The sequence below is a fragment of the Rhinopithecus roxellana genome, chromosome 19 (assembly GCF_007565055.1).
Source record: "Rhinopithecus roxellana isolate Shanxi Qingling chromosome 19, ASM756505v1, whole genome shotgun sequence".
Classification (NCBI taxonomy): domain Eukaryota; kingdom Metazoa; phylum Chordata; class Mammalia; order Primates; family Cercopithecidae; genus Rhinopithecus; species Rhinopithecus roxellana.
This window is the reverse complement of record NC_044567.1, coordinates 5,911,155-6,055,333: the sequence shown is the minus strand read 5'-3', so window position 1 is coordinate 6,055,333 and position 144,179 is coordinate 5,911,155. Positions and strand designations below refer to the sequence as shown.

The 144,179-nt window shown below is 46.0% G+C and overlaps 2 protein-coding genes, 1 non-coding gene and 2 pseudogenes across 4 annotated transcripts; all 5 read right to left on the bottom strand.

Annotated features, from left to right (window-relative positions):
- Window positions 1-20,016: 20,016 nt before the first annotated feature.
- Window positions 20,017-20,901, bottom strand: LOC104659916 (40S ribosomal protein S4, X isoform-like). Its single transcript, XM_030923071.1, has one exon. The coding sequence runs from the start codon at window positions 20,879-20,881 to the stop codon at window positions 20,090-20,092; it is 792 nt and encodes a 263-aa protein (XP_030778931.1). The 5' UTR covers window positions 20,882-20,901; the 3' UTR covers window positions 20,017-20,089.
- Window positions 20,902-41,618: 20,717 nt separating this feature from the next.
- LOC104659706 lies at window positions 41,619-43,344 on the bottom strand (annotated as a pseudogene). Its single transcript, XR_747623.2, has one exon. The product of XR_747623.2 is annotated as an elongation factor 1-alpha 1 pseudogene (transcript).
- A 25,039-nt stretch (window positions 43,345-68,383) lies between these two features.
- IGF2BP1 (insulin like growth factor 2 mRNA binding protein 1) lies at window positions 68,384-124,139 on the bottom strand. The gene is given in 16 exon segments (XM_010359799.2): window positions 68,384-70,163; window positions 72,665-72,778; window positions 73,018-73,149; window positions 73,968-74,042; window positions 74,956-75,075; window positions 75,491-75,613; window positions 76,662-76,797; window positions 77,547-77,669; window positions 79,563-79,697; window positions 81,244-81,341; window positions 81,343-81,526; window positions 88,145-88,208; window positions 93,497-93,548; window positions 94,383-94,431; window positions 122,709-122,769; window positions 123,965-124,139. Coding segments are annotated over 16 exon segments (1,734 nt in total). The 3' UTR covers window positions 68,384-70,070.
- LOC115894961 lies at window positions 82,252-82,546 on the bottom strand (annotated as a pseudogene).
- On the bottom strand, window positions 83,241-83,347 carry LOC115895109. Its single transcript, XR_004055300.1, has one exon. It is a non-coding gene; the product is annotated as a U6 spliceosomal RNA (small nuclear RNA).
- Window positions 124,140-144,179: the final 20,040 nt, after the last annotated feature.

Genomic DNA, 144,179 nt, shown 5'->3' with positions numbered 1-144,179 from the left:
GCCAAGGCAGGTGGATTGCTTGAGCCCAGGAGTTCAAGACCAGCCTGGACAACATGGCAAAACCCCATCTCTTCAAAAAATACAAAAATTAGACAGGCATATTGGCACGTGCCTGTGGTCCCAGCTACTAGGGAGACTTCTGATTTCAGAAGAGAGGGATACCGAATGTATTAAAAAGGCTAATTGACAAAATCCTCTGGAAAACTTTAATAGAGCAAATGAGGGTATACAATAGAATAGAAGCTTGCACTTTAGCCAGAGAATTTTTAGATGCCATCCCAAAAGTCTTTCCAAAACACATAGATTGGGTAAAATTTGGCAATGCTGTCAAAGTCCTAACATAACTGATTTAGATCATTTTTAAGGATTCAAAAAGACATTTAGGCCGGGCACGGTGACTCAAGCCTGTAATCCCCGCACTTTGGGAGGCCGAGACGGGCGGATCACAAGGTCAGGAGATCGAGACCATCCTGGCGAACACGGATGAAACCCTGTCTCTACTAAAAAAATACAAAAAACTAGCCGGGCGAGGTGGCGGGCACCTGTAGTCCCAGCTACTCGGGAGGCTGAGGCAGGAGAATGGCATAAATCCGGGAGGCGGAGCTTGCAGTGAGCCGAGATCGCACCACTGCACTCCAGCCTGAGCAACAGAGCGAGACTCTGTCTCAAAAAAAAAAAAAAAAAAAAGACATTTAAACAATACTCTGGTGTGTCTGATAACAGTGTTAATAATATAAAAAATGAATCTATGTTAAGCTCAGCTTTTTTTTACTGGCCTTGACTAAGAGTTTGTTATCCTCGTTTAGTGACATCAGATAAATTGGATAACCACTCAGACATGTGATCTAGTTAATATTGTGGCCTTCTCCACAAAAAAGAAAAGTCTAAATCTGCTAGGATTACAAGCTTTCAAGTAGCAACAGTTGGCCAGTCCACAACAGGGATTTCAAAAACAGCAATTTCAGCCCTCACCAGATCAGAGAAACATACGTTTTTATTGTAAGAATCCTGGTCACAGGCCGGGCGCGGTGGCTCAAGCCTGTAATCTCAGCACTTTGGGAGGCCGAGATGGGCGGATCAGGAGGTCAGGAGATTGAGACCATCCTGGCTAACATGATGAAACCCCGTCTCTACTAAAAAATACAAAAAAAAAAAAAAAAACTAGCCGGAAAAAAAAAACAAACAAACTAGCCGGGCGTGGTGGCGGGTGCCTGTAGTCCCAGCTACTTGGGAGGCTGAGGCAGGACAATGGCATAAACCCGGGAGGCAGAGCTTGCAGTGAGCTGAGATCCGGCCACTGTACTCCAGCCTGGGCGACAGACCGAGACTCCGTCATGACAGAACCATCAGAGTAGGACTGATGGTGTTAAACATGGTGGAAATTTCTAATTGACCCATGACTGGGCACAAAACCTTACTGTTGCCTTTCCAGTTAGATACCTTAGTCCATTATCATGAATTTTTGCTTGTACCTTCAGCCCCAACTCACCTTCTTGGGAGAGATTTCCTAGAATTACACAATGCACATATTTCTTTTTTTCCAAAGGGGATAATGTATTTGAACCTGTCAGTAGAACCAACTGAAGCAGAACCAACTGACGTGTCACTTAAATTTTTCTTCCCCTGCTTGTTCTATTTAAATTTCTTCAGCAACCTCTGGCGCCTCAGAAAAGTCTTCTGAGTCCATGAAACAATTGCTTGATACCTTGCTAGCCCATTGTGGTCTCAGTCTTTCACTGATATTGGGGAAATTCTTTCAGCTACTTCCATTAAAATGGAAGTAAACCCTTAAAAATCAAATATCAAGTAGTATCCTTTGTGACCAGAGGCATTCTAAAGAATTAAAGCCATAATTCGAAGAGTATATCAAGAAGGGATTTATCCTTCTGTGTACCAGTCCGTGCAGCACCCTTATTCTACCTGTTCAAAAGCCTAATGGTGAAGGATGAGGATTTGTACAGGACTTAATGGCTATCAGTAACACTTGTAGTGCCACAGCACCCTGTGGCTCCCAATCCGCACACTTTGTTAGCTAACATTCCCGAGAATAGCACTATTTTTATAGTAGTACACTTACATAGTGTTGTTATTAGAATTATTGTGGATCCTAATAGCCAGTATCTGTTTGCCTTACTCAGAATAATTGACAGTATACTTGGACTGTTATACATCAAGTGTATACTGAAAGCTCTATTTATTTTTCACTGATCCTGAAAGTTTATCTAAATGATGTCTCACTTGAAATGTTTCTACTTTACTTTAGTACATAGATGATTTACTTCTTTGTTCACCTACCTTGTTTGCCTTTCAGCAGGATAGCCTGCATCTTTCTAAAGATGTTTTATTTTTAATTATTATGGATACATAATCGTTGTACATATTTTTGGGGTACATGTGAGGTTTTGATATAAGCATACAATGTGTAATGATCAAATCAGGGTAATTAGAGTTATCCACTACCTCAAACATTTAAAATATACAATAAATTATTGTTAACAATAGTCTCCCAACTGGGCACGGTGGCTCATGCCTGTAATCCCAGCACTTTGAGAGGCCAAGGCGGGTGGATCACAAGGTCAGGAGTTCAAGACCAGCTGGGCCAACATCGTGAAACCCCGTATTTACTAAAAAATACAAAAATTAGCCAGGCATGGTGGCACATGCTCGTAGTCCCAGCTACTCAGGAGGCTGAGGCGGAAGAATTGCTTGAACCCAGGAGGTGGAGGTTGCTGTGAGCCAAGATCATGCCAGTGTACTCCAGCTTGGGCAACAGAGTGAGACTTTGTCTCAAAAAAAAAAAAAAATAGTATCCCTAATGTGCTACCAAATACTAGATCTTATTTCTTCTATCTAACTGTATTTTCTTTTTACTCATTAACCATCCCCTTTTAATCCCCCTCCCCACTACCCTCCCCAGCTTCTGGTAACCAGTTTATCAAAAGAACATCCACACTCCCATGTTTACTGCAGCACCATTTACAACAGCCAAGATATGGAATCAACCTAGGTGTCCATCAGTAGATGAATGGATAAAGAAAATGCGGCATGTACATGCAATGGAATATTATTCAGCCATAAAATAGATTGAAATCCTATCATTTGCAACAATGCAGATGGAATTGGAGGACATTACATTAAGTAGCTTATTTAAGCCAGGCACAGAAAGACAAATACCACATATGCTCACTCATATGGGGGTGCCTGCATCTTCTAAGGCAACTCACAGGGAAATGTCACAAATTCTCTAAAGAAAAACTCCAGTTATGCCAAGAACAAGTTAAATGTTTTGGTCATTTAATATCTAAGGAGGGGTTTTCCATCAACTCTGATAGAGTTAAAGGCATAATTGTCTTTCTAAAACCAAACACCAAGAAATAGTTATGAAGCTTCCTCTGATTGGCAGGATATTGTCAAAACTATAATCCTAATTTTTCTCTAATGACCCGACCTCTTTGTGAATTACTAACAATTGACCAGCCAGAGCTATTAATATGGACAGAAAAAAGTCAGAAATCCGTAAATCAAATTAAACAAACCCTAATGGAACTCCAGCTTTAGGACAGCCAAATTACAAAATGCCTTTCTCTTTATTTGTGCACTAGACACATAGGAGTGCCTTGAGAGTTCTTTGTTTTTTTTTTTTTTTTTTTTGAGACGGGGTCTTGCTCTGTTGTCCAAGCTGGAGTGCAGTGGCACGATATCGGCTCACTGCAACCTCTTCCTCCCAGGTTCATGCCATTCTCCTGCCTCAGCCTCCAGAGTAGCTGGGACTACAGGCACCCGCCACCATGCCCGGCTAATTTTTTTTGTAGTTTTAGTAGAGACGGGGTCTCACCATGTTAGCCAGGATGGTCTCAATCTCCTGACCTTGTGATCCACCCGCCTCGGCCTCCCAAAGTGCTGGGATTACAGGCATGAGCCACTGCGCCCGGCGAGAGTTCTTATACAAAAACATGGGAATCATAACAGACTCACAGGGTATTACAGCCAGAGGTTGGACTCAGTGGCTCAAGGCCTGCCCTCATGTCTGAGTGCTATTTCAGCTACTGCCCTGCTATTTAGGTCTATAGAAGAAACAATAATGGGTCCCCCATAACTATACATGCTCCATTTATTCCACTGAAGCACTCTTAAATGCATATCATATCCAATGTTAATCAATGAGTCCATTGACTTCTTATGAGATCCTTTTACTTTCATCTCCTAATGTAACTATTACCCAATGCAATAGTTGAACTCTGCTACTCTTTTGCCCTTTCCATTCAACGTATCTCACCATAACTGTCTGACACTTAACTGCTCAACTCCCTCTCCCCAGAGCTGATTTACAGGAAAGACCCTTGGACAATCCAGATTTTATTTGGTTCACAGATGGATCCTACTTGAGAAATAAAGATAGAAAATTTTCTGCAGGTTATGCAGTAGTTTCAAGTATATGATCGAGGACTTTTATCGAGGATGGATGGTTCCCTAATGTTTCATCAGCCCAGCAGGCAGAATTAGCTGCTTCAACTCATGTTTGTTTCTTAGTTGAAGGAAAAACCACAAGTGTTTATACTGACAGCAGGTATGCCATTGGTGTGGCTCAGGATTTTGGTACGCTATGAAAACAAAGAGTATTCCTCACCTCTGCTGGGCAGAGCATTAAAAATGAAAAACAAGTTTCAGAGCTCTTAGGTGCTGTTCAAAAAACCTAAAGCTTTGGCCATTATCAAAGCCCTGGAGCCAAGTGCAGTGGCTCACGCCTCTAATACCAACAGTTTAGAAGATTGAGGCAGGCAGATTGCTTGAGGCCAGGAGTTTGAGACCAGCTTGGGCAACATGGTGAAACCCCATCTCTACAAAAAATACAAAAATTAACCAGGTGTGGTGGCACACCCTTGTAGTCCCAGCTATTCAGGAGGCTGGGGTAGAAGGATTGCTTGGGCCTGGAAGGTCGAGGCTGCAGTGAGCCATGATTGCACCACTGTACTCACTCTACTCTGGGCAACAGAGTGAGACCCTGTCTCAAAAAAAAAAAAATATATCATCCTGAGACACTCTAAAGCAAGCTGTCCAACCCGCAACCCACAGGCCACATGAGGCCCCAGACGGCTTTGAACGCAGCCCAACACAAATTCATGAACTTTCTTAAAACATTATGAGTTTTTTTGTGAGTTCTTTTTTTAGCTCATCAGCTATTGTTAGTGTTAGCATATTTTATGTGTGGCCCAAGACAACTCTTCTCCTTCCAATGTGGGCCAGGGAAGTCAAAAGACTGGATACCCCGCTCTAAAAGAAATGAGCCTGAAGCTAGAGGCAACTATTTTGCAAATCAGGTAGCTAAAGAAGCTGCCTTAACTAAGAAATTTCATTCCCCTAACTCTTATTTCATACAAATATTCAAATTAACCCCCTCAATATTGAGGGAGGCTCAACAGGCTGCCCCAGATACAGAAAATAAGGTTTGGGAAGGAAAATGGAGACAATATGCTTCCCAGACTTGTATATGGTACGGCCCAGATCCAGGTAACAAACCCATAATGCCCACTGGATTGCAGTTTCCATTGTTGGAGTGTGTATACAAGTTGGGGACCCACTGGGATTCCAAAAAGATGAGTGAACGGGGATTGAAAACCATCATTTACTGTAGCAGAGAAGGTGGCATCTAGATGTATCAACCAGTGCCCCTGGTTGCAAAGGATTATCACATGGGCAAGTCTTTCCATAGCACTCCCGGGCACTTTCCCTTATCCTTTGGACCTTCTGAGGCGTGGCAACTGGATTTTATCCAGATGCTGCCCTCCCATGGCTAAAAATATGTCCTGGTTATGATTTGAATGTTTTCTTACTGAGTGGAAGCCTTTCTATGCAGATGGGCCACCACCTTAACAGTACGAGGAATGCTATGAGAATGCATTAGCCCATGTTGGGGAATCCCCTTGGGACTCCACAGTGATGAGGAATCCATTTTATAGGACGGTCATGAAATCAATTTGTGAAATCTTGCCTCTTATACAACACTTCCATTGTGCCTCTCAAACCCAGTCTCCTGGGTTGGTCAAGCACATTAATGGGACTATAAAAACCCACTGGCTAAGTTAACAGAAGCTTTTAACCTTATATGGCCTCAGGCTCTTCCACTGGTCTTGCTTAACATGAGATCCACTCCTTTTGGAAAACACAAATTGTCTCCTTATGCAATCATTACTGATTAGCCTTCATCATCACAGGACCCTAGTTTTAATTCAACAGGACTAAAAGGTGAAATTCTACACTATTGTAAAAACTTTGTTAAGTTTCTTAATAACAGCTGGCTGGTAATGGACTTTCCATAGAGCACTTCCAAGAGGTGAAGATAAAAAATTTCGTAACTTAGGCCGGGCGCGGTGGCTCAAGCCTGTAATCCCAGCACTTTGGGAGGCCGAGACGGGCGGATCACGAGGTCAGGAGATCGAGACCATCCTGGCTAACACGGTGAAACCCCGTCTCCACTAAAAAATACAAAAAAATTAGCCGGGTGAGGTGGCGGGCGCCTGTAGTCCCAGCTACTCAGGAGGCTGAGGCAGGAGAATGGCGTTAACCCGGGAGGCAGAGCTTGCAGTGAGCTGAGATCTGGCCACAGCACTCCAGCCTGGGTGGCAGAGCGAGACTCCGTCTCAAAAAAAAAAAAAAAAAAATTTCGTAACTTACAACCAGGTGATTTTGTATCCTGGAAAAGATTAAGGATTCTCTCCAGCCTCGTTGGAGAGGTCCTTATCAGGTACTCCTCACACTCCTGCACTGCAAAATTAAAAGAAGTCCATTTTTCTCATTTTAAAAAATACTAAATATCCTGAGTGGGTTGTTTCATCAAAGAGTGACCTCCGGGTCAGGAACAGTGACTCATGTCTGCAATCCCAGCACTCTGGGAGACCCAGGCAGGAGGATCGCTTGAGCGCAGGAGTTCAAGACCAGCCTGGGCAACACAGCGAGACTCTGTTTCAATTTTTTAAAAAAATTTAATTAGCCAGGCAATCTTCCTGCCTTAGCCTGGGCACCACAGGTGTGTGCCACCATGCCTGGATAATTTTTTATTTCTATTATTTTTTAGTAGAGATGAGGTATTGCTATGTTGCCCAGCCTGGTCCCAAACTCCTGAGCTCAAGTGATCCACCCGCCTAGGCCTCCCAAAGGGCTGGGATTACAGGCGTGAGCCACCAAGCCCGGCTAGCACTTCGATTAAACTATCCCAAAGTATTGCCACTGGAGGAAACATAGCCGATTGCTGGATCTGCCATATGATTCCTAGATCTATTCATTACCAATATATGCAATTAGTGACACCTGTCGCTGATTTTTCAGATGTCCCTGGTGTCACCACTTATTTAGAACAACCCTTTGGGGATTAACTTTCCAGGTCTAACTTCATAACCCCAATACTATCACCCCCTGTTTTAATTTGTCTCTGGTTGTTAATGTTGGCCTGAGTTTTAACCCAGGCTATACCTTGATCCACATGTTATTGGATAAACAAACGTGCTAAAGAAGATAAAAATGAGCCTCTACTATGCCAACAATATAAATCAATAGGCTACCACATACATGGATTCCAGAAGGCTTGCAAAGGAGGAAATTCCTGATTTGTTATTGTTACTCCCCATGAATTAGAATTAGTCTATTAACAAAAATACCTTGAGGGGAATCACCTGCCTCCCACGGGTTCTGTGTTTGTATGTGGCATTGGGACTGATTTGCCTACATAAGGATGGGCACGTTGCTTTAATAGCTGGCAGATAGAAGGCATATGCTTGTTAGGACATTTTCTAAATCCCTTGTCACTGCATAAAAATAAATGAAAAGATCCCCTTTTTCCCTCTCTTACAGAGCTAAGAGGACTACATCAAGCTAAGAGGATCTACATATGATTAGAAGCCTGTCAGCTACCATTGATCAGACAGCTGGAAACACTGGAAAAAGCATTGTAGCTCAACAAAAGTCTTTAAATTCTTTAGTCCAGGTAGTACTAAATAACAGAATTGCCTTGGACTATTTATTGGCTAAATAAGGAGGTGGCTGCACAGTAGCTCATACTACCTGTTGTACCTATATTAACACCTCTACAGAAGTGGAAACTTGAGAAGTAGTAACTTAAAAGGCTAACTGGTTACAGGCATAATTACAAACTGATCCTCTAAATAACTTTTTTCGTTAGTTACCCTCGGACTAAGTTTTTATTCCATTCTGGTCTTCAAGTTGTTATTACTAAAATCATAAGCATAATTGTTATTTTCCTGAATATTAAGTTACTTATGAATTACATTTTCATTTGCTTTAGGTCAAAGACTAAGGCCAGAATAATGCTCTCCTAGTGCTGGGGATGATTCATTATTCAAGAGAATAACATGAGAATAGCCTCAAATCACGACCTACCCCACTTTGCTAGCAACCTGGCCCACCTGCAATAACAAGGCTCTTTCTCCCCTGCTGAGAAACATGACTTCCTGCCAATGAGACTTCCCAGGGCCAAGGAATGAAGAACTTTCACCCCAACCTAGCTGGTACTGATTTGTTTTTCTAAGACCACCAGAGCGGGCACAAAAGAACCAGCGAGTAGGCAAGTGTAGGAGCAAAACTGCAAGTTTATTTTGGTCACCTAAGGTGTGGGGAAGAGGTCTGTCGGCCTCCGGCAAAGAAGGCCGACAGAGCCCCCCGGTGGGGCTCTCGGACGGAGTTCCCGCAGTCCTGACATCCCGACAGGAGTGGAGGACTGAGGAAGGCCGCGCCTGGCGTGCCTCCGGAGCGGCTTTTCTAGGAGTGGGAGGGCAACAGGTGGGGCACGGGCGTGTCAGGGGGCGTTCCGCAGGTGCGACCAGGTAAATCTTGGTCTCTTCGGATTGACGTCACCTGGCGCTTGCCCAGTTGGTCTGCACCTTCCCGGGTCGCCGGCTGCATTTTCGCGTGCGCGGGAAAAGTTGGTTAAGAAGAACCCGGAAGTGCACCATCTTGCCTCCATTCATCCAAACAGTCCAACCTTTTATTGATAATAATGATAAAGGGGCGCCGTGGTCTGTCTGGCTACTTCCTGCTGTTAAGGGGCGTCGTTAAGTTCGGGGCCCATGGTTGGCATTTGGACGTACGGATGAAGAATAAAATAAGGCGCAGTATTAGTATAGGAATGAAGAATGGAAGCATTTGTTGGAATAGGGGCAAAACCCAGAAGGAAGGTCCCAGCAAGGCTGAGGAGTATGAGATAGTTAAGAAAATTTAGTAAGTTTGAGGCGAGTGGGGGAAAGCCAAACTGATTTCCACTGATTGCTTTCAGTAGGGGCCCTTTTTAGCTGGGAATGAGGAACGAGTGTGCAGAGTAGTTGTTGGCCAGGCAGCAATTAAGGAGTGGAGTTTTTGTGGAGTGGATGGCTTTCCGCTTACTCCTACTACAGAGATATTGGATGGAAGGCTAGGTCCAGAGAAGGATGGCAAAACAGAATAGGTAGCCTCGCTGTTGATTAAAAAATTGTCTTACCCGCTACCAGGAGAGTTACCCGCGGCTCGGCGAGGGTGATGGGGGTCCCCGAGTCTCAGCACCTTCAGTTGTCGTCGTCCAGATGTAGGAGCTGGAAGGAGCTCCCAGGATCCTGGGAAAGGGGGTCACGTGGAGACACAGCACCTGTTCTCAGGGTGGGGCAATCAGACTTCCAGTGTCCTCCCTGCTGGCAAGCAGGGCAGGGGGTTTTTGGTGGACGAGGGTTAGGACATTCACTGGCCCAATGTCCTGATGCCTTGCACTTATAGCAAGGCTGCGTTGGGGCTCGGGGACCTTGAGGACACCTGTTGGCATAGTGTCCTGCCTTGCCGCACTTATAGCAGGCTCCTTTCGTGGCCTTGGAGTCTGCGGAGTGTGTACTCTCTGGCCTGGGGTTACGACTGGGCTGTAAAGCCGCTGCTAGGAGCTGTAACTTCTGTTTGAGGTGAGCCTGCTGTCTCCTCTCTGGAGTTATAGACCTTAAAGGCTAATTTAACCAGGTCTTCTATTGGTGTCTGAGGACCATCCTCTACCTTTTGAAGTTTTTTACGAATGTCAGGAGCTGATTGAGAAATGAAATAAGACGCCAAAATGGTGGCCCCTGTGGGGGAGGCCGGATCTAACCGGGTATACTGGGTTAGAACCTCAGTCAGCCTATTTAAGAATGCGGCTGGATTTTCTTCTGGATTTTGAATAATTTCTTTTAATTTGTTAAAATTTACAGTTTTGTTTGAGGCTGCTTGCATACCAGCCAACAAACACTGAACCATTATGTCTCGCCTACGGCGCCCAGGCTGGTTTGCTTGGTAGTTCCAGTCTGGGTCTGCCGAGGGGACTGCTTGCTCCCCTAGTGGGATGGCGGCGTCAGTTAAATGTAGTTGGTTGGCGTGCTGCCTGGCGGCTGCTAGGATGCGCTCTTGCTCCTCAGGGTTTAGGGTGGAGGTTAGGATAACCTGGAGGTCATGCCAAGTTAAGTCATAGGCCTGACAAAGGTATCTAAATTCCTTTATGTAGATGGTAGGATTAGCTGAGAAATCACCTAAACGCTTCTCAATTTTGGAAAGATCGGCCAATGAAAAAGGGACATGTACTCTGACTACCCCCTCCGCCCCAGCCACCTCTCGCAAAGGTGCTAACACTGTAGGAGGGTGTGGGCAGATATAGGGGACTCAAGACAGCCAGTTGGGGGCCCCGAAGGAGGCACGGGACCGAGTGAATTACTAGTAGATAAGGAGGAGGAAGGAGGAGTCTGGATGGGGGGAGGAGGAGGAGTCTGGGCAGGAAGGGAGGGGGTGGAGAGAGCGGGGAGAGAAGGAGGAGTATAGGGACGAGAGCTTAAGGCCCAAAAGCCTTCTACGTAATTAATTTCAGACCACTTGCCTAACCGCTGGCAGAAATTGCTGAGGTCGATCACGCCACAGTGGAAAGGAAAATTAACCGCTTCCTCCTAAGGTCTTGTTCAAGCTGTAAGGTTCTTAAATTGGCTAGGAGGCACCCTAAGGGGGTGCTCTTTGGAAATTTGGACTGGGGGGTTTCCCGTTTGTTTCCTCTTTACTTACACAATGGACACAATGGAAATGGAAATGGATCCCTGCCTGGCTTCAAAGCGTCCTTTGGAACCAGCAGAGACAGACTGGAGGCTCATGGAGCCAAAGTGGAGATTACCGTCAGGCGGACGTCTCCGTCCTGAACGGGTCTCCCGAGCCACTTGGTGGCTCCAAATGGACCTCGGACCTGCACAGGATTTCTGGCCGAGGGAGGTAAAGAGGAGACAAGGGCACTTACCCCAGAGAGGCCGTGAGAGTGAGGGAAGCGGGTCTCAGGTCCTGGTCCGTCTGCCGCGTGGGAGCAGGAGGAGGTTCCTCAACCCTTAGAGGCCTGAGGAGGGGTCTCCTCCCAGGTCTTCGGCACCAACTGATTTGTTTTTCTAAGACCACCAGAGCGGGCACAAAAGAACCAGCGAGTAGGCAAGTGTAGGAGCAAAACTGCAAGTTTATTTTGGTCACCTAAGGTGTGGGGAAGAGGTCTGTCGGCCTCCGGCAAAGAAGGCCGACAGAGCCCCCCGGTGGGGCTCTCGGACGGAGTTCCCGCAGTCCTGACATCCCGACAGGAGTGGAGGACTGAGGAAGGCCGCGCCTGGCGTGCCTCCGGAGCAGCTTTTCTAGGAGTGGGAGGGCAATAGGTGGGGCACGGGCGTGTCAGGGGGCGTTCCGCAGGTGCGACCAGGTAAATCTTGGTCTCTTCGGATTGACGTCACCTGGCGCTTGCCCAGTTGGTCTGCACCTTCCCGGGTCGCCGGCTGCATTTTCGCGTGCGCGGGAAAAGTTGGTTAAGAAGAACCCGGAAGTGCACCATCTTGCCTCCATTCATCCAAACAGGTACCACAGGTATGTTCCACTCCAACCTAAGCAGAGATTGATCACCAATGTTTCCATGGGAAGAGTTTTGGTGCCTTTTTTTTGGTTTTTGGTTTTTGTTTTTTTTCGAGACAGAATCTCACTCTGTGGTCCAGGCTGGAGTGCGGTGGCGCAATCTCGGCTCACTGCAACCTCCACTTTTCATGGGAAAAGTCTGAACAAAAGGGGGGAATTGATAACCTACAAGTCACATTTATTAAGCAGGCTTCCAAATCAATCCACCTTGGAGAGGTCTTGTGACTTGGAGATATTCTGCCACTGAGTAATGAATCTTATTGTAAGTTCCTCAGATTGTTGATGTACTAATCATTGCATGGCCTGTTGACATTGACCAGGACGCTAATTTAGGATTAGCTGAAGTATGAAGTTCTACTGAGTGTCTTTCGTGTAGACCTTTTTTTAGCCTGTATGATGCAATTTGTATCTAATGATCATAACTTCTATATTGTACCTTCCAATGAAGAGGGGACAACTCTGGTGTGAGGAGTCTCCCTCCCTTCTTTTAAACTTTTCTATAAAAATCTTTCACTATGTGACAGACTCCAGAATACCTCTGACTTTGTTGGTGTGTCTTCTAGGTCAATTCTCACATTTTGCTTTCAATAAACATTTATAAAATTATTTATTGGCACAGAGGCACATACCCATAGTCCCAGCTACTCAGGAGACTGAAGGGAGAGAGTCGCTTGAGCCTAGGAGTTAAGTCCAGCCTGGGCAACATAGCAAGACCTTGTCTCTGAAAAAAAATGTGTGTGTGTGTGTGTGTGTGTGTGTGTGTGTGTATGTATTTCTGCCTCAACATCCTCAATTCAGTTGACAAGGTCAACCCTCACAAAGATTGCATCAATTTCCTCATTGCTTGGATGAATTCTGCGTTTCTTTCATTTTCTTAAGGAGCAGTAAGTTAGGGTAATAAGGTGGGTAGGAGTATAGACTCTGGAGGCAGACTGTCTGGGTAAATTTCTGTTCTACTTTGTAGCTGTGTGACAATGGGCAAGTCCTTACCCTATCTGTGCTTTAGTTGCTTTATCTGTAAATTGATGATGATAATAGTACTTAACTTAAAGGGCTATCAGTATATTGGGAGTTAATACAAGTAAAGCATTTAGAACAGTGTTTGGCAAAGGAGTGAATACTAAATAGTTATATATACTTATTTGCTAACATTTTTAAGACTCTAAAGGTTTCTTTAATGTTATTTCAATCACTCCTTCACATCCTTATGTAATTCCACCATAAGTCTTCAGATTCTGTATCCTGAGCACATCATCCCTTTCTCTGTAGGCCTGAATGAACCTGCCCCCTCCAAGGCTTTGCTTGGCATTACACAACACATGGAAAGAGCAAGATGAGACAAGTGGCTTGAGTCACAGAGTACAAGAGCTGAGTGGCCTTGATCTCCCTAACATTGTCCCAGACTTTCCCACTAACATTCATTTCTAGAGTAAACAAGGAATGAGATCTTCCTCAGAGACAAGGAATGACCCAGGGATAGGAAGGTGGCTTCTGGGATTCCAGCAACATTTCTCCTTCTGAAGCAAACATCACCAGTTCTGAAATTATTGGAATTCCTAGCCTGGAACTTCCACGCATAGGAAAGGAGTTTGAAACATCAGGATTCCAGCAGTGCTCCTCTTGTGCCAGACTTTTCTACATGGCTCAGCCAGGGGCTAGGGCTGGGGCTGGGAAGAAGCTTCAGGGAAGTGTACCAGGAACCTCAGGGAAGGATTCCCCCAAGAAAAAGCGTTCCTGACCCACTCACTCCATCTGGGGAGATGCCGTCTTAGTCTCCACCATGAAAAGAAACACTGGCTAGAACAGCAGAGCAGGAAAAGAGGATGAGCTCAGGTCCTCAGTGAGTCACTGAAACCTCCCTGGAGCAGGCTCTCCTGGCTCCAGGCAAAGTGGTGATCAATGGCCTGGCTGCTGTAGCTGTTTTAGCCAGGTGTTAATTATAGCTGAAAAAAAATTCATTAATATGACACTGGAGTTTGCCCAGCTCTTAAATTCATATCTACAGATAACAAACTAAACGTGGGGCCGGGCGCGGTAGGCTCAAGCCTATAATCCCAGCACTTTGGGAGGCCGAGACCGGTGGATCACGAGGTCAGGAGATCGAGACCATCCTGGCTAACACGGTGAAACCCCGTCTCTACTAAAAAATACAAAAAACTAGCCGGGCGTGGTGGTGGGCGCCTGTAGTCCCAGCTACTCGGGAGGCTGAGGCAGGAGAATGGTGTAAACCCGGGAGGCGGAGCTTGCAGTGAGCTGAGATCCGGCCACTGCACTCCAGCCTGGGCGACAGAGCGAGACTCCGTCTCAAAAAAAAAAAAAAAAAAAAAAAAAACTAAATGTGGAATAAAGGACAAAGTGGGATTTATGAGGATCCACAGATCTCATTGGGCTATCTACTTGTGGCAGAGCCCTTAAGTCAAGATGCAAGAGACCCAACCCTGATCCCAGTTCCAACCGTGCCCAGCTCTGTGTGCCCTTGAGCAGGCCACTTCACCTCCCTGGGCCTCAACTTCTACTCTCTCCTCTTGGCCCATCCTTTCCCTATAATATGTAGAGATTATTTAAATCTCCACCTTCTCACACCAACACTCTTAGAATAAAGATAAGAAGAATAAATATTAATTTGCATATTGATGGCACTTGGTACGTGATTCAAAGACGAGAGGTGTAACTAATATACTAGATGACAGAAACAAAACCAATGTTGGCTCTATCTAGTAATGAAACGTTCAGAGGAACATTCAGATTTGTGCTGATGGTCTGTTACTGGAAAATGGACTCAGGGAATAACCACACCACTTGTGAAAAGGATGAGGGAATTGATGTCACCTCTAAGTTCATTATGAATGAAGTAGGACTTGGCGAGGTTTCTTTCCTAGTCACAGTGCAAGTCCTACTTGTTCCCTGCATCCCCCCTCCCCCCTTTCAGAGCTTCACCCTTTCAATAGCCTCTCAATCTCCTGTATCTTCAGCTTTCCCTCTCTACTGGACCCTTCTGGGCAATATTTAAACATGTTCATATCTCTCTTATTAAAAACAAAAAAGTCTGCTCTGTTTTTCTCTTCAGCTGCTGTTCTCCTTCCTTTATTCCTCCCTTCCTCCAGATTTTCTTAAAGAGTTGTGTATCTTTGATGCCACTCTTCCCCCACCTGCCATGGTTCTTAATCCAGGACTCCACGCCGCTGTGTCACCAGCATTGCTTTTGCTGAGATCACCAATGATCATCATGTTGCTAAGTCTAATGTATGCTTTTACACATCAGACACGTCTTCATCTTTCTCAACCTCTCAGCTAAACTGCTGATGAACATTCCACCTAGAGTAGATGGTGGTTTTTTTTTTTTGTTTCTTTTTTGTCAGAGTCTCATTCTGTCACCCAAGCTGGAGTGCAGTGGCGCCATCTCAGCTGACAGCAACCTCCACCTCCCGGGTTCTAGCGATTCTCCTGCCTCAGCCTCCTGAGTACCTGGGATTACAGGCACAAGCCACCATGCCAGGCTAATTCTTGGATTTTTAGTAGAGATGGGGTTTAATAGAGATGGGGTTGGCCAGGCTGGTCTCGAACTCCTGATCTCAGGTGATCCACCTGCCTCGGCCTCCCAAAGTTCTGGAATTACAGGTGTGAGCCACAGCACCCAGCCGAGGTAGATGATATTATAGTTCCTCGTTGTATCTGTGCTCTCTGTGATGTGACTTTGTATTAGTAGTCCTCTTGTCAGAGGTTAAGTATACTTTCCCAGTCCACTAGTGTTGGGATTGGCTGTGTGACTTGCTTTAGCCAATGGGGTATGGGAGGAAGTGACAGTGTGCCAGAATGAGCCCAGAACTTCAGGGGCATTGCATGTTTCTATTAACTTTGCTTATGCCACTGCAATGTCATGGGAAGAAAATGTTGCGGCTCCTGAAGAATGAGAGATGCGTGAAGCAGAGCTGCTCTGGCTGACCCACTGACTGACTGTAAGCATGAGTGTGATAGTTACTGCTTACTGTTGATCCCACTAACTTTGGAGTGGTTTGTTACACAACACTGTTATGGTAAACAGTAGCCTTATACACCTCCTTAAAATAGCCATCGGCTTCAAAAACTGTTCTAGAAATCAAAGTTGTTCACCAATGGCTTGCTTTTTTAATTTTATTTACTTATTTTGAGACAGGGTCTTGCTCTGTCACCCAGGCTGAAGTGCAGTGGCACCATCACAGCTCACTGCAAACTCCACCTCCCAGGCTTAGGCAATCCTCCCACCTCCACCTCCAGAGAAGCTGGGACTATAGGCACATGCTACCACGCTCAGCTAAGTTTTGTATTTTTTGTAGAGACAGGGTTTCATCAGGTTGGCCAGGCTGGTCTCTGAACTCCTGGGATCAAGTGATCCTCCCACCTTGGCCTCCCACAGTGCTGGGATTACAGTGTAAGCCATTGCACCCAGCCAATAGCTTTCTTAAGACTCCATTTTTTCTCTTTCTATATCTGAGTACTGGAAGAAAATGGAAGGTTCCAAGGAGAAGACATGTTGGCTTTTGAAATGTTATGAGAATCCCAAATTTCAATATAAGAATTTGAGATCTAGGATCTGTGGGTTTAGACCACATGGGAGGTGATTTTAAGCATTAACATCACAGCCTTCTTACCCAGAAAGCACCAACCAGGACATAAGGTAGCTGAACTTTCACTTTTCTACAAATAGGTATTCTTTTTTTTCTTGGTTGGCATTTATGACCATAAATTCCCAGTGTCTGATATTTATAAATATTAACACTGTTGCCTATACTTCTGAAAATAGTAAAATGTTCATTATTAAATTCTGAAACCACGTCCCACAATTTCTGTTTCCAAGTTATGTACCTTTCTGGCACCAGTCACGGAGTTTCATCAGCAGCAGTGATTTCAGCTATATTTTATAGCTAAGGCATAAAGCTTTTATTTTAAAATTATTCCATCCTTGCACTACCAAGCTACTACATTTCTTAGTGATCTTTTTCTAATATTTGTGGCCTGTCCATGAAAATGGTGAGGGAGAATTGAGCTGGCTCCATAAAGAAGTACCTTTTGTGGGGCCGGGCACGGCAGCTCATACCTGCAATCCCAGCACTTTGGGAGGCCAAGGGGGGCGGATCACGAGGTCAGTAGACCAACATGGTGAAACCCCATCTCTACTTAAAAATACAAAAATTAGCCAGGTGTGGTGGCACGTGCCTGTAGTCCCAGTTACTTGGGAGGCTGAGACAGAAGAATTGCTTGAACCCGGGAGGCAGAGGTTGCAGTGAGCTGAGATGGTGCCACTGCACTCCAGCCTGGCAGAGCAAGACTAAGCCTCAAAAAAGAAAAAAAAAGTACCCTTTGTATATATGTGTATATATTATATATATATTTATACACACATGAGTATATTATATATCTTATCTATAATATATAAGTATGTATCTTATATATGATATATACTATGTATCTTATATATGATATATACTATATATCTTATATATAATATGCAAGTGTATATCTTATATATAATAAATATGTATATATCTCATATCTAAGATATGAGATATATATCATATATAATTATATATAATGTACAAGTATATACATCCTATATATAATATATAAGTATATATCTTATATATAAGTATACATCTTATATATAATATATAAGTATATATCTTATATATAAGTATACATCTTATATATAATATATAAGTGTATACATCTTATATATAAGTATATACATCTTATATATAATATATAAATATATATCCTTATATACACATATATGTGTATATACACTCATATACACATATGTATATATTATATGTGTGTGTGTATATACACATTTTTTTCCATATATTCAGTACCTGGCTCTAAAGGGGATTTCCATGGCTGGATGAGGATGTTAAATACCACATCAGGTTATAAGCTAGAATCCTCGTGTCAAAGACCAAGTGTTAACTGATATCAGTGTTTTCCTCTTCAACACACAGTTCAATATCCTCCAGCCTATGCTGCAGGAAGCCATGCGATTTTTTTTTTCAGATGAGGTCTCACTCCGTCACCCAGGCTGGAGTGCAGTGGCATGATCATGGCTCATTGCAGGCTTCACTTGCTTCTTGGACTCAAGTGATCCTCCTACCTCAGCCTCCCAAGTAGCTGGGACTACAGGCATGTACCATCACACTCAGCTAGTTTTTTGTTTTTTTGGTTTTTTGGGTTTGTGTGTGTGTGTGTGTGTGTGTGTGTGTGTGTGTGTGTATAGAGATGAGGTTTCACCATGTTACCCAGGCTGGTTTTGAACTCCTGGGCTGAAGCAATTCTCCCGCCTCGGCCTCCCAAAGTGCTGGGATTATAGGCATGAGCCACCATGCCCAGCCCACACAAATTTTAAGAGAGAATTATCCTTGTGCCCGCTTCTGTTTAGCTCCAGTTGTTACTCATTCTGGCTAATTTATAATGTCCCAAGCAGTGGCCGCAGCTCTCTTACGTCTCTTGTCCTGTGTTATGGAGCCACACAGTCTTTATGCTATCATGTCCATGAATTTCAGGCCCTGGCTAGTTTTGGAATATTTAATAAATATCCATTCCTTCCATAAATCCTCAGCTGTCCATGTACCACTGACTCCCTGTTCTACTGAAGCATGTTAAGAAAGTCTCTTGGTTTGTCAGAGCTGTGACTCTCTTAAGGGGATCTCTTCTGCCCATGCACAGGCCCAGACAGGAAAGCAGGGACAGAGATGATCTAGGGGCACTGCTTTTCATCACCTGGACCTGGCAAACTTCTTCTAAAGTAAATAAAGAGCACACAGTACTAGTAGGAGAGCCAATCACAATTACCACCAAAGCTACACAGGCGGCTTTTGTCCATGCTTGGAGTCATTCATCCATTACTCAGTGACATCCTCATCAGCTCCCAACTTCTCTAGGGCCATTTTGCTGAGGAACAAAATGACCTTCCACTCTAAAGCATTGTCTCCCTGTAATCTGACTTCCCTGGGAATACCACACAGTTGCATTTATTCCATGGTTAGTTCAGAGGCTCCACTGAGAAGCCAGGTAGTCAAGTGACAAGTGTGTAGATTTTGTTTGTGGTTATTTGTAAACATATTTTCTACCTGCATAGTTTACAAAGGTGACTCTTCCAACCAGGTGGCACTGCGTAAGCCTCAGGGTACCTGACATTGCCTGACATCACATGGTTTGGTGGGTGCCTGATGGCCGTGCTGTAAGGTCCCAGACCTAGGAACTGCAGGAGGACTACAGAGAGGTGGTGAGCTGGAGTGGAATTCTGCGTTGCTTTGGATTTAACCATAGGAAAAGTTCCAGGAGCTCCTAACCACATCGCTTTATCTGTGATAGATTAGCAAGCCAGGGCTTATCTGTCCCATTATTCAGTCTTGTTTATACCCTGTCTCTGTTTATGCACATACCCTCAGGATTCTAAGCTCCTTTTATCTTTGAGTGCTTAAAGACTGCTGGGGGGCAGGCATGGTGACTCATACCTGTAATCCCCCCACTCCTTTAGGAAACCAAGGTAGGAGGATTACTTGAGCCCAGGAGTTTGAAACCAGCCTGGGCAATCGAGTGAGACCCTGCCTCTTTAAAAAAAAAAAAAAGGCCTGGCGCAGTGGCTCACACCTGTAATCCCAGCACTTTGGGAGGCCAAGGTGGGCGGATCATGAGGTCAGGAGATCGAGAGCATCCTGGCTAACACAGTGAAACCCCATCTCTACTAAAAATACAAAAAATCAGCTGGGGTTGTGGCCGGTGCCTGTAGTCCCAGCTACTGGGGAAGCTGAGGCAGGAGAATGGCGTGAACCCGGGAGGCAGAGTTTGCAGTGAGCCGAGATCACACCACTGCACTCCAGCCTGGGCAACACAGTGAGACTCCGTCTCAAAAAAAAAAATTCACACACAAAAAAGAGACTCTCAAAAATGTGACTTGAATGTGGCTGTTTTATTTATCTCATATAACTCTGAAAAATGTGGCAGCTTTATCTCATATAACAAGTCATTCAGAGGAAGGTAATTCAGAGCTGATAAGGCAGTTTTACATCACCAGGGACCTAGGGTCCTCAAGCTCCCCACTCTTTTTATTTTTTATTTTTTTTTTTATTTTTTTTTTTTTTTCCTGCCACAATATTTTTAATTACGTACAAAGGTCTGACATGGCACCCAGGGGCCCATTTCACCCACTGCTCTGTTTGGCCGCCAGTCTTTTGTCTCTCTCTTCAGCAATGGTGAGGCGGATACCCTTTCCTCGGGGAAGAGAAATCCATGGTTTGTTGCCCTTGCCAATAACAAAAATGTTGGAAAGTCGAGTGGCAAAGCTGTTGCCATTGGCATCTTTCACGTGAACCACATCAAAAGATCCAGGATGCCTCTCTCTGTTGGTGATCACACCAATTCTTCCCAGGTTAGCACCTCCAGTCACCATACACAGGTTACCAGTGTCGAACTTGATGAAATCAGTAATCTTGCCAGTCTCCAAATCAATCTGAATGGTATCATTCACCTTGATGAGGGGATCGGGGTAGCGGATGGTGCGGGCATCATGAGTCACCAGATGAGGGATTCCTTTTGTGCCCACAAAGATCTTTCTCACTTTGCATAACTTGTACTTGGCCTCCTCAGGTGTAATACGATGTACAGCAAAGCGACCCTTGGTGTCATAGATCAGACGGAAGTTCTCTCCCGTCTTGTCAATGCTGATGACATCCATGAATCCAGCAGGGTAGGTTATATCAGTTCGGACCTTGCCATCGATCTTAATGAACCGCTGCATGCAAATCTTCTTTACTTCATCTCCTGTCAGGGCATACTTAAGACTGTTCCTTAGGAAAATGATGAGGGGGAGACACTCTCTCAACTTGTGGGGACCGGTGGATGGACGAGGAGCAAACACACCGGTCAATTTATCCAGCATCCAATGCTTTGGAGCTGCTACCCGCTTCAGATGCTTCTTGGGACCACGAGCCATGGCTGCGTTAGGCAAGGAAAGAGAGCTCTTTTTATTTTTTTGAGACAGTGTCTCACTCTGTCGCCTAGGCTGGAGTGCAGTGGTGCAATCATGGCTCACTGCAACTTCTACCTCCCCAGGCGCAGGTGATCCTCCCACCCCAGCTTCCCAACTAGCTGGGAATACAGGCTCAAGCCATCACGCCTGGCTAATTTTTGTATTTTTAGTAGAGACAAGGTTTCGCCGTGGTACCCAAGCTGGTCTCAAACTCCTGGGCTCAAATGATCCACCCTCCTTGGCCTCCCAAAGTACTGGGGTTACAGGCATGAGCCACTGCGCCTGGCCTGAGCTCCCCACTCTTATTCCTAGGGTGAGCTTTCAACCTCATGTCTACATAATGGCTGCTAAGATGGAAGCAATTCCAGCAGGGGCGAGGGAAGAAACAGCTAAGTACAAAAGGCTGGGATTGCCTGTTGAGTCGACCTCTTTTTAGCAAGCCAGTGATTTCCTCTGCCATCTTATTGGCCAGAATTGTATCATGACCACCTCCAGCTTCAAGATAAGCTGGGAAATGTATTTCTTTTTAGCTGGACTTTTTGACACCCTGAATAAAATTGAGATTCTGTTACTAAGAAAGAAGGGGAAAATGGATTTTGGCAGGTACAGCAGTCCCTGCCACACTAGGCAAAGGCTTTGCCACTGGACTTGGGGACACATACAATACCTATGGGGAAGAAGCTACTCTAATACCCCTAATGGGAGGTGTCTACTTTTGCCCAAGGCAGGAATTAATTTGAGCCCTTTATTGATCTTTACCCTTTTAAAACTAAAGCAACTATGTAAACATCTTTGATAAAACTGAGTTTGCACTGCTTACCTGTGGAAACTCTCAGCTGTCAAACTAAATCAAAAAACTGAATCAGGCACAGGCACAGTGGCTTACACCGATAATCCTAGCACTTTGGGAAGCCGAGGCAGATGGCTCATTTGAGGTCAGGAGTTTGAAACCAGCCTGGCCAAGATGGTGAAACCCATCTTTACTAAAAATACAAAAATTAGCCAGGCGTGGTGGTGCATGCCTCTAATCCCAGCTACTCGGGAGGCAGAGGCAGGAGAATCACTTGAACCTGGGAGGCGGAGGTTGCAGTGAGCCCAGATGGCTCCACTGCACTCCAGCCTGGGCAACACAGCAAGACTCCGTCTCAAAAAAAAAAAAAAAAAAAAAAAACTGACTCCAAACAGAATCCTGTATGACCCCAAAAGAGGAGACCACAGAAAGATACCGCAAGAACATATTTATAACCAGGGATATTAATGAGACTCCTACAAGAGAGAATACTCTGAGAGACACCCCCCAAAGAAAAACTCAGGAATAAAAATTACAAAATATAGAGGAAATCCAATACCATAAGAAATAGTTAGCAAATGCAACAAATTGTGAACTAGAAATAATAAGACAATTTGGAATCCACTTTAAAATAATTGTGTTTGCATTTTTCAAAGAGAATAAAGAAGAAATTAAATCCATAAAACAAGGCCAGGGCATTATGCAAAAACCAGCAGGCAGATATGAGAAAGATTCAAATAGAAAATCTATAAAGTGTTTTTAAATAATTAAAACTGTCTGGGCACAGTGACTCATGCCTGTAATCCCAGCACTATGGGAGGCCTAGGCAGACAGATCACATGAGGTCAGGCATTCGAGACCAGCCTGGCCAACATGGCGAAACCCTGATTCTACTAAAAATACAAAAATTAGCAAGGCATGGTGGCGCATGCCTGTAATCTCAGCTACTCAGGAGGCTGAGGCAGGAGAATGGCTTGAACTCAGGAGGCACAGTTGGCAGTAAACTGAGATCACGCCACTGCACTCCAGCCTGGGCAACAGAGCGAGACTCCGTCTCAAAAAAATTAATTAATTAATTAATTACATAAAATAATTAAAATGAAAACTAGTGAATGGATAAAAGCAATTTGAACTTAGCTGAAAAGATATTACATAAACCAGAAGACAGATCTGAAGAAATTCCCCAGAATAATACATAGAGAGTTAAACAACAGGGCTAGGCCCGGTGGCTCACACATCTAATGCCAGCACTTTCAGAGCCTGGAGCGGGAGAATTGCCTGGGCCCAGGAGTTCCAGACCAAACTAGGCAACATGGTGAAACCCTGTCTCTACCAAAAAAACAAAAATTAGCTGGGCGTGGTGGCATGTACCTGTGATCCCAGTTACTCTGGAGGCTGAGGCAGGAGGATTGCTGGAGCCCGGGAAGTCAAGGCGGCAGTGAGCTGAGACTGTGCCACTGCATGCCAGCCTGGGTGACAGAGTGAGACCCAGTCTCAAGTAAATAAATAATTTTAAAATTAAAAATTAAAAAGAGAATTAAACATCTGGAAAAAATGGAAAATAGGGTAAGAGGCATGAAAGTTAAATGAAGAGGTCCAGAAAACATCTGACAGAAGTTCCAGTAGAAAAAAATAGCAATAATTGGCCAGGCATGGTGGCTCATACCTGTAATTCCAGCACTTTGGGAGGCCAAGGCAGGAGGATCACTTGAGGCCAGGAGTTCAAGACCAACCTGGCCAACATGGCAAAACCCTGTCTCTACTAAAAATACAAAAATTAGCCAGGTGTGGTGGTGCACACCTGTAATCCCAGCTTACTCAGGAAGCTGAGGCACAATAATTGCTTGAACCCAGGAGGTGGAGGTTGCAGTGAGCCAAGATTGCACCATTGCACTCCAACCTGGGCAATAGAGCAAGACTCTGTCTCAAAAAAAAATAAATAAATAAAAATAAGAAAAGAATAGGCCGGGTGCGGTGGCTCACGCTTGTAATCCCAGCACTTTGGGAAGCTGAGATGGGTGGATCAGGAGGTCAGGAGTTCAAGACCAGCCTGCCCAATTTGGTGAAACTCCATCTCTACTACAAATACAAAAATTAGTCAGGCATGGTGGCACATGCCTGTAATCCCAGCTACTCGGGAGACTGAGGCAGGAGAATCTTGAACCCGGAAGGCGGAGGTTGTAGTGAGCTGAGATCACGCCATTGTACTCCAGCCTGGGTGACAGAGCAAGACTCCATCTCAAAAAAAAAAAAAAGAAGAAGAAGAAGAAAGAAAAGAATAGGAATAATGGAAAGGCACAACATTAAAAAAAGTGAATAGCTAGGAATTGTCCAGAACTGAAGAAAGGAGTATGCATCCTGTTTGAAAAATACATGCCAAGTTCTGAGCAGGATAAATAAAGATAAATCCATAGATTGTGGTAAACTGCAGAAGACCAATGATTAAAAGGAAAAACTTAAAACTGCCAGAAAAAGAGGCAATTGCTAATAGGTTTCCTTTTTATTATTTTTATTTTTTATTTTTAAAATTTTTTTGGAGACAGAGTCTTGCTCTGTTACCCGGGCTGGAGTGCAGTGGCGCAGGCTCACATGATCCTGCCACCTCAGCCTCTACAAGTGTGCACCACTACACCCAGCTAATTTTGGGTTCTTTTTTTTTTTTTTTTGTACACTCAGGGCTTTGCCATGTTGCCCAGGCTGGTCTCCTGGGCTCAAGTGATCCTCCCGCCCCAGCCTCCCAAAGTGCTGGGACTACAGGTGTGAGCCATCACAGCCGCCCCAAATAGGTTTCTAACAAGAAAATGATACCCAGAGTGGCAGCAGCCTTTTCATTAGTAACAACGGATGTCAGAAGACAATTGAATTACACCCTCAAAGTGCTGGGGAGAAATAACTGTCAGTTTAGAATCTTATACTCAACTTCAAGGGTGAGGTGAATTAGACATATTCAGACTTAACAAAGACTAAGAGTGTTTTTTTGACGCCAATATTCCTTCTGAAATATCTACTAAAGGAAGTACATGAGTGAAAGAAAATAAACCCAGAAAGAAGTTAGTGGGATGCAACAAGAAATATAAGCGTAGAAGCTAATAAAACAAATTGGCTTGTCTAAATATTAATAATTGCATGATTAAGGCCAGGCGTGGTGGCACACACCTATAATCCCAGAACTCCGGGAGGCTAAAGTGGGAGGATTGCTTGAGTCCAGGAGTTTGAGACCAGCATACACAACATAGTGAGACCCTGTCTCTACAAAAAAAAAATTTTTTTTAAATAGCTGGGCATGGTGGTGCACGCCTGTAGTCTCAGTTACTTGGGAGGCTGAGGTGGGAGAATTGCTTGAGTCCAGGAGGCTGAGGCTGCAGTAAGCCATGACTACACCACTGCACTCCAGCCTGGGCCACACAGCAAGACCCTGTGTCAATAAATAATAATAATAACAATAATAACATGATTATAAATGATGACTATTTTGTGTATGCCTGTATCCATCAAAGTTCTCCAGAGAGACAAATAAGATATAATATATATATATATATGGAGAGAGAGAGACAGAGAGAGAGAAGAGAAGGGATTCATTAGGAGGATTGACTTACATGAATTTAGAGGCTGAGAAGTCACACAACAGGCCATTTGCAAGTTGGAGGCCCTGGGATACTGGCGGCATGGCTCAGTTCAAGTCTGAAGGACTGAGAACCTGGGGTGTCACTGGTCTATGTCCTAGAGTCCATAGGCCAGGGAAGCTAGAGTTCTGATTTCCAAGGGCAGGAGAAGGGTATACCCCAGCTCCAGGAGAGAGAGAGAGAGACCCATTCACCTATCCTCTGTTTTTGTTCTCTCAGGGCCCCCAACCAATTGGATGGTGCCTGCCCACATCAAGGGTGGGTCTTCTCCACTTAGTCCACTTAGAATCACACACCAGTCTCCTCTGGAAACACTTCCCAGATACACCCAAAAATAATGCTTTACCAGTTTTCCAAGTATTCATTAATCCAGTCAAGCTGACACCTAAAATTAAACAGCACAGTGCCTAAAACTCTAAACCTAAAATATTAAATATTTGTAAATGTAAGTATTAGAAAACAAGAGCATAAAATATGGAAAAGGAATGTTTGGAGTGAAGCAACAAAGGGAGTAAAATTCTCATCTTGTTTAGAAAGACAAAAGGTGTTTTAATCAGCATGAGATTTTGATGGAAGACTATAAGGACGAGCACATTATGTTAAAAATGTAAGAGTAATAGTTAAAAGTATAGAAATAAATGCATATCTTCCAAACTAATAGAGAAGGGGAAAAATGAAAAAGAAAAAAAATCTTAATCCAACAGAAAGCGGAATAATAATCGGGAGTAGGAAAGTAAAAAAGCATGGATATCCAAAAACTCCAAATAAGATGTTAGAAATATGTCCAACTGTATGAGAAATTATGATCAATATGAATGGACTTAACTCGTAAAAGACAGTCTTGTAATAGGCTATAGAATCTTCGTAAGAGACACCTAAAAACAAAAGAAAAACCATGCAGCAAGATTAAACAGGAAAGAATGGGAAGATATTTACTAGGCAAGTAACTAAAAGGAAGCTGGTAAAACAATACTAAAATCAGAAAAATAAAATTTTGGACAGTGTCTATTGACAGAAATAAAGAATAGCATTTTGTAAAGATAAAAGGAACACTCTTACAAGAATATATAGGAATCAGGCTGGGCGTGGTGGCTCATGCCTGTAATCCCAGCACTTTGGGAGGCCAATGCAGGCAGATGACAAGGTCAGGAGTTCAAGACCCACCTGGCCAATATGGTGAAACCTCATCTCTACTAAAAATACAATAAAATTAGCCAGGAGTGGTGGCAGGCGCCTGTAGTCCCAGCTACTTGGGAGGCTGAGGCAGGAGAATGGCATGAACCTGGGAGGCGGAAGTTGCCGTGAGCCAAAATCACACCACTGCACTCCAGCCTGGGTGACACAGCGAGACTCTGTCTCAAAAAAAAAAAAAAAAGGGGGGGGGGGGCTGCGCTCGGTGGCTCACCCCTGTAATCCCAGCACTTTAGGAGGCCAAGGTGAGCAGATCACGAGGTCAGGAGATCAAGACCATACTGGCTAACATGGTGAAACCCTGTCTCTACTAAAAACAAAAAAAATTAACCGGGCATGGTGGTGGGCACCTGTAGTCCCAGCTACTTGGGAAGCTGAGGCAGGAGAATGGCGTGAACCTGGGAGGCGGAACTTGCAGTGAGCTGAGATTGTGCCACTGCACTCCAGCCTGGGTGACAGAGCGAGACTCCGTCTCAAAAAAAAAAAAAAAAAGGAATACATAGCAATCAGGAAATCACCAGTCCCCTTATAACAGGACCTCAAAAAAATAGAATTATAAGGAAAAATTCATGTGTTCAATTGTAGCTGGAGATTTTAACATAATTTTCTCAGTAACAGTACAAGTACACAAAATTCTAGTGAGGGCCAGAAACTGTGACTCACGCCTGTAATTCTAGCACTTTGGGAGGCCGAGGCGGGCAGATCACCTGTGGTCAGGAGTTTGAGACCAGCCTGGCCAACATAGTGAAACCCCATCTCTACTAAAAACAAAAAATTAGCCAAGTGTGGTGGCACACACCTGTAGTCCCAGCTACTCTGGAGGCTGAGGCAAGAGAATCACTTGAACTCAGGAGTCAGAGGTTGCAGTGAACCGAGATCGCGTCACTGCACTCTAGACTGGGCGACAGAGTGAGACTCGGTCTCAAAAAAACAAAACAAAACAAAAATATATATATACATACACATACACACAAAAACATACATGCACATACACACACATCAATGCACTCCCAAAATAGGGAATACACTTTTTTTTTTTTTTTGAGACAATGTTGCTCTGTTGTCCAGGCTGGGGTGCAGTGGTGAGATCTCAGCTCACTGAAAACTCCGCCTCCCAGATTCAAGCGATTCTCCCACCTCAGCCTCCCAAGTAGCTGGGATTACAAGTGCACACCACCATGCAAGGCTAATGTTGTAATTATTTTTAGTAGAGATGGGGGTTTCACCATGTTAGTCAAACTGGTCTTGAACTCCTGACCTCAGGTGATCTGCCAGCCTCGGCCTCCCAAAGTGCTGGGATTACAGGCGAGAGCCACTGTGCCCAGCCGGGAATATACATTCTTTTTAAGCACACACATGAATATTTACAAAATGGACCATAGTAAATGGACCATTTACTATGAGCAAAAGTTTCCCCAAAAATGGATAAATTACAGATCATATTCATAACCACAATGCAGTGCAGTTAGAATCCGCACGCACACAGGCCAGGAAATTAAGACGCACAATCCTAAAAAATGAACAAATTAAAGAGAAAAATCTCAACTGAGGTTGCTATTTAGAAATGGACTATGATGTGCTTCTGGTTTTTACCAATATGCTGAACTAACCATACAGGAAAGGCACCATGCAATGGGAAGTTTGTGAAAAGCCCCAGAGGCGGAGGGGTCTGTGCCAAGCGTAGGGCAGGAGCTTTGGCTGGCGGCCAGACGCCTGTGGGTGTTTAAAGTAGGAGAGTAGCCGTCGGAGTTGTGCTTTTGCTTCTCCCCCACCATTACCTTGGGGAAAATATTGTCTGCCTCACATCTGTGGCCACTCCGGAGAACCTGGAGTTCTGATTTCCAAGGGCAGCAGAAGCAGCGTGTATCCCGGCTCCAAGAGAGAGAGACCAATTCACCTTTCCTCTGTTTGGTCCGGGTGTCCTCAGCAGTAAAATCAGGGCAGTGCAGGTGCAAGGGGGAGACAAAGAAAAACGATGAGGCCGACTAACCTGGATATTACCTCTCTACCACACTCCGCATCTCTCTTTCCAAACTTCCAGAAGGCAGTTTCAGCTCCTAATTCAGTGAAACAATGACCGTGCATTCCAACAAGAACACTTCTCTGTGCACTAGAACCTTCATATCCCCCAAACTCAAGGTCATGGGGATGGGAAGCAGAAATTATTCAAGCAGGCTATGAGGTATAACAGTGAGGGAGATACTTCAGCCTTCGCTCTTTGTTCCCCAATCCACGCACCCAGGCTAAGGCAAAGAAGACAACATGTTCCAGCCACTGGTTTACGGTGTATGCCGGTTAGACCCTGGCAAAAGAGGCCCTCACTTAGGCCCGTGTTTCAGAGGACATGCTGTTTCTCCTGTGACACTGACCTCACAGGATGAGGAGTCTATGTCAAGGGGTTGTACTTGCTTAGAGCCCACGTGCCCCCCACCCCCGCCCCAGCCCAGGCACCTCCAGTGCCCAGGACCCTACAACTCCCTGCCCACTTCCAGAGTCTGTGCCATGCTCTTCCTGAGATGTGTGCCGCTGCCAGCAGTGTGCACACCCCTGGGCCCAAGGGGTGGCCCCGAGTCAGCTGTTTGCAGGACATGTGGACAGAGCTGGGGATGTTCACATGCAGGACATGTGGACAGAGGCTTGGGGGTTCATACCATATTATGGAAGGACAAAGCCAATGATTGGAGAGGGAAGGGAGTGGCCCACAGGCTGCTGTAGGGAACTGACTTGCCTTGCACTGCAAAGACAAAAACTCTCAGTTCAAATCTGGGTTTCCAGTTCCTTATGAAGATGTGATTGTTAAGACAGGAAGGCAGAAGGTGAGCCTCATTTATAACTTTAAAATATTTAGACATATGGTGTGTCTGTCTCTACTCCTATTCTTGCCTTAGCCCTGCAATGTTAGGGGAGGGTCCGCGTGCTGCAGGGCAAGCCCAAAGGCACAGGGTGTGGGCTCCCTGCTTGCAGGCCACTGAGCCTTCAGCAGACCCTTCCTCTCTTCTGTCACGCTGCTGCTTCCTGCAGAGGGGCCACTTGCCAAGACAGGGAATTCTGTGGGCATTGGCCCATTATCACACTTCCTTTGCCATAAAATGTGTCCCTTGGTTGGCATTTTACATGCTGTGAGGGACACCAGGGTAATAGATGAAGCGTTCTATAAGACCATGAAAGAGGATGCTGGTGAAGTGCTGAAGATAGGGCATGCAAATCCGTAGCCGGGATATGTGTCTATCCCCAAGTGGACAAAGTGCTTCTCCCCACCCCCATGATGGGAAAGGGCCCAGTGAAATCCACTTGTTCCTGGTTAGCCAGCTGGTCCCCCAAGGAATTTCAGGAGCTTAGTGTTGATCTCTGCTGTTGGCGGGTTGGGCACTCAGAGGTAGCCAAATCCACCTTGGGAAGAGAATAATGTGTCTCCGCTATGACCACTTTGTACCTGGACCCTACCTGGACCCATTCAAACAAGATCTGCTTGTTTAAAAGTGTGTGGACCCTCCCCACTGTATCTTTTGCTCCTGCCCCTGCTCCTGCCATGTAAGATGCCTGCTCCCGTTTTGCCTTCCACCATGAGTAACAGCTCCCTGAGGCCTCCCTAGGAGCAGATGCTGCCATGTTTCCTGTATAGCCTGCAGAACTATGAGCCAATTAAACCTCTTTTCTTTGTAAATTACCTAGTCTCAGGTATTTATTTATAGCAGTGCGAGAACAGACTAGTGCAATGCCCTCTGATAATTATTGACAGAAAACATACATATCTCCAATGCTGGTTCTTAAAAATAGACTACAAAACAATTATATATATATATATCTCACATACATATATATCACATTATATATATATATATATATATATATATATATATATACACACATATATATATAATTTTAAAAAATAGATAAGGCGTGGTGGCTCATGCCTGTAATCCCAGCACTTTGGGAGGCCGAGGTGGGCAGATCACTTGAGGTCAGAAGTTCAAGACCAGCCTGGCCAACATGGTGAAACCCCATCTCTACTAAAAACTACTCAGGAGGCTGAGGCAGGAGAATCGCTTGAACCTGGGAGGCAGAGGCTGTAGTGAACCAAGATCCTGCCACTGCACTCCAGCCTGGGTGACAGAGCAAGACCCCGTTTCAAAAAAAAAAAAAAGACAAACAAACCAAAAAAACCCTACTTGTAACTGTTGCTAAATGGTGCATATATTCGGGACAACTTGAATATATGCTCCCAGGTTGCAATCCTCAGTCTTGGCCCAAATACACTCTCTACTTATATTAATTTTACCTGAGCTTCTTCGTTTTAGGTCAACAAATGAAAACCTAAAATACACAATAATGGCCTTGAGAACAAGCAGCCAATAAGTAGCAAAGATACATAGAGTGTTGGGAAAATGGTGAACTACCACATAGCAAGACACTTGGTCTAACTGCTGCCTGGCAAAACTTTTGGTAAAATTGCAGACTCACATCCCAAGAAAGAGATGAGCTTATAAAATAACTGGCCGGGCCGGGCACGGTGGCTCAAGCCTGTAATCCCAGCACTTTGGGAGGCCGAGACGAGCGGATCACGAGGTCAGGAGATCGAGACCATCCTGGCTAACACGGTGAAACCCCGTCTCTACTAAAAAATACAAAAAACTAGCCGGGCGACGTGGCGGGCGCCTGTAGTCCCAGCTACTCGGGAGGCTGAGGCAGGAGAATGGCCTAAATCCAGGAGGCGGAGCTTGCAGTGAGCTGAGATCCAGCCACTGCACTCCAGCCTGGGCGGCAGAGCGAGACTCTGTCTCAAAAAAATAAAAAAATAAAAATAAAAAAAAATAAAATAACTGGCCGGCTTGCAAACAGTCAAGAGGAAATATGGACAGTGCAGAAATTAAAATTGTTTAATTTGAAATTAAAATTGAAATTAAAATTAAAACTGTTTCCTAGCGTATGAAAGGCGTGGCTATCAAACTATAGCCTCAAAAAACACCCAGATGCAGCTGGGTTTGGTGACTCACGCCTGTAATCCCAGCACTTTGGGAGGCTGAGGTGGGTGGATCACGAGGTCAAGAGATCGAGACCATCCTGGCCAACATGATGAAACTCCATCTCTATTAAAAATACAAAAATTATCTGGGAGTGGTGGTGAATGCCTGTAGTCCCAGCTACTTAGGAGGCTGAAGCAGGAGAATCCCTTGAACCCAGGAGGTGGAGGTTGTGGTGAGCTGAGATGGCACCACTAGACTCCAGCCTAGCAGCAGAGCAAGACCCTGTCTCAAAAAAAAAAAAAAAGAAAAGAAAAGAAAAGAAAGAAAAGAAAAACACCCAGATGCTGCCATTAAGACACAGCCTGTATTCGTTAGATTTTGCTGCATAACAAACTACCCTAAAACCTAATGGCATGAAACATGCATTTTTCTCACAATTCTGTACAGGTTGACTGGACAACTCTTCACATCTAGACCGGCTTGGCTTGGGCTGAGGCTGGATAATCAAAGAGTCTCACCGACGTGTCTGACTGTTGTCAGACTGAGTAGCCTAAAGAAACCTCAGCTGGAACTGCTGATCTCTGCTTTATCTGGTCTGTCATCTTCCAGAAGCCTTCTTCACAAGCGGCAGAAGGGTTCTAAAATGAACAAGCGAGGGCAAAGCTTTTTCAAGTCTCTCCTTTCATTGTTTTGCTTATGTAGAGCAAGCCACCAGGCTAAACCCAGATCAAAAGCGTGAGAAATCAAATCCACCTTTTATTGTGAGAATTGGCAGAATCACAATGCAAAGGGGTGTGCATATAGCAACCAGAGGAATTTGCGGCCATTTTTGTAATCTACCACATGGCTTTAGGCCAAAGACTAAATCAACCGTGTGATTATCGCACCCTATTTTGAAGATCTATGTAAGGATTAAGGTGGTGCCATTCAGCTAGACAAAAGGGTTCCTAGAATGAACTGTGTGGTCCCACAGAAGCCTGATATGCCTATTATTTAGTATCTGATATTAAGTCTAGAGAGGAAAGGATGAAAGAATTGTGGACATGACTTTTGGCCCATGAAGTTATCTGAAATCAAATACATAGAAAATACTCAGTTCAGCCAGGCGTGGTGGCTCACGCCTGTAATTCCAGCACTTTGGGAGGCCGAGGTGGGTGGATCACCTGAGGTCGGGAGTTTGAGACCAGCCTGACCAACATGAAGAAACCCCGTCTCTACTAAAAACACAAAAATTAGCCAGCCATAGTGGCACACATACCTGTAGTCCCAGCCACTTGGGAGGCTGAGGCAGAAGAATCGCTTGAACCCGGGAGGCGGAGTTGTGTTGAGCCAAGATCTTGCCATTGCACTCTAGCCTGGGCAACAAGAGCAAAATTCCAAAAAAAAAAAAAAAAAAAAAAAAAGGGAAGGAAGGAAGGCGGCAAAGTGCCCCCAACTTGGACTGAAGGAGACAAGATGTAAAATAATATCTATGTCCCCAACTTTCTACAGACAGAAAGAGGCTAAAAAAGCTTCCAGCCAACACAGAGGGCAAATGTTCCAGTGCCCTCTTCCACAGTGCCCAAGGAGGAGGATGAAAAAGGAAGGACTTTGTGAATATCAAGGAAGGTGACAAGAAGGACACCCGGGGTAAATACTCCACTGAGTTTCGTGTTGCCAAATGCAAATGTTCATGTAATAGGTTTGTTTCCCGATGCACACAGCAAATCAATAGGCCAAGACACTAGGCTACAGCAGAGAAACGGGTTTTTTTTTTTTTTTTTTTTTTTTTTTGAGACGGAGTGTTGCTCTGTGGCCCAGGCTGGAGTGCAGTGGCGCGATCTCGGCTCACTGCAAGCTCCGCCTCCGGGTTTAGGCCATTCTCCCTCCTCAGCTTCCCGAGTAGCTGGGACTACAGGCGCCCGCCACCTCGTCCGGCTAGTTTTTTGTATTTTTTAGTAGAGACGGGGTTTCACCGTATTAGCCAGGATGGTCTCGATCTCCTGATCTCGTGATCCGCCCATCTCGGCCTCCCAAAGTGCTGGGATTACAGGCTTGAGCCACCGCACCCGGCCGAGAAACAGGTTTAATCGTAGGGCTGCTGAATGAGGAGATAGGAGGAAACCTCAAATCTGTCTTCCCGAGGAATTTTGGACTACAGTTTTAAGGGTTTGGAACAGGCTGAGGTATGATCATTGGTTGGTCAAAGAGTGAAGGATGAAGTTATGGGACAGGGAGATAAAGAAACTGTATTCTCATGCTGATTCTATTCCACTGGGGAGGTTTTCAAACTGATTGACATCAACTGTTTCACTGGAAGTCAGGATCTGCTTAAGCAATTTTTAAACAAAAGTCTGATGATTCCAAAACCAAAGATCCTATCTTAAGCAAAAGCCTTATTTTTTTTTTTTTTTTTTTTTTTTTTTTTTTGAGACAGAGTTTCGCTCTTGTCACCCAGGCTGGAATGCAATGGCGTGATCTTGGCTCACTGCAACCTCCGCCTCCTGGGTTCAAGTGATTCTCCTGCCTCAGCCTCTCAAGTAGCTGGGATTATAGGCGCCCGCCACCAAGCCTGGCTAATTTTTGTATTTTTAGTAGACACAGGGTTTCACCATGTTGGCCAGGCTGGTTTAGAACTCCTGACCTCAGGTGATCCACCTGTCTCGGCCTCCCAAAATGCTGGGATTATAGGCTTGAGCCACCTTGACCGGCCTCTGATTTTTTTTTTTTTTAAGACATAGTTTCACTCTGTTGCCACACCAGGCTGGAGTGCAGTGGCACAATGGCGCTCACTGCAGCCTCAGCCTCCCAGGCTCAAGCCTCCCAAGTAACTGGGACTACTCTTACCTCAGCCTCTCAAGTAACTGGGACTACAGGCATGCACAACCATGCCCAGCTAAGTTTTGTATTATTTGTAGAGATTAGGTTTCACCATGTATCCCAGGCTGGTCTTGAATTCCTAGGGTCAAGTGATCTGCCCACCTCAGCTTCCCAAAGTGCTGGGATTACAGGTGTGAGCCACCACGCCAGGCCCAGAGTCTTATGATTCTAACATCAGAAATCCTATTTATAGGAACCATGAAGATACAAACAGCCAGTATCTAGTGCTGCTACATGACTTTCAGTGACAAGGAAGGGGACCAAAATGCAGCCTAATGATTAATGATAACTATATTTCTGTTCAGAATTCTTGTTACCCCTGTGAGGCTGGCTTCAGTCACTTCTCTGTGTTCATACTATTTGCTTTCTTGGAAGATTTTAGCACAGTTGACTTCTCTCTCTGATTTGGTTCATTTCTTTTTTTTTTCTTTTTTTTTTTTTTTGAGACGGAGTCTTGCTCTGTGGCCCAGGCTGGAGTGCAGTGGTGCGATCTCGGCTCACTGCAAGCTCCGCCTCCCGGGTTCACGCCATTCTCCTGCCTCAGCCTCCCGAGTAGCTGGGACTACAGGCGCCCGCCACCTCGCCCGGCTAATTTTTTGTATTTTTAGTAGAGACAGGGTTTCACCGTGTTAGCCAGGATGGTCTCGACCTCCTGACCTCGTGATCCGCCCGCCTCGGCCTCCCAAAGTGCTGGGATTACAAGCGTGAGCCACCGCGCCCGGCCCTGATTTGGTTTAAATGTTTTTTTCCCTCCAAATCTCACGTTGAAATGTAATCCCCAGTGGTGGAGGTGGGGCCCTGTGGGAGGGAGGTGTTTGGGTCATTGGGTGGATACCTCATGAATGGCTTGACACCCTCCTCTCGATAATGAATGAGTTCTCACTCTGAGTCCATGTGACATCTGGTTATTTGAAAGGGTAGACCATCCTGCTCTTGCTTTCTCTCTCGCCATGTGACAGGCTTGCTCCTGCTTTGCCTTTCTCCATAAGTAAAAGCTCCCTGAGACCTCACCAGAGACTGAGCAAATGCCAACACCATGCTTCCTCTATGGCCTGCAGAACCGTGAGCCAATTAAACCTCTTTTCTTTATAAATTACCCAGCCTCAGGTATTCCTCTATAGTGACACAAAACAGACTAACGCATCCTCCTTCTAGGAACCTGTATTTCTTTTGGCTTCCACTCTACCGCATCCTTTTGTAACCACCTGACAGGTTCCTCCTGCGCACTGCACAAACAAAATCAATTCATGAGGACCATGGCATTGAGTAAAGACAGTGTTTAATTGACCCAAGTCCAGCCATGCCACACTGGAGATAGTTATTATGCAAATCAATCTCCCTGAAGGCTTAGAGCTTAGGAGTTTTACAAAGATAGTTTAATGGGCAGGGGATTACAGTAGAGGAAATGCTGATTGATTGGGTCAGAGATGAAATCATAAGGAATTGAAGCTGTCTTCTCGTGCTGAGTCAGTTCCTGGGTGGGGGCCACAGGATTGGTTGGCAGGTCCAGGTGGGGCCATCCAGTTGTCAGAAACGCAAAAACCTGAAAAGACATCTAAAAAGAGGCCAATCTTAGGTTCTACAATAGCCAGGTTATCTGCAAGAGTAATTGGGAAAGTTGCAAATCTTATGACCTCTGGAACCATGGCTGGTAATTACTTAGAATTCAAGCCCCTCTCATCCTCCTAACTTGATGGTCTTTCATTAGTTTTACAAGAAGAGTTTAGTTTTGGGGGAGGGTTATTATCATTTAGACTATAAACTAAATTTCTCCCAAATTTAGCACAGCCCGCGCCCAGGAATGAGCAAAGATAGCCAACCTGGGAGGCTAGAGGCAAGATGGAGTCAGCCATGTCAGATTTCTCACACTGTCATAATTTTGCAAACGTGGTTTCACTTCAGGTCATGGAGGCTCAGAAGCTGATACCCCAAAATATGGTACTTTGACATACTGAACTGAAGAAAGCTTGTTGTCTCTCTGACCATCTCCCCCCACCACACTATCTCCTTTATCTGCCTAAGATCCAGACCCACCAAAAAGAAAAATTGTTTTTATTTCCCCTCCCTGTAAGACCAAGAATGTAACCATACCTGAACAGACCCTTTCACTGACAAAGAGAACTATTTACAAGTGAATCTCTGTTCCCGAACCCATTCATTCTCCCTAGTAATCCTTTACTGTCCCTCAACAGAATTCCTCTACTCTGACCCCCTAATCTGTTTTGCCAGCATGATGTATAAGCTTCTGAATCCCATTGCAGGGTAGATAATCACTCTGTGGTTCTCCCCATGTGCATGTTAATAAAATTGGTATGCCTTTGTCTTCCATTAATCTGCCTTTTGTGAGTTTCTTTTTCAGCAAACCTTCAAAAGGCAAAGGGGAAGTTTCCCTTCACCCCTATAGTTGCCTCACTGATGCAGGACTTTTCTCAATCACTTTGCCAACCGGGGTCTTCCACGGCTAGTGACACCCCCATGCCCAGGCCTTACTCGGTCCCAGGCCTGTCACTGGAGGTGCCTCAACAACTCAGCCCACCTGTGCTATAGCTTGTACCCACATTCGGTGGTTCCTGAGGTCTTGTCCTGCATCCAAGAAGAATGAGGATATGCTGACAATTGAAGGGTGAGGATAGGCAGAGAACAATTTTATTGAGCAATGGAGCACCTCTCAGGGAAGAGAGGATGTGGAGAGTGGTCTCCCATCCCCTCAGTGGGGTGGTTTCTTTCTGTCAGTGTGGCTGAGTCTGGGGCTTTTATGGCTCAGAATAGGGCAGTGTGTGCTGATTGGTTTGTGAGTATGTAAAGAAAAGCTAAAGGGCCGGGCGCAGTGGCTCAAGCCTGTAATCCCAGCACTTTGGGAGGCCGAGACGGGCGGATCACGAGGTCAGGAGATCGAGACCATCCTGGCTAACACGGTGAAACCCCGTCTCTACTAAAAACTACAAAAAACTAGCCGGGTGACGTGGCGGCGCCTGTAGTCCCAGCTACCCGGGAGGCTGAGACAGGAGAATGGCGTGAACCCGGGAGGCGGAGCTTGCAGTGAGCTGAGATCCGGCAACAGCACTCCAGCCTGGGTGACAGAGCGAGACTCCGTCTCAAAAAAAAAAAGAAAAGCTAAAGCAAAGGTACCACTCAGAGGTGGGCACGGTGGTGTAGAAAACCAATTAGGAAAGGGTTGGCATATGTAAAATAGGTGAAAGGTAGGGATCAATCAGTGGAAAGTGCACCAAATGGGAAGACAGGTTCTCAATTCAGTTGGAGACTTATAGCTAGATTTTAAACTGTCTTCAGCTTGAAGGTGGGGTTTCACTGGGGACCCTCCCCTATCTGCCTAGGCATTTGCCTGCCTTCTGCCACTATCATCACCACCTCTTACTCCCTGAAGAATGTAAGCATCACAAGAGTAGAGACCTCACTTATTTTGTTCATTCTATTTCCCCCATACCAACACCAGGCCTGGAACATAGTAGGCATTCAGTGAATGAAGAAATTAAGTGAACTATTCTTGCCCAGCCTAAGGCTGAGGTCTCCGTTTGTCATCATTGCCCTGCATTCCCTGGCCTTTTTGTCTTGGAACAGCACAACTGGAGTTTACTGTCATCATGTTTGTCTGCAAAACCAAGATATCTTGCACATATCTTAGTGGTTTCTGATCCCAAAAGAAAGCACATCTGGTGACTCAGAAAGGGTGTGGAAGCTGTGCCTGGATGTCACGGACGCCCTTGATGTTTGCCTTCGCTCTTTCTGCTGCTGTATTGCATCCTTTGTCATTATTACTGCTAACATAAGTGTACTGCATGGAGTCTCATGAATCCTTTCCTTCATCTAACTATCAGAAGTGTTTGAACCAGAGCGACTCCATCTTGAATAAGGACTTGGTAACATAAGGCTGAGACCAACTGGGTTGCATTCCCAGGAGGTTAGGACATTATTAGTCACAGGATGAGATAGGAGGTCAGCACAAGACACAGGTCACGAAGACGTTGCTGATAAAACAGGATGCAGTAAAAAAGCCAGCCAAAACCAAGATGGCAGCAAAAGTGACTTTTGGTTGTCTTCATTGCTCATTATACACTAATTATAATGTATTAACATGCTAAAAGACACTCCCACCAGTGCCATGACAGTTTACAGATGCCATGGCAACATCAGGAAGTTACCTTATATGGTTTAAAAGAGGGAGGAACCCTCAGTTCCAGGAACTGTCCACCTCTTTCCTGAAAAACTCATGAATATGTCCTTTGTTTAGCATATAATCAAAAAGTAACTATAAGTGTTATCAGTCAAGCAACGCAAGCTGCTGCTCTGCCTGTGGAGTGGCTATTCTTTATTCCTTTACTTACTTTTTTTTTTTTTTTTAAGTGAAAGCAAGTTTTTAAGAAAAGAAATAAAGACTGGCTACTCCATAGGCAGACCAGCCTATTCCTTTACTTTCTTAATAAACTTTCTTTCATTTTACTCTATGAACTTGCCCCAAATTCTTTCTTGCACAAGGTCCAAGAACGCTCTCTTGGGGTCTGGATCAGGATCACTTTCCGATAACATTTTCCTGTGGAATCACAAAGGCACTATAATGAGGAGACCCCCGACCCAAAGGAAGTAGACTGCAGCACCAATTGACCGACCTTGAGTAAGTGGTGGGATACATTTTACCCAGTTAAAGGATGGGAGTGGGTTAGAGTCCTTCCTAAAACAGAGAGGGTAAAGGTCCCTCTTAATAACAAGGCAAAGATGCTTGACCAAACTTGTATTTGAAGCCCAACTTAGGAAGGTTAGAGTCCTTCCTAAGATTTAGGGGGTTAGAGACCCCTTTCAGTAAAGTCTCTCTTGGTTAAAAATTGATTTGGTGGCCAGGCGCAGTGGCTCATGCCTGTAATCCCAGCAGTTTGGGAGGCTGAGGTGGGTGAATCACAAGGTCAAGAGATCGAGACCATCCTGGCTAACATGGTGAAACCCTGTATCTACTAAAAATACAAAAAATTAGCTGGGCGTGGTAGTGCGCGCCTGTAGTCCCAGCTACTCAGGAGGCTGAGGCAGAAGAATCGCTTGAACCCCGAAGGTGGAGGTTACAGTGAGCCAAGATTGTGCCACTGCACCCCAGCCTGGCGACAGAGCGAAACTCTGTCTCAAAAAAAAAAAAAAAAAAATTGATTTGGCATTATGGGATGTTCACCCTTAGTCTCTTTGTATTAATCTGTCTTGCACTCTTTACTGATGGCTGTGAGTGACAGGATTAGGCATGTACAGAATCACTGGACATGGGGAGCTTTTTTCTCCCTAAAGAGGGAAACTTGAGATCTGATGGGACTGTTGGGAAAGATCCCTTCACTACCAACAAGGAATTGCCTGGACTTTTGATTGAGTGTGGCTGCAATGGGTGGTTTTTCTCCGGCCTCCCTGAGCTCCTTGCCTTCCCCACCCTGCCAACCACCCTGTCACAGGAAATGTCTTCCTCCCTTTCTCTCCTTTCTCTTTCCTACCTTTTCTGTTACTCAGGGCAGCTGTCTGCTCTTTCATCTTGCCCAGAGACCACATGTTAAATCTCCTGGTCAGAAGATCATTCCACCCCACCCTGAGTCTATCAGAGTTCACAGGGCCCAACCAGGGGTAAGTTTGAGCCTTGCCAGGTCAATATTGCAAGCTAAGTGGAGTGGCTAATGTCTATGTTTTATCACATGTGTTCTGCTCTGGCCAGAATGGAAAATGTTAATTTGGTTACCCCATGTAAACCTCTTGGGCAGCATCTTACAGAACTGAGAGGATTTTGCCTATGGTTCCATGAAACAGAAAAAGATGATTTTCTTTTGTGTTGTGGCTTGGCCTCCAGGGCTATGGCGTGGTGAGCAGGGAACTGCTCAGGGAAAGGGAACCCAGAAGCCTGGTATGTGCCCAAAGGGTAAGAATTTCTTACCAGTCAGGCTTTTTGTCTCTCTCTTGCTATGCAAACTGGTTGAATGCACGGTAAAAATCACGTTTATCTCCTCTGTAAAGTTTTAATTAACGGGAAAAGGGATTTTTGAGGCTGGTCTTAAGCCACAGCAAATCTGGTATACTTTGTGCTGTAAATGTATCTTTCTGTATCATTCAGTCATAAAGAGGAGTACTTTAGGATAGAATATGGGCTTAGGACCCCATAAGCCCACTGTTCAAGCCAGCCCAGCAAACTGGCCAGTAACAAACTTTGCTGCAGGTCCCTGAAATTAAAAAACAAAACAAAAGACTGGATGAGGGCTCCATCTTGTTTTATGTCCTTGGGAGTTTGACCTTGTAACCATATGGCAGTACTTTCTCTTGGTCTTCACCATTCGGAAGACAGGAATTTTGGATTTCATGTCACAGTTACCCCTAAAACTTGTCTTGAGCATTTAAAAGCCATTGCAAGCTCAAAATTGGCTGCTTCTAGGATCCTTGTGGGAAGAGCAGTGGTGACTGCCCATTGCTGTAGCTCATTAGCTACAGCTTTCTCTTTTCACAGTGGCATCCAGGGTTCAATTCCCGGCTTAAGGAATGAGTCTTTTCTGATTTAATTTCTGCACGACCTTTACCATTTGTTGATTCTCTTCCCCTCCATAAACTGTCTTGAATTTTCCTTTCTCTGAGCACCTGGGAGGTTACCTTTGGTAAAGTCCAAAAAGCCAGAAATATTGGCTGTTCTGCATGGCTAAAGTTGGGTAATATAAGAGATTTTAAAGGATTTTTTTAGTGTTATGGCTAAAAGTCAGCTTAATTCAGGCCAGGAATGGCAGCTTATGCCTGTAGTCCCAGCACTTTGGGAGGCCAAGGTGGGTGGATCACCTGAGGTCAGGAGTTCGAGACCAGCCTGGTTGACATGGCAAAACCCCATCTCTACTAAAAATACAAAAATTAGCTGGACGTGGTGGCACACATCTGTAATGCCAGCTACTCAGGAGCACCAACGGGATGGCGCTAAACCATTCATGAGAGATATGCCCCCATAATCCAAACACCTTCCAGTAGCCCCACCTCCAACAGTAAGGATTTCATTTCAACATGAGATTGGAAGGGTACATCCAAACTATTTATCAATGAGGAAAAGGGGTGCGTGTGCGTGTGCGTGTGTGTGTGTCTGTGTGTGCCTGTGTGTGTTTTGGAGACAGGGTCTTGCTCTGTCACCCAGTCTGGAGTACAGCGGTGCAGTCATAGCTCACTGCACCCCCCAACTCCTGGGCTCAAGGGATCCTCCCCTCTCCACCTCCCAAGTAGCTAGGACTATAGGTGTGTGCCACCACACATGGATAATTTTTTTTTTTTCATTAAACTTTTTTAATGGGTCTCAAAATTCTGTGACAAATTTTTGGTCAAGTTGTTTCCATTAAAAAGTACTAATTTTAAAAACTAATAACTTAAAACTGCCACACGCAAAAAAGAAAACCAAAGTGGTCCACAAAACATTCTCCTTTCCTTCTGAAGGTTTTACGATGCATTGTTATCATTAACCCGTCTTTTACTACTAAACTTAAATGGCCAATTGAAACAAACAGTTCTGAGACCGTTCTTCCACCACTGATTAAGAGTGGGGTGGCAGGTATTACGGATAATATTCATTTAGCCTTCTGAGCTTTCTGGGTAGACTTGGTGACCTTGCCAGCTCCAGCAGCCTTCTTGTCCACTGCTTTGATGACACCCACCGCAACTGTCTGCCTCATATCACGAACAGCAAAGCGACCCAAAGGTCTGAGAAGCTCTCAACACACATAGGCTTGCCAGGAACCATATCAACAATGGCAGCATCACCAGACTTCAAGAATTTAGGGCCATCTTCCAGTTTTTTACCAGAACGGCGATCAATCTTTTCCTTCAGCTCAGCAAACTTGCATGCAATGTGAGCCGTGTGGCAATCCAACACAGGGGCATAGCCAGCACTTATTTGGCCTGGATGGTTCAGGATAATCACCTGAGCAGTGAAGCCAGCTGCTTCCATTGGTGGGTCGTTTTTGCTGTCACCAGCAACGTTGCCACGATGAACATCCTTGACAGACACATTCTTGACATTAAAGCCCACATTGTCCCCAGGAAGAGCTTCACTCAAAGCTTCATGGTGCATTTCGACAGATTTTACTTCAGTTGTTACGTTGACTGGAGCAAAGGTGACCACCATACTGGGTTTGAGAACATCAGTCTCCACTCGGCCAACAGGAACAGTACCAATACCACCAATTTTGTAGATATCCTGGGGAGGCAGGCGCAAGGGCTTGTCAGTTGGATGAGCTGGTGGTAGGATGCAGTCCAGAGCCTCAAGCAGCGTAGTTCCACTGGCATTGCCATCCTTACGGGTGACCTTCCTTCCCTTGAACCAAGGCATGTTAGCACTTGGTTCCAGCATGTTGTCACCATTCCAACCAGAAATTGGCACAAATGCTACTGTGTCGGGGTTGTAGCCAATTTTCTTAATGTAAGTGCTGACTTCCTTAACAATTTCCTCATATCTCTTCTGGCTGTAGGGTGGCTCAGTGGAATCCATTTTGTTAACACCAACAATGAGTTATTTCACACCCAGTGTGTAAGCCAGAAGAGCATGCTCTCGGGTCTGCCCATTCTTGGAGATACCAGCTCCAAATTCACCAACACCAGCAGCAACAATTAGGACAGCACAGTCAGCCTGAGATGTCCCTGTAATCATGTTTTAGATGAAGTCTCTGTGTCCTGGGGCGTCAATGATAGTCACATAATACTTGCTGGTCTCAAATTTCCACAAGGAGATATCAATGGTGATACCACGTTCCCGCTCAGCTTTCAGTTTATCCAAGACCCAGGCATACTTGAAGGAGCCCTTTCCCATCTCAGCAGCCTCCTTCTCAAATTTTTCAATGGTTCTTTTGTCGATGCCACCGCATTTGTAGATCAGATGGCCAGTAGTGGTGGACTTGCCCGAATCTACGTGTCCAATGATGACAATGTTGATATGAGTCTTTTCCTTTCCCATTTTGGCTTTTAGGGGTAGTTTTCACGACACCTCTGTTCTGGCAGCAAACCCGTTGTGAAAAAGGACACATGGATAATTTTTAAAAGCTTTCTGTAGGGACAAGGTCTTACTGTGTTGCCCAGGCTGCTCTCAAACTCCGGGACCCAAGTGATCCTCCTGCCTTGGCCTCCCAAAGCACTGGGATTACAGGCATGAGCCACTGTGCCCGGCCAGGAAAAGTTTTTATTATAGAAATATTTCTGCTAATACAAAAAAAAAGAAGAAAAAAAAAGAAATATTCCCACTAATAAATAAAGAAGAAACCAAACATGCTGGTGCACACCTGTAGTCCTAACTACTCAGGAGGCTGAGGTGGAAGAATCCCCTGTACCCAGGAGTTTGAGTCCAGCCTGGACAACATAGTAAGACTTCATCTCTAAAAATAAATAAATAATCCAAAAATAAAGAAAGAATGGTGGCATTAGAATATCAAAATAAAGAAGGAATGGTGGAATTGGAATATCACAATATTGCATTCTCTAATGAAATGATGAATCTAGGCAGTGATTAAAAGCAGCTGCTAGCTGGGCGCGGTGGCTTACGTCATACCAGTAATCCCAGCACTTTGGGAGGCTGAAGTGGGCGGATCACCTGAGATCAGGAGTTTGAGACTAGCCTGGCCAACATGGTGAAACCCCATCTCTACTAAAAATACAAAAATTAGCTGAGCGTGGTGGCAGGCGCCTGTAATCCCAGCTACTCGGGAGGCTGAGGCAGGAGAATCACTTGAACCTGGGAGGTGGAGGTTGCAGTGAGCAGAGATCGTGCCATTGCACTCCAGACTGGGCGACAAAAGTGAGACTCCATCTCAAAAAAAAAAGCAGCTACTGATGAGTGGATAGGGTGGCTTAATGCCTGTAATCCCAGGACTTTGGAAGGCTGAGGCAGGAGGATTGCTTGAGGCCAGGAATTCAAGACCAGCTAGGCCAACATAATGAGACCCCTGCCTCTACAAAATAATTTTTTAATGTTTTAATTAAAATAAATAAATAGGCCAGGCATGGTGGTTCAAGCCTATAATCCCAGCACTTTGGGAGGCTGAGGTGGGCGGATCACTTGAGGTCAGGAGTTTGAGACCAGCCTGGTCAACATAGTGAAACCCTATCTCTACTAAAAACACAAAAATTAGCCAAGCATGGTGGCAGGTGCATATAATCCCAGCTACTCGGGAGGCTGAGGCAGGAGAATCACTTGAACCAGGGAGGCAGAGGTTGCAGTGAGCCGAGATGGTGCCAGTGCACTCCAGCCTGGGTGACAGAGTAAGACTGTCTCAATCAATCAATCAATCAATCAATCAATAAAAGCATTAGGTGAAAAGTTGCAGGTATTTTCATTGTTACTTATGCATAAGAGTAACATACAATGGATAAAACAATGTCTAAATAAAATCTAAAAAGGCTCTTTCAATAAAATAAAATGTCTAAGTGACTGGAAGCAATGGTAATTCTCCCCATGATGAGCCATCAGAGAAATGCAAATCAAAGCAAAATGAGACACCACTCCACACTCACTAGGATGGCTGCAATCAAAAAGACAGTCATAAAGAAGTGTTGATGAGAATGTGCAAAAATTGAAACCCTCATGCCTTGCTGGTAGGAAAGTAAAATGGTACTGCTACTTGCAAAACATTTTGTCGGTTCTTCAGAAAGTTAAACGTAGAGCTACCATATAACCCAGCAATTCCATGCATAGGTATATACCCACAGAAACAAAAATATATATGCCCATGCAAAAACTGATACAGGAATGTTTACAGCAGCATCATTTATAGTAGCCAACAAGTAGAAACAACCCTAAAATATCCATCAACTGATAAATGAATACACAAAATGTGGTATATCCATACAATGAAATATTATTTCGTAATGAAAAGAAATGAGAAGCTGATATATCTATGACAAGAATGAACCTTGAAAACATTATGCTAAATGAAAGAAGCTAGTCATAAAAAGCTACTTATATCATGATTCCATTTATATGAAATGTCCAAGATAGGCAAATCTATACAGACAGACAGAAAGTAGATTAGTTACCAAGGGTATCAGAAGAGAAAGAAAAAAGAAAAGGAAAGGAAAGAAAAAGAAAGTAGGTTAGTTGTTGCTAGGGATCAAGGGAAGGGAGGAATGGAAAGTGACCACTAACAGGATTTCTTTGAGGAGGGGAGAGTGAAACTGTTCTAAAATTAGACCTTGGTGATAGCTGCTCAACTCAGAATACATTAAAAACTATGAGCTGAGCATGGTGGCTTACTCCTATAATCCCAGCTCTTTGAGAGGCTGAAGCGGGAGGATCACTTGATCCCAGGGGTTCAAGACCAGCCTGGGCAACATAGCGGGACCCTGTCTCCACAAAAATGTGTTTTAGGTCAGGTGCTATGTCTCATGCCTGTAATCTCAGCACTTTGGAGGCCAAGGCGGGTCAGGAGTTGGAGACCAACCTGGCCAATATGGCGAAAACTTGTCTCTGCTAAAAATACAAAAAAAAAAAAAAAAAAAAAAATTTAACTGGATGTGGTGGCACGCACCTGTAATCCCAGCTACTGGGGAGGCTGAGGCAGGAGAATCACTTGAACCTGGGATGCACAGATTGTGATGAGCCAAGATCGAGCCACTGCACTCCAGCCCTGGCGACAGAGTGAAACTCCATCTCAAAAAAAAAAATTATTTTAAAAATGAGCTGGGCATGGTGGTGCATGCCTGTAGTCCCACCTATTCAGGAGGCTGAAGTGGAAGGATTGCTTGAGCCCAGAAGGTCAAGGCTGCAGTGACCCAAGATCATGCCACTGCACTCCAGCCTGGACGACAAAGCAAGACTTGCTGTCTAAAAAAAAAAAAAAAGAGAGAGAAGCAGTGATGACATTTTCCTTTCGTGATGATATATAAAATAAAGCTGCATGCTGCATCTTACAATTGATGACATCTTAGCATTAAGTATGGTTGTTGGTTTTCTTTTTTTTTTTTTTGAGACGGAGTCTTGCTCCGTTGCCCAGGTTGGAGTGCAATGGCGTGATCTCGGCTCACTGCAACCTCTGCCTCCTGGGTTCAAGCAATTCTCCTGCCTCAGCCTCCTGAGTAGCTGGAATTACAGGCATCCACCACCATGCCCAGCTAATTTTTTTGCATTTTTGTAGAGACGGGGTTTCACCATGTTGGCCAGACTGGTCTCCAACTCTTGACCTCAGGTGATCCACCCACCTTGGCCTCCCAAAGTGCTGAGAATACAGGTGTGAGTGGTGTTTGTTTTCCTAACTGTCAAAACAATTCTGGGACTTAGTATTAATACGTGTCTCTTGTAAAGTGAACAGCCATTTTCCTATATGACTCCTACATTCTGCCCAGGGAAAGTCTAAGTAATTGCAAACCCAGGTTAGTGCAGAGTTAGGCAGGAAGCCAGTTGTAATATGAAGGAGCAAGATCAAGCCCAAGCCTAGGGGTCTCACAGAACTGCTTTGGACTCCAGGAATCCAAGTGGAGGAGAATTAGACAGATGTCAATTTCATCCAGAAGAAGACATAGGCAAAAATGGAGCTGGAAACAAAGTGTCATTATCCTAAGCTCAGTAGTTCCCCAGGAACCTGCCTGGTGCTGGCTATGGGACCCACTCTCAACCCTCAAGCCCCAGTGTCAAGGATGGAGTCATCATAGGCCTTCTCTGTTTTCCCCCATCCTGAGGGCAACACCACCAGCTGTGACTCTCCCTCAGAACGTTTTACCCTGTTCTGTTGGAACATTACAACTAGAACTTTTTCTCTCTTCCGCATGAGAGGCCCAGGAGTTTAAGACAAGCCTGGTCAACATAGTGAGACCCCAACTCTACGAATTTTTTTTTTTTTTTTTTTTTTTTTTTTTTTTTTTTGAGACAGAGTCTCACACTGTCGCCCAGGCTGGAGTGCAGTGGCGTGATCTCAGCTCATTGCAATCTCTGCCTCCCGATTTCAAGCTATTCTCCTGCCTCAGCATCCCGAGTAGCTGGGATTACAGATGGCTGCTACAGATGCCCGCCACAGATGCCGCTAATTTTTTGTATTTTTAGTAGAGATGAGGTTTCACTATGTTGGCCAGGCTGGTCTCGAACTCCTGACCTCATGATCCACCCACCTCAGCCTCCCAAGGTGCTCAGATTACAGGTGTGAGCCACCATGCCCGGCGAATTTTTTTTTAATTGGATGGGCATGGTGGCACAAACCTCCAGTACCAGCTACTAGGGAGGCAGAAGCAAGAGGATAGCTTGAGCCCAGGAGTTCGAGGCTGCAAGGACCTAGGATAGCACCACTGTACTCCAGCCCGGGTGAGAGAACAACACCCTGTCTCAAAATAAATAAATAAGCCATTCTGAGTCCCCTCTCTTTCCTGACTTCTCTGGGTTAGGAAAAAGAGCTCGGCCAAGCGCAGTGGCTTAAACCTCTAATCCCAGCACTTTAGGAGGCCGAGACTGGTAGATCACTTGAGGTCAGGTGTTTGAGACCAGCCTGGCCAACGTGGTGAAACCCCATCTCTACTAAAAATATAAACTTAGCTGGGCTTGGTGGTGCGCTCCTGTAATCCCAGCTACTCGGGAGGCTGAGGCAGGAGAATCACTTGCACCCAGGAGGCAGAGGTTGCAGTGAGCCAAGATCGCGCCATTGCACTCCAGCCTGGGCAGAAAGAGCAAAATGCGAAACTCCATCTAAAAAAAAAAAAAAAAAAACTCTGGGTTCCAGCTTTTTAGACCAGTTTTCTTGTTTGTCTCCCAACCCCAACTCCCCTGAAATCTGCTGTATTGCATTCTTTTTCCTTTCTGAGGCTCAGCTTTGCCCTTGATGGCATGGGTAGATTTACCCTGCCCTGGTAACTATCACGGCTGGGAATTTGCCACCTCATGGTTCTTCCCAGCCTCCTGCAAGAGCATCTGTTCAAACCTCCCTGCCCTGTCTGCCCCTGCCACTGCTGAGCTGCCAGGACTCTGCTGTGGGGCTCCTCTTATCCTGTATTCTCCCTTCGGGGTGGGACAGACGTAGTCTGTGCCTTGGTCAGGAAAAGACCGACACATAGTGCAGCACCTAGAATCAGTTCGCACTGCAGCATGGGTCAGGCTTCCAGGCGGAAATGTTGGTGGTAGAATCTGTACATCTGAGGCCATCCCTCTCATTACCAAGAGAATAATGACTCAGCCCTGGGCTAGGTTTACGGAGGGGAACCCCCAAGGGAGCCTTCTCTACAACTTCTTCGGGGGCTGGCCTTATACCTTGTTGCAACAGAAGAAGACCCACTTGGTGGGGTTTAGAAATAATAGGAAGGCCTATCTAGCCCCACAAATCTCTGCCCACAGCACTTGAATCCCTCTGCTTTGTCAAGTTGCCTGGCTTAGCCTCATTAGGGATGCATTCCTTTGAGTTAATTGAATCCAGAGTACCACCCAGGTGGCCAAGATTGTTAGGTTTAACCTAATCTAATATAAATCAGTTAGCTTTGCATAAAGGAAAATACCATTGCTAGACCACCGCATCCCATTAGGTTTGCTCCAGCCCAGGACAGGATGCAACATCAAAATATGAATGGAGACAGAGGAAGATGGGAGTGGCTTAGTCTACCATGGGGGTGCTTGGGGCATAGAGAAAGAACCCTGGTCACACAGGACTATGCTAGGACCACCTTAGGAGTTGTCACCTTGTATTCATTGATTATTATCATCAGTGTTCATAGTTGCCCAAATCCAGCAAGCATAGCTGGGAAGGAGAGTACGACAAAAGGACCACGAGGTTAGAGTAGCCAACCTCCCTCTCCAGATCTTCTTTGTTACTTGCAAGTTCCAGGAGCCCAGTCTCCCACGGGTAGATGTGGATGGGAAAAGGTAGAGTGAAAATGGTTAATTGTGTGCTTCAAGTCTCTTACAACCATTCTGGGCCTTGTCCCCTCCTTCTCAACATTTTATTTAGATAGGAGGTATCTTTTTGGGAATTGCCACATTCAGAAACAAACTGTGGGTCTTTTGTTTTGGGAGGTGTGGAGTTTCGCTCTTGTCGCCCAGGCTGGAGTGCAATGGCACAATCTCGGCTCACTGCAACCTCGGCTCACTGCAATCTCGCCTCACTGCAACCTCCGAAAATCACTCCGTTCCAGTGATTTTCCTGTCTCAGCCTCCTGAGTAGCTGGGATTACAGGTGTGCACCACCACACCCGGCTAATTTTTGTATTTTTAGTAGAAATGGGGTGGCACCATGTTGGCCAGGCTGGTCTCGAACTCCTGATTTCAGGTGATCCCTCCACCTCTGCCTCCCAAAGTGCTGCAATTACAGGTGTGAGCCACCACACCTGACCTAAACTGTTGGCCTTAAGTGTATGTGCTGCTGGGAGCTGAAGTTTGGTTTTCCAATCATCCATTCCAGCTTTTCCTTTTTCAAGAATCGATACCATCCTTTAATGGCACCTGCTACCTGGGGATGATATGGGGCCTGAAAGGTCCAGTGAATGTCCCAGGTGCTGCTCACTGCTGGGTAATTTTTGCTCTGATGTCACCGTGGTTTGACTGGATATGTTCAAGGAATCAAAAATGTAACATAGTCCATCTAAGAGTCCTTGCGTAGTATGGCGCTCATCTGCTGTGCAGCTGGAGATGGTAGTGTCAGATCCTGAAGAGATATCTGTAGTAGACAAAATAATGAACCCCCAAAGGTGTCCAGGTACTAAACCCTGGAACCTGTGAATACATTGTGTTACATAGCAAAGGACATTAGAGATACAGATGTAGTTAAGGTTGCTAATCAGCTGAATCTGAGATAAGGAGATTATCTTGGATTTCCTGGCTGGGCCCAATGTGATCATAAGGGTTCTTATAAGTGAAAGAAGGAGACAGGAGAGTCAGCATCAGAGAGAGTGAAGAAGGGCTGGATCAGATGGGTGCAGTGGCTCATGCCTGTAATCCCAGCACTTTGGGAGGTTGAGGAGGGCAGATCACTTGAGGCCAAGAGTTTGAGACCAGCCTGGCCAAATGGTGAAACCCCGTCTCTAATAAAAATATAAAAATTAGCTGGGCGTGATGGTGGGCACCTGTAATCCCAGCTACTTGGGAGGCTGAGGCAGGAGAATTGCTTAAGCCTGGGGGGCAGAGGTTACAGTGAGCTGAGATTATGCCACTGCACTCTATCCTGGGCGCCAGAGCAAGACTCCATCTCAAAAAAAAAAAAAAAAAAGAAAACAAAAAAACAGAAGGACCAGATTGACCATGGCTGGCTTTGGAGATAGAAGGGGACCAGGCACCAAGGAATGTGAGCCGCCTCTAGAAAAGGTAAGGAAATTATTTCTTCCTAGGACCTCCAGAAAGGAATGCAATCCTACCAACATCTTGATTTTAGCCCAGCAGAGACTCATTTTGTGCTTCTGAACTACATAACTGTAAAATAATACATTTATGTTGTTCTAGGCCTCTAAGTTTGTGGCAGATTGCCACAGCACCGGTAGGGTATGAACACGGTGTCTGCTGCAGTCAGCGCCCAGCAGTGCTCTTACAAAGAAGGGTCAATGTAGTCAATCGCCAGGACTAACAGGATCCGGTACCCCTAGCTATATGCTCTGAAGTTCACTTTGCCACTCAACTATGTGGCTGACATTTCAGGCATGTTTGCCAGGCTTCCTTGGCCTCAGGTGCTGGAACCACTAGGCCTGGTTTTGGGGACCAGTCCTGAATTGTATACGAATTACATGCGTGACGGTATATCCAGGGAGCTATGGTCCTCATCTGGTCAGTGCAGATCTGATTACTTCATTGATTTCGTTGATGTTCATCCTTGAAGGGTCCTTTCTCAGGGGCATCCACATGGGTCATGAAGTGGGGGTAGGGGTAACAGGCTACATTGGCCGGGTGGGGTTGTGTTAACAAGGACAAGTGCCACAGCCTGCCACCCTGCCCATCGAGCCGAATTCTCTTGCCCACGCACAGTTGGAAAACTGTTTTCTTTGAGGCTGCCCACCAGTCGTGGTCCAGGACACTCCAACAGCCATTAACAAAGTGGATCCATCCATGAACCAGGCCCAGGCATCTTCAGGAACCTTGTGTACCAAAGCCCCCAGGAAGCCCAAGACGCCAACATAGACCGGCATCTGGGGTAGCCACATCTGGAGTGTGACTGGTCACTTTTTCATGTTGCTGCGGGGCACCACTAATGCTCAGTTTACTTCTTTCCCAGATATACTGCTTGCACTTAATCATGAATGACTGCTGGGCAACACCCACATGTTGGCGTTCTCATTTCTGATGCATCCAATGATAGGGCTGTCAGCGCCTGACACCACCTGTGTTGATTTGTTAGTCTCTCAGTGTCTGCCCATCAGTGATATCCAGTAACAAGCCAGTAATTGCCTCTCAAATGAAATATACTGGGTGGCAGCGTCAGCCACATGCTGTACCAAAACCCCAGGGTGCTTTTTGCCACAGTCTCCAGTCTGCATAATTGTCAGTCACTGACACGTGTAGTTCAAATAGCTCATTAGGGCTGATGGCCCCAGCAGAAGTGTATACAACTTGTTAAATAGTTTCTAGGGCCTGTCATTGGTCAGGGTGCCATTCAAAGGTGGCTGCCTTGTGAGAAATCTTATGAAATGGGTTGAGCAGGGTCCCCATGGGAGGTAGGAGCTGCCTCCCATACCCAAATAGTCCCATTAGATGCTGTGCCTCCTTTTTGTTTGCTGGAGGTCTTGAGGCTGACAGTTTTCCTTCAACAGTTTCCAGCATTATTCTCGGAGGATCGGCCCACGTGGTTCCTACATTAGTCTGTGAGGCCTGCCACAGGCAGGTTTGTGTAAACCACACTGCGTGGTTTAAACAGCAGAAGTTCATTCTCTCACACTCCTATTTTCAGTTTTTTTTTTTTTTGAAACAAGGTCTTGCTCTGTCGCCCAGGCTGGGGTACAATGGCATGATCATGGCTCACTGCAGCCTGAACCTCCCAGGCTCAAGCAATCCTCCTACCTCAGCCTCCCGAGTAGCTGGGACTACAGGCACATGCCACCACGCCCATATAATTTTTGTATTTTTGTAGAGACAGTGTTTTACCGTTTTACCCAGGCTGGTCTTGAACTCCCAGGCTCAAGTGATCGGCCTGCCTTGGCCTCTCAAAGTGTTGGGACTACAGGCACGAGCCACTATGTCCAGCCTCAAATTGTCTTTTTTTTTTTTTTTTTTTTTTTTTTGAGACAGAGTCTCACTCTGTTGGCCAGGCTAGAGTGGAGTGGCGTGATCTCAGCTCACTGCAACCTCTGCTTCCCAGGTTCAAGCAGTTCTCCTGCCTCAGCCTCCTGAGTAGCTGGGATTACAGGTGCACACCACCACACCCTGTTAATTTTTGTACTTTTAGTAGAGACGGGGTTTCACCACATTGGTGGGGCTGGTCTCGAACTCCTGACCTCGTGATCTGCCCGCCTTGGCCTCCCAAAGTGCTGGGATTACAGGCGTGAGCCACCGCGCCCAGCAAATTGTCTCTTCTTAAAAGGATGCCAGTCAGATTGGATTAGGGCCCACCCTAATAGCATTGTTTTAATCACCCCACTACAGGCTCTATTTCCAAGTGCATTCTGTTGGTAATGGGGATTAGAGCTTCAACATATGAATTTAGCGGGGACACAATTCAGCCCCTAATAGTTCCCCAGAACTTGCCTTGGTTGGCTGGCCCCTGCTTTATGTTGGAGTTAATCTTCTAGCCCTATTTACTCAGGTATTGAACCATCTTATCTAAGCTGTTAGTTTGCTTGCCCTTAGCCATTAGTCTCCTCTTTGGAGACCCCCTGGCATAATTGCCAGGTCTACATTGCCCTGTGGTCTGAACCTTCAGTTTGTCTCTTTCTCTTCCCTTTAGCCTGAAGCACATTTACCTTGGCCTGTATCCAGGCTTCTATTCGAGACAGTTTGTTGCCCAGTAGCTGAATGGCTTTCTGGACTTAATTGTCCATGACAATGCCTTTTGAACAAACTGGTCAATCTGACCCTGAGTGACTGTGTCATCATCTGGACACTTGTGTTTTCATTGTAAACCTAGCCCATGGTTACAAAGACCCTAAAAGCTGTGGGGTCTGTTTCCCATGAGTGCTCCTCAGACAACGGAAGCTTCTCTTGGGTAGGCCACTGTTTTCATTGTAGATATAAATACTCACCGACTGTGCAAACCTAAAATACACTAAGGAAAAAAAAGGCCAGGCATAGTGGCTCACTCCTGTAATCCCAGCACTTTGGGAGGCTGAGGCGAGTGGATCATCTGAGGTCGGGAGTTCGAGACCAGCCTGACCAACATGGAGAAACCCCATCTCTACTAAAAATACAAAATTAGTTGGGCATGGTGGCCCATGCCTGTAATCCCAGCTACTTGGGAGGCTGAGGCAGGAGAATTGCTTGAATCCAGGAGGTGGAGGTTGGGGTGAGCCGAGGTCGCGCCATTGCACTCCAGCCTGGGCAATAAGAGCGAAACTCTGTCTCAAAAAAAAAAAAAAAGAGAGAACTCCAGCTTGGCCGGGCACAGTGGCTCACACCTGTAATCCCAGCACTTTGGGAGGCCGAGGCAGGCAGATCACCTGAGGTCAGGACTTTGAGACCAGCTTGGCCAACATGGCAAAACCCCATCTCTACTAAAAATACAAAAATTAGCCAAGCTGGTGGCAAGTGCCTGTAATTCCAGCTACTTGGGAGGCTGAGGCAGGAGAATCACTTGAACCCAGGAGGCAGAGGTTGCGGTGAGCCGAGATCATGCCATTGCACTCCAGCCTGAGTGACAGAGCGAGACTCCATTTCCAAAAAAAAGACTCACTGACTGCAACAAACTTGATTAGTCTTTTTTTTTTTTTTTTTTTTTTTTTGACAAGGTCTCATTCTGTCAGCCAGGCTGGAGTGCAGTGGCGTGATCTCAGCTCACTGCAACTTCTGCCTCCAGGGTTCAAGCCATTCTCGTGCCTCAACCTCCAAACTAGCTGGGATTACAGTTGTGTGCCACCACGGCCCAGCTAATTTTTTGTATTGTTAGTAGAGATGGGGTTTCCTGATTCATCTTTACATGTTCTTCCTCCACGTTCGTGTCATCAGCAAGGTGGAGGTGGCCAGGCTGGCCTGGAGCTTGGGGTCAGTCATTAGGCAACCAAGTGATTTCTACTCCTCAAATAGCACAACCTGTGTGGTTTCCTAATCTATAGCCCAGGAAGCAACCTCTCTAGTCTCAACCCTCCTTTCACACTCACTGCAAAAGTGGACCTCAGTGCATCTCTGCATAACTGACTGCTCTTGATGACCAGGGAGCATCTCATCTGTAGTCATGGTTACTGGTCAGAGGGAAGCAGTTTTGCTTTCCCAGTAGCCCTAAAGGGCCTTGAACAACAATCACAATGTGCTTTTCATAGCTTTATGGGGCCCTTTTCCCATTATCTCTAAGTCCAACCACCAATGCAAACCATTAAGTTTTTCAGGGCAACAGGCGAGTGCCACTTGTCCCCCTTGTCACTAAATGCTTCAGCATGCAGGTCACTACCATCCAAGTGTCCTGATCCGTACCTGGCTGGTTGGCCTGCTGATCTCACCTGTCTTTCTACAAAAGGGCATTGTGATCTTACTTCCTCCAGGAGGAAAGGGTTAAAAATCCAATGTTGCCAACCTGTCAGGAGCAGGTGGCCCAAAGCTTCTTGTAGTATGACCTCTGTCATGGGTTAAATGTTGTCCCCAAAAGATAGGCCTACTAGGGACCTTAGAATGTGACTTGGAATAAGTCCAACACTTTATTTGGAAAAAGTGTTCTTGCAGATATAATCAAGGTAAAGATTTGGGGTTGAGATCAGCCTGGATTAGAGTGGGCCCTAAATCCAACAATGAGTGTCTTTATAAGAGAAAGACAGACACCGGGAAGAAAGCCATGTGAAGATGCAAGCGGGGTAGAGTGATGTGTCTACAAGTCAATGAATGCCAAGGATCGCGAGGAGAGAGGCCTGGGGTGGATTATCCTTTAGGGCATTCTACTGACACCTTGATTTTGGACCTCTGGCCTCCACAACTATTGTTTTCAGCCACACATTTTGTGGTAACCTGTTACAACCACCTTAAGAAACTAATAAAGCCTGTATTACAGCAAGACAAACAGGCCTTCTTTGGCCAACTTTTGCTGAGTTACAAGTTCTGTATCAGGAACATAGAGTTTCTTACTTTGTAAAAGACAGAAGTTTCTCCTTGACTGCCAGAGAAATTCAATGTTGTAAATCCACCTACATTGTTTTAAAATACTTTACTTGGCAAGCAGGCCCTGAGTGTTACTGGGGCTTACGGGTGGGGGCTGCTCCCACTGGCAGGCAGCCAAGGCCACTAAGAATGAGGCCTTTAACTTGCCAGTCAGCAAGACATCATTATAGACTGGAAATTCTGGACACCAGAAGAATTTTCCAGCACTTTATGCACATTCAAAATCAAAACATGTAGCTACTCTGGGCACACTGCCTACAGCCCTGCTCTGCAAGGGGCAGGAAAAAGAAAAAAAAAAAACAAAACAAAACAATTCAAACTTGTAACACATTTCAGCACCAATGACACATTTTTACAATAGTTCATTACAGTGAATGGGCTGGAGTCTCATTTGCAAAGTCACTTTATCCTTTTTCCCCCCTCTTCGCTGCAAGTTTTTTGCCTAATATGTTAGGTAGTTTTTTTACAGAAACACAGACCAAGGACTTTTAACACAGGTACTGCAGGAGTTATGCAGTAGCTAGAAGCACACGGATTAATGTACACCAGGGAGCACAGCTTTGCACTACTTTTGGTTTTAAGTGACCATTAACTCAGCCTCCAACTCACCTTCAACACCTGGACGCCAATCCTACCTCTAGCTGCTGGACCTCCCAATGTGGATCCAATACATTTTTTGAGTTTTGTTTAAATTTTATTTTATTTTATTTTATTTTATTTTATTTTATTTTATTTTATTTTATTTTATTTTTGAGACAGAGTCTCCCTCTGTCACCCAGGCTGGAGTGCAGTGACACGATGGTAGCTGTAGCTTCGACCCTCGGGATCAAGGAATTTTCCCCACCTCAGCCTCCTGAGTAGCTGGGACTATAGCCATGCACCACTATGCCCAGCTAATCTTTTTAATTTTTGTAGAGACAGGGTCTCACTATGGTGACCAGACTGGCCTTGAACTCCTGGTCTCAAGCACTCTTCCCGCCTCAGTCTCTCAAAGTGCAGGGATGACAGGTGTGAGCCACCACCCTGGCCTGCCTCCCAGTGTTTATCAACAAGGTGGCATGAGCTGCTTGCTCCCTGGAAGTCCCATCCCCCAACTGGATCCATGCAACCCCTGAACAAGTAGGAGAGTGGGAAGATCCTACTCCTTCCCTCTCACCTGCCATTCAGGTGAAGGCCATGCTAGCAGATACTGGGGCACACAAATCATCCCCTTATATTATCTCACAAAGCCTCAAGTCATTTTTTTTTTTAATTTTATGAAGTAGAGACAAGGTCTCGATTTGTCGCCCAGGCTGGTCTCGAACTCCTAAGCTCAAGTCATCCTCCTGCTCTAGCTGGGATTACAGGTGTGACCCACCATACTCAGCTTTGGGTTGTCTTTTAAGGGCACTGTAACTTTACAGTCCCCACCATTGGGTGGCAAATTTTTCAAACTCCTGAGTACAAGATAAGGCAAGGCCAAGATCTGACTGATTCAACCAGTAAAGATACAATGAGGCCGGGTGCGGTGGCTCATGCCTGTAATCCGAACACTTTGGGAGGCTGAGGCAGGCGGATCATGAGGTGAGAAGTACAAGACCAGCCTGGCCAACATGGTGAAACCCCATCTCTACAAAAATACAAAAATTAGCCAGGCACGGTGGCAGGCGCCTGTAATCCCACCTACTTGGGAGGCTGAGGCAAGAGAATTGCTTGAGTCCAGGAGGTGGAGGTTGCAGTGAGCCGAGATTGCACCATCGCACTCCAGCCTGGGCGACAGAGCAAGAATCCGTCTCAGGAAAAAAAAAAAAAAAAAAAAGATACAAGTCACTCTTAGATTTGACACGTTAGTACTTACATCAGTGGTGAAAAGAAGGATAAGCCAAAGGCGCCTGCTCCCATGATCCTTGTCCTACGAAGTATGGAACACCCTACTGAGGAGGTGCCATGGTATCCTGCACTCTACTCTGAGGGAGGGAGGGGGCAGACTGAGTAATCAGAATCCAAGAGTCATGAAAAACAGTTTCATGACAGTCTTCTGGGAGAGAGAGGCAGGTGGGAGTTGACCTCATAGTAGCCCTTTACAGGCCTGCAGTCCCCTCGTGTTCTGGGAGGATCACAAGGCATTCTGCCAAAACTCAGGGAGGCTGTGTCTCAAGCCTTTGCCTGCTTTGTAAATACATGCAAGGTCACCATGGTGCCATAGCAGAGTTATTCCCCTACTAGAAAACAGAACAGACAGAACAAAGATCCCTGCCTGCATGGAGTTAGATTCTAGAGGTATGGCAGAGAGCAAATAAGTTAGAAGCCACAATGGTGGCTACCTTTGCTGGGGATGGGAAAGAGATGAGCATGAGTGGCTTTCAGGGGTGCTGGTGATGTCCTCTTTCTTGATCTGGGTGTTGGTGATAGCGGTACATTTTCAGTTTGTGAATTCGTTAATTCACTTATGATTTGTGCACTTTTCTGTATGTGTGCTATACTTAAATTCAAAAGGTAAAATAAATATACAATGAAGTACAGATTAAATAAGGAAAGTATACAGTATGTCAGACAATGGTAAATTAGAGAATTTTCTCTTCTTTTTTTTTTTTTTTTTTTTTTTTGAGATGGAGTCTCGCTCTGTCACCCAAGCTGGAGTGCAGTAGCGCGATCTCAGCTCACTGCAATCTCCACCTCCCGGGTTCAAGTGATTCTGCTGCCTCAGCCTCCCGAGTAGCTGGAACTACAGTTGCGTGCCACCACACCCGGCTAATTTTTTTGTATTTTTAGTAGAGACAGGGTTTCACCGTGTTATCCAGGATGGTCTCCATCTCCTGACCTCGTGATCTGCCCCGCTCAGCCTCCCAAAGTGCTGCGATTACAGGAGTAAGCCACCATGCCCCAGTCAATTAGAGAATTTTCTGTAGAGAAAAATTGAAGTTGACAAAGGGAAGAGAGCATGTTGGGTTTGGGAAAGAGGTTGCAAGACCCCTTGATGGTCATAGAAGGTGTCTCTGAGCTCTCAGGTGACATTTCAACAAAAACCTGAGGCTGGTCACCGTGTCCCTCCTGTCTCCCCCAGGTTCCATCTCAGGCCTCTTGTTACCCTCTGCCTTGCTTTTCCATTGCAAATAGCTGACCTCTTTTCATTTTCTTTCTAAATCCCTTATTTAAAAAATAAAAAATCAGACATGCACCTGTAGTCCCAGCTACTCAGGAGGCTGAAGTGGGAGGATCACCTGAGTCCAGGAGGCTGAAGTGGGAGGATCACCTGAGTCCAGGAGGCTGAAGTGGGAGGATCACCTGAGTCCAGGAGGCAGAGGTTGCAGTGAGCCCAGATGGTGCCACTGCACTCCAGCCCAAGCAATAGAGAGAGACACAATCTTAAAAAAAAAAAGCTATCTGTCTATCTCCATCATCAGCACACTCACACACCGCTTGGTTGCTTCCTCCAGCTTCATGGTGCTAATATTTCTAGACTTATCTCTTTATTTCTGGATTATAACGGATAAAACTTTTCTTTTTTCTTTGGCCTCAGTTAATTCTGTTAAGACAACAAACTCTCATACATCTCTTACAGTATCTCCTTGTCTTGTCTTGTCTCACCTCTTTTTAAGATATTTCATCCAAAACTGCTTATTTGCTTGTAAGACCTTGCAGGACAAAACTGAAGCCTTGCATTCCTGGGGATCTTATTACCAGGCACCTATATTTGAGCACTTTGGCTGGATGTAAAAAACCTGTATTTTAAGTTATTGTGCTTCCATATTTTTAAAACTTCTTTACTTCTCCAATATCTTCTTGTACCTAGTATTACTGTTAAAAAATATAATATCGGTCTGGTTTTTTTTTTTTTTTTTTTTTTTTTTGAGACAGAGCGAGACTCTGTCTCCCAGGCTGGAGTGCAGTGGCGCAATCTCAGCTCACTGCAACCTCCGCCTCTCAGGTTCAAGCAACTCTCCTGTCTCAGCCTCCCGAGTAGCTGGGACTACAGGCGCCCATGACCACACCTGGCTTATTTTTGTATTTTTAGTAGAGACGGGGTTTCACCATATTATCCAGGCTGGTCTCAAACTCCTGACCTCATGGTCCACCTGCCTCATCCTCCCCAAGTGCTGGGATTACAGGTGTGTCACCGCACCCTTTCTTTCTTTCTTTCTTTTTTGAGACGGAGTCTCTCTCTGTTGCCCAGGCTGGAGTGCAATAGCACGATCTCAGCTCACTGAAACCACCTCTTGGGTTCAAGCGGTTCTCCTGCCTAAACCTCCCAAGTAGCTTGGACTACAGGTACCCACCACCACACCTGGCTTATTTTTGTATTTCTAGTAGAGACGGGGTTTCACCATATTGGCCAGGCTGGTCTCAAACTCTTGACCTTGTGATCCACCCGCCTCAGCCTCCCGCTGGGATTACAGGCGTGAGCCACCCGCCCAGCCTCTTATTTCTTTATATGCAATTTGCTCTTAGAATTTTCTCTTTGGCTTTGATCTACTTAAATATCACTAGAATGTCTGTAGATGTGGTATTTTCCAACTCTATTAGCTTTGGCAAGCTATGGGCCCTTTCAATCTGAGGTTTGACAAGTTTGTGAACTCTCAGAAATTAGTCTCTATTGTTTTTAATATTTCTCCTGCTATTTCTCTCTCTTAACACAAGTGTCGCCGGGCGTGGTGGCTCAAGCCTGTAATCCCAGCACTTTGGGAGGCTGAGACGGGCGGATCACGAGGTCAGGAGATCGAGACCATCCTGGCCAACACGGTGAAACTCTGTCTCTACTAAAAAAAAAAAATACAAAAAAACTAGCCGGGCGAGGTGGCGGGGCCTGTAGTCCCAGCTACCAGGAGGCTGAGGCAGGAGAATGGCGTAAACCCGGGAGGCGGAGCTTGTCGTGAGCTGAGATCCGGCCACTGCACTCCAGCCTGGGCGACAGAGCGAGACTCCGTCTCAAAAAAAGAAAGAAAGAAAAAAAAAACACAAGTGTCTGGATGTTAGCACTTCTACAACTATGCTTTGTATTTCTTAGCTCTTCTTTTCTATTTTGTATTGCTTTGCTCTTTTGCTCTTTTTTTATTCTAGATTTCACTGCTGTGGTCTTCTAATTCTTCTTCTCTTTTATTTATTTATTTATTTATTCATTTATTTATTTTAGATGGAGCCTTGCTCTGTCGCCTAGGCTAGAGTGCACTGGCTTGATCTTGGCTCACCGCAACTTCCGCCTCCCTGGTTCAAGTGATTCTCCTGCCTCAGCCTCCAGAGAAGCTGGGACTACAGGCGCACACCACCACACCCGGCTAATTTTTGCATTTTTAGTAGAGGTGAGGTTTCACCATGTTTGCCAGGCTGGTCTCAAACTCCTGACCTCAGATGACCCACTACCTCTGCCTCCCAAAGTGCTGGGATTGCGGGCGTGAGCCACTGTACCTGACCCAATTATCACATTTTTTTTTTTTTTTTTTTTTTTTTTTTTTTGAGACGGAGTCTTGCTCTGTCTCCCAGACTGGAGTGCAGTGGCCGGATCTCAGCTCACTGCAAGCTCCGCCTCCCGGGTTTACACCATTCTCCTGCCTCAGCCTCCCGAGTAACTGGGACTACAGGCGCCGCCACCTCACCCGGCTAGTTTTTTCTACTTTTAGTAGAGACGGGGTTTCACCGCGTTAGCCAGGATGGTCTCGATCTCTTGACCTCGTGATCCGCCCATCTCGGCCTCCCAAAGTGCTGGGATTACAGCCTTGAGCCACCGCGCCCGGCCCACATTTTTTTTTTTTAAGACGGAGTCTTGCTGTCGCCCAGGCTGGAGTGCAGTGGCGCAATCTCAGCTCACTGCAAGCTCCGCTTCCCAGGTTCACACCATTCTCCTGCCTCAGCCTCCCGAGTAGCTGGGACTACAGGTGCCTGCCACCACACCTGGCTAACTTTTTTGTATTTTTAGTAGAGACCGGTTTCACCGTGTTAGCCAGGATGGTCTCAATCTCCTGACCTCGTGATCCGCCCGCCTCGGCCTCCCAAAGTGCTGGGACTACAGGCGTGAGTCACCGCACCCAGCAGCCCACTTATAACTTTTAAAACTGTTTTTGTTTTTGAGACAGATTTTCGCTCTTGTGCCCAAGTTGGAGTGCAATGGCGCTATCTCTGCTCACCACAACCTCCGCCTCCCGGTTCAAGTGATTCTCCTGCCTCAGCCTCTCAAGTAGCTGGGATTACAAGCATGCACCACCACGCCTGGCTAATTTTGTAATTTTAGTAGAGACAGGGTTTCTCCATGTTTGTCAGGCTGTTCTCGAACTCCTGATCTCAGGTGATCCGTCCGCCTAGGCCTCCCAAAGTGCTCGGATTACAGGCGTGAGCCACTGTGCCCAGCCTGGTTGTTTTTCTTTAGGATATTTATATTTAAGTGACCCCTTTACTAAATTATAAGTTTATTAAGGGCCGGTACAGTGGCTCACACCTGTAATCCCAGCACTTTGAGAGGCCGAGGCGGGTGAATCACCTGAGGTCAGGGGTTCGAGACCAGCCTGACCAACATGGTGACACCCTGTCTCTACTAAAAATACAATTAGCTAGGCGTGGTGGTGGGTGCCTGTAATCTCAGCTACTTCGGAGGCTGAGGCAGCAGAATCGCTTGAACCCAGGAGGCAGAGGTTGCCGTGAGCCGAGATAGCGCCATTGCACTCCCACCTGCACAACAGTGAAACTCTATCTCAAAAAAAAAAAATTTTAACTTTTTCAACTTCCTGAAAATGCAGTATTAATTGCAAATAATGACTATGTTTTTTATAGTAATTTTTTTCCATTTAGTATCTCACTGTATTGTCCTGCCCATAAACTTTAAAATGTAGTTATGCAGTATCTTTGGGGTTTTGTTCTTGATCTTAATGGATCAGTTCAGTAGTCAGCATGAAGTATATTTGGACTGATTATTTGAATTAGAGTACCTTAATCATGTTATTAAAATATTTAAACCAGGCGTGGTGGCTCACACCTGTAATCCCAGTACTTTGGGAGGCCAAGGCAGGTGGATCACTTGAGGCTTGGAGTTTTGAGACCAGCCTGGCCAACATGGGAAGACCTCATTCCGGAAAAAAAAACAGGTGGCTGGGTGCAGTGGCTCATGCCTATAATCCCAGCACTTTGGGAGGCCAAGGCAGGCAGATCACAAGGTCAGGAGTTCAAGACCAGCCTGGCCAATATGGCAAAACCCCATCTCTACTAAAAATACAAAACTTAGCCAGGTGATGGCAGGTGCCTGTAGTCCCAGATACTCGGGAGACTGACGCAGGAGAATCTCGTGAACCCGGGAGGAGAAGGCTGCAGTGAGCCAAGATCACGCCACTGCACTTCACAGCCTGGGTTACAGAGCGAGACTCCGTCTCAAAAAAAAAAAGAAAAAAAAAATTAGCCCGGCATGGTGATACATGCCTGTAATCTCAGCTACTTGGGAGGCTGAGGCAGGAGAATCACTTGAACCCGGGAGATAGAGGTTGCAGTGAGCCAAAATCGCACCACTGCACTCCAGCCTGGGCGACAGAGTGATATCCTCAAAAACAAAGAAAAACCCAAATTGGGGGGAAAAAAAAATGGAGGGCAAGGTCAGAATAGAACTTTCCCTTAACAGGAAACCCAGAAACATAGGTCACTTACATGTTTTTTTTTCTTAGGTTGTTAGGAAAAGTGACACACCCTCATCACTTCTTGGACAGCTACTTCTCTGCAGTGATGTCCCAACATCTTCTTTAATGCTGGAACCCTCATTCCAAACACCTGACCTGCCCCCCTCCCAACATGCAAAGCTAATTAAGAGCAGGGCGCCATTTAAAAACCACTCTTCTGTACGCTGAAGAAAAATGCCTACTTTGCATTTGGATGACTCAGGTCCCTGGGAACCAGGGCTCCCATGCTGAGGTTGAGCATCTCAGCTCCCAGACCCAAAAACCCTGAGACACAGACATACTTGTCTTTCAATATAAGTTTCCTTTTATTTTGAAATTGAAACAGCAAAATGAAGTGGTTTGTGGCTGAAACAACCTTCACGGGAAAGAAAACTGGAGTGTTCGTTCATCCATCAAAGAACAAACTCCAATGTGTGAGCCAGCTGCCCCACCTCCCCCAAAGCAATGAACAGATTAAAGGATGGGAGGAAGGGTACAATCAAAATCGGGTGGTGATGGCCGGCAGATTTCCAGTAAAATACAATTTTCAAAGTTGCTGCAATTACAGAATAAGGTAGCACTCATATTTTTTAAAAACCAGTCCCAAGCAGTAGGCCTCCAGCCCTTCCCGATTTGCACTCATCAAAATACGTCTTTCCCTCTTCTGAGTAAGTGATGTTTCAGAACTGCTTACAAATCCACTTTGCCTCAGGGGAGGAAGCTCTTTTGATTCATTCTGGTTTTGGGGACCAGGATCAAGATTCTGGAGAAAAGGGAGACTCCAAATGTGGTAGAGGACGTTTATTCATTATGGTAACACATGATCTGCTGAAATTCATTTTGAACGTGCTTTTACATAGCAGTGGCTAACATAAAATCTGCACAGAAATGTTACAAGTGGCTCCCCAGCCCCCACAGCGGGGAAGTGCAGTCAAGATTTAAGCATCCCCAAAACAAAGCCTTTATTCCTGGGGGGCTTGTTGGCAGGGGGGAGGGGCGGGGTGACTGAAGTCAGCTGGCTAGGAGGGGAGAAGGGAGAGAAGCACAGGAAGGACTCACTGGCAGGAATAGGGTGGGGGATGGGGTGAGACAAGCCAGGGGCAGACAGTGAAAGCTGTTACCTGTTAGATTAGCTAGCACGTTATCTTAAACAAGTGAAGAAAATCGCCCGAGTGAAACTTATTTATGGGGGAAAAAAAGGCTTGGGAAATTAAAACAATCCAGTGGTCACTGGAAAATGTCTCCCTCTTTAAAAAAAAAAAAAAATTTTTTTTTTTTTGGTTATTTTTTTTTTAATTTTATTTTTTGGAAAGTATTCTCAAGGTAATAGTTTTTTCCTTTGGAAAAAGAAATCTTTTTCCCCCCCCTAACCTAAGCAAGTGGAGTTGCGACTACCTAATTTATCTATTGTTTTGCTAAGAGGTAGATAAAACAAAAGTGAAATGGGGCTTCTATGAGGAGGTCCATTAGAGGGTGGGGAGAGGCTGGGATCGCCCAGTGCAACTCCCCCAACTACAAAGATGGCCTGAATGAGTCCAAGGACCGGGCCCTCAGACTCAACCAGGGCAAAGGATCCTGCTCCACCTCTTCTCCTTCTAGAGCCAACTGGGCCCCCCTTGACGACTGAGAAATGGCCCAATGGAGGTGTAGGATCTCAAAGAAACCCTGTTGAAGAGGTCTCAGCTCTGGCTTCCCCAGGCTTCCTGACTTTGGGGCTGTGTGGTGGGTTCCAGGCCAAGCCCCAGGTCTCACTCCAGCCAGTCCCCTCTAGAAGGGAGGAGGCCATTCCCTTCCTCACCATCTGGTCCAACAAAGCTATAGAAAGTGAGAGACAAGCTGGAGGCCAAAGGGGTGACACATGGGCAAGGAAGGCAGAAAGTGGGGACCTCACGGCCAACCCTCCCAGCCCAATTGATATGGGGGGGATCCTGGCAGGCCTGCCTGTTCCCCAAGGACAAACCTTTTGTGGCACAAGCCTCAACTCACTTGTCCTGGCTGGGATTCATACCCTTATGCACGAGTCCCTGCCCTTAGTTCCAATCTTACTGTAAGGATTGAGGTAGTTAATCCATTTATACTCGTAGCATCCATCACCTGCGGTTAGTCAAAACACATGCTCCCGAGGAGCTTCCTGCTATTTCATTCAAGAAAAAATTTTTTTTCTTTTGTCCGTCCGGAGTCAACCATACTAAGGCGCCAGCAAAGGCGCCATCAGACTGTGCCCCAAAGCGGTGCACAGGGCCAAGGGTCAGGGTTGGGGCTCTAGCCCGTAAATCCCCCTTCAGACATGAGGCCTTCTCCCTGTCCCGTACCCCGATAGAGAAGCCTTATGTATCCAAAGGTAAGAAACTGAAGTTTTCAGCTGGTGTTACTCTAAGAGAAATGTTCTGCATCTAAATTATCGAGTATTTGGAAGGGAAATGGCTTTTATGTCCCCTGGCATTGATGAGGATTTTTCTTCAATCTTCCTGCAATTACTGTGACAGGCTGTGCTGTTTTCCTTCTACTGGTTTTCAAGAAACAGGCAAACAGTCGAGTGGTTTGAATGGCAAAGCCACTAGGATCTCCCCATAAACACTTCAGGGGAAAGAAAAGAAAACCCCCCACCCCTGATGAGAGGTGGGAGGAAGGGGTTGCCTAGAGGCACCAGCTTCTCCTGTGGAGCAAGAAGGCTCAAGCAGGCCCTCTGGGGCTCTGTGAGGTAGTTACTAGCACTGCTGGTTCCCAGTTTGGCAGAGGGTGTGTCTGGGGTGGGAGGAGGGGAAGGCACCCTTGAGAGCTAACTGAGGTCCCTCCTCACTGCCCGTCTGCCAGGCCTGAAGGGAACTTGGCGGTGCTATCTCTGCAGTAGGGGCAGGGGACCGAGAGCAGTCCCACAACAGGGAGCTACCTGGAGCCCCAAACTTCCTCTCCTTCCCCAAAGTGCAACCAGAAGCTGACAGACCAATTTCTCGGCTCCCTACCCCTTGGCTTGACAAACACCACACCCTAGTCCCCCAGGAGCCTCTGAAGGGAAGGGCCTTACCCTTAGCTCCCAGTTTCCAGGAGGCCTTCCTCCTCAGACAGCCAGGTATATGAGTCCAAAGCTGGCTATTGCTTTGATTCAGGAACAGCCTCTCTCAGCCTCTGTCTGTCTGTCTTTGGCACAGAGGAAAATGGACACAGAACCAACTAGAGGATCCCCCTCCAGTGTTCTCTGAGTTTTAAATGGGGTCTTTTCTGTCAATAGTGAGGCATAAACAAGAATAGTTCCCAACCGCCTCCAGAAGGAGGGGGTCAGGAAAAAGGAAAAAAGATTGATAAGGACTGGGAGGAGGGGAGGAAAGAGTAGAAAAGGGCTATAAAACTCCCTGTCCTTAAAAATGGCTCTCTCCTAACCAGACCCCTCACAGGAGCTGAGTCCACAACCCAAACTGCAAAAGGCAACCAGGCCGAGAGGGGATTAAAGCCATTTGGGGTGTAACTGGCAGATGCAGCTTCAAAGTCAGTCAGTGAATCAAACCATTTTGGTTATGTGTTTCAAAGAATTTAAAAATATATCCTAAAGAGATGGTCCTTTCTTAAAAATATATATGTAGCACACACACACACATATATATCTTAGAGCACAGAAGCATTTTTTTTTTAAGTCACTCTTCTCAAATCATCCAAATCTCCCAAGTGCTTTTCGCGATAGCTTGTTATCTCACCAAGGATGGGGAAATGGAGGTGCTGAGCAGGAGGGCAAGGAGTTGCCCTAAGACCTAGCCTATGGGACACAGGAGGGCCCGGCCCACCAAGACAGGTCCTTCATCCCACTAAACCTTAACCACCAAACCATGCTCGCTCCTTTTGCTTTCTGGTGGTATAACTTCCACGATTTTCCTGCTGGGCAAATATCAACGAGTGGAGCCTTGCCTAATCCAAGCAAGTGAAGTTTTCCAGTCCCTTGCCACACACTTCCTGGTCTCTTCTGGGAGCTGAATCAGCCAACGGAAAAGGACTTCGGCTCAAGGTGTGAAGGGAGCAGGCCCCCAAGGAAACTGAACACTGCAACAATCAAATTTCAGGTACTGTGGGATTTTTTTTTTTTTTCTTCCTGATGATAGTCTGAACCAGATATCAAAGCATGCTTGCTGCTGGAAATTCGCTTTAAATTATTAAATGGCCGACGTCTGAACGTTATCTGCTTTGTTTTGGGACAAAGCATACAGAGCCAGAGATGGAGAGCTGGGAGATCCTTTTTATGGTTGGGACAGGTGGAGAGGCTTAATTCTACTGGCCTGATGTGATCCCTAAATGCTTTTCTGCTTCTCTTCAATTTGGGCCAGTTCCGGGGGCTACAAGGGAATGTCCTAGGGAGAAAGTGATAAGGCAGGAACCTGTCCCAGTCACGTCCCCATATTCCCTGCCCATCCTTGCCATGAGCCACCCTAAATCAAGAATTCCCTAAGTTTGGGTCCACTTTTAAAATCAATCAGACCGATCTAAAGAAGACAGGGAGACAGAGGCGGGGGCAGTTAACTAGTATCTGTTTGCCCCTTGGATCTATGGATATAGATTAAGAGGAACAGCAAGACGGAACTGAAATGAAACAGTAACAACAACAACAACAAAAAAAGAAAAACACTGCAATGACAAACCAGGTGGACCTCTCTGAGGGCGAGAGGGTGGCCTTGTCTTTCTTCCATGAATGGAATCTCGGCTCCCATATTTTTAGACGGAGAAATATAGATTTTTTTAAAAGGGTACTTTTTTAGTTATTATTTCTCTCCTCGATAAAACGGAGGCAATATTTTAAAATATCTCAACAGCACCACTGCTGGGAAAAGCTTGCTGAGATGCTGTTTAACCAAAGGAGGAAAGAGAAGAGACCAAGGGCCAGGTGGTTGGTCGTTGGGCACTGTTTAACCACTGAGAGCCCCCAGCTCTGCTAGGCCTTTTAATCCCATCAGGTAGGATATTCCAGCAGTGGCCAGCAGCTGGGGCTCTAGAAGTCAGGGATCAGGGCCAAACAAGGCTCTGGGCTCTGTCCCTCTGGGCTCTTTCAAACCCAGGCCTTTCCTCTTAGCACTAGCCTCCTCCTAAGGGGGCAGCCCCCAAAGCCTTTCCCATCAGGCCTGTTCTCCATAGAGAGTTCCTAAAGGATTACTGGCTCATGTAAGAAATTATGAAACATAACTTTGTTTTTTCTTTTCATTAAAAAAATAAAATATTCAAGACTATCAGCTTCTCTTTTGTTTTTTCTTTTTTATATAAAATATCAGCAAGCCGCAAAAAAACAAAAATCAAAAAAAAAATTTTTTTTAATGGGGTTGGGGGGAACAAAAAGGAAAATAATTGCTGAGGTAACTTCATACCTTGAGGTAGTTTACTTCGCACACAGCATTGCCTGACTACGCCCACATGTTGCGGTTGTCTTGTTGTTACTGTTGTTGCAATGTTGAAAGGAGGGGAACTCCACGCATGGGCTTTTCCATATGTAGAGAGGCCTCCCTTCCCAGCACACTTGATAGCATTGTCCAGGGTAGCTAAAGTGCATTACCTGGCTAATATGCATTGTCAATCAGTATATTAGGAGGGGAGGCCTAGCCTCATTTAACTGATGGCTTCTGTCCCCCACAAGGGCTAAACACTCCATAGGATCTTAATAAGCCTGGTAAATCAATAAATTATATTTACCCCTTGCTATACAATGCTGCTGGTATTCTGAATTGTTTTTTATCATGCTGATAATGATTCATAGAGACAGAAGCCGTCAGTTAAAAATTCCTCTCAGATACAAACAGAAGCAAGTACTCTCCAATTTACTCAATTTGCCAGATGATGGACTTTAGCTTTATCGGGAGCTCAGGGTTGGGTTCCAAGTCCCACCACCAAGGAAACAGTGCCGTGGCTGGGAGTGCCCCACAACCCCTGCCTCTAGGAACCAGCCCTTATGGGAGCACATGGGCTGGGGTGAGGGCACCGTGGCAGCCTTTGGGGCCACTCAAGTCCTCCATGGAACTGAGACTTTATCAAGGGGAGTTAGCGTCCCCTTCCCAGTGCTCATATCCAATCATTAAAATAGACTTTAAAAAAATATAAAATCCGCCTGAGAACGATGGGAATCAGGGACAGTGGTCAGCCCCTACCCTGCTGAGCATTCAATACCACCTATGTGCACCTGGACATAATGTGAAGCCTACACGAGAGAGGGAGGTGAATGTGGTGGGGAAGCCCCAACACAGTGGGGAAATTTCAGTTGTGCCAATTTGAAGACGGTGATCTGGAACAGATCAGCCACAAGGGCACTTCTTTTAAACGTGGATTATTATGTATTTTAACCATCTTTCTCCCCATTTTCCCCTCTTCTTCATTCCCTATTGTACCTATTGGTTAGGGAGTGATTGGAATTAATCTACAGATACTGACAGTTCTTTTCCCTTGAGTCAATATTGTAAGCAAAGCAATGCATTCATTTGCATTTTTTTCTGGTAGCAATAAAGATAAAACAATTAGTGTAAATATAGAAAGAGGCAGCAAATGGAGGTATTTTAATCAATTACCCAAGTAGGGGGAAGAAAATTGGAAAAATGTTAAGGTCAAGAAATGAACCATCCTTTAAGGCTGATTAAAACACCCCTCTGCATGTTTTTAAAACCTGAAGGAAATTTTATTTTTCTTCCCACTTGAGGTGTGATCCACCCTCTTGGTGGGGCCTGGAGAGCTTCTATAAACAATCCACGTTTAAAAGTGCCTTGCGCTAGAATTTCTGACACCCCGAGGGGCAGAGAATGTTGGGCCAATTGGGTGGGTGTCTGGGGCTAAGAGATCAGGGTTCCTCACTGGAACATCTTTCTCAATCAAGTGGGCAAACCTGATCTACAGCCCGGCCCAGGTGTCCCAGATTCCCACTCATTCTCAGGCCTGCCAGGGAGAGCACACTCTCGATTTCTGCCCGTTGTTGTCCTGGACTCGAAGGGACAGGGAGGGGCTGGTCACTTCCTCCGTGCCTGGGCCTGGTTACTCTGTCCCTTCTGATGCTGCTGCTTAACCTGGGCCAGGATGTCTCGGATCTTCCGCTGAGCCATCTGCAGCAAGAACAGGCAAGAGGGTGGGTGTGAGGACCTCCAAGAAGACAGCCTTCCACGGAAGAGAGGTCATCAGGTCCAGACACAGGCAATAAACAGAACAGGTCACACGGGACTCAGAGGAAAGATAAAGAGGAAGAATGAGGGGTGGGGTGACCTTACATTTCTTTGCTTCCAGTGGAGCCTGAGCATCCCCTGGAAAATACAGCAAACGTCGTGGGTTTAAGTGGGAGATGGGGTTAGGGGACATGAAGGAAGGAGAAACAGTAGTATCAATCCATTCATCAGAATTTAAAATTTGACAAAGTTGATACACATTACCAAACCCAAAACAGAATGCCTAGAGTTTCTAGGCAGAAATATATTACGCATTGTACAGCAGTGGTCCCCAACTCCCAACTGTTCTGGCACCAGGAACTGGTTTCATGGAAGACAATTTTTCTTCCACGGATGGAGGTGGGGGTGTGGAAGTGGTTTCAGGATGAAGCCTCAAATCAGCATGCATTAGATTCTCATAAGGAGTGTGCAACCTAGATCCTTCGCATGTACTACACATCCCTGGAGCACTTCACAACAGGGTTCACCCTCCTATGAGAATCTAATGCCGCCCTGATCTGACAGGAAGCAGGGCTCAGGAGGTAATGCCCGCTAGTATGCCGCTCACCTCCTGCTGTGCAGCCCAGTACCAGTCCGTGGCCCAGAGTTTGCGGACCCCTGTTATAGAGGGTTATAACTTAGGAGACATCATCAGAAATCCATGCTTCATTTTAATACCCCAGGAAAAGGAATAAAATGTCCAGATATAGCCAGGAGCGGTGGCTGACGCCTGTAATCCTAGCACTTTGGGAGGCTGAGGTGGGTGAACTACCTGAGGTCAGGAGTTCGAGAGCAGCCTGGCCAACATGGTGAAACCCAATCTTTACTAAAAATACAAAAATTAGCCAAGCGTGGTGACGCGCACGTGTAATCCCAGCTCTTTGGGAGGCCGAGGCAGTGAGATCACTTGAGCCCAAGTGTTTGAGACTAGCCTGGGCCACACGGTAAAACCTCATTACTACAAAAAAAATACAAAAATTAGCTGAGTGTTGTGGTATCTGCCTGTAGTCCCAGCTACTTGGGGGGCCTGAGGTGGGAGGATCACTTGAGCTGCCCTCCAGCCTGGGTGGCAGAGCGAGACCCTGTCGCAAAAAAAAAAAAAAGAAAAAGAAAAAGAAGAAGTTGATCTAGGTCGGGAAAATAATGTGGAGTCAATAAGAGGTCCAACTCCATCAACCATGGCTTGATGTTTTACATAGCTTTTCATTTAATTCTCCTTCTGATCAGCTAAAATTGCTTCCGTGTTTAATATTAATATATCCCGGCTTTGTGCATCTTTGGATATTTACTCTCTTAAAAAAAAAAAAAGCTGAATTAAAGATTCACATTTACCCTCTTAAGCTTCATTTATAAAATGAAATTGTTGTGGGAATTAAATGAGTTGATATACATAAACCACAAAAAACACTGCTGGGTATATCCAAAGACACTCATAAATCTTAGATATTATTATTATTTTATGGCTCTTATTAATACTTCCTTTTTTATTTGTTATTTTATATACATATTGTTGAGATGTAACTAAAGCCTCTTATAAATACTTCTCTCAAAGGGTTACCAGAGAAAGTTACTTATCCAAGGTCACATAGCAGAAAGGCTATATATGTGAAGTTTGAGGTCAAAGCTCCCTGGCTCCAAAACCTCCATACTTGATGCTATACTATATGGCACTGGAAGCCAAAAAACCAAGAGCCAGTTTGCCCCAATTGCTCTAGCAGCCCCAGCAGACCACAAGCCTGCTAAGATCTGGATATCCTCTATGAACTGTAGGAACTGTGATCAACAGTCTCCAAAGTTCCTTTCCAGTTCTAACACTGATGGATTTAAGACTTTAGGAAAACACCATTAGCTGTCAACCACCTGTTTGCTTGCCTTGCTGAGGTTCAGCAAAACTTGAACCTGATATTGGCCTTCCCTTTCAGGCTCTGGAGCCTGTCCGAGTGCTGAACAGCGATGATGAGTTCTGGGAAAGGAATGGGAGGGTGAAGAGCAGAAACCAGGGAGAGAACAGCCATTCTGAGAAAGGCAGAGGGACTACATTTCAAAAATGTAATCAATCCAGGGTATTAGTACTGTTATCATTATTCCATGAACAAAGCCAATCTTCTTTCATAACCAGTGCAGAAAGGGGTTAGGGAGGGACTAATGTAGAACATATATATCTATGCAATATATATACATTAAACTTGTCAAATCACTTTCCCTAGAGAATAATAAGAGGGAATATGTCATCTACACATCCCACTTCCGCACCTGAAAGAGGGCAATAACCTAGCCCAGAGGCAGGCAGATGTGGCTGAGGCCCCAGGACTTGTCAAGGTCATGCAGGTCAACCTCTGGAGTCTCTGCTTCTCTGCTCCCTGGGCTCCTGCAGCCCTCCCGCAATGGGGGAGCACCATATGTACCTGACTGGCATAGAAATGTCCGATGATTTTCACGATGACCTGGTCGTTCTCATCAGGGGTCTGGTCTCTTGGTACTACCACCTCAGCTGCCGTCAAATTCTGCAACTCGTTCACCTGGGGGTGGCCAGAGAGGAGCTCAGGGTGCCATCAAGAAAGCATGGGTGGGGTTGGAGGAAGGAACCAGGGTTAACTAGTGGGGTGAAACTGGAAGAGTCAGGACCTGAGCTTGGGGAGTAGAATCAAGTAAATGAGCAAATCAGGAGTCCTGAGGTTGAGCAGCACAGGAGGCCAGAGAGAGCTGTTGAGATTGGAGACCATGGTCCAGGGCTTTCAACCTGGTCCTCACAGCTCACCGTTTTGCCACCTTTGCCAATGACCCGGCCAGCTGCTGATGCTGGCACACGTATGTGGGTCTCCAGCTTTACTTCCTCCTTGGGACCAAAGAAGTTCTCCTCCTTGAGTTTGCCGTAGATTCTTCCCTGAGCCTGAGAAGAGGAGGTAATTGTTAATCAGTGGCTCATATATCTGTGACAAAAGGGAAAAGTGGGAAAAAGGAAGCTCCAGCCCATATTTTCTGGCCCACAGGCCCTCCCCATCCTGGGTGGGCTAACCATCTAAGGCAGATGAAGGGCAAGGCTCAGGTGGGCAGCTTGTAAGCACTCCTTCTGCTTAGCTATCATACTGGAGACCCTGGGTGGAGATTATGAGTTGTGAGTAACTGAATAAACACTTCCCAAGGGAAAAAACAGTTCCCAGAGGAATGTAATTCACAAGCTACAAACCAGACCTATGGAGTCTGGACGCGGCACTGACCAGCATTTCAAGGCCCTGAATTGCAACTAATCAAGTCACACAGAGGGCAGGCCTGTCTGACTCTCCAGTGGCCCAGAGAGCTGTCCCACTCCTCTATCATCACATATGTTAGGTTAAGCTAATTGATGGTTCATTTTTTGGCTGTCTGATCAGAAGTTCAAGAACCTTAGGATTTAGTGGGGACATAAGAGAATTTGGCATTAAAGGCCTTCCTTAGAAATGAAGGCAGAGTGCAAATAGATGCCCTCGGACTTCTTTCCTTCCCATCTTCTTCTATGGACCTTAAAAAGGGAAGACGAAGTCAACAGAAATCCAGTTTGATGTCAATTTGAAAACAGCTCTGCAGCCCTTTATCCTGCATGGAAGGCTTAAAGATGTGATGAGGACTTGACAGCTAATGGGAAACTGCCCCAGCCTTTTTCCTACCTCAGGGGAAATACTCAACCTCAATTCCTCCATGTTCAGCTTGCAAAACAATAAAGACTAAAACCTTGAATTGGGCCTCTGGCGGTCCAGTGATGATAACCATACGGACTTTGGAGTCAGGTGTTTCAGGTGGTGCAATCTAAAAAGCAAAAAGCTTGTCAATGAAGGACCCTCTATGGGGAGCCCCTCACCACGTCCACAGTTGCCCTTCTACCACCCTTACTCCCAAATACCCATTCTGAAGACTTAGGGAAGGAAGAACAAAGACTCTGAAGCCCACATCATTGCGCCTGCGCACCAGAATTATTAGGAGGGCAGAGGTGGTCAGTTAGAAGGACTGACTTCAGTGACACTTTCTAAGTAGGGCCTCCTGCTCTCGCCACTTACCAATCTCCCAATCTCCCAGAGAGGTTTCAGTGGAGTCCTGCCAATAGGCAAGGACACAAATGAAATGACCAACGGATAGAGGGCAGTGATTGTACCTCCAGTGGAGAACAATCAAGGTTTTTGCTCAAACCTTTTAAGACAACTAAAGCAACTGGATTTAAGTTCGTGAAAATTTAACAGCACCCTTGTTTCACTATGACAGATTCTCCCTTCTGTCTCCCCTGGACCTTGGCCAGGGAAGGTGACAGACAACTAACACTTAACTTGGTGTTAGTATATGAGTGAAGGGCTTTCTTTGGCTACACAGCTTCATAATATTGTACTGATGAGGAAAGTGAGGCTCAGATCATATAGTGTATTGGAAGAAGGGGGTGATGAGGTGGATCTGGGATTTGAACCCAAGTCAATTGGTGTTAGAACCTAAGTTCTCTTTCTATGTTATAACCCTGCCCCTGCCCAGCCTGAAAACCCAGAAGCACTGAAGCCATCCCATGGGAACCAAGCAAGGTCAAAAACAAAGAGAACTTTGATTCCATGGGGGAAAGGTCCCTCACATGACACACAGAATTCTCAAATGAGTAGGGGGAATGTGGGAGAAAGTGCAGAGTGATAAAAGCAGAGCCCCTTCCCTTTCCAGAAACAGGAAGACCCACAGAGCAGATCACCTTGATGGAGGCGCTGGCAAACCGGGAGAGCTGTTTGATGTGCTGCCCCTTCTTGCCGATGATGGCGCCCACTGCCTGGGCGGGAATAAACACCTGCACCATCTCCTGCTCGGGAGCCTGCTGCCAGGACAGGGGGCGTTACTACCAGGGGGCCCAAGTAGCATGGCCCAGAAACCCTCCACTCCCCTGCCTTGCATCCTCAAGAAGGAAGGAGTACAGGCACCAAACTACCACCCTGGGCTGCCAAGGGATGCTGTGAGCTCTTTAGCTCTTCCGATGCCCAGCAGGGCTAAAGGGAAGAGGCCAGGAAAGAGTGAGGTTACAGTGCTGCCTATGTCCCGGGAGCTTTCTAGGCAGACATTTGGGAGCCTCAGAGCCAGTGGCTAGGAGAACTGGAGAGGAGGGATGCCCATGAGACCTTCCTTCCCTCTCCCTGTAAACTTGCCAAGCATCCAACTCCCATAGGGTGCTGGATCCCCCTCAAGGCAGGCCACATATGGGCCCGGGGTCCCGTGTAATGAGACCTTCCACCTACCATAAAGGAGCTATAGGGAGCAGCCCCAGTAACGCTGCTGGGAGGTGGCGGGACTGCGCTGGACGAGGCTGGGAAAAGACCTACAGCAGCCAGGTTCAGGCCGGGGATCAGGTGAGACTGCAGCTGGGGAAGAAAGGTGAGGAGGAGGAGTCAGCACACCGACAGGCCCTGGTTGTACAAAAGGCGAGTAGCCCCAGGGGGAAGTGGGCCAAAAACATGAATTACATGCTTTTGCACAAAAGCCTATTCTGTGCTTTTCATATACTCTCACCTACACACTTCGGGTGTGGAATTTTAAGTGATATGATGTTCTCACTGGACTAACGGCTAGCAACTGCAACCAGAAATGCCAAACAGTTATACACCCTCAGGAGTTCTTCCTCTCTGGCTGTTCAGACTGCTGGAGACAGACGATATGACTCATGACACTGTACTATAATCCCCTACATGAGAAAAAGGCATGGAGATAGCTCCATCTGACTTCTAGGACTGTGGTTCTAAACATTTTTGGTCCTGTACACCAACCCCAAGTCTCCTTTAAAAATCAGATGAGTTGCGTGCAGTGGCTCATGCTTATAATCCTAGTACTTTAGGAGGCCAAGGCAGGAGAATCGCTTGAGCCCAGGAGTTCAAGACCAACCTGGGTGACGCAGCAAGACCCTGTTCCAAAAAATAAAATTTTTTTAAATTAGCTGGGCATGGTGGTGCACACCTGTAGTCTCCTAGGTACTTGGGAGGCTGAAGCAGGAGTATCCCTTCAGCCCAGGGGGTCAAGGCTGCAGTAAGCTATGATTGTGCCATTGCGCTCCAACCTGGGCAACAGACCAAGACCCTATCTCAAAAAAATTAAAAAAAAAAAAAAAAAAAAAAAATCAGATGACAATGATGGATCCCCGCATTTCACTAAAGTGTACACAAACACAAATTGTACACATACTTAGAATCACAGGACTCAAAGCCCAAGATTGGACCCCTACTCTAGGAACCAGGTGAAGAATCCTTGCTAATTAAATACTATTTAAATACTATTTCTGACAGTCGAGATCCAAAAGCATCAACTAAAGCTCCAAAGCCGCACGGCACAGGGCACATGTCCATCACCCCCAACCCCACAAGTTGCTGTTGCTAAGACTCAGGAAAGGATAAGCAGAGGGTACTACCCAGCACTCACGCTCATGGCGGCCACATCGTTCTCGTAGGCCTCCCGAACTTTCTTCATTATTTCCTGCTCAGCCCTGCAACAATTCTCAATGGCCCCCTTCACAGTGATGGTCCTCTCGGGGTTGTAAAGAGTAAGGTCTTGCAACCTGGCAGGAAGAGCAGAGTCATGTCCTTTCACTGGCAGGCCAGGACCAGGCCCCAGCAGGAGCAAAGACGAGAGGCCAGCTGAGTCATACGCTCGCCACTTCCGCAGCCTATTCAACTTCTAGCAAATAACTCTGCATCTCCAGTCTTTGGTGTCCCCAGTTTGTAATCAGGGCAGGGAGTAACACGGAGAGAGATGACAACACCCAACTCAAACCCCTCTGTTAGCAATGGATCCAATGTCAGACAGATTATGGTTAGTGTGTCTAAGTTTCTCCCTTGATTCTACATAATCCATGTCCTGTACCTTTTTGGACAAGAACAATTACTTTGCCCTCAGGCTAGTCTCTGATGAAATGAAGAGGCACACTGCTTGCAGGAGCAGCCCACCACAGACAGAAAAGGGCCAAGGTCACTTCTCACAGTGACAGACAGGACTACAGCCCTGAGTCCCTGGCTCCTAGCTGCAGGCTGTCAGCAAGCCACAGGGAAAGAGGGCTGTCATGTGGTTGGACGTGGACTGTAGAGGCAGCACCCTACAACACCCCACCCCATATGGCAGTGGGAATGGGCAGATCCAGTCCTTACAGAGATTTTTTGAATGCTCTTTATCACTTCTACTATTTTTCCTTCAAGAGGCAGAAAGAGCATCCATTTTAAAAGAGCACATGTCAAGGTTGCATGATGAAATACTGACCCTGGCCTCCATGCATCCCCCACTCATAAATAGGGAAATAGAAGAGAGCCTTACGAGGAGATGGTGATTTTTGTCTCGGTATCTTGCTCTACCTTCTTCAGGTTCCGTCCTTCCTTGCCAATGAGACGCCCTACAAAGTTATTATGGGCCAGGATCTTCAGGGGAACCTCGTCAGCCCTTGGGAAGACAAAGGAAGAAGTGGAAGACAACAGCTCCTTCAATTGTGGGCATCATGAAGACTCAATCACCATGACATCCTAGACTTGGCATTTCCAAGTAAAACATCTCAAAACTTATCAAACTGCATACTTTAAAAATATGTATGATTGGCCAGGCGCAGTGGCTCAAGCCTGTAATCCCAGCACTTTGGGAGGCCGAGATGGGCAGATCACAAGTTCAGGAGATTGAGACCATCCTGGCTAACACGGTGAAACCCCATCTGTACTAAAAAATAGAAAAAACTAGCCGGGCGAGGTGGCGGGCGCCTGTAGTCCCAACTACTCGGGAGGCTGAGGCAGGAGAATGGCGTAAACCCAGGAGGCGGAGCTTGCAGAAGCTGAGATCCGGCCACTGCAGTCCAGCCTGGGAGACAGAGCGAGACTCCGTCTCAAAAAAAAAAAAACCTATGATTTATTATACATCAATTGAACATCTATAAAGTCAATTTGCTTTATTTTATTTTTTGAAACAGGGTCTCATTCTATCACCCAGGTTGGAATGCAAGGCTCACCACAGCTCATGCGAGCCTCCCTTCTCAGCCTTCCGAGTAGCTGGGACTACGTACACAGGCCACCACGCCCAGCTAATTTTTCTATTTTCTGTAGAAGTGAGGTTTCACTATGTTGCCCAGGCTGGTCTAGAACTCCTAGCCTCCAAAAGTGCTGGGATCAGAAGCATAAGCCACTATGCCCAGGCAATAAAGCTATTCTAAATAGCACTAGTGTGTAAAGGAACATGTCTAAGGAGATTCCTTGCATCACTGTTTTATGATAAGGAAAAGTTTAAAACAATTTCAACACCAATCAAGAAATAGGAGATTGATCACATGAATTATGGATAGCTATACTGTGGAATTCTATGCAGTTATAAAAAGAATGAGGTCGGTCCATTTGTACTAATATACGTGCTGATACAGAACATGAAAAAAATATAGAACAGCCTGTTCAGTGTGATTCTCTTTGAGCTAAAACACAAGTGCACACACGCACACATGAATACACACAGGCACACATATCCATACATGTAGGCACACATACACAATATACACACACCTGTGAGCGCACAGAATTTCTAGGAGGTCATACAACAGAGTAAGAAGGGGTGGGGTATGGTGGCACACGCCTATAATCCCAGCACTTTAGGAGGCTGAGCTGGGTGGGTCACTTGAGTCCAGGAGTTCAAGACCAGCCTGGGGCCGGGCACGGTGGCTCAAGCCTGTAATCCCAGCACTTTGGGAGGCTGAGACGGGCGGATCACGAGGTCAGGAGATCAAGACCATCCTGGCTAACATGGTGAAACCCCGTCTCTACTAAAAATACAAAAAACTAGCCGGGCGACCTGGCGGGCGCCTGTAGTCCCAGCTACTCGGGAGGCTGAGGCAGGAGAATGGCGTGAACCCGGGAGGCGGAGCTTGCAGTGAGCTGAGATCCGGCCACTGCACTCCAGCCCGGGCGACAGAGCGAGACTCCGTCTCAAAAAAAAAAAAAAAAAAAAAAAAAAAAAAAAAAAAAAAAAAAGACCAGCCTGGGTAACATGGCGAAACCCTATCTCTACAAAAATCACAAAAAACTAGGCAGGCGTGGTGGTGCATGCCTGTTGTCCTAGCTACTCGGAAGGCTGAGGCAGGAGAATCCCTTGAGACCCGGAGGCAGAGGTTGCAGTGAGCTGAGATCATGCCACTGTACTCCAGCCTAGGTGACAGAGTCCCTGTAAGAAGATTTCTCAGTTTACATCTTTTTGTGCAATTGCTGACTGTATTTCTTGTATGTCTGTATTATAGCTTGGAAGTTGAGTTGGGGAGGCTAACTGGACTAGCCGTCCCTGAAGAGCCAAGAAAAGCTGGAGACTTACGTTTTGGTGTCCTTGGCCTCTTTATGCATAATCTCCAAGATCATCTTACAAGCGGAGGAGCAGCCCTCAGGGGTGGAGTGCACACTGATGGCTTTTTCAGCTGCACCTGCATTCTCCTTCCTATGCACGTCTATCCTGGGGGCCACAAGGACAAGGCTGGTTAGTCGTCTCCAGTGATACCAGTACTTCAGGCTCCCCACCCCCACCACCACTCCTCAGTCAAAGGCATAGAACCTGCTCTTCTTGGAACAAGGCCAATCAAGTACAAATTTGGGAAGGGCAATGAAAGGACTGGAGAAATATGACCCATCTGCTACTATGGATTCTGTCTCAGACCAGCAATGCCTCAATCCACAGGTGGTTGATGGCCAGGCACGGTAGCTCATGCCTATAATTCCAGCACTTTTGGAGGCCAAGGCGAGTGGGTTACTTGAGGCCAGGAGTTCGAGAGCAGCCTGGCCAGCATGGTGAAACCCCGCCTCTACTAAAAATACAAAAAAATTAGCTGGGTGTGGTGGTGCACACCTGTAATCCCAGCTACTAAGCAGGATGAGGCACAAGAATTGCTTGAACCTGGGAGGAGGCTGCAGTGAGCTGAGATCACACCATTGAACTCCAGCCTGGGTGACACAGTGAGACTCTGCCTCAAAAAAAATAAAAAAAATAAAAATAAATAAATAAATAAGCAGTGGCTGGGGACAAGAACACAGCTTATGACACAAATGCAGGGGTGGGAACTACCAGCCCACAGTTCCAAAGCTGCATTTCCACTTGAATTTCGTATGTCCCCCTTGAAACAAATATAAAGAGAGGACACTCTTTATATTTGTGCCCCAAACTCAAAGTAAATAACAAGAGTTACTATGATAAGGACATAATGTGACATGTTCTTTGCCACTCAGTACACTGATAAGATAGAACAATTAGAGAAAAGGCCTGGTGTGGTGGCTCATGCCTTTAATCCCAGCACTATGAGAGGCTGAGGCGGCCGGATCACGAGGTCAGGAGCTCCAGACCAGCCTGACCAACATGGTGAAACCCTGTCTCTATTAAAAATACAAAAATTAGCCAGGCATGGTGGCACGCGCCTGTAATCCCAGCTACTCGGAAGGCTGAGGCAGGAGAATGGCACGAACCCGGGAGGCAGAGGTTGCCATGAGCCAAGATCATACCACTGCACTCCAGCCTGGGCGACAGAACGAGACTCTGTCTCTAAAAAAAAAAGAAAAGAAAAAAGAAAAAAAAAAAGATTAGAGAAAGAAGGTGGCAGTGGCAGAATGGGAGATGGGGCACAATTATGAGGGTCCTAATTTTGGACAGGTTGGCCCGCCTTGTTACATTAAGTGGTCATGAAATCACAGAGGACTGAGGAGTGGCTGACTCATCCAAATGAGGTTTGCTTGGAGACTTTTTTATGAAACTGCACAAGAAATTATAGAACCTCTCTTGCTAATACAAGTGTGTGGCCCAGCACCCCAAGACCCATTCTCCCTCCCTATCTGCCCTCCCTTTCCCAGGAGGCTGGTATTAGAAGCAGTGACCCCTGAACACTGCAGGCAACATTTCCTAAAAGGTAAATGTTGATGTCCCCGGCATGCTTCCAGGCTTCTAGTGGGCCTCTTTAGGTACCAACCACTGTTCCCTAGCAACCAGCCTCCATTTCCCAAGAGCCAGGACTCACTTGGACTGGGTCTGTTTTGTGATGTTGCGGATGGTGGCCCCCTCCTTGCCAATGATGGCACCCACATACTGGGTGGGCACCAGGAGCCGAAGAGGGAATATCCACTTGCTGCTGCTTGGCTGGGGCCCCCGCTGCCACAGGTGAGCCCTGGCGGGGCTGACCCCGAGAGCCAAAGCCCCCTCGGCGCCCATTCTCAGGTCCCTGTGCTATCTGCTCATCAGGGATGTAGGAGACCTTCAGAGCATGGTTCTCCAACTGGTGGCCATTCAGCTTCATGATGGCTCTGGGGACAGAGTGAGAGTCTACAGTCATTCCAATCCATGCCAACCATACCAAATGCTCTCTTGGCCAAAGCACTCTAGTAAGTTACAGCTTGGAACACACTAAAGAAAAGGAGATAGTCGCCTGCCCACTACTCCCACCTCCATTTTTCAGAACTTTCCAGTCTAAATGGCATCAGACTCCAAAGAAAAAGTAAATAAATACAGTGTTCCCTAACTTAGTTGGGATTTAATGTTCACAAAGGCCTTCCACTGGAATCATCAGTGAAATGGGCTTCTAGTCCAATAGAGTATAGGGTTCTGTCAGCCTAAAAAGGAAGAGCAAGCCATAGATCTCAAAGTCCTCCCATGCCAACTGGAGAGCACACCACAGACCTGAAGACGCTCCGCAAAGCTAACACGTACTCTTTCTGGATTGAAGAATCCCTACCACAGGGTGAGGAAACCAACTGCTAACTACTACTGCTACATTATCCTAACTTTAGAGACAATGAACCAAGGTCAAAGGAGATTGAGATGTATGTATGTAGAATTCAAATGTTAATCCTGCCCTAATGAAGTATGGGGTTTATTTTTGTTTTTGATATAAAATCTTTCAGATAAAAATTAATATTTCCATAATTAAGATAGAGCAAACACACATTCTTGAGTCCATTATTTAAGCAAATTTATAATATAAATGACTTCCATGAATACTAGAGTTCCTGAATATCGTTTGAATATTTGCCTACAGGCTTATAGGAAGTTTCCGTAGCCTTCTCTTTGTAGAAATTCCAGTTTTTCTCAATTTTTCCCTCCTTCAGTTATTCCATTTTGCATTCTTCATAAAAGGCTGGATCATTATAGTGAGCAGTTAGATATTCTTTTAATAAAGGATTTTCTTTACGGCATTTTTCTACCATAAGGATTCCAGAGTTCTTGCAACATTTGGTAAAATCTTGAAGTTGTTCAGAACACCTCTCTCTGGCCTTTTCTCTCATTATTTTAGGGATCCAAACATCTTTTTCAACATGCCTGAGATGCTGCTTTAAAACTTGCAGCGTCTTCCCATTGTTTCTGATATAAAATTCAAACTCCTTGAAATGCTTGAAATGGTTTACATGCCATTTCATGATTCACAACTGAAACCCCTCCATGGCCATGGCACACACTCCTCTTTGATCTCAATTATTTCTTGTGGCCTTTGCTTAAGCCACTGTTTTTTTTTGGTTTTTGAGACAGAGTTTCGCTCTTGCTGCCCAGGGCCGGAATGCAATGGTGTGATCTTGGCTCACTGCAACCTCCGCCTCCCAGGTTCAAGCGATTCTCCTGCCGCAGCCTCCTGAGTAGCTGGGATTACAGGCATGCGCCACCAAGCCTGGCTAATTTTTGCATTTTTAGTAGAGACGGAGTTTCTCCATGTTGGTCAGGCTGGTTTCGAACTCCCAACCTCAGGTGATTCACCTGCCTCGGCCTCCCACAGTGCTGGGATTACAGGCATGAGCCATCGGGCCCGGCCCAAACCACTGTTTTTGAAATTTCAGGGCAACCCATCAGAAAGTCGTTAAATTAATCTGCCAGGTCCAGCGCCATCGCAGCGGGTGAAGCAGCAGCAATTGAGGAACTTTTCTGAGCTGCTGGTACACACACACACACACAAAAAAGTGCAGTCTCGAAATTTTAGCTCCTTCGCAGTCTCCCACTGTCTTTTTTAAATATATATACATATTTATTTATTTATTGATGGAACGCTTCACAAATTTGCGTGTCATCTTTGCGCAGGGACCATGTTAATCTTCTCTGTACCGTACCAATTTTAGTATATGTGCTGTCAAAGCGAACACGTCCACTGTCTTTTGTGCTACCCCTCCTTCCACAGTCCCCAGAGACCCCTAACTGCCCACTTGGCTCTGGGGCCACAGTCTCACAACCCTCCCCAACCCAATGGGGTAAGCCAGCGCGGTGCTGTAATACCACACGCCACCAGCAGATGCCGCAGCGCCAACACTTCACAAAGCCAACTTTCAAAATCACCGCTGGCAGCCATTTACTATGCCATATACTTGCCAAGCTTTATGCCAGTCGCTTCCAGTCAACCCTGCACCAGTTGGCCCAGCTAGGAAATGCGGCCACCATGAGGATTAAGTTAGTAAAATGGTACACAGTGCCTTAAACAGTGACCGGCTGGCAGTGTGAAATTATTACCAGGCCGAGACCAGCCTGGGGCCGCGGCCTCCACTCCCGCCTAGTGCAATCCTGTCCTGGGCCCTCCTGCAAGGAGGTCCCGCCCTCGGGGTTGCCTTACAGCCAGTTGGGGCTTTTGCCCATTTTCCTGTCACCTGCCACCAAGCTGCTGCTACACATCCCGGCTGGAATCTGACTCCTACTCCAGCAAAGTGGTGGAGGGGCAGGACTGGGTCAGCAAGGACACATCACCAGCTTCCTACAGGAACTTCTAGAAGGCGAGCAGCCCAGAAAATGGCACGGGCGGCGGCCTGGGGGAGACCTCGGAGGGCAGGGAATCCCTGCTCCCAGGTGCACCAGCCACCCCCACCGTTGCAGGTGCACGCCCACAGGGAGGCGCCACGTGCGTGTGGGGAGGCTGCGCAGTCCCAGTCTACCCACCACAGGCCGCTGCCCCAGATCGCTGCCACCTGCCAGCGCACCACGCATCCGCGTCCGCGTCCGCCCAGGCTCCCGGGGCAAAGATAACTGAGTTAAGACACCAGTATTCCAATCTTAGTTCTATTGCTCATTACGTGAAGCAGAAAACTTACAACGTAGTCTAGACCTAAGTCTCATCAACTGTAAAGGGAAACTGCTACTTGTGCCCTGCCTACCTTACAGCTAATACATTTAGGTCTGTAATCCATTTTGAATTAATTTGTATGCTCAGTGTAAGGTAGAAGTCCGAATTCATCTTTTGTCATGTGGATATCATCGAATTGCCCCAGCATCATTTGCTGAAATCATCTTATCTTTCCTAAATTGTCTTTTTAGCACTTTGTCTGAAAATAAAAACAAAAACCAGCCGATCATAAACATAAACGCTTATTTCTAGGCTCTGAATTCTATTCCATTGATCAGTATGTTTATCCTAATGCCAGTACCACACTAATTTGATTACCGTAGTTTGATGTAAGTTTTAAAATTTGGGAGTTTAATTCTTCTTTGTTCTTCTTATTCAAGACTGTTAAGGTTTTCCTGCATTTCCTCAAGATCAGCTTATCAATGTCAGCCAAAACTGCGTATCTTATAAAATTTACGTGACAATCACAAGTGAAAACATTATGTTTTTATATATTTATTATATAAATTAAGGGAAGGGATTTATCGTTTTTACACCTATTAAGTCTGGGACCTTCTTTGGTTGAAGCCACTTCTGTGGATTCCATCTTCAAAAGTTTTGTTTTTGGTTTTTCGGTTTTCGTTTTGGTTTTTTTTTTTAAGACAGGGTCTTACTTTTTTACCCAGGCTGGAAATTCAGGGGCATGATCTCAACTCACTGCAACCTCCACCTCCGCCTCAAGCAATCCTCCCATCTCAACCTGCTGGGTATGTGCCACCATGCCCAGCTAATGTTTTGTAATTTTTGTAGAGATGGGGTTTTGCCATGTTGCCCAGGCTGGTCTTGAACTACTGAGCTCAAGCAACCCGCCCTGCATCGGCCCCCAAAAGGGCTGGAATTACAAGCACAAGCCACTAAGCCTGACCGCACTTTGAAAGATTCTGAGGTTTTTAAAAAAATAATAAATAAAAAAGGCAAGGTGCAGTGACTCACGCCTGTAATCCCAACACTTTGGGAGACCAAGGTGGGCGGATCACCTGCTGTCAGGAGTTCAAGACCAGTCCGGCCAACATGGGGAAACCTCATCTTTACCAAAAAATACAAAAAATTGCCAGGCGGCTGGGCGCAGTGGCTCAAGCCTGTAATCCCAGCACTTTGGGAGGCCGAGGCGGGCGGATCACGAGGTCAGGAGATCGAGACCCTCCTGGCTAACACGGTGAAACCCCGTCTCTACTAAAAATACAAAAAACTAGCCGGGCGCGGTGGCGGGCGCCTGTAGTCCCAGCTACTCGGAGGCTGAGGCGGAAGAATGGCAGGAACCCGGGAGGCGGAGCTTGCAGTGAGCCGAGATCGCTTGCAGTGAGCCGAGATCGCGCCAGTGCACTCCAGCCTGGGTGACACAGGGAGACTCCGTCTCAAAAAAAAAAAAAAAAAAAATTGCCGGGCATGGTGGCGGATAACTGTAGTCCAGTAGGCTCGGGAGGCTGAGGCAGGAGAATCACTTGAACCCAGGAGGTGGAGGCTGCAGTGAAGAGATCGCACCACTGCATTCCAGCCTAGGCAAGACTCCATCTCCAACAACAACAACAAAAAAAGGCAAACCATTATATACCTCTAGCACTTTGGGAGGCTGAGGTAGGAAGATCGCTAACGCCAGGAGTTTGAGACTAGCCTGGGCAACATAGTGATACTCCCATCTCTAAATATTAAAAATGTTTAAACTGGCCCAGCATCGTGGTGCATGCCTGTTATCCCAGCTGCTTTAGAGGCTGAGGCAGGAGTATCCCCTCAGCCCAGGAAGTTGAAGCTGCAATGAGCTGTGTTTGCAACACTGCACTCCAGCCTGGGCAACAGGGAGAGAGTGTCTCAAAAAATAAAATAATTATTATTTTTTTAAACTGTGGCAAAGACGTCGGAATGGGAGACAGAATGGCTTGCTTACCACTTGGAGACTAGAGTCTCAGTCTATTTGGTATGTCTGTAAAATGGGGCTGAATAAGACTAAAGGGAGGGCACAAGCATCATCCATTCCCAAGGCTGACACTGGTTAGAAATGTTAACAAGGCAGCTGGGTGTGATGGCTCATGCCTGTAATTCCAGCACTTTGGGAGGCTGAGGTGGGTGGATCACTTGAGGTCAGGAGTTCGAGACCTTCCTGGCCAACATGGCGAGACCCCAACTCTACTAAATACACAAAAATGAGCCAGGTGTGGTGGTACACGCCTGTAATCCCAGCTACTCAGAAGACTGAGGCAGGAGAATCACTTGAACCTGGGAGGTGGAGGTTGCAGTGAGCCGAGATCATGCCATTGCACTCCAGCCTGGGCGACAGAGTGAGACTCCATCTCAAAAAGAAAAAAATTAAAATTAAAAGATTTAAAAAAAGTTAGCCAGCCGGGCATGGTGGTGTACCACCTGTAGTCCCAGCTATTCAGGAGGCTGTTACAGACAAATTACACATTTTGCACATTACTCATTTTTATTAATATCCGAGCCTGTTATAGGCTTTTGTCACATTTTCCTTTGGGCTTTCTTGCTCAAGAATTGCTTGAACCCAGGAGGTGCAGGTTGCAGTGAGCCAAGATTGCGCCACTGCACTCCAGCCTGGATGACAGAGCAAGACAGAACAAGACTCAGTCTCAAAAACAAAACAAAACAAAACAAACAAACAAAAAAAACCCAGAAATGTTCATGAAGTAACAAAGGGCAGGCGAGGTGGCTCAAGCTTATAATCCCAGCACTACTCTGGGAGGCCACGGCAGGCAGATCACTTGAGTCCAGGAGTTCGAGACCAGCTTGGGCAATATGGTGAAACCTCGTCTCTACAAAAAATACAAAAATGAACCAGGCATAATGGTGTGTGTCTGTAGTCCCACCTACTTGGCAGGCTGAGGTGGGAGGACTGCTTGGGCCCAAGAGGTTGAGGCTGCAGTGAGCTGATATCATGCCACTAAATTCTAGCCTGGGTGGCAGAGTGAGACTTGTCTCCAAAAAACAAGAACAAGGCAATAGTAGGCAGGAGAGAATGAGCAACTGTTGACATGAGCTTTAAAGCCAAACCCTGGTGGCCACAAGGGGCAGTAGGAACCTCTAGAAAATTCTGAGCCCAGGAGGTATCTAAAAGAAAACGGTAGGCATTTTAATAACAGGTACGATTTTACATAGTATTATTAGATTTGAGAAAGCGGCATGTTGAAGAAGCAAGAAAGCCCAAAGCAAAATATGGGAAAAGCCTATAACAGGCTCAGATATTAATATGAGTAATGTGTAAAATGTGTAGTCTGTCTGTAACAGCGAGTGAGAAGCATAATTGCTCAACCAAAGGGCTAGGAGCTAAAATTGTGGGTACGATGGGACTAAAAGGACCCCAAAACTATCACCAGCTAGGTTCACGACCATCACTGCAATAAAATGTCTGTCCCTGCATCCCAAGGTTGAGGAATCTTTTTGGAACCCCGAAGTTCCCCTTCATTATCACTAGATGGCGCCAAGAACATAGCAAAGGACTCTAAGGTCCCAGAGCAACCAGAAACCTATCAGCGGGGAGGGGACATTTTCGCCGCAAGGAATTTCCCACTTCTCTGGGAGGGCTTTGAGTCCCTTCCTTCTATGTATTTTTGCTATTGATCTTGATGTTTCTGAGCCTTTGAGATCCCTGAAACAATGGACATGAAGGAGACCCCCTGAAGAAACCTTTCATGCAAGGCTCTCGGTTTGGCTTGGGCTAATAACAAAACCCTGGATGGGGACCCCAGCCTGCCTAGACCCCCTGAGGAAAAAAGTGGGACCAGGCTCACACCACCCTCCTCAGAGCCCCCCCACCGCCCCCAGCCCCATTTTCCAACCCACTCACTGCCTGGTCTGCTCCCGGTTGGAATAGGTGACATTCACCACTGCCGTCTCACTCTCAGTGTTCACTGCAGAGAAAAGAGAGGAGAGCGTCAGAGCAGGGAAATCTGGAGGCCCAACCAATGAATCTCCAACTCCAGCTTTCCACATTTTGAGATCAAGAAGACATCTGGCAGGCCAGGCGCGGTGGTGGATCACGCCTGCAAATCCTAGCACCTTGGGAGGGCGAGGCTGGCGGATCACTTGAGCCCAGGAGATCAGCCTGGCCAACACAGTGAAACTCTGTCTCTACTGAAAAATACAAAAATTAGCTGGGCGTGGTGGCACGCGCCTGTAGTCCCAGCTACTGGGGAGGCTGAGGCAGAACTGCTTGAATCACTTGAACCTGGGAAGCAGAGGTTGAAGTGAGCTGAGATCGTGCCACTGCACTTCAAACCTGGGCAACAGAGGGAGATTCCACCTCAAAAAGAAAAAAAGAAAAAAAAAAAAAAAAGAAGACATCTGGCAGATACTCCAACCTGAATAAAAAGGCAAAAAAAAAAAAAAATTTTCCTCTTTCAAGGGAGCTACTTGAAAATTCAAATTTACCAGGGAGGGCATGGTAGCTCGTGCCTGTAATCCCAGGACTGTGAGAGGCAGAGGCAGGTGGATCACTTGAGCTTGAGAGACGAGCCCGGTCAACATGGCAAAACCCTATCGCTAACAAAAAACACAAAAATTAACCGGGCATGGTGCTGCACCCTTGTAGTCCCAGCTACTCAGGAGGCTGAGGTGGGAAGATCACTTGAACCCAGGAGGCAGAGGTTGCAATGAGCCAAGATTGTGCCACTGCACTCCAGCCTGGGTGACTGAGTAAGACCCAGTCTCAAAAAAACAAAGAAAGAAAGAAAATTCAAATTTACCTTCTTGCTTTTTGTCATTTGCTCAGTCAGTTCCCAAGAGAGTAGATATACAAATGGGTGTAGCCGCCCTATCAGCAGTTGCACAACAAGGCTATATGGCAAGGCAAACACTACTACCCACCTCCACACACTCTAAAGGGAATAAATTCCCTTTAGAAAGTTAAACTAGTTGGCCGGGAGCAGTAGCTCACACCTGTAATCCCCAGCACTTTAGGAGGCCGAGGCAGGTAGATCACCTGAGGTCAGGAGTTTGAGACCAGTCTGACCAATATGGTGAAACCCATTTCTACTAAAATTACAAAAAATTAGCTGGGCGTGGTGGCGTGCGCCTGTAGTCCCAGCTACTTGGGAGGCTGAGGCAGGAGAATCGCTTGAACCCCGGATGTGGAGGTTGCAGTGAGCCAAGATCGTGCCACTGCACTCCAGCCTGGGCAATAGAGCAAGATTCTGTCTCAAAAAAAAAAAAAAAAAAACTAGTTAGAAATCAACACATGTGGCCTGGTGCAGTGGCTCACGCTTGTAATCCCAGCACTTTGGGAGGCCAAGGTGGGCGGATCACGAGGTCAGGAGATCAAGACCATCCTGGCTAACACGGTGAAACCCCGTCTCTACTAAAAATACAAAAAATTAGCCGGGCGTGGTGGCGGGCGCCTGTAGTCCCAGCTACTCAGGAGGCTGAGGCAGAAGAATGGCTTGAACCTGGGAGGTGAAGCTTGCAGTAAGCCAAGATGATGCCACTGCACTCCAGCCTGGGCAACAGAGCAACACTCGTCTCAAAAAAAAAAAAAAAATCAACACATGCTGAATGTGATTAGCAATTTATAGAAGTAAATATCCCAAGAAATGGCCTGCAAAGATATGGCTGACAAAACTTGTAAACACCTAAATCCATTTTAGCAGTCTATGTATTCTAAGGACACAAGACCAACGTGTATTAAAATCCAGCTAAATAGAGGCCGGGCACAGCGGCTCACGCCTGTAATCCCAGCATTTCAGGAGGCCGAGGCAGGTGTATCACTTGAGGTCAGGAGTTCAAGACGAGCCTGGCCAACATGGCAAAACCTAGTCTCCACTGAAAGTACAAAAATTAGCCCAGTGTGGTGGTGCATGCCTGTAATCCCAGATACTTGGGAGGCTAAGACAGGAGAATTGCTTCAACTCAGGAGGCAGAGGTTGCAGTGAGCAGACATTGTGCCACTGAACTTCAGACTGGGTGACAAAGCGAGCCTCTAGCTCAAAAAAAAAAAAAAAAAAAAAAAAAACCTTGCTAAATGGACTGACAGGAATGGCTGTAGAAGTCTAGAAAGAAAAAAAAGAATTTGCATGTTTTCCAAGGGAAAGGATTTCCTGTCTTTGGATGTGGCCATTGTAGCCTCAGGATGCTAGCCATTGATCCCATCAAAATTCTTGGCTCTAGGAGAATGGTTTGGCAAGCTGACATTAGAATCCCAAGCAGTCTAGAAACATATTTCTCACTTACAATTATTAAAATTAACCGTCTGAGGTGGGAGAATCACTTCAGAAGGTCGTGCCAAGAATATGAGACCAGCCTGGCAACACAGGGAGACCCCGTCTCTACAAAAAATTAAAAAAAAAAAAAAAAAAATCAGCCGGGTGCAGTAGTAAACACCGACAGTCCCAGCTACTTGGGAGGCTGGGGCAGCAGGAGAATCACTTGATCCCAGAGGTTTGAGGCTGCAGTGAGCTGTGATAACACTGCATTCTAGCCTAGGAGGCAGAACTAGACTCTGTTTCAAATAAATAAATAAATAAATAAATAAATAAAGTTAACCTCCTTTCTCCTATACCAATGTCTTGTGAATTTGGGTCCCCTGGGCTTGCTCAACCATGGGGTGGGGGACCATGGCTTAAATTAAGCCTCTGCCCCCACAACACTAAGGACAGAGAAGGCACTTGGTCACAAACTTCAGTGCAAAGAATCTGTCATCCAGGCTGGAGTACAGTGGCGTAATCAGAGTTCACAGAAGCCTTTAAACTCCTGTGCTAAAGCTATTCCTCCCATCTCAGCCTCCCAAAGTCCTGGGATTACAGGCATGAGCCACCACACTAGGCCCCAGACCACTCTTAACTGCTCTGGCCTGCATCAGCAGGTCTCTCCCTCCTCAGTGGTAAGGAAGCTTCTGCAAGAACAATCTTCCAGTGACTGGAAATACAGTAAACCAAAAAAACCTCTGCCTTTGTGGAGTTTATGGAGAGTCAACAATAAGTATAATAAATAAGCAAGTTCTACAGAATATTTGACAGTGATGACTGCTACGGAGAAATATAAATCAGATGAGGCCAGGTGTGGTGGCTCACTCCTGTAATCCCAGCATTTTGGGAAGCTAAGGCGGGCGGATCACAAGCTCAGGAGTTCGAGACCAGCCTGGTCAATATGGTGAAACCCCATCTCTACTAAAGTACAAAAATTAGCTGGGTGTGGTGGTGGGTGCCTGTAGTCCCAGCTACTTGGGAGCTGAAGCAGAAGAATCGCTTGAACCCAGGAGGCAGAGGTTGAAGTGAGCCAAGATCACACCACTGCACTCCAGCCTAGGTGACAGAGAGACTGTATCTCAAAAACTAATAATAATAACAAATCACATGAAAGAGGATGAGACAGGTAGAAAGAATGGACCTCACTCACAAAGTGACTTTTGAGCAGACTTAAGGACTTTCTCTATTGTCCAACAAAGTCAAACATTTCCCATACGGTTCTCTCCAGGTAGCAGATATCTTTCCAGATAGTGTGTGTTACAGCTCCCTAGTGAGCCTTGGATAAATTTAAACTAGTGTTGACTCCTTATACACCACTCAGTGAAATTCAGCATGCACTTGCTCCCAAGCCACTGCTCAATCTTACTGTTTGTCCAGGAGTAACGTATTCATTAGTCTAAACTGTGAACAGTACTGAGCAGTAGTTATCAGTTAGTCCTGCTGCATCCTGGCATTTAAGATAAAAGGCAAGCTACAAGATTAGAGCAGGTTAGAACGTGTTTGACAGATTCATCAGTTTACTCTTGGGTGGGTGAAGGTTTTCATCATTTATAATCATTTATAGCTTACCCCTTTCCACAAATAATTTGGAGAGGAATATTTAAATCTCAAACCAAGTGATTATCCACTTGTTTCTTTAAGATCTCCAAACCTAACCCAGTATCTTGTCTGCCTAAAGACCACCTTATATCCAACCAAAGTCACTTTCCATTACTAAATGGACAAAACTTGTTTTATTTTGTTTTTGAGACAATACAGAGTCTTGCTGTCAACCAGGCTGGAGTGCAGTGGCACAATCACAGCTTACTGCAGCCTTGGCCTCCTGGGCTCCAGCAATCCTCTTGCCTCAGCCTCCCTAGTGACTGGGACTACAGGTATCCACCACCACTCCCAGCTAATTTCTTGTAGACATGGAGTCTCATTATTCTTTCCCAGGCTGGTCTCAAAATTCTTGTGGCTCAAGAGATCCTCCCACCTTGGCCTCCCATAGTGCTGGCATTACAGGTGTGAGTCACTGCACCCAGCTGGCAAACTTTTTATGACCTAGAATTCTTTTATCATTTTTCCTTCTGTGGGCCTACTCTTCAAACAATTTTGCTTACCTATCGAACTACATTAACTAAGTATTAAATCCTCTGCTTTTTATTTTAATTGACCAAAGATATACGTTGCTACCAATCAGAGCTTCTAAAAAGAGACAACCGGTTGATTATTCCAGCCAAAAACAAGAAACATGAAGCTTTTAAAGTAAAATGGCTGCAGGATAACTCAGGTTGAATGCAAGATTTCTGTTCTTAGACTATTTCTAAAATCCTGGGATAGCCATTTCTACCTTGGTTGATCCCTAAGAACCTGGAGACTCCATGCTGGGAAGGAGTGGCTTTGTTCAAGCCTCCTGCTAAACAGAAGAGAAACCCAGTTCCACAGATAACTAAGACCCGAAGCTGAGGCCAGGAGTCCAGGCCCCCAATCCAATGTACTTCCCTGTGTAACACATTCTATCTGCCTTTCTTCTTTTGGTTTTCAATGTTGATTTGATCATGGAAAGTGAAGCAGAGGCCGGGTGTGGTGGCTCACGCCTGTAATCCCAGCACTTTAAGAGGCTAAGGCGGACAGGTCATAAGGTCAGGAGATGAGACCATCCTGGCCAACATGGTAAAACACGTCTCTACTAAAAATACAAAAATCAGCTGGGTATGGTGGCACGTGTCTGTAATTCCAGCTACTCAGGAGGCTGAGGCAGGAGAATTGCTTGAACCCAGGAGGTGGAGGTTGCAGTGAGCCAAGATCATGCCATCTTCACTCCAGCCTGGTGACAGAGCAACACTCCATCTCAAAAAAAAGAGAAAAGAAAAGAAAAAAGAAAAAGAAAAAGAAAGAAACAAAGTGAAGCAGAGCAAATGCACCAAACTCCTCCAACGCCCACCACAAGCACCACCCCATGCCCGGCCCACTCTTACCTTGCTCACAGTTCTCTACTGTCCCATACTGAGCCAGCAGGCTGTCCAGTACCTAGGAGCATGGAGAAGGGAAGTACACTTAACTCTGAGTCCCAGGACCCTTGCAAAGCTGCCACTGGACACCCTGCATCCTAAAGCAATGGGGCACAGACAGAGTCATAGGAGTGTTTGAGCATTATTACCTGTCCAGTGTGACTTTTCTGGGGTGCTAATGCGGATGGGGTGTCTTTGCAGGACTGTACTTAAGTTCTGCCTTAAGGGCTTTTTGGGAAGCAGACCTGGGCTGCCTGGGTCCCTAAATTATCTTCTGCCACATTACCAAGTTTCGGGCTTAGGAAACACTCATCCACGATCTCCCTAATGCCTCTCACCATAGGGACAACCTAAAAGATGGGGCTGTGGGTTAAGAAAAGATAACGCTGGGCGCGGTGGCTCACTTGAGGTAAGGCATTTGAGACCAGCCTGATCAACACAGTAAAACTCTGTCTCTAATAAAAATACAAAATTAGCCGGGCATGGGGATACACGCCCGTAATCCTAGCTACTTGGGAGGCTGAGGCAGGAGAATCGCTTGAACCTGGAGGAAGAGGTTGCAGTGAGTCAAGACCGTGCCACTGCACTCCAGCCTGGGCAGAGAGCAAAACTCCATCTCAAAAAAAAAAAAAAAAAGAAGAGAGAGAGAAAGGACGAGAAAGGACGGATGGGAGGAAGGACAGGAGGAAGGACGGACGGAAGGACGGACGGAAAGAAGGACAGACGGAAGGACGGATGGACGGACAGACGGGACCCAGGCCTCCCCAATCATTTCTGGCAACTCCAGCTGGTCCAGATGTACTTTCCAGGCTCCAGTATCCCACTCCATTTAGAGTTTCCCCCAAACACTTACTTCCCATCGGAGCTGAGGTGGAATATTTCGGATTTGAATTTTCCGGCTCCTGAAAGTAAAGAGGGAGCAGAATTAAAGAAAGCTCTGAATACATGAGGGGTCTGTAAACTCGCAGTTTCTAATCCTTGCCCCAGTTTCTATTTCCCTACCTTCAGTTCACCAACACCATAGTCTTAAAATCTAAGAATAAACTTTTAGGAATGGAAACTTGCAGTAGGGATACCTCGCTTTAGAGACCAAAATTATGAATGCTACCACACCTAGGAATGCAGAATCAGGTGTTCTAAGCACTCAGTTAACATTTCTTTTTTTTTTTTTTTTTTTTTTTTTTTTTTTTTTTTTTTTTTTTTTTTTTGAGACGGAGCTCGCTCTGTCGCCCAGGGTGGAGTGCAGTGGCCGGATCTCAGCTCACTGCAAGCTCCGCCTCCCGGGTTCCCGCCATTCTCCTGCCTCAGCCTCCTGAGTAGCTGGGACTACAGGCGCCCGCCACCTCGCCCAGCTAATTTTTTTTATTTTTTAGTAGAGATGGGGTTTCACCGGGTTAACCAGGATGGTCTCGATCTCCCGACCTCGTGATCCTCCCGTCTCGGCCTCCCAAAGTGCTGGGATTACAGGCTTGAGCCACCGCGCCCGGCCCAGTTAACATTTCAAACAAAACACACACACACACACACATCTGTTTTGTTTGTCCCACTACTTTCTCACTCATTCCTTTATTCAGTAAGCAGGTTACCATAACTATGTTCCAGGCACTAGGAATACAAAGCTAAATAAGACATTATTTTTTATTTTTTATTTGTTTTTGAGACAGAGTCTCACTCTGCCACCCAGGCTGGAGTGCAATGGCACGATCTCAGCTCACTACAACCTCTGCCCCCTGGGTTCAAGCGATTCTCCTGCCTCAGCCTCCCTAGTAGCTGGGATTAATAGGTGTGTGCCACCACATCGGGCTAATTTCTGTATTTTTAGTAGAGACGGGGTTTCACTATATTGGCCAGGCTGGTCTTGAACTGCAGACCTCAGGTGATCCGCCCATCTCGGCCTCCCAAAATGCTGAGATTACAGGCTTAAGCCACAACACCTGGCCCAAGGCATTACTATTAATTAATCTAACAACCATTTAATTAATACCTACTTCACACACTACTTTGTTCCAGATGCTGGAAACAGAAATAAACAAAAGAGACAAAATGCCTGGTTGAAGGTGTTCACAATTTATTAGGTGAGACAATATACGCAAACAAATCACAGCAGGATATAGTGCAGTGGTTAAGTCCTTGGCACAGATACGGATTTAAACCTATGCTCCACTTACTAGTACTGACCTTTACAAGATTGTTTAACCTCTTCCAGGCCATTTCTTTCACAGGGTGGTAGGTGATGCTAGAAAATGTAAGTACTTAAAGTGTAACAATAGATGTATCTGTGAATACTAAGGTGGGAGTGATTAACACAGGTACAAGTCAGCATAATGCCACTACTTTCCTCTCTCCCAGTAACTATACAGTACTTTTTTCTTCCCAGCTTTATTATGATTATTATTTACTAACAATCTTGTAAAGTGTTCTGTCACCCAAACTGGAGTGCAGTGGCATAAACACAGTTCACTGCAGCCTAGACCTCCTGAGATCAAGCGATCCTCCCACCTCCCACCCTCCTGTATAGCTGGGACCACATGTGCATGCCACTATGCCCAGGTAATTTCTTCTTCCCATCTTTAAAATGTAATTTTTAGGCAGGCGTGATGGCTCATGCCTGTAATCCCAACGCTTTGGGAGGCCGAGGCAGGCCAATCACTTGAGGTCAGGAGTTGGAGACCAGCCTGGCCAACATGGTGAAATTCCCTCTCTACAAAAAAAAAAAATTAGCAGGGTATGGTGGCACGTGCCTGTAATTCCAGCTACTCAGGAGGCTGAGGCAGGAGGATCACTTGAACCAGGGAGGCAGAGGTCGCAGTGAGCCGAGATCAAACCAGTGCACTGCAGCCTGGGCAACAGAGTGAGACTCGTTAAAAAAAAAAAAAAAAAAAAAAAAAAAGGTAATTTTCCCTAAGGAAGGCTTTCAAGTTCTGGGCTGACTCCCAGATCACTTGCTCACCACCCAAATCAATGCGCTAATCCCTGGGTTTAAGACTTTTAAATTGACTTAATGCGTTGGTCAATTGCATTTGTATCTTTGTTTATCCTTGATCATAAACTCCAAGGACAATATCCAAAAAAACTCCAGTGGCTTGAAGGATAACTGAACTAGAAAGTAAGAAAGTCTAGTTCTAGCCCTTAACCTGCCCCTGACTGGCTGTTCCTCTAATTAAGCCTCTCTTAAGCTTCGGGCCTCAGTATTCCTATCTGACATGCCAGCGGTTGCCAAGCCTGGGGGAAAGGGTGCTGAAAACATAAGGGACCACCAGAGAAAAGGGATGCTAAGCTCTAGCTGTAAAAGCATTGACCTTGGCTATCCTGAGCCAGTTCACTCACTTCACCCATGTGACCTCAATATCTCCAGCTTTACAGTGGGTACAAGCAAGGTCTTTATGATATTTTCTAGCCTGCAATTCTAAATATGTTAAGGAAAACTCTCCAAGGGATGAAATAATGGGGAAAGAAGGAAATAAGTATTGAAAAGAATCTCTGCGGCTTTCTTCTTTGGTTTGTTCATGAACTTGACCTAAGTAGGTCAGATTATAGCAGGACAAAATAATAAGATACAAATCCAGTTCCAGGTCCCCAAATGCCATCAGACTACCTTTTTGTGATTCAATTCATTGGCCAAGAGGGAACCCCTGCCTCTACTCTTGTGAGGAATTTCCCACAACTCATCTGATGACCAACTAGACAGACTGAAAATGTAGACACCCTCACAATGCAAGCAAAGCTGCTGGAAAAAATGAGGAAAAGAAATGGCCACGCCATTGGAAGACTGAGAACACAGACCTAGTTTAACACCTATAACAGGTTTTGCGCAGGCCCAGGCCCTCCCTCAAGGGAACACTTCTGGATGAAGGGCAGAGAGGTGGGGGTGGCTTACCTGGGAGTTCAAACCAGTAAGGGCCTAAGGGAACCCCAGTTTGGGAGCCCAGTTTGAAGTGTGCTCTTTCAAGATGGTCCCTTAGTACAATCTAAGGTCAAAGGTCAAAATTCCCTCACACTTCAAACTCCCAGTTTTAGAGGCTTTCTTTCGTGGAGGGGATGGGGGGAGGAGAAGGGTGGCAGTGGTGAAATCAAATCTCTGCTGGGATGTTAATCCATATCCTGAAAGCAATGGCAGGCAGATCGTCTGGAATGTCTGGAATGTTCCAGGAGAGGGAGGGGGAGGAGGGCAGGGCCACCCAACCAATGAAAGAAAAGACATCCTGGCAGCCCTCCCCCGCCCCCAACCAGCAGAGACTCACCCAGCCCTCCAGGGCACAAAACCCACCCTGGGAACCCACTCCAGGCCCCTCCAGGCCTCCTTTCTGCAAAGCCCCCAGCCCTGATTAAAACACAACGAGGGGGCAGGGAGGCACAGAGGCCATGAATAACCTTTGTCTTTTAAGCCCTTGGCCCAGTTTCTATTAAGTATGGTGCTACCTGATTTCTTTCAGGCCCAAAGCACATGGGGCATTGCTGAGAACAGTAACCTGTATTTTCCTTCCCTTGGTCCCAGTCTCATTCATTCCACAAACACTTAGAGAAGGCCTGGTGTGGGCTGAACTCCGGCAGTGTATTGTGAACTTGGGGGATCCAGATGGAAGCTAAGAGCACCCTAACTGGTTACTTCTTCACTCTGAACCTTAGTTACCTCCTATGAAACTTGAATAAGGCTTTTACGAAGACTTCAAAGAGAAATTGTATAAAGCAAGCTGCTCGCCATATAGTAAGCACTCAGTCCATGTCCAAGTCCCCAGTCCCAGGGAACTGGAGTATCCAGACTAGCATGGAAAGAGGCAGGCGGGTAGGGTTGACGACAGTAACAGTTATTAAGATTTTACGGCCGGGCGCGGTGGCTCAAGCCTGTAATCCCAGCACTTTGGGAGGCCGAGACGGGCGAATCACGAGGTCAGGAGTTCGAGACCATCCTGGCTAACACGGTGAAACCCCGTCTCTACTAAAAAATACAAAAAGCTAGCGGGGCGAGGTGGCGGGCGCCTGTAGTCCCAGCTACTCAGGAGGCTGAGGCAGGAGAATGGCGTAAACCCGGGAGGCGGAGCTTGCAGTGAGCTGAGATCCGGCCACTGCACTCCAGGCTGGGCGACAGAGCGAGACTCCGTCTCAAAAAAAAAAAAAAAAAAAAAAAGATTTTACTTATGCACTGGTGGGGAAAATAGTGAAAAATACCACTGCCTAGAGCCCCACCCCACTCCCCCATCTCCCCAGTTAAAGGGTCCAGGGACCAGGGACCCACTCCAGTACTTCAGTAGACCAACTTCTACCAGAGCTGCGAAGTGCCTTGCCCTGTGGGCAGTATCTCCTGGGCACCTTCTATATGCCTGGATTGCCGAAACCAATGAACATCCATTGTTCAGAAAAGGAAGGTGAACTCTGAGTTCATTAATTCCCCCCACCCTCTTCCACCCTCCTGTAGCTGATAAACCTGTGGATTCAAAGAATGAAGCAACCAGTCCCTGGCAATAAAGGCAACAGTTGCACCAGCCTATTTTCCTGGGTGCCAACATGCTGTGGCTTCTGGTGCCCTCTGCCTGCCTTGATCTACAGAGCAGTTATCAGGTCCTGGGCCAGGGGTGGGGCATGTGGGGGCAGGGGCAGCAGCTTGCCAGATACATAGTAGCTATTGAGGACTCACCTCTCAAAGGCTGCTGGGCCAAGGAGGGGGCATAAGAGCGACAAAGACCTCCGTCTTTGTCGCCCAGGGGGGATTCAGGAGAAAACAGAGGGAAAGAGCATCCTTGCAACAGCTTAAGAAGCTATGCCGGGCGCGGTGGCTCAAGCCTGTAATCCCAGCACTTTGGGAGGCCGAGACGGGCGGATCACGAGGTCAGGAGATCGTAGACCATCCTGGCTAACATGGTGAAACCCCGTCTCTACTAAAAAATACAAAAAACTAGCCGGGCGAGGTGGCGGGCGCCTGTAGTCCCAGCTACCTGGAAGGCTGAGGCAGGAGAATGGCGTAAACCCGGGAGGTGGAGCTTGCAGTGAGCTGAGATCCGGCCACTGCACTCCAGCCTGGGCGACAGAGCCAGACTCCGTCTCAAAAAAAAAAAAAAAAAAAAAAGAAGCTATGTAGGAAGTAAAAGATTCAGGGAGCACAAGGAGAGGGCCCCTGGGAGGGAGATGAGATTGGGAACTCTCCCTGGGCTGAGAGTTCTCATCCTTTCATACCTCAAGAGTTCAGAGAAGTGTCACTGACTTACACCAAAGAGAAAAGAAAACAGTTCTCAATTAGGGAAGAGCCTACTTTTTTTTTTTCTTTGAAACAGAGTATTGCTCTGTCATCCAGGCTGGAGTGCAGTGGTGGGATCTTGGCTCACTGCAGCCTTGACTTCCGAGGCTCAAGCGATCCTCTCACCTCAGCCTCCTGAGCAGCTGGGACCACCGGCACATGCACCATCACGCCTGGCTCCAATTTTTTTTTTTTTTTTTTAATTTGTAGAGATGGGGCCTCTGGCCTCACTATGTTTTCCAGGCTGGTCTTACACTCCTGTCTGTCCTCAAGCGATCCTTCCACCTCAGCTCCCAAAGTGCTGAAATTAAAGATGTGAGCCACCACACCAGGATGACAATAATTTGATGTCATCAAATACATAGTCAATGTTCAATATGCCAAATGATCACTTTTCAACTAACTATGGAAATAGGAACCTGGAAAAAGAAGTTAATAGTTTAAAGAATTATAGGTGGGATGTTTTGATTTATCGGAGTGCAATTCCATGGCACAGACCCACTGTTCACTGGGTCGTGTGAACTCTTAAGTGTTTTTTATTTTGTCCTCCAGCCTAAAGTGAGTTTACTTTGGCAAAGGCTTTCTGTCCCCTTTATGTCTTCAAAAAGGCAGCACAGGGACAGTGCAAAGAGTCTGGATTCAAACAGGCTTTGGGTCAAATTCTGGCTGTGGTTCTGTGTGGCTGTGTGACTCAGACAAGATACTCAACCTCCCCATCTCAGTATCCTGGTCTGTAAAACATCCATTGATACCACCTTAGCGGGTACGGAGGATTATATGAGATAATGAATCTCAGAGCCTGGCATGTTAATTCCCTTCGGTTAAAGTAGAAGTTAGGGCCAGGTACCGTAGCTCACGCCTGTAATCCCAGCACCCTGGGAGACCGAGGTGGGTGAGTCATGGGGTCAGGAGTTCGAGACCAGCCTGGCCAACATGGTGAAACCTAGTCTCTACTAAAAATATATAAATTAGCTGGGCATAGTGGCGCACGCCTGTAATCCCAGCTACTTTGAAGCAGAATAATCGCTTGAACCTGAGAGGCGGGGAGGTTGCAGTGAGATCGCACCATTGTACTCCAGCCTAGGTGACATAGCATGACTCTGTCCCCCACCCCACCCCACCCCCCCAAACATATATATATACACACACACACATACACACACAAAAATTAGCCAGGCATGCACCTGTGGTCCCAGCTACTCCGGAGACTGAGATGGGAGGATCACCTGGGCCCGGGAGGCAGAGGTTACAGTTAGCCCAGATGGCACCATTGCACTCCAGCCTGGGTGACAGAGTGAGATCCTGTCTCAAACTAAATAAATAAAGTGTAAGTTAGGAGCCAGGCATGATGGCTCACTCCTGTTCTCAATCTTTTAAAGTCATATTGTAATTCTTACATTTTAGAAATACATACTGAAAGTTACAAATAAAATGACATGCCTAAGATTGGCTTCAAAATAATCAGAGCACAGGGGAAAATGAAAACAGACTGCATATGCATGGTAATTGTTAAAGCTAAGTGATGGGTACATGGAGGGGTTATTACATTATCCTTTCTACTTTTATGTTTGTATTTCTTTCCATAATAAAAAGGTAAAAACAAAAAAGACTGGTAATTCCAGCTCACCCAGTTCTGAAGTCATAAGCAGTTCAAAATTAATAGAAACTAGTATGAAGTAATGAAATTTTCCTTTTGGTGTTCTATTCGAAAGAATCCAGAACCTTGAGGAACTTACAGAGGCTGGAAGGAGACTAGGGCTTGGGGTCCAAGGGAGGAAGGAGCAAATGCACCAGATGAGACAGTCTCAGAAACAGGCCTCCCAGGAAAGCAGTGTGCACAGTGTGAATGGGAACTCTAGGTCTCAGGGAGGGAGGCTGAAAACTGCCCCTGAGACTGGGATTTCTCTAATCCTCCTGCAAACCTGCTCGTCTTTCAGCCTCCATACCCAGAAGCGAGGATGCCATTTTCAATCATGTTTATGGCCTCCCTAGAGGGAGAAGTGCCTTTAAACTGGGGTGGGGCAAGCCAGTTGAAGGAAGGGAGGAGGGCAAGGTGGGAGCAGGTTTTGGAATCTTGTCAAGTTTGGGGCCCCAATTCCCCTAGGGCCCCTGTCATGAGTCAAGCCTGGACTTTCATCTCCAGCAAAGAGGTAGGATTAAACCAGGATCTTCAGATTAGAACCTTCACCTCCACCCCTCCCCCAGGCCAAGCTTCTGGCTCCATGTGTGGTCTTGGACAAGTCAAGCCTTCAACTCTGGACCTCAGTTTCTCACATCTGGGAAACTAGGAGTAGGATTAATCCATCTCAGAGAATCCTGTGTCCCCAGACAGGGATCAACCCTGTCTACCTATAAGGAAACACCTTCCTAATTAGATGGATTTTCTGTGCCCTAATAGTCTGAATAACTGGTTCTTAACTTTTTTTTTTTTTTTTTTTTTGAGACAGTTCTTATTAGGATAAAAGGCAAGAACACTCCACCAGAAAAATGTACTTTGCACATCATTTCAAGATTTCAGGGGTTAATGAAGACTTTCGAATCCATCCATAATCCCAAAGTAAAGACACACTGCCTAACCCCCATCCCCACCTAACACTTTTAACTTCATCCCAATGATATCTAAGTCTTCAGTCAACGCTGCAGGCATCTCAACAAGTAGAGAAGGCATCAGCCTGAGGCAATTAGAAAACAAAGCTAGACTGGGAGCCAGTTTGGGGTTCCCCGATGCCGGAAAATAAGCAACAAACATGTTTCAAACCTGCAAAAACACACACACCATGCTCACATCATCTAACAGGTACCAGATTTCTAATCAGAAGTCAAGAAGCTGGTGGTTTCTGGTAAGAGTCCAGCTGCTTGGAGCCATTTCTTCGTTGTTGTTGTTATCTTGACAGCCACTACACACTGGGCCTTCTCTGTCCACTACAAGAACCACTAATTACATTTGGCTGCTCTGCTGAGGCTCTTGCAGTGTGGCCAGTCCAACTGAGCAACTAAATTTTTCATTCTGTAACTTCAAGTGTTAGGCCACGCGTGGTGGCTCACACCTGTTATCCCAGCACTTTGGGAGGCCGAGGCAGGTGGATCACCTGAGGTCAGGAATTTGAGACTAACTTGGCCAACATGGCAAAACCCTGTCTCTACTAAAAATACAAAAATTAGCTGGGCATGGTGGGCATGCCTGTAAATCCCAGCTACTGGGAAGGTTGAGGCACAAGAATCGCTTCAACTTGGGAGGCAGAGGTTGCAATGAGCAGAGATCTTGCCACTGCACTGCAGCCTAGGCAACAGAGCAGAACTCCGTCTCAAAAAAAAGACAAAAACATTAACTATTTAACTTTTTCAACCGTAAACTTTATGAAATCTAAAAACAGAGCAAGTGTTTCCAGTCAAAATGTAGCATCTGAATTTGGAATGTGCTGTTAAGTATAAAATAAAATATGGCCGGGTGCAGTGACTCACACCTGTATAATTCCAACACTTTGGGAGGCCGAGGTGGGTGGATCACCCGAGGTCAGGAGCTCAAGACCAGCCTGATCAACATGGCGAAACCCCGTCTCTACTAAAAATATAAAACATTAGCCGGGTGTGGTGGCAGGTGCCTATAATCCCAGCTGCTTGGGAGGCTGAGGCTCAAGAACCACTTGAACCCAGGAGGTTGAGGTTGCAGTGAGTTGATTTCATGCCACTGCACTCCAGCCTGAGCAACAGAGTGAGACTCTGACTCAAAAAATAATAAATAAATAAATAAATAAATAATAATTTTAATCGTTTAGAATACTAGATTTCTAAAACTTGAGTACCCTCCAAAAAAAGATTAAATATCTCTTTAATAATTACTTATACTGATTGCATATTGAAATCATTTTTTATATATTGAGTTAACTCTCTTTAAAATTAATTTCACCTGTTTCTTTAATATGGCTCGTAGAAAATAAAAACTTACATGTATGGCTCACATTGCATTTCTGTTGGACAGTGCTGGGCACTGTGCTACAGTAACCAGCACACAGTGATTGGCATGGTCCCTGCTTTCACCGGGTTTACAGTCCAGTAGGGGACTTGGTTTGATTTGGTTTGGTCTGGGATAAGAGAACAGACAAAGCTAACTGGGGAGTGAGGGAGGGATGCTCACTGGACCCCTTCAGAAGTAGATGATTCTGCTAACTCTTCAACAAGACGGTTCCATGTGGCTGGCACCAGAGCAGAAGCCCCCTCCCAAAGCTGGCCCCTCTCATCTGGAAGTTGCCCTAAGGTGCCAACCTCTGCCTTTTCCAGAAAATCACCACTGACTCAGTCCTTCCTCCCCACCCCACCTCCTTATCCCTACAGGGTAGAGAGGCGGTGAAAAAAAAAATTGTCCAAGAAAACTTCTGAAGGGGGCGGACCTGGCACGCTTCAGGCATGGCAGTAGCTGAGAAAAGGGGCGGGGGCGGGGAGGGGAGGAGGAGCTGGCCAAAAGCCCAGGGCTCTGCGCCAGGCTGATCCAGAGGCAGGGCAGCCAGACAGGCAGGAGGACAGACGGGCGAGCTGTCGGGTGGCAGGCTGGCAGGGGTAGAGGCCAGAAAACATTGACCTACTGGGAGATGTGGGACTGAGCAGAGCAGATGCCACCACCCAAAGAAAGCCAGAGTGTGAGGGGACTGGAAGGCAAGGACACCACTGGAATGCAACTACCACCCTGTGAACAAGGTCTTTTAATGTATGTGGCATACACACACTGCCTCCTTCGTATACTACTTGTTGGGGAAAAGTAGGAAAGAAAAGCAGGTCACCAAGAGCTACTCTGGGCTGAACCCTTCCTCCCACTCCTCTAGAGGGCTCTTCTACCCATATTTAGGGGAGAGAAGGGAATCACTTAGCTTATATGACCAGACACACACACACACACACACCCCTTAATCTGTCACCAGTAAGCTCCAGTTGAAAAACATCAGATTGATACACTGAGGTAGAAATGAAAGGGGGTAAGCCTCTGAAGCCTGAGAGGATACTAAGCAGTCACCCTCATTTCACAGATGGAGAAACTGAGGCTCAGAGAAGGAAACAGACTTGCCAACTTGGAGGCAGGACTAGTAGGCTGCTTGTGCTCACTGCACCAAACTCCTCTGCTTTCTCTCTGAAGACAAGTGTTAATACAGCAGAAGCCTGAACAGCCCCAACGTCAGGAGCAGGAAAAGTGCCCATATTCTGTATGGTTAAGCGCGTGCCAACTGGCTTTTACTGCATGCGGCTCTAATTTGGGCATGGGATTTCACTTGCATAAGACCTAAGTGCCCTATGATACGGCTGGATGGCTGTCAGGGAGATTTGTTAGCGGGGTGAAAGGGTACTCACCAAAAATTCCTACCATGCAAAATGTCATCTTGCTCTGGGGGAGGAAGAAAGCAACTTGTGGAAGGTACTAAGTGGCGGTGGGGTCAAGCCAACCTCAGCAAGAACACTTTGTTCAATTTGCCTATCTGGGAAATAGTTTGACAAGAAAGCCCATCTGAGCAGCCCCCAAGGAGGCCAAAACGAAGCTCTGGGACAGCCCAGCTCTTTCCAGACAAATTCCACATCAGCCTGGGCTAACTGCCACCCTCTCCTCCACCTTAAGTGGCTCCCAAAGGGGAGAGGTGGTCATGTTGAAGCACAGAGAATACGGGGGGTCCCTGGGGTGGAGTGAGGGATGTGGAGAAGAAACCATCAGGACAAACCTAAAGTATGAGGACAAATGGAAAAGAGATGACCCAACAGGAGCTGTGCAACTGAGCCTTTCTGCTGGAAGCAGAGAATGGGAGGCCCCCCTCAGGCACACTGCTCACCACCCTTCTCAGACTGGCATGGGGAAGGGAAGAGTTTCAGAATCTTCCCCCGGGGTCGGGAAGGTTACTAAGCTCCGACAGAGGGATAGGTGGGGGGGGCAGGAAGACCATCTCCGGCCCGGCCCCGCCTCCCTGGAGATGCTGGTTTAGCTCTCGCCCCCGGTGGAGATGCCAGCTTCTCTCCAGAAAGCTTAAAAGCCATATGCTCACAGCCGGGTGAACTAGCTCACGCCTATGATCCCAGTACTTTGGGAAGCCGAAGCGGGCGAATCGCTTCAAGTCAGGAGTTTGAGACCAGCCTGGCCAACATGGTGAAACCCCATCTCTACTAAAAATACAAAAATTAGCCGGGCGTTGTGGCGCGTGCCTGTAATCCCAGCTACTTGGGAGGCTGAAGTTGTAATGAGCCAAGATCACGCCACTGTACTCCAGCCTGGGCGACAAGAGCACACGCTTGGGCACTCGGGGGCTCAGAGGCCCGGCCGAGGATGGAGCTGGTGCCCAGTGGAAGGCATCATGCGAGGTGCCTTGGAAAGGGACAGAGTCAGGCTCTGTCCTTGAGAGGGAACAGCCGAGGTGGCCCTCTCAGGAGCAAGGAGAGGAAACCAGACCAGCCTCCAAAGCAATCAGTCTTCGGCGGCTTCCCGCTGCACCATGAGAAGGACCCGACGGACATCCGCGTGCTCCTCGGGGTCCTTAGTGCCCCCTGGTGAGGATGGGCAAACATCTGGGCACCAGCCCAGCAAGCGTCTGCGTATCCGTGAATGGCGGGCACGGCGCAGGAGCCCTCAGGGATCCGCATCTCCCCCTAGCTGCCAACCATGACCTGCTGGTGGGAAACAGGCACTGCTGCTGGCTTCTTCCTGGCGGGCGCTTCAGCCAGTCTCTCCCCTGACACTGGCCCCTGCGTGGCCCTCCTCCTACTCAAGTGCCCGTTCAGGGTAGGTCTTCCTCCCCAGGGCTCCGCACGGTCTAGAATGTTCTACCAGCAAGGATCCTGTCTGGGAGGACTGAGTGCCTTCCAAGATGGTTCTCGCCTATCCTTGGCCAGGAGGAGGGGACAGCCAAGAGGACCTAGGCGGTGAACACGGCCCCTCGCGGTGGAGCAGGGGAAAGCGCAGCAGAGCGGGCCACTGAGGGGGACGGCGATATGGGGGGCTGAGACTGAGAGGAGACTGAGGGGTTCAGGGACTGAGGGGGAGAATGAGAGAGAGACTGAGAGGGAGACTGAGGGGGGCGGGGACTGTGGGGAGAACCACTAAAGGGGATAGTGCGGTGCCTGGGAAGGGCGGCGGCAGCTGAGGCGGGGGAGGGGCGCCCTCGTGAACGGGCAATTGAGAACTGAGATGGCGCAGCTGAGGGGCGGGCTAACCCCGCCTGTGCCCACGGCCGCCCCCTCCCCAGCCCCTCTCACCTAACCCGGGAAGCTGAGCACTCGCCCTCCCACCCCGGCCTCTGGGTGGGCTGAGGCCGCAGCACACAAGGAGGGGGACAGAGCAGCCACCCAGCCCCTCCACTACAAGGCTCCGCACGGTCTCGAATGTTCTACCGCCAAAGCCCCCTTGGGCGCCCCGACTCGCTCCAAACCTGTCCAGCAGGGACCAGCGGCCCTCGGCTACCCGCCCTGGGCCCCGAGGGGGAGGGGACCCGCGCCAGGGGCTGCGGGGTGGGGGTGGGGACCAGGACTTTGCCCTTTGTCTCTCTCCAGAGCCACCGGCCGGTCGAAACCCGACCCCATGGCGAAGCCAGGCAGCCGGCGAGGGCCAGTCTCCCCCTCCGGGGTCCTTTAGTAAATCCAGACCCGACCTCCCTGTGGTCAGGGCTGTGACTGAGGTGGTCCTGTGGGGGAAGGGGGCTTCCCGCCTGCACCAGGCCTGCAAGCATTTAAGTGGCAACCGGTTGGGGGTAGGGAGCCCGGGAGAGGCTGAAAGTGGGGCCGCGGAGGCTGAAGGGGAGAAAATGGCCCGGGAGGCGGGATTCCTTAGAGACCTTGGCTGGGCCTCGGGAGGAGGCGGCACGGGGCGGGAGGCCTCCCACTGTGAGGCCAGGAACTAAGGCCTGGGAGCAGGGTGGGGGCACGGAACTAGGAGCCTTCTGCGCCGGCAGAGAAAGAACGCTCTCCTCCCGTGCAAGTCCCCAAGGCCTTCTGGGAAGCTCCATAGCAAAGTCACAATAGAAGTCATACTTGCCCCCATGCAGAGTAGGGCATTTGTTTGGGGGTGAGAATGACCTTTCAGCCCTTTTGGGGTATCATCAATTAATGATCTTGTTAATAACTCACCTTTGCATGGTGCTTTAGAGTTCACAAAGTACTTCTTTTTGCCCACACTATGAATCTGGAACCACTACAAGAGGCTGAGTTGAGCCTCTCAACAACAGGGGAGACAGAATATTGCTACTTCCGTTCTGCAGATCAGAAAACGGGCTGAGAGGTCAAGGTGACACTGGCCAGCAAATGTCACTACATTGTGCAGCCTGTTCCTACTTGCCAGAAAAAAAAAGTAACTGGGTTCCTGATTTTTTAGAAACTAATACGTATGGAAGCCAGGCGTGGTGGCTGGTGCCTGTAAACCCAACACTTTGGGAGACTCGGGCTCTTGCTTGAGCTGGTGAAGTCAAAGCTGCCGTGAGCTGTGATCATGCCACTGCACTCCACCCTGGGTGACAGAGGGAGACCCTGTCTAAAGAAAGAAAGAAAAACTAACATGTTGGAACTATGAATTATGATTCTGTAGACTTGGAACAAAGGTCAACTCTTTGTCCTTTCCTGCTGGGAGGAGGGAGGAGGAGAAGGAGGGAAAAGGAAGCATCTCAATCTCTGCCCTTCCCCCCAAGCTCCCATTTTCCCGTGGGTTGAACCCAAACAAAAGGGGGGGTGGGAGGATCAGCCTAAAGCTCCAGCCCTGGTACCTTCCAGAAGCGTCAAAGGATGGAGGCTCCTAGAACTCAAAACACTCATCCAGCTTATTTTATGAGGTTTCTGGAGATGGGGAGGATTCAGGTAAGGAAACAGAGTCCCAGGAAAATAGACAGTGACCCCAGATCCCACACCTTACACATCTGCAAAAGGACAGGCTGAGACTGACACCTAAGTTCTTTTTTTTTTTTTTTTTTTTTTTGAGACAGAGTCTCGTTCTGTCGCCCAGGCTGGAGTGCAGTGGCCGGATCTCAGCTCACTGTAAGCTCCGCCTCCCAGGTTTACGCCATTCTCCTGCCTCAGCCTCCCGAATAGCTGGGACTACAGGCGCCCGCCACCTCGCCCGGCTAGTTTTTGTATTTTTTAGTAGAGACGGGGTTTCACCGTGTTAGCCAGGATGGTCTCGATCTCCTGACCTCGTGATCCGCCCGTCTCGGCCTCCCAAAGTGCTGGGATTACAGGCTTGAGCCACCGCGCCTGGTGACACCTAAGTTCTAACACCACTCAGATCCTTCTTCCACTTTGTTCAGCTTCCTCTCAGTGTATTATTTCATTCCAACAGAATTCCCATTTCCCATCTTAGCTGCCCAGACAAAGGGAGAAAATTTGGACCCATCCAATCTCAATTTTCTTCAACTGGCCAGGCTCAGTGGCTCATGCCTGTAATTCCAGCACTTTGGGAGGCAAAGGAGGGAGGATCGCCTGAGATCAGGAGCTCGAGACCAGCCTGGCCAACATGGCAAACCCCTTCTCTACTAAAAGTACAAACATTTGCCAGGTGTGGTGGCACATGCCTGTAGCTACTCGGGAGGCTAAGGCAGGAGAATCACTTGAGTCCAGGAGGCAGAGGTTGTATGTAGTGAGCCGAGATTGTACCACTGCACTCTAGCCTGGGTGACAAAGCGAGACTCCATCTCCCAATAAATAAATAAATAAATAATTTTTTTTTAAAGTCAATTTTCTTCAACCACTCAAGATAATCTGAAAATCTCAACGGCAAGTAGGTATGAAATGCCTGGGAAGGCTCAGAGCAAGGAGAAATTTTATCTGCTAAGCTTACGCCCCACTTCCCAGCCCCTGCAAAAAAAGCTCAAGAAAACCTCAACCTCACTGGGTATTGGAGGATCACCTGTTCCCAATTTTTTCTTTTTTTGGGGGGGGGGGACAGGGTCTCATTCTGTCACCCAGATGGAGTGCAATGCCACCATCATAGCTTATTGTAACTTGAAACACGTAGGCTCAGGCAATGTTCCTGCCTCAACCTCCAGAGTTTGCACCTTCTAAGGGAGCTCAACTTCGGAAATAGAAATGCCTGGGTTTGAAATCCCAGTACTCCTACTTATTGAAGGTGTGACCTTAGTTCAGATTCTTCTGTAGAATGAAGATGATAATACCTTCAGAGTTCTTTGGGAGATTCGGTGAAGTTACAGTATGACCTGAGTAGATACTCAATAAATGCTCCTGCAATTGTAGAAAGAACTCATCTTTTGAGCCTTACCACCTCACAGTGCTCAGAAGCAAAGATGCTCAATAAGAGAAATAAACAGGAGTGGCTGCCCTATTAACTGAGAGCCTCATTTCTGTGAATCCTCACTTAATGCCTCCCTCTTCTAGGTGAATGATCTGCCCAAAAACAGCTCCCTGTCCATCCACAAGGCTGTATTTGTTTTTGTTTTTGTTTTTTTGTTTTTTTTTTGAGACAGTCCCACTCTGTTGCCCAGGCTAGAGTGCAGTGGCATGATCTCGGCTCACTGCAACCTCTACCTCCCGGGTTCAAGCGATTCTCCTACCTCAGCCTCCCAAGTAGCTGGGATTACAGGCGCACGCCACCATGCCTAGCTAATTTTTGTATTTTTAGGAGAGACGGGGTTTCACCATGTTGGTCAGCCTGGTCTCGAACTCCTGTTCTCAGGTGATCTACCCGCTTCAACCTCCCAAAGTGCTGGGATTACAGCATTTTGTATTTTTAGTAGAGACGGGGTTTCAATGTTAGCCAGGCTGGTCCACGAGGCTCCTCTTAACCCATTCCTATAGTTTTTCTGCCTTGCCTCCAAAACCTAGATTAGCTCTAAAGCCTCCCTCCTCTATTTTTGTTCCTGAGTTTGTGTGCCTCCCATTTTAGTGCGTGGACTCTTGGACTCTGTACTCTCAGCTTTTCCTGGATTTAAAGTGAAAATGCTGGAGGGCAGAGACTCGGCCTTGTACCTCTCTCTTTTGGGAGCCCTCTCAACCTCTATGTCTCACTTCCCCACCTGAAAAGACCCAATAATGCAAAATAAAAACTCTGTCGCCCGGGCTGGAGTGCAGTGGCCGGATCTCAGCTCACTGCAAGCTCCGCCTCCCGGGTTTACGCCATTCTCCTGCCTCAGCTTCCCGAGTAGCTGGGACTACAGGCGCCCACCACCTCGCCCCGCTAGATTTTTGTATTTTTTAGTAGAGACGGGGTTTCACCGTGTTAGCCAGGATGGTCTCGATCTCCTGACCTCGTGATCCGCCCGTCTCGGCCTCCCAAAGTGCTGGGATTACAGGCTTGAGCCACCGCGCCCGGCCAATAATCAGTATTTAATGCAGGAAAGGGACACACAAAGGCTTCCATTTTCTTTAGGATGAAGAGGTGACCGAAAAAGTAAAACTGGCAATAGTTTTTAAATGGCCATTTTTTTTTTGAATCCCAGCACTATTTACTGGAAATGACCAGAGGGAAGGAGGAATGGGTAATTTATTATTTAATGGGTACAGAGTTTCAATTTTGCAAGATGAAGAGTTCTAGAGATAGATAAAGGTGACAGTTACACAACAATGTGAATGGTTTTTTGTTGCCTTTTTTTTTTTTTTTTTTTTTTTTTTTTTGAGATAGAGTTTTGCTCCTTTTCGCCCAGGCTGGAGTGCAGTGTCGCAATCTCAGCTCACTGCAACCTCCACCTCCCGAGTTCAAGCAATTCTCCTGCCTCAGACTTCCGGTAGCTACAATTACAGGCGCACGCCACCACGCCCGACTAATTTTTGTATTTTTAGTAGAGACAGGGTTCCACCATGTTGGCCAGGCTGGTCTCAAACTCCTGACCTCAGGTGATCCACCCACCTCGGCCTCCCAAAGTGCTGGGATTACAGGCTTGAGCAACCGCGCATAGACATGAACGTTTATGTCACTAAACTATATACTTAAAATGATAAAGGTGTTAAATTTTACCTTTTTGTGTATTTTACAATTTTTTTTTTTTTTAGATGGAGTTTTGCTCTTGTTGCCCAGGCTGGAGTGCAATGGGACGATCTCAGCTCACTGCAACCGCTGCCTCCCAGGTTCAAGAGATTCTCCTGCCTCAGCCTCCAGAGTTGCTGGGATTACAGGCATGCATTACCATGCTCAGCTAATTTTTGTATTAGTACAGACAGGGTTTCACATATTGGCCAGGCTGGTCTTGAACTCCTGACTTCAAGTGATCTGCCCGCCTTGGCCTCCCAAAGTGCTGGGATTACAGGTGTGAGCCACCGCGCCCAGCCTAAAAATAATTTTAAAATATACATATATATATTTATATATAGATATAGATACAGATATACACACACACCAAGGATAAAGAGAAAAACCTACAAGTTTCCAAAGAAAAAATATCTGAAATATCTGTTAAATTATATTTCTAGCAGGGCACGGTGGCTCACGCCTGTAATCCCAGCATCTTGTGGGGCCGAGGTGGGTGGATAACCTGAAGTCAGGTGTTCAAGACCAGCCTGGCCAACATGGTGAAATCCGTCTCTACTAAAAATACAAAAATTAGCCGGGCATGCTGGCGCACACCTATAGTCTTAGCTACTTGGGGAGACTGAGGCAGGAGAATCGCTTGAACCCGGGAGGCAGAGGCTGCAGTGAGCCAAGATGGCACCACAGCACTCCGGCCTGGGCAACAGAGCAAGAGTCCACCTCAAAAAAACAAACAAAAAAAATTACATTTCCTTCCATCTGTACTGTAAGGTCAGGGTCTTTCACTTGTTCCTCACTGTATTTCTAATACCTAAGCAAAAGGCATCTCATGCAATAGTAGACTCTTAATAGATAAAAGTAACTGGATGAATGTATGCATGTATGAATCAATGAATACATTAGAGGTACCAATTTTTGCAGCAATGTGCAAGCTATCACAGAAGTCTGCAGCATCTTATTAAATGTTTTCTCCCATGGCTTTTCATTGTAAATATATATTTTTAAGTTATTTTTCAAACAGCCAGTGACTGAGTGGCAAGGACCCCACACACACTCCCAGGCTACAGTTGCTAACCATGGGGCTTTTAAGAGAAGAGACCAAAGGAGTTTGGGCCTAGACAGACAGCATTCCTCTTTTACTTAGAAGTTTAAAGGAAACTACTCATTCAAGATGGCCAGCAAGAGGGGCAAGGGTAGAAGAGCAGAACAAAGATTATCTCACAGAAATATTAGAGGTTTGTGAAGATCATTCTGTTCCACCTCCTGCCTACACCCAGAGCTCATTCTGGACAGGAATCACTCCACTCTATTCTAAAAAGCCAAAAGCAGCAGCATATCTTAACCAAATGGTAATAAATATAGAGAGGAAGAAAACCCTATAGATAACCTCAGTCAGCTAGATTTTAAATAAATTTAAATAAGTTTCAGGAAGACCCTTAACAAGAATACATTCTTCTGAATCTAGCTGCTTCCTCAGCCAACATCCTAGTACATCTAGTCCTTGTTTGGAATACACTAGCTGCAGCCACCAACAGCCATGTCTCTCTGTGAAGAATTATCTTTGCCCTTCAATTTATTTACTTTTTTTTTACTTTTTTCACTTTTTTTTTTTTTTTGAAATGGAATTTCACTCTTGTCACCCAGGCTGAAGTATAATGGCACAATCTCTGCTCACTGCAACCTCTGCCTCCTGGGTTCAAGCAATTCTCCTGCCTCAGCCTCCCCAGTAGCTGGGATTACAGGTGCTAGCCACCACGCCCAGCTAATTTTTGTATGTTTAGGAGAGACGGGGTTTCACCATGTTGGTCAGGCTGGTCTCAAACCCCTGATAGGTGATCCACCCGCTTCAACCTCCCAAAGTGCTGGGATTACAGGCATGAGCCACTGCGCCTGCCCTGCCCTTTAATTTAGAACTTCATCTCCAAATCCTGCCAAAGCAACTGGTCTCTATTACAGTTGGAGGTTCTCCTCCCAAGCAACTTAGAGACCTTAAGGAGGAAGCAGAATAAATATTTCTAACTTTGAATAGACATCCTCAACAAGTTTACTCCACCCAACAGCTCCCATTTCAGTTCCTGTCTCCCCTCATTTTCTCCTCCTCAGAGTCCCTAATGGAAAGTTGACGAGCCCCAAGCAATCCCAAATGCCACTCTAGAAAGAGGCAACACACATCATTCTGCATAAACTAATTGTAAAACCCTTTATAGTAAATGATTAAAGTCACAAGCCTGTTAAAAGACTGAAAACCACATCCGGATGAGAAGCCCTTTTCCTCCCCATCCCAGTAAGAAGGTTCAACCCTTATTCCCAGGGCTGGGGCTGTGGACCTGTGTGTATGTATGTGTATGCATCCACCCATGTGCCTGCATTATGGCATGCAGCCTTTGAGCAGAGGGCTGAAATGAAAAAGTGGGCATAAAAGTGGGTTCTGAGTGCATCTTTGGGAACTGGTTCCAGACCAGGGAACCAGGGAGAGAACGTGAGGACACTACAGAGGCAGAAGAAGTAGGGAACAATGTGTGTGGTCACCCCTGGGTATCTAGGGATCCCCAGTTCCTGAATGCCTATTTTGTTAGCTTACCAAGAGCAGGACATGAAAATAAACATACCCATCCCAGCAGAGGGGGGACATTGCTCTCATTTCTTCCTTCCTCAGACCCCCAGGAGGATTCATGTACAGTCCCCTTCATCCTGAATTCTTACAACACCTACCTTATATGCAGAGTTAGCTCCCCTCTTACCAATGTCCCTACTCTATGTGTACCTTTGACAGTAGCCCTAAAGTGTGAAATTTTAGCTAGGAACCTGGACCAAGTTCAGGGCATAAATGGTAACGAATAAATGGCCTGTTTCCCCTAATGAACAATTAGTAGCATTATCTGCCATGCTTGCCTCATCTCTCCAAGCCTTCTGTCTCAGAGAATGTACTGGGGGAATCTATATTCTAGGGGTTCTGTGGGGTTGCCCTGGTGAGCTTCATCTCTCTCCGCTAAAAGATGGCTTTTCCTTTCAACATACAGGTAGAGTTACCAAAGCACCCTACACACAGACCCCCTTCAACATGCCTAGCCATCACTGTTCCTAGTGCCTTAGATATATAGCCCAAGCTGACACACACACAGTTCAAACACAAACTCTCATGGACACATTTTCAGGCATCTGTACACTTGATCAGTTCTAATACTCATGGAGCTTACCACAGCTATATGGGGCAGAGTAGGATACAACTGCAAAGCTTCAAAGGAGGACAAACAATGGCTAGGGCAGAAGTGACAGAAGTCAATATCTACAACAAAATAGTAACAATAAGAGCTATTAGGCCAGGCGAGGTGGCTCAAGCCTGTAATCCCAGCACTTTGGGAGGCCGAGACGGGCGGATCACCAGGTCAGCAGATCGAGACCATCCTGGCTAACATGGTGAAACCCCATCTCTACTAAAAAATACAAAAAAAAACTAGCCGGGTGAGGTGGCGGGCGCCTGTAGTCCCAGCTACTCCGGAGGCTGAGGCAGGAGAATGCCGTGAACCCGGGAGGCGGAGCTTGCAGTGAGCTGAGATCCGGCCACTGCACTCCAGCCTGGGCGACAGAGCAAGACTCCGTCTCAAAAAAAAAAAAAAAAAAAAGAGCTATTGTGTACTACTATTAGGACCACCTCTTTACAGTTACAGAAATTGAGCTCAAGCTTTTAAACACTGAATGCTCCTGGGAGGAAGACCTTTCCTCCAGACCCCAGTAAAAGATGAGTGAGAGACCTAGGGTAGGTCATTAAGACTCTGACCTAACAGCACTTCTACCCTCCTGGAGTCTTAAGAATTTTGAATGATTCCTTTCCTCCTCATTCCTCTTTGCCAAAGAGCTCAGACCACACAAACAACCATTACACACATATTTCTGAATTCTCTGATTTCTCCACTTAAAGATCCTAACTATATCCAATCAACTAAACTAAACTATCCAATCAAATTTCACTCAGACTTAACATTTTCCATTTCAAGTGGCCAAAGCATCCAAATGAGTGACTGAGTTGGTTTCTGTTTTTATTTGAGACACAGTCTCGCTCTGTTGCCCAGGCTGGAGTGCAGTGGTACGATCTCAGCTCACTGCAACCTCCACCTCCCGGGTTCAAGCAATTCTCTGGCCTCAGCCTCCCGAGTAGCTAAGACTACAGGCATGCACCACCATACCTGACTAATTTTTGTATTTTCAGTAGAGACAGGGTTTCACCATGTTGGCCAGACCGATCTTGAACTCCTGGCCTCATGTGATCTGCCCTATTCGGCCTCCAGAAGTGCTAGGATTGCAGGTGTGAACCACCAGGCCTGGCTTGAATGAGTGATTGAGTTTTTAACTAAAATTAATTCAAAATGAAAAAAAAAAAATTGAAGTTCTCCTTAACCCTCTTTACATAAGGAAATGTGGAGAGGATTGACTAGAATCCACTAACCAGACATGGTAGAAAGGGAAAGAGAAAATGCAGAGCTTCCCCTCTTCTCCTGCCTCCTCTATTACGGGATTTTTCTCCACAACCCTCCTCTAAACTATACGCAAAATTTCCCAGCCATCCCATATCAGACACATCCCTTACATGCCTTCCAGCCACCAAAATGCCACTTGTCTAACAACCAGACTTGTCCTAAGGGGTCTTGAAAATATCTGCACAATCCACTCAAAACTTCTCTTAATCATCCAGCTGTTTGCTCTCTATTTCAGTCAAAAGCAGTTTGCTTATGATCAGCCATGCTCCTGGGAACGTGGATTTCTGCAAAAGGACTGCATTTCTGATGGTGTTTGTCCTGCACACAGTTACATTTCAGTGTGTTGCAATCAGGTTTTTTCCAACTGTATGTATTAAAAGTATGAGGTCCAAACCTACTTTTCTGTGATTTACCTGTAATCAACTCATATTTTGTCAGTCGACTATGGTTAGGGCAAAAGTTTGTTCCAGCCTGTTGTATTATTGCAAACCTACTGTGCTGCAAGGTAGTAAGCAGGTGTTACAAAGTTGGCTCTGCAATAAATTGTAATAGTAGGATGACCCCCCCCTTCTATCCACCAATAAGTAAATAGTCCCCTCTGATCAAAATCTGAAGGGCCATCCCAAGTTCTCCTAGTAGAATGAAGTCACTACCTGGGAACTAAATAGCTTCCTGCTGGCATTGTCTCCTTGTGATGGTGTGTATCAGGTGTTATCTTACAGGATCATTTTTAACCAAACCATCAGTAACCAAATGGGCATACATTTTCTTGAGTACAGGTTTGAGAGACCTTTCCTTCTGCTTTTTGTTTTGACACGCATTTAAAAAGGTATAGGGGAGGAGAGGAAAGGTGGAAATGGATGGGGTGCAGTTTTATACTAACATGGAGTCAAAGACTGGCTGAGACCCTGAGAAAGATCCTCAGAGCCTTGCCAGTGGCCAACTGGAAGGCCTGTTGTCTCTCTTTTACAAGATAAACAGAATCCATGGATAGAACCTCTCTGACTACTATTACTGCCTCTGTTATTGTTTCGGTCAGCCTTCAGGACCTGTGGACAGACACAAACAGCTCATTTTGTAAAGATTGCAGGTTACTTAAACTGACACTTAACTCTTTAAGGTTCTGTTTCTCAGGCCAAGACCCCAGCTACTGGGAGAGAGCAACAGCTACCTGCACTTCCATTTTCTATCCAACTCTCTCATCCTATTTTCCCTTTACCCACTCTTCCTCTCTTTTTGCCTCTTTTCACTTCACATTTACCCACTGGCTTTTTGCCTTAGAATGGAGAGCTCTTGAGGCAGCCCAGGTGCTGGAAAGGGTCTGCAGCCCGCAGCCGGTGGGGGGGAACCCTTTCGTGGGGTATCTGCTGCAAGCTTTGCGATCTGGGGGTTCCCAGGACTAAGGCGCGCCACAAGCAGCCTGGGATCTCCAGGGGTCTCAGGGATCTGAGAGGGTAAGTCCTCTTCGGAGACCCAGGCCAGCGGATGTTCTCTGTCAGGGGCTTGTTAAGAGAAGGCAGGCGGGCGGCCCCACCTCAGAGCGAGCCGAGATTGCCGGGCTGGGACTGGCGCGGGGGCGGGCGGGGAAGGTTAGGGCCGCCGGGCCCGGGCGAGCGCTCCAGGAAGAGCCTCCAGCGCCGCCGCCACTTTCTCTCTTCTCTCTTTTTCAAAGGGGAAGGGAAGGCAGGCAACTCCAAAAGCAAATATAGCCTTGCCCTGCGCTGAGTCTACCACCCGTCTCCGACCCCTCTCCCGTGGGTAACACTGTGAGCCTTCAGCCGCTCCCCTTTAAAAGGGAAGCGGGAAATCCACCCAACCCCGCATCTCCCCTCCCTCTCTCTCTCCCTCCCCCCTCCCCGTCTGGAATTTCCAAGCCGGGACTAACTCGTCTGATTTCTCCAGTCTCCCCCGCTGCTTTTTTCCTCCCCTTTTCTTTCCCTAACACTCCCATCCCAAATTCTAAGCTGCACTTTCTGGAAGACATTAGCCACATTTCAAGAATCTTTTAAGAGAATGGGGAACGAACAAGACTTAATTTAAATTCTAACAGCTGGGAAAATGTCCGTTCTTCAAATGCCTTTGGTTTATACATTTATTCTAACAACCCCATCACCACCACTACCACCCCACACACAAAAATCAACAGATCTAACCACTAAATAACTCTTCACAAAACCTTTAAACTTCAACAAATAGCACTTGCTGTTCCCCACTTCTCACTCAACTAAACCAGACCTGAATTTAAAATGTTTTAAAATTGTATACTCACTAGACTATCTCAATAGTATCTTTGTCAACTGGCTGCTACACATTAAAGTATAGTATAAATACACTCTTAAAAAGTAAGCCTTAAAAGTACCCACACACATAGATTAAAATGATACATATTAAGGTAATTTTGAAAGATTAGAAGCTCAGAACCTTTGAATCAAGGTTCCTCCAACTGCTAATGTCATGTATTTCATCTCTGAAACATAATTATAAGAATGTTTTTTTCCACCAAAAGCTGTGCCATTAAAACTTTAAAAAACTTTACCTTTTCAACAATTAACAATACTTTGAATAAATTAGTGATGGGAATTGCAGTTCTTCCCCTTTTTTACTAAAAAGTTCTCCATCTGAGAAGCCATTATGATAAAATTTCATCTTTTTAATTTGGGTCAGAAAAATAAGGGGTTCTAGAAATCTACAATTCTTCTAAGGGACTTAGTTGCCACTGCCTTAGTTGCCACTGCCTTCTAAGGGACTTAGTTGCCACTGCCCTTAGGAAACTCTCATCTTGAAATACTGACCACCGAAATCAGAACAGTTAAGGACTTCTAGCAGCAGTGAAGGCAACTAATTTATGAATTTGCAAAGTTTAATTTTTAGGTGGAAATTAAAATAGGGAAAGAATGTACCCCAGTTTCCACCTTTCCTCCAAACAGTGCACAAAAACTTAACATTCAACCACTTTTTTCACTTATGTAAAGAAAAAAAAAAAAAAAATTCTAACCTAATATTAATAAGAAAACCTTTTTAAATGAGTAATCAATTGTTTCTACTTCAAACTTTCTTGTTGACTAGCAGTCACATGTATCTTTTACCTCCTATGAGTTAAAAACTTTTTCATTTGGATACTAATCCATAATTACAACCATTAAAGTAAAAGTGCCTGAAAACCCTGCTGCTCTAATAGTTTTCATTCCCTTGTTTTTTAACCCCTCTTCATTCATTTTCAGCCCCAAAGTACAAGGTGGGTTTGTTTTTGTTTTTTTTTTCTTAAGTGCAAATCCATTTCTGAAGGCAATTTTTAGGTTGTTTTGAAAGTGTTTAGTGATCCAGTGATTTCTTCAGAACCTCGAGAAACCATTGTTAAAATATATTTAAAATATTTTTTGCCATTTATAAGACATCCCCTCACAGATTTTTAAAGCTGTTAACTTCAAAAAATTAAACTGTAAAAATAGGAATCAAGTTTGGACACTTTCTTTTGAGAGTTCTCAATTTTATGAATGGTTTATAAAACTAATTTTGTTTAATAGGTGGAAATTTAAGGGAGTTAGCCCACCTCATTTTAAGTCAACACAGAGGAAAAGGAAAGAAGGACCATTAATCTGCCTGAAGAAATAACCAAACTTAGAATTCCTTATTGTGAACACATTTCACCTTTAAAAAAATGATTCAGTGCATCTCTTGCATTTTTTTCTTAACAGTAACACCTTTTATTTTGATGACACCAGTTGACAGTGAATATGCTATCTTTAGGTCACATTCCTCTAGAAAAAGGCACACCACAGTGGCAAGCGTAACAAAGGTTTAATTCCCTTAAAAAGCAAATCATGTCTCAAAGTAATCAAGTCACATTAAAATGGTACCCCCTTTACCTCAACTGCTCCTCAGTCTCCCAGAATAAAACATATACAAGCCCTTTCCACAACTGTGTTTAAATGCATTTGGTTTTTCTTTTGTCTCAATATCTGGCAGTGAACATAAACAAATTCTCAACAAAAAAGCACAAATTGTTAACCAAATTCCAACACTAAAAGGGGGTTTGAGATGGTGATCGCTGAGAAATTTAATATCACCTCATTTAAAAAATTCAAGCTAATTGCTGTTTTCAGTTGAAATGCATAGTGTTCGGCCTCTTGAGTTCTTAAAAAGGTACAAATTATATGTATCAAATAAATTCAAACTGAGAACAAAATATATTAAGAGGTATTGTTACAGCGTATCTTTTGTTTGATTTCCCCCTCTTAAAAAAAAAACCACCAGGAACATTTTGTTGTTGGGTTTTTATGAATTATCTTAGAAATTGAAATCATAGTTCATTTGGAACTGAATGCCTCAAGAAGAGTTCCTAAGGAAAATACAAGAGTATACATATATACAAAATATTATTTGTGTAGTTCATTTTGCTTAGAATGTGTTAGTCATAATTAACTAGTTCCTGTTCTATACATCCATGAGATGATGGAAAGTCAGTAACAAACCTAACTGACGAAATACTTTTCAGACACAGACTAAAGACACATACCACAACATACTTCCTCAAAGACACAAAATGATAGAGCAAACTGACTTAATGAAAACAAACTCTTTCTTTTTTAAATCTTGAGACTTCAAAAATTGATTCATTCTAGAAAAATGAAGTGCCTTCTCACCACCAACCAAAACAAAAAGCAAAGAAAACACAATTGACTCAATGTTTGGGCTAAAAAAATTATTTCAGGAAGGGGGAGAACACACAAAAGATCTAATTTAATATGGGTGTGGACAGAGATTTTTTTTTACCCAGTCTTCTCACAAACCCCCTCTCCATTCCAACTCAAAAAAGAGCCCTGAGTAATGCATTTTGGAGGGAACAAGAAGGAGCCTAGAAATGGCTTAAAAGCAAGCAAATGGCTTGGGGAAAAAGATTCATAAATACAGGGCACCATGAAAATTAAAATATAAATGTTTTGAGTTCCATTTCATCACGTTTTGCTATTTCTCTTGCTTTTCACTTTATTCTCTAAAATTTAAACCATCCTCAAGAGCAAAAGAAAAAATTCATATATCTTAGAATTCCATTTATTCTGGACATTTTTCATCAACACTCAGCTTTCAGTTAAAATATCCATATCCTTTTCAATAAACCTGCTGGTGTCAGTGTATGTTCCTTGGTCACATCTCCAGAAAATGTTTCAAAATAGCAAATAAGACTTCTTTTCTTCCTTCCCATTTTATTACCTCTTTACACCTAACTCTAATTGCCTTTCCAATAACACTGTATTTCAAGCATTTGAAGTTAAATCGCAAGCTCTATAAACGTAATAACAAGCCATATTGATCTATAGACACAATAGTTCCAAGTTACTCAAATATCAAGATAAACCACTAAATAGATTTTTATCCCACATTATACTTTCTAGGCCCTCTTAATGGTCCCCCAAAAAAAGCAGTCACTACCCCCCATCTACCCACCCCGAAAAGGCCAGAGACTATTCTGAATTTTACCAAGTTTTCAGTTGAAATGGGGGTGAGGAGGATCAAAGATTTACTGGGGGCTGCTTTCCAACTTGGGACATGAGAGCAAACTCTACACTGTCAACATGTTTAAAGTCTGATTTGAGAAAAGTGGAAAGACTCTGCCCTTACACTTCCCAGCCAGAGTTCAAGGAAAGATTTCAGAGTTCAATGCAATATTTGAAATCCACTATGAATTCTCGGTAAGCATGATGGAGGTACCCCATTTTGCTGAAGAGAGAGAATAGAGGGTACTGGAACACACACACACACACACACACACACATACACACACACACACATACACACACACACCATTCATCCACGGAGTTCTAGACCCTCCAAAGAGCCCCAGCTCACAGCCTCAACACAAAGCTCTCACCCCAGATGGTCCCCTTGTAACAATGGGCTTAAGGAGTGGGGGTAGGGGGGCTCGAAAAGGATAGTACAGCCAAGGCATATTCTTTGGAAAATCCAGTTGGGGAGAGGGATGATGTGAGATATGAGGGATTGGGGGTGGGGGGGTCCATGGAAAATAAGAAGTCTTTGCCTGTTGCAGAAATATAAATAAAATACAAGCTATAAGGGGATTCTTTGGGGCACGGGAAACTGATTCCACATCACTTAGGAGTAGAAGGGCAATCTACTTAAGAATTCTGGTGTGGAAAGAGTGGGAAAAACAGAAAATGAGGCCTGCTACGAAGTTGCAGAAATCGCTCTGAGTCTGAACTCTTCGAAGATTTTAAGGTTCCCCACAAAAAACGGCCCCACAAGTTGAACAAACTCCAAAAAGGTTTCTCCCCTATTGATTTTCTTTCCCCTTTAATTCTGCAAGCAACATCTTTTAGCCCACCCCAGCCCCAACTTATTTTTTTTTACAAGCTGTAAACCACCCATTACAAGATCTTGGCCAATCTTCCCTCCCTGCCCCCAACATCCGGAGTTGGGGGTGGGAAAGACCAGTAATGGGTTTCTTCCACTGGAGACGCTATGGACCCCTGAACACAGCTTCTCAGCACACCCCAGCGGCCCCCCCACCCCCCCCAGAAAAGAGCTCTTTCCTACCTTTGTTTTTTGGGCACCGAATGTTCAATCTCTAGGCGTTTTCCTTGTAATTCTACTTTCCCTAAAGATTAAAAAAGAAAAAAAATGACCATGAGAGCGTGAACAGGGGTTGGGGGTGGGAAGAGGAAGGGGAAAGACACTAGGCTAATTCAGGAGTTACTGGGATTCGAGATCTTCCTAGGAATCCAGGCAGTGGCTTCCGCAGCCAGATGGGAAAAAGGTTGCTCTAGGAATGGTGGAGTCTATAAATTCGTTATTATTCATTTTTTAATTTTTGCTTTATTTAATCATTGAGGCTTGCTGAGTGGATCGCTCTGGAATCCTGATTTGGGAAAGGTGCGAGGCCATTTGTGTGGGTGCGCTGCCTACATTGCTCCCAGATGTGGGGAGAAGGAGCCAGGAGAGAAAAGGCTCCCCGTTCCTCAGAAAGTGGGGCGCGGGGCGGGAGGCGGTGTGCAGAACGAAACTTTGTTTTTCTCTGTTGGCCAGGAAGAAGGGCTTCGAGCCGCGGAGCGGTCACCTGTCGGGACTGGTTTGGGAAGGGGTGGACCTGGGGGAGCAGAGCGGGGCCTGGCGGGGAGGGTGCCTCGCTGCCGCCGCGCGCGGCTCTCGGCCCAGCCTCGGCGTCTCGGGAAGCAGCATGGCGACCCGGCGCCGCCGCCGCCGCGCCACCCCGCTCACGCCCCACTTTCAAATCAAAATGGCTCAAGCCCCAGGCCCTAGGCAGGAGACAGGACCCCCTTCCTTGCAAGTCCTGCTAGAGGGCTGCATTCCCCACGCGAAACGGAGAGATCGCAAGCGGTCCGGGGGACCCCTTCCACGCCTGGAAAGGCCTAAGACTGAGGAAAGGGAGCCAGGGTTTTCTAGCTGGGGGGCCGTCCACCGGCGGACAGGGAGGGGCTCGACGTGGAAATAACGCCCAGCCGGGGGTCATCTCCGTGTCCCTAAATCCACCCCCCCCACTACTGCCAGTGGGGGCTCCCGCCCCGTCGGTGGGGAGGAGGAATGGGGGAAGCCAGAGCTGCTTATCTCCGGCAGGGAGGAAGGGATGAGAAAATCCCGAATGTTTCTGCGCGGGGGTGGGGGGCGCAGAGCGAGGGAGGGGGCATCGAAGAGGGTAGGTCGAGGGTGGGTACAGAGGCCAAGCCCTGCAGGCCCGGGAAGAGAGGAGTTGGCGGGAGAGGAACCGGAAGGTGCGGGTCTCCGTTGTTCGGGGCTTTCGTTGTGGCTTTTCCGGGAGGTGGCTGTGCTCTTACCGGAGAAAGTTTCGATGGCCTTCATCGCCCAGTGCTCGTCTGGGCAGTCCACGAAGGCGTAGCCGGATTTGACCAAGAACTGGCCGCTGTAGGAGATCTTGTGCTCCGCAAACACTTTCTCCAAGTCCGCGGGGGTCACGCTCTCGTTGAGGTTGCCGATGTAAAGCTTGTTCATGGTGGCGGTCTCGGAGCAGGACGCGGTCCCGGGCAAGGCCAAACGAGCGGACGCGGGCGGCAAGCCTCTTAGGCCGAGAGGCGGGGAGGCCGGCGGCAGGAGCCGCAAACTTTCTTTGCACCCCACCCCAGAAGTTGTCCCGAGCCCAGGGCGGGGAAGGCGGCCTGAGGGCGCGCAGAGGTCGCGGGAGAGTTCGGGGAGAGCCCAGGAGAAGTGCCCGCGGCGCGCAGGGAGACGGACGACTCGGCGCAGCTCCTTCCCTTCGGTCCGAAACCCCTCCGAGAGGGCTGGTGTGTCACGTTTCTCCGCGGCCGCCCTGGCGCCGCCTCTAAATAAAATCGACTTGAAAAAAAATGGAGCGGAAAAAAAAAAAAAAAAAAAGGAGAAGCCACGTGGTGACAGCCCCCACCCACCCTGCAGGGGAAGACCCCCGACGCCACAGGGCCCCTCGGCCCTCCGGCCAAACCCAGTAATCTCCCGCCTGAGGGTGGGGAACTCAACTCACCCCCGTGGTAAACTGGAGCGGTGGGGCAGCGTCCCTGAAGCTCTATGGCCCCTTCCCCCTTTGCAAGAACCTGGCCCCTAGGGAAGCGCCCCGCCCCCACCCATCCCCCTACCCCAGCCCGAACTGGGGGAGGATGGTCCAGCCCAGATCTCCCAGGTCTTAAAGGATAAAATGTACGGTTATTTTTTATTCGTTTTGGGGGGCGGGGTTGCTCACCCCACCCCGGTTAACTGCTAGCGACTGACAGGCGGGGGACGGCCGAGATAGACAAAGAGAAGCCGAAGACTCTGGGGTCTTCAGGAGAGGGTCGCACGAGCTGGTGATTTAAAAAGAAAGCCACCTTTTCCCTAGATGTTTAAATGGGGGGGGTCTCCGCCTTCACTACCCCAGCCCCACGAAACTCCCCCGCCTCCGGGGATGCAGGATCGGGGGACCCTGCGAGCGCGGGACTGGGAAGCTGGGAACATGGGGGATCCCAGTGGAGAACGAGAAAGCCGCAGGAAATCATGTTTTGAGATCCCCACGGGAGAAAGGGTGGTTCGCACCCGGGGTCCGGCTGTTAAATGATAATGTTTCGGGGTCCTGGGGGGAACTCGCGGAACTGGCCGGAGATGACCCCAGGAGAGAGGGACGGTGGGAGAGAAGGAAGAGGGGTGATAGCTAGGGCTAACCCGAGCGAAGCGAAGGGGGAGGTCTCAGGGAGGGAGTGACCGGGTGGAGATTTGAATGGTCCCCTTTTCCCTCCGAGTCGGGGACAGACAGGTGGAGTTTCCAGCGCCCGCACCACCCGGGACACCGCTGGCAGCTCCCTAGGCCCTAGGTTCGGGTCTCGGAACTTTGTTTGGGGTGCAGGATTCCGATCCCGGCGGGAAGGCGGGAGAGGGACGGAGGGCGGGGGGCTAAGCGCGAAGCCCCGCCCACGTCCCCAGGTCAGACCCGCGGGGGGAGGGGGTAATTTCCGCTCCGCGCACTGGGAAGAGAGGGGCGGGAGCTTAGGGGAGGGGGCGGTGGCCCCTCCCCTCCCCCTCCCGCCGTTCCTGGGGAGGGGGAAGCGGATCCGCCCGGGTCCCTTCCCTCGGCTTTGACCAACTCATTCCGGATCCTCGGGCTCCGGGAGCCCGAGGGAAGGGACCCGACTGGGCAAGGGGCGACACGTGGGCGGTCGCACCCCCGTCTGGGCGGTGGGGGAGGGGGCTGCTCGCCGCGCGTTTCGGAGTCCCGGATACGCGGCGGAGAGCGGGACGCGCGGTCCACTCGCAAGCCCTGGCTCCACGGCTGAGCGGCAAGCGAGACCAACGAGTTTCTAGCGGCGGGGGCTGGGATGGCGCCAGGGGTGGCGGAGAGCGCGGCCCGGAGACCCTGGAACCCCTTCGTCCAGGGAACGGGGAAAAAGGAGGGGTCGACCCCCAGAAATTGTGGAGTCCCCTTAACAAGGCGGAAACTGGGGTGTTACTCCGGACTCTGCAGGAGGGAGAATAATTCTGTCGGGGGCACGCGAGCTGGAAGGGCAGGTGAGGAAGGGGGTCACTCCCCTTCCCCAGTCCCCGACCCCATTGTCTCAGTCGCCGGCGGCCCGGGCAGACTCCGCAACACGTGTTGACTACACCGATATGAATGCCTTGAATTTTTTTTATTGTTACTATTTTTCGTTTGCAGAGTCTGAGCTGACTCCGACTTCGGCTCACCGCTCTGCTGCCGGACGATTGTATGCCATTCAAAAAGTCGGGAGTTGAAAGACAGCGCGCAGCACCTTTGTCCCCCTCCCCGTTTTCCCGGCGCACTGAAAAGAAATGGGGCTGGGACTTGGGGGCGGGGGAGGGCTTCCAACTCGGTTTCTCTATCTCCTCCACCACCTTAGAGCCCACCCTCCCCAGTGAGCGTTTTGTTCTACCCAGCCACGTGTTTGTCGGATTTTTGTTTTTGTGGGTTTTTTTTCCCATGGAACAAGAATTAAAGTACTAGAAGCTATTTGTTGTTGAGTAGAAAGAGAATATTTTCTGTCCAACAAGGTGGGAAGACATCTGTGTCCCACCCCCACACACACACCTCCGACCCTCCCCGCTTATCTGACTCTTAATACTTAGCTCTTGATCACAAGCATTATTTTTAAACAAACCAATGAGCTGGAAACAGTGCCTGCCACATAGTAGGCACTCAATAAACATTTTTTAAATGAAAAGCAAGCTAATACAAACAGCACTGCAAAGAGAATTCATGAAAATTAGAGTCCAGGGAGGGAAAAAATTATCTTGGCCAGAACGTGTGGCTCTGTTGCCCGGGAACTTGGTGATGTGTGTAGACTTTTGAAAGGGCTAAAAGATGGTCTCAAAAAGGCTGTTGTATTTCTTGGCCTTTTCCTAAAGAGGAGCCCCAATCTTCTTAAATCTTTTATGTTATATTGGGGAACAAGGAGGAGGGCAACTAGGGAGAGCATCCCAGTTCTCAGAAACTTTAAGTGCTGTTGCCTTCATTTTATTTGAATCTTTAGGTGCTAATAAAAGCACTGCTCAGATTGTCTCCCTGGGGGACATATCCACTACTCTGCCTCTGTATGCCTAAAACAAAAGCAAGTTACACCCCACAAAAATCTCCATCCAGACCTCTAAACTCCTATAAAATGCAGTCCACTTTTTACTATCCTAGAGTCAATGGGAAACAAAATTTTTAAAAATAACCATTGAATTCAGTTCACTTTTAGGTTGATTTTTTTCCATTTAAAAATACACTAGCTAAATGTTAGCTGAAATCAGTTTTAATGTATTTAAGATAACGTTAGAAGAGAGCAGATAAATTCACTTGAACAATCTTTTAAAATCCTTTTAAATATTTAATTAAAAATTACCAATTATTGCTAAATTGAAACTGATTAGTTCTTTTTAAAAATCAGCTGTTTTACTGAATTCTAACCCTCTCCACCCCCCAAAAAAAGGCTTATGTGTGTATAGTCAGAAGCTACAAAGTCTGCAGGAATACAAGAGTGGAGACAACAGGAGTGAGATACAGATCTTTTTAACCCCCAAATCAGTTTTGCCTTAGTGACCTGGGTATTTTAGGCTGGGGTTGGGGGAACTAAATCACGTTGATTGGTGTTTTAGCTCTCCCTTCTGAAGGAGCCCAGCACTCACATTAAGGGTTATTTCTTGTCTAGACTGACATTCCTAGGTTAGGGATAAAAATGGGCAGACTTGAAGTACCATAACTTTTCATCTTTCTTTGTTTTTGTTAACATTAAAGACTACTATCAAACACTGTATTTATTTTCAAATTTTTTTCTACCTTGCTTCTTTGGGACAGATAAATCTTTAGTGCAGAGTTACACTTAACTTGGGTAAGAGTTAAAAATATAGCTACAGGATTAAATGTTCTTTTTTTCTTTAATAATTATTATCCTTTATAATACATATCCTATATAATATATAGTATATTCTACACAGTAATGTTAATACTGTTACACTTCTTCCTCTTGTTCTCCTCTTCCTCCTCTTCCTTCTTTATTTTTCCTGGAGAACAGTTTGGTCTAGTTATGAAATTTAATTATCTGAACTCAGAAACACTGACATTTGACTCAATTTTAAAGATAGGATTCTAATCCATTTTCCTCCAATGTGAACACAGAAATACATGCAGAGAGAAAAAAAAAGTTTGAGAGAATAAAACAACTTTTTTAAAGATGAAAATAAAATAATATTTTTTTCTTGGAGAAATAAGCCAAGTTAAAAAAGGAAAAACAAAAAGGAAAGAAAAAAAATTTTAAAAAAATGAAAAAAATAGAAAAATTAAAAATCAATAATTTCACTGTTGTCATAGAAAATCAATTTTACTTGTAAATATTTATTTTTCAGCATTTGTCCATTTATAATGATTTCAAATTTTTTCATTTTTATGTCTTCATTGTTCACTTGCATTTGTACCATAAGTATTCCCCCAGGCTGCCTCCAAGTTTTCATAACTATCATTTTAATTCAGTCCAGTTATATATGTAAATTATTAATCATGATATTTAGATATACATTTCATCAATTTTTTTACTTTTGTAAACAATGCTGAACAGATATTTTGGTGAATATAAATTTTTCCTTTTTTGGGTTAGCTCCTTTGCATAAATCCCCAGAATATATATTGCATTTTAAATCTAACACTTATTGACTCTTCTATTTTTAAAGTTTAGCATGTTTTACAAAAATGAAGAACAAAACAAATGGAAAGCAGCTAGGAGGGAAACACATTAAAATACACTTTATTTTCTAATGAATCCATCCATTTTGGAATAAAATTATGGTTGCTACAAAATATAGAAAAAGAAAAGCTCACGTTTCCTGATACATTGCTGCTTTAACCTCAAAGTTTTTAGAGGAATTTGTTTTTTGTTTGGTTGGTTTTTGTTTATTTACTTTTGTTGTTGCTTGCTTGTTTTTTTACTGTTACTACTTTGGGATGTTTTGTTTCTTCCTGCAACTTAAAGTCTTAGTGTGGTTCTTTTAAATGCCTATAAACTTTGAGAAAGTGTAAATTAGTTCCAGTTTAAAAGCACATGCAGCTTTTTCTCCTGTCAAATAAATAAGGATAAGTATGTGTTTAGGATATCTCATAAAATGTAAGCAAACTGTAAGCAGAAAAGGAAATTTTTCTCCTTCAAATTGTCGTTCATTCAAAAGTGTTCAGTGTTTAAGACCTGAGAAAGAAATGTATTTATTCCAGAGATAGAAGAGGCTCAAGGGGAAAAAAGAACTTTAAGTACAATCGTTTGTTTTTCTGTGGGTCACACAGTATGTTTGACAAAACCTCTCAATTTTTTGTTTTGGTTCAGGTTTACAATGTAGAAACTTTTAGGTAAGGAGGGGGATCATTTATTTTATTAACTTTAAAAATAGATGTTTTCAAATTCATTTTGTTAGTCAATTAAGCTACTCCACCCAACCCCTATTAATACATGTAGAAGAAATGGTCAGTAACATCCTTCACATTACATTCTTATTACCTTTTGCAATTTTTTGTACTCCAAAGTCATTGGATTAAAAGATAATGTACAATTTTGTTTGGTTCCTGCAGCACAAAATACAAAATAAGACTGATTCATTTGGGGGGAATTGTGTAATTCAAGAAAAGACAAGAAAGAAATGTTATTTTTCAAAATGAAACAACTTGTAAAAAGCAACAAAAGAGAAGGAATCCATATATAAATATTAAGGTGGAAACAGTAATGAGACAATTTTGTACTTGAAATCAACATGTCTTCTAAATATTTAAATTATTTTAATTTAAAAGGAATCAGTTACATGTCAAACTGCATGAAGTTTCCATTTTAGCTACACAACATCTATACATTTTAAGACTAAAAGAAATTTTTAACTCAACACAAATTATTTTCGTTTGCTTTTTTAAAAATTTTACTCCTAATGATGAGATTAATTGACTTTACTCCTGTTCAGGATTTTTTTTTTTTCAGGAGCTGCCACAAGTATTTCAGAGTTACCAGGGATAATGTTGCTATGTTGGGGTTTTTTTGTTGTTGTTTTAAAATTTAAAAATTAAGACATATTATTTCACTAGTAATTTTATCACCAAAAAATTAATTTAAAACAGTTCAATCTGTCTTCATATACAAACCAGATTTACAAAGAAAAGAGACTCAGCCTAATAGTATGGCATTTTTGTTTAAAATGGTTGTTTGACTAAACTGAGATACAATTCTAAAAGTGACTCCTAATTTTCATGAGTTAACAATTTACAGAGAATTTTGGTTCACCCAGCTGTCCTATAAACACCCCCACCTTTTTTTTTTTAAAGAATTATTATCGACACAACTTCATTTCCGCTCTTAAACACAATCTGAAAATATTTGGTGAGCATTTCTATAATAAATTGTTGAGTACATTGTTATAATTTTCTTTTCATTTCTAAAATGTGTTTATAAAGTGTATAGGTAAAAAATTTAGAGTTATTTCTAAATTGCTTTAAAATGAGGTTCCTGATCCATCTTTTTTCCTACCTTCCTCTTCCTCCCTGCCCCTCCCCCTGCCCCTCCCCTCTCTCTTCCTCCCCCTCTCCTTTTGTTCCTCCATTTTTCTTCCCGCTCCGGACACTGTCAGTTCCTTTCCTCCTCCCCCTTTACCTTTACCCTCTTTTCAATTTTTCTTTTTCTTTGTTGATCTTTACCCTTTTATTCTTCTGCTCCTCTGCCCCTCAACTCATTTCTTCCTTCTTTTAAATCAATATACCTATCCAAACTTTCTGTCCTTTTTCTTCTCCCTTTCCCACTATCACTAACTTGTTCTCATTCAAAGTTATTTCTAGTGAAAGGGAAGGATGCAGAGATGCTTGAATTATTTTATACACCAAAAGGGGAAACTTGTTACATTTTTTAGGAGAACCTCAGGGTGATTCAGGTCCCAGAACAACTCCGCCCCAATACTGCCAGTTTTTATTGGCTGAACATTCATCAGACACTTTTACTTCTTTGTGTCATTTTTCCATGTCCTGCTTTGCTTATAACTAAATTTGTAATTAGCATTTTATGTACCAAATCCTTGAGGGCAAAGACTCTGTATCACCCAGGGTGTCTAACAGTGCTGACAGATGTCCAATAAAAATCTATGGAATAAGTATATTTGATACTATCTGAGAAGATGTGATCGTTGTGATCAGATAAGATGCTGTTTTCAGCCTGTGAGCACCTTTTTCTTTTAAATAAATACAACACAAACAGATGAAATACAGTTAAATGCAGTCATTTAAAAGAATAATTGGTCTGCATCAAAACTAGCAACCAAGTCATCTCTGAGCTTGAGCTTGTTGCTCCCTGGTTCTGTTCCCATGACAGTTTTGTACCCATGGCAGTTCTGTGCCCAATGTCAGCAACCGCTTTCCTCTGTGTCTGATCATATTGGCTCAGAATTTTCAACTGAGGGGTTCAGGCTGTCACAGCCACTATCAGAATTAGTTGCAGAGCCCTTTGCCATTCTGATATCCTCTAGTGCCACACAGCCAGGATGACAATCTCAAGAAGGTAACCCACATACACCTACTGGTGAGAGAGAGCACTCTCTTAGGTTCTTCCTTCTGGGAATGTAACTGGCACCCCACTAACTACATACATAAAGATTTCTTACTTTGTATATCATCCAAAGCAAAAACGTCACCCCAAGACAGCCCTTCTCATTGGTCCCCAGGTCATCTGTTATAGCCCCTCAGCCAGAGCAGATGTTCACCTTATGTCCTACCTGTCAGTACAGCTATGAACACCCAAGGAGAAAGCAAACCAATTTTTATAGCAGGCTAAATTAAAACAAAAACTAAGCAGTTCATGAAAATAGTAAGGTTGCATGTTTTTAAATATATTTATAATACTCATTACTAGCAAGAATATAGTGAAACATTCCATATGGCTGTGTGGGAGGACAATTTTAAAGCGACAAGAACCTTTAAAAATTAATTTCTCTTTCACTTAGAAATTGCACTATTGAGTAACCTCTCTACAAAAAAATCCAGTATGTAAAAAAAAAGAAAAAGGTATTCAGCCTTAAAGAGGAATGAAATTCTGATACTTGCTACAATATAGAAGAACTTTGGAAACATTATGCTAAGTAAATAAGCCAAAGCAAAAGGATAAATGTATTCTTAGTTGGCACAGAATTTCAATTTTGGATGAAAAAATTCATGAGATGAGTAGTGTAATGGCTGCACAACAGTGTGAATGTACTTAAAGCCACTGAATTTTATGCTTCAAATGGTTAAAATTGTAAGTTTTATTATGTATATTTTGTCTTTTTTTTTTCTTAAGAGACAGAATCTCACGGTCGCCCTGGCTAGAGTTCAGTGACACAATTAGAGCTGACTGTAGCGTTGACCTCCTGAGCTCAAGTGATCCTCCCACCTCAGCCTCCTGAGTAGCTGGGACTACAGGCAAGTTCCACTATGCCCAGCTAATTTTTATTTATTTATTTATTTTTAATTTTTTTTGTAGAGACAGGATCTCACTATATTGCCCAGGCTGGTCATGAACTGCTGGCACCAACAGATCCTCCCACCTTGGCCTCCCAAAGTGTTGGGATTGCAGGCATGATATCCTGATTTTTTTTAAAGGCAAAAAAAAAAAGGGTTTATTTAAACAAACAGGGTTGGGTGCGGTGGCTCACACCTGTAATCCGAGCACTTTGGGAGGCCGAGGTCGGTGGATCACCTGAGGTCGGGAGTTCGAGACCAGCCTAACCAACATGGCGAAACTCTGTCTCTACTAAAAATACAAAAATTAGCCGGGCATGGTGGTGCATGCCTGTAATCCCAGCTACTCGGGAGGCTGAGATAGAAGAATCATTTGAACCGGGAGGCAGAGGTTACAGTGAGCTGAGATTGTGCCACTGCACTCCAGCCTGGGCAACAAGAGTGAAACTCCGACTCAAAAAAAAAAAAAAAAAAAAAAGAATTAAGATGTGTTATTAATAACTGTCAAAAAAAAAAAAAAAACCTTTCAGCTGGGCAAGGTGGCTCATGCCTGTAATCCCTCCACTTTGGGAGGCTGAGACCAGAGGAGCACTTGAGCTCATGAGTTCGAGACCAGCATGGGAAACACAATGAGACCTCATCTCTACGAAAAATTTTAAAAATTAGCTGGGCTTGAGGGCCAGGTGCGGTGGCTCACGCCTGTAATCCCAGCACTTTGGGAGGCTGAGGCGGGCGGATCACAAGGTCAGGAGATCGAGACCATCCTGGCTAACACGGTGAAACCCCGTCTCTACTAAATATACAAAAAATTAGCCGGGCGTGGTGGCGGGCGTCTGTAGTCCCAGTACTCGGGAGGCTGAGGCAGGAGAATGGCGTGAACCCAGGAGGCAGAGCTTGCAGTGAGCCCAGATCACGCCACTGCACTCCAGCCGGGCGACAGAGCAAGACTCCGTCTCAATAAATAAATAAATAAATAACAACAAAAAATTTGCCGGGCTTGGTGGCACATGCCTGTTGTCTCAGCTACTCGGGAGACTGAGGTGGAAGGATCACTTGAGCCCAGGAGATCAAGGCTACCGTGAGCCTAGATGGTGTCACTGCACTCCAGCTTAGGCAACAGAATGAGATCCTGTCTAGAAAAAGAAAAAGAAAAAAGAAAAGAAAAAACTTTAACAATGTAAATATTGATAGAGGAATATTCAAATAACTTCTAGCATAACCACTTGAAATATTATATTCCGGCCGGGCGCGGTGGCTCAAGCCTGTAATCCCAGCACTTTGGGAGGCCAAGACGGGCGGATCACGAGGTCAGGAGATAGAGACCATCCTGGCTAACATGGGGAAACCCCGTCTCTACTAAAAAGTACAAAAAACTAGCCGGGCGTGGTGGCGGGCGCCTGTAGTCCCAGCTACTTGGGAGGCTGAGGCAGGAGAATGGCGTAAACCTGGGAGGTGGAGCTTGCAGTGAGCCGAGATCCGGCCACTGCACTCCAGCCTGGGCTACAGAGTGAGACTCCGTCTCAAAAAAAAAAAGAAAGAAAGAAATATTATATTCCAAAGGGTTTAAAGAAATTTGAGGAAAAGGTTACAGAAAATGAACATAAAATTGAGTATTTATGTTCATACAGTTCATATGATTGGAGCCTTTTTTTTTTTTTTTTTTTTTTTTTTTTTAGAGACGGAGTCTCGCTCTGTCACCCAGGTTGGAGTGCAGTGGTGTGATCTCGGCTCACTACAAGCTCCGCCTCCTGGGTTCTCGCCATTCTCCTGCCTCAGCCTCCCAAGTAGCTGGGACTACAGGCGCCTGCCACCACACCCGGCTATTTTTTTTTTTTTTTTTTTTTTTTTTGTATTTTTAGTAGAGACAGGGTTTCACTGTGTTAGCCAGGATGGTCTCGATCTCCTGACCTCGTGATCCGCCCGCCTCGGCCTCCTAAAGTACTCGGATTACAGGCCTGAGCCACCGCGCCTGGCCTGATTGAGGCCTTTTTTAAAAAACTTTGCCGGGCCGGGCGCGGTGGCTCAAGCCTGTAATCCCAGCACTTTGGGAGGCCGAGACGGGCAGATCACGAGGTCAGGAGTTCGAGACCATCCTGGTGAACACGGTGAAACCCCGTCTCTACTAAAAAATACAAAAACTAGCCGGGCGAGGTGGCGGCGCCTGTAGTCCCAGCTACTTGGGAGGCTGAGGCAGGAGAATGGCGTGAACCCGGGAGGCGGAGCTTGCAATGAGCTGAGATCCGGCCACTGCACTCCAACCTGGGCGACAGAGCAAGACTCCGTCTCAAAAAAAAAAAAAAAACTTTGCCGGGCGCGGTGGCTCAAGCCTGTAATCCCAGCACTTTGGAAGGCCGAGACGGGTGGATCACGAGGTCAGGAGATCGAGACCATCCTGGTCTACACGGTGAAACCCCGTCTCTACTAAAAAATACAAAAAACTAGCCGGGCGAGATGGCGGGCGCCTGTAGTCCCAGCTACTCGGGAGGCTGAGGCAGGAGAATGGCGTAAACCCGGGAGGCGGAGCTTGCAGTGAGCGGAGATCGGGCCACTGCACTCCAGCCTGGGCGACAGAGCTAGACTCCGTCTCAAAAAAAAAAAAAATAAATAAATAAATAAAATAAAAAACTTTAACTACATGTGCATAAAAGACTAGAAATCACCTGCAGAAATTCGTGCCCAGAGACATGTTGTACAAGAATATCCACAGCAGCATTGCTTATAATAACAAAACTAGAAACCATACAAATGTTCAATAGGAGAACAGATAATAATTAGCCTGGTATAGTCATGCAGTAAAGTACTAATAAGCGCTGTCAATGAGTGAACTTCAGCAACACAAGCCAAGATGGATGAATCTCACAGAGTTGATCTAAAACCCTAGGAAGCAAAGGTGTGCACCAGTAGTTCCAATTGCTCAAAAGGCTGAGGAGGGAGGGTCTCTTGAGCCCAGGAATTTGAGTCCAGCCTGGGCAACATAACGAATCTCCATCTCTTAAAAAAAATATTTAAGGAAAAAAGCAAAACAAACAAAACAAAACCTAAAACTGAGGAATAGACACATTATGGTTTTGTTTACATAAGTTCAAAAATATCGAAAACTAAACAATGTATTGTTTAGGTATACATTCACAAAAGGTAACACTTTAACAAAAGTAAAAAGAATGGTAAACAAAATTCCAGAGTGTGGTTAATTCTGGGGAAGTAGCACAGTGCTGATTGCAGAGGGGCACAGAAGGCACTTTAAAGATACTGAGGATGTTCTAGTTCTTAATCCACGTAGCAACTACACAGCACTTGTTTTATCATTCTTAAAACAGCACAGGCCAGACGCAGTGGCTCACGCCTATAATCCCAGCACTTTGGGAGGCTGAGGCGACAGATCACTTAAGGTCAGGAGTTTGAGACCAGCCTGGCCAACAAAGTGAAACCCTGTCTCTACTAAAAATACAAAAATTAGCTGGGCATGGTAGCAGACGCCTGTAATCCCAGCTCTTCGGGAGGATGAGGCACAAGAATCACTTGAACCCAGGAGGCAGAGGCTGCAGTGAGCCAAGATCATGCCATTCCACTCCAGCCTGGGCTACAGAGCAAGACTCAGTCTCGAAAAGCAAAGCAAAACAAAAAAACTGCACATGTACATTTTATATTATGAATATTACATTTGTTAGGTATAAATATGTCATAATAAATCTAATTGAAATAGCCGGGCACGGTGTCTCATGCCTGTAATCCTAGCACTTTGGGAGGCAGAGGCAGGTGGATTGCCTGAGCTCAGGAGTTCAAGACCAGCTTGAGCAACATGGTGAAACCCTGTCTCTACTAAAATACAAAAAACAAAAAATTAGCCGGGCTTGGCAGCGTGCACCTATAATCCCAGCTACTTAGGGGGCTGAGGCAGGAGAATCGCTCGAGCCCAGGAGGAGGAGGTTGCAGTGAGCTAAGCTCAAGCCATTGTACTCCAGCCTAGGCAACAGAGCCAGACTCCATCTCAAAAAAAAAAAAAAAAAGTAATTGAAATAGCAAATAGTCTAGGAAGGAATTGGTAACAGTCATTCTCTTTGGCTTTCAGACCATGAATGTTCTCTTTCTTTCCCCGCTGTGTGTTTCTCTTCCTCTTAACTCATATTTTTCAACATTTCTAGATCCTATTTTTATATAGCAAATTATTAAAAAGTCAAATGAATATTTGAATGAATCATCCCAGAATACCTGTGTAAACCAAATAGCAAATAGTTTCAGATGATCTCCTGCCCCAAGATTTGATGCCACGAGGAATTCTTCCATTAGCAACCAGTAAGCAATGAGGGTTAGCTGCAACACACCCTGATCAATCATGGATGTGGACTGACTTTAGCTAAAGGTCTGATTAATTATACATGTATTCATAATAAATTGAGAGGGCATGTGCTGAAACTTAGGACCACCATGGTAAACAGCAGTGAGCACGCACTCAGATTCACACCTGGCCCGTCTGTCCTGGATCCGGCAGACGCGTTGCTCCTTTCCACTGCCAAGCTAGAGCATTTCATTTGCATTCACTGGAAACCTCTAAGGATGAAACCCACTTCTCCCTCATCAGTCTGAGAGTTTCTCGCTGTGGGATCATGTCTTAGAACACACTGGAAACCACAGAGCAAGATCCATATTGCTGCTTTTTGTTTTGGTTTGGTTTGTTTTTTAGACAGAGTCTTGCTCTGTCGCCCAGGCTGAAGTGCAGTGGCTCAATCTCGGCTCACTGCAACCTCCGCCTCCCAGGTTCAAGTGATTCTGGTGCTTCAGCCTCCCCAGTAGTTGCTGTTACAGGCGCATGCTACCATGCCTGGTTAATTTTTTGTATTTTTAGTAGAGACATGGTTTTGCCAGGTTGCCCAGGCTGGTCTCAAGCTCCTGAGATCAGGCAATCTGCCCTCCTCAGCCTCCTAAAGTGCTAGGATTACAGGCATGAGCCACTGTGTCTGGCCATATTGCTTCATTTATCTAAGTGAGTCATTTCCATTATTTTCATCACTTCACATTTATTTTATTATTTCTCCATGAGCCCAATGTTTTGAAAAATGTTGCCTATCAAAAAATTCCATTGATCAAGTAATAACAAATTATGCCTGTTATAATTGTGTAGAGCAGTGCTTTTGCCCTGCATAAATGGCAAGAGTTTGTACAGCTGGGCATTATGGCTAATGTCTGTAATCCCAGTATTTCGAGAGGCCAAGGCAGGAGGATCGTTTGAGCCCAGGAGTTCGATTCGAGCCCGGGCAGCATAGCAGAGATCTCATCACTACTAAAAGTCAAAAAAGCTGGGTGTGGTGGTCCGTGTCTATAGACCCAGCTACTAGGAAGGCTGAGGCAGGAAGATCTCTGGAGCCCGGGAAGTTGAGGCTGCAGCAAGCTATGATCACTCCACTGCACTCCAGCCTGGGCAACAAAGGGAGACCTCATCTCTAAAAAGAAAAAAAGGCCGGACGCTGTAGCTCACACCTGTAATCCCAGCACTTTGGGAGGCTGAGGTGGACGGATCATGAGGTCAGGAGTTCAAGACCAGCCTGGCCAATATGGTGAAATGCCGTCTCTGCTAAAAATACAAAAATTAATCGGGCATGGTGGCGCGTGCCTGTAGTCCCAGCTATTCGGGAGGCTGAGGCAGAAGAATTGCTTGAACCCGGGAGGCAGAGGTTGCAGTGAGCCGAGATCGCGCCACTGCACTCCAGCTGGGCGACAGATGAGACTCTGTCTCACAAATAAATAAATAAATAAATAAATAGCCAGGTGCAGTGGCTCACGCCTATAATCCCAGCACTTTGGGAGGCCGAGGCTCATGGATCACGAAGTCAGGAGTTCAAGACCAGACTGGCCAACATGGTGAAACCTAGTCTCTACTAAAGATACAAAAAAATTAGCTGGGTGTGGTGGCACGTGCCTGTAATCCCAGCTACTTGGGAGGCTGAGGCAGGAGAATCACTTGAACCTAGGAGGCGGAGGTAGCAGTGAGCTGAGATCACGCCATTGCACTCCAGCCTGGGCAATAGGGCGAGACTCTGTCTTAAATAAATAAATAAATACATAAGAAAAAAAAAAGATTGTGCACAAATTCACTGAAAGCAAAGAGACTTTGCATCGGGATCTGCCTGTATAGTCTTGCCCAGAGCAAATGGCTGATTTGTGTTGGATGTCCTGTAGATACAACTGTACCCATTATCCGTACCTTCTTTCCTTCCTTTTTTTTTTTTTTTTTTTTTTAAGACGGAGTTTCACTCTTGTTGCCCAGGCTGCTGGAGTGCAATGGCACCATCTTGGCTCACTGCAACCTCCGCCTCCCAGGTTCAAGTGATTCTGGTGCTTCGGCCTCCCCAGTAGTTGCTATTACAGGCACAAGCCACCATGCCCGGCTAGTTTTTTGTATTTTTAGTAGAAACGGGGTTTTGCCAGGTTGCCCAGGCTGGTCTCAAGCTCCTGAGCTCAGGCAATCTGCCCTCCTCAGCCTCCTAAAGTGCTGGGATTACAGGCGTGAGCCACTACGCCTGTTTCTTTTTTGTTTTGTTTTGTTTTTTGCTTTTTTTTCTTCTTTGCTTCCTAGAGCTCTGAATCTGGGGACCCTAGGGACTAAGAGATGTTATTCAGGACCAGGACCAGCTTTCCCAGTCCCCTACTTTACCTGGGAGGACAGCAGAAAAGGAAAGAAGAAATCCAGGAGAACACTGTAAAACATGGCAAACATCCTGGGGCGCCAGTACTATTGTTTCTACTTCATAGGTCAACTGTGCCTCATGTAGGTGGCAAGACCAGGAGTCTAACCCAGCTGTTGCCTACAGCCCAAGTCCTTACTTTTGCCTTGATACCAGTGCTTCATGAACTCTGAAGCATTTAAAAATCCAATGCAGGTCAGGCACAGTGGCTCACGCCTATAATCCCAGCACTCTGGAGCCCGAGGCGGGTGGATTGCCTAAGGTCAGGAGTTCGAGACCAGCCTGACCAACATAGAGAAACCCCTGTCTCTACTAAAAATACAGAATTAGCCCTGCATGGTGGCACATGCCTATAATCCCAGCTACTAGGGAGGCTGAGGCAGGAGAATCGCTAGAACCTGGGAGGCGGAGGTTGAGGTGAGCTGAGGTCGCACCATTGCCCTCCATCCTGGGCAGCAAGAGTGAAACTCCGTCTCAAAAAAAAAAAAAAAAAAAAAATCCAATACAACACACGTGTGTCACAACTTATTTTATACAAAGTCATAAAGACAACTCAATGGACAAAGCATCTGTTCAACAAATAGTGCTAAAACAATTAAGTATCCATATGCAAAAAAAAAAAAAAAATCTTCTGTTCATACCTCACCTTGTGTATAAAAATTAACTCAATCACTGGGTGTGGTGGTTCACGCCTGTAATCCCAGCACTTTGGGAGGCCGAGGCAGGCAGATCACCTGAGGTCGGATCACCTGAGGCTGGGAGTTTGAGACCAGCCTGACAAACATGCAGAAACTTTGTCTCTACTAAAAATACAAAATTAGCTGGGCATGGTGGCTCATTCCTGTAATCCCAGCTACTCGGGAGGCTGAGGCAGGAGAATCGCTTGAACCCAGAGGCGGAGGTTGCAGTGAGCCAAGATCGTGCCATTGCACTCCAGCCTGGGCAACAAATGAAACTCTGTCTCAAAAAAAAATAAAATTAACTCAATCATATGCTTAAATGCAATTATTTAAGTCACATACATAAATGTGAGACCAAAAACTATAAATCTTCTAGAAGAAAAATTGGTGATCTTGGGCTGGGTGCAGTGACTCGTGCCTATAATCCCAGCACTTTGGGAGGCCAAGATGGGTGAATCATCTGATGTCAGTAGTTTGAGACTAGCCTGGCCAACATGGCAAAACCCCCTCTCTACTAAAAATACAAAAATTAGCCAGGTATGGTGGCACACACCTGTATCCCCAGCTACTTGGGAGCTGAGGCAGGAGAATTGCTTGAACCTGGAAGGCAGAGGCTGCAGTGAGCTGAGATTTTGCCACTGCACTCCAGCTTGGGCGACAGAGTGAGACTCAGTCTTAAAAAAAAAAAAAAAAAAAAAAAAGAAGGTGATTTTAAGTTAGCAAAGACATTCCAGATAGATATGATGCCAAAAGCACAATTCCTAAAAGGCTGAACTGAGCCAGGTGTGGTGGCTCATGCCTGTATACCAAGAACTTTGGGAGGCTGAGGCAGATGGGGAGGATTACTTGAGGTGAGGAGCTCCACACCAGCCTGGGCAGCATAGTGGATCCCATCTCTAAAAAAATACAAATAATAATAATAATAATAATTTTAAAAGATACTGTTAAGAGAATGGGGAGACGAGACACAGTGAGACCCTGTCTCTATAGAAAAAAATGAAAGAAAGGGCCGGGCGCGGTGGCTCAAGCCTGTAATCCCAGCACTTTGGGAGGCCGAGACGGGCGGATCACAAGGTCAGGAGATCGAGACCATCCTGGCTAATACGGTGAAACCCCGTCTCTACTAAAGAATACAAAAAAAAAACTAGCCGGGCGACGAGGCGGGCGCCTGTAGTCCCAGCTACTTGGGAGGCGGAGGCAGGAGAATGGCGTGAACCTGGGAGGCGGAGCTTGCAGTGAGCTGAGATCCGGCCATTGCACTCCAGCCCGGGCGACAGAGCGAGACTCCGTCTCAAAAAAAAAAAAAAAAAAAAAAAAAAAAAAAAAAAAAAAAGAAAAAATGAAAGAAAGAAAGAAAGAAAGAAAGAAAGAGAGAGAGAGAGAGAGAGAGAGAAAGGAAGGAAGGAAGGGAAAGAAAGAAAGGAAGAAAGGAAAGGAAGAAAGGAGGGAAAGAAGAAAGGAAGGAAGGAAGGAAGGAAGGAAGGAAGGAAGGAAGGAAGGAAGGAGGAAGAAAGAAGGAAGGGGAAAAAAAGCCAAATTGATAAATTGAACTTCATCAAAATTTAAAACTTCTGCTCTTGAAAAGATATTGTTGGCCAGGCGTGGTGGCTCATGCCAATAATCCCATCACAACACTTTGAGAGGCCAAGGCAGTAGGATCGCTTTAACCCAGGAGTTCAAGACCAGCCTGTGCAACATGATAAAACCCCATCTCTACCAAAAATACAAAAAATTAGCCAGTGGAGTGCACCTGTAGTCTCAGCTACTTGGGAGGCTGAGGTGGGAGGATAGTTTGAGCACAGGAGGTGGAGGTTGCAGTGAGCCAAGATTGCACCACAGCTCTCCAGCCTGGGCGACAGAGCCAGACCCTGTCTCAGAGAACAAACAAAAAACTGAGTAACAAGGAAACAAACAACCCTGCTCCAACCAAAATGAGCACAAGATTTAAACAGATGCTTCACCAGAAAAGGTATACAGATGGCAAATAAGCCCATGAAAAGATACTCAACATCATTAGTCATTAGAAAAACACAAATTAAAATAACAAGGAGATATCACTACATAACTATTAGAATGGCTTAAAATTACAAAGACTGATCCTACTCAGTGTTAGCAAAACTTTGGAGGAACTAGAACTGTCACACAAGAGGTGGGAATAGAAAATGTTACAATGGGCCGGGCGCGGTGGCTCAAGCCTGTAATCCCAGCACTTTGGGAGGCCGAGACGGGCGGATCACGAGGTCAGGAGATCGAGACCATCCTGGCTAACACTGTGAAACCCCGTCTCTACTAAAAAATACAAAAAAAAAAAACTAGCTGGGCGAGGTGGCGGGCGCCTGTAGTCCCAGCTACTCGGGAGGCTGAGGCAGGAGAATGGCGTAAACCCGGGAGGCGGAGCTTGCAGTGAGCTGAGATCCGGCCACTGCACTCCAGCCCGAGGGACAGAGCGAGACTCCGTCTCAAAAAAAAAAAAAAAAAAAAAAAAAAAAAAAATGTTACAATGACTTCAAAAAACATTTTGGCAGTCTTAAAAAGTTAAACGTACCTCATTCGTAAGTATTTATTCAACAAAAATAAAAGGAGGAAGCCAAGGTGGACAGATCACCCGAGGTCAGGAGTTTGAGACCAGTCTGGCCAACATGACAAAAACCCCTCTCTACTAAAAATACAAAAATTAGCTTGGTGTGGTGGCAATCGCCTATAATCCCAGCTACTCAGGAGGCTGAGGCAGGAGACTCACTTGAAGGAGGTGGAGGTTTCAATGAGCTGAGATGGTGCCACTGCACTCCAGCCTAGGCAACAAAGGGAGACTCCTCAAAAAAAAAAAAGAAAATGCAAACAAATCTACAGTGACAGACAGCAGATCAGTAGTAAGGAGGGGAGAGAATATTAGAACACAGCAAATGTAACAGGGCTTAAGGATACTTTTGGAGGTGGTAGATATGTTCACCATCTTTTTTTTTTTTTTTTTTTTTTTTTGAGACAAAGTCTGTGTCACCCGAGCTGGAGTGCAGTGGCGCGATCTCGGCTCACTGCAAGCTCCGCCTCCCGGGTTCCCGCCATTCTCCTGCCACAGCCTCCTGAGTAGGTGGGACTACAGGCGCCTGCCACCGCGCCCGGCTAATTTTTTGTATTTTTAGTAGAGACGGGGTTTCACTGTGGTCTCTATCTCCTGACCTCGTGATCCGCCCGCCTCGGCCTCCCAAAGTGCTAGGATTACAGGCCTGAACCACCGCGCCCAGCCTATGTTCACCATCTTTTTAAAAACCTTTTTTGTTTATTTTGGGACAGGGTCTGGCTTCATCGCTCAGGCTGGAGTGGAGTGGCACTAAGCAGCTCACTACAGCCTCAACCTTCTGGGCTCAAGCAATCCTCCCACCTCAGTCTCCCAACTAGCTGAGACCACAGGTACTCAACACCATGTCCAGCTAATTATTCAAAAAATTGTTATTAGGCCGGGTGCGGTGGCTCATGCCTCTAATCCCAGCACTTTGGGAGGCCAAGGCAGGCAGATCACCTGAGGTCAGGAGTTCGAGACCAGCGTGGCCAACATGGTGAAACCCCATCTCTACAAAAAATACAAAAATTAGCCAGACATGGTGTCAGGCGCCCGTAGTCCAAGCTACTCAGGAGGCTAAGGAATGAGAATTGCTTGAACCCAGTAGGAGGAGGATACAGTGAGCTGAGATCATGCCACTGTTCCCCACCGTGGGTGGCAGGGCAAACCTGAGTCTAAAAAAAATTGTTTTTAAATAATATTAATTAATTAATATATTACTATATAAAGTACATATTTTATATGCAATATAATTAATATAATATTGCATTTTGTATAACATCATTATATTGCATATTGCACACATGCAAATATATGCAATATAATGCATATATGGATTTAAGCAATATAATGATGTTACATAAAATATAATGTAAATAAATTAATTAAATATTTTGGGAGGCAGAGGCAGGAGAACCATTTGAAGTCAGGAATTGGAAAGCAGCCTGGGCAACATAGGGAGATTCAGTCTCTACAAAAAATAAAAAAGTTAACCAGGAATGACGGTGAGTACCTGTGGACTCAGCTACTTGGGAGACTGAGGTGAGAGGATCGCTTGAGCCCGGGAGTTTGAGGCTGCAGTGAGCTACGATCACGGCACTGCACTCCAGCCTGGGTGAGAGAGGGAGAGACCCTGTCTCAATAAATAAATAAATAAATAAATATCCAAATACCATG

Excerpts from the sequence above, each read along its gene's own strand:
- LOC104659916 (XM_030923071.1), bottom strand. The coding sequence starts at position 20,881 with ATGGCTCGTGGTCCCAAGAAGCATCTGAAGCGGGTAGCAGCTCCAAAG.